At 49.9% G+C, this 133201-nt stretch overlaps 1 protein-coding gene and 1 long non-coding RNA gene across 2 annotated transcripts; one reads left to right on the top strand and one right to left on the bottom strand.

The window, feature by feature from the left end:
* The first annotated feature begins 19098 nt into the window (after window positions 1-19098).
* VAV2 (vav guanine nucleotide exchange factor 2) lies at window positions 19099-129153 on the top strand. The gene is given in 31 exon segments (XM_087914299.1): window positions 19099-19643; window positions 34650-34766; window positions 90492-90550; window positions 93813-93881; window positions 95442-95544; window positions 96346-96360; window positions 97664-97762; window positions 98690-98758; window positions 98991-99091; window positions 99181-99280; window positions 108565-108660; window positions 111273-111341; window positions 111630-111716; window positions 112290-112375; window positions 113857-113989; window positions 114628-114642; window positions 115137-115246; window positions 115449-115550; window positions 116833-116921; window positions 118170-118186; window positions 118571-118586; window positions 120008-120135; window positions 121392-121466; window positions 121738-121790; window positions 123110-123226; window positions 123745-123832; window positions 123930-124053; window positions 125551-125614; window positions 125616-125635; window positions 126042-126196; window positions 126435-129153. Coding segments are annotated over 31 exon segments (2688 nt in total). The 5' UTR covers window positions 19099-19379; the 3' UTR covers window positions 126483-129153.
* Window positions 126926-132924, bottom strand: LOC148124498 (uncharacterized). Its single transcript, XR_015739727.1, has 2 exons — window positions 132481-132924; window positions 126926-129570 (listed from the first exon to the last, which is right to left on the bottom strand). It is a non-coding gene; the product is annotated as an uncharacterized LOC148124498 (long non-coding RNA).
* Between the last annotated feature and the right edge of the window lie 277 nt (window positions 132925-133201).

Raw genomic sequence — 133201 nt, 5'->3', positions numbered from 1 at the left:
CACCACTAGGATGGGGGATTACAGGAGTAGTCTGTGTTGATCGGATGCAGGTCCCAACCCAGGCCTTCGCACCATCCATCCCTACAGCCTTCCAACACCCTTTGCCACCGTCGGAAACAAGAATACTGGTCCACCCTAAAAGGCCACCGGCGGCTAGCAGACTTTCAATAAGAAACCCTAACTGGCTGCCAGAAACCACCAGGCTTTCACTAAGACGCTCTACATGGGCAGATGTCTTCACAACATCCATTTCAACTGCTTGTCGACACCCCTTAGAACTGTTAGAAGCAAGAGTACCTGTCCACCCTAAATGGCCAACAGAAGCAACCAACAGACTTTCACCAAGTCGCTCTACACCAGACCGGTCACCGACCTAGTGTTGCTGCAGAGAAAGTCTGAACTTGAAGACTGAACCTCAAGCTTTGCATGCTTTGCTTTGTTTGATGCTTTATTAATGTTTACTGTTTTATCTTAGTTATACAGTTACTTGCTCTTTAGTTATTTATAATTTATAATAATTTATAATTCCAGGTGGGGAGTGTGCTTTCCAGCCAGTTATAGTTAATGGGAATTGGATAGTTCGTTAGGAATTGGGAGCTGTCCCCTTAAGGGAATGCATCATGGTAAATGTAGTTAAGGTATCCTGGGAAATGTAGTTCATGTCATGTGGCCACATCTGTAATCCTGATTGGTCACTGAATCGACCCTTGGTGGGTTGGGGGAGGTTTCTTCACTCTTGCCTGAACCCAGCCGCCTGCTAGCATCTCTACCTCTGCTTCTACAATATGGGATGAAAGGGATAACAGATAACCATCTTTTTACCCAGAAAGACAGATATGCAAAGAATTGGACATTGAGAAGAATCTCGTCATAACTGTGAGATATTGAGAATGCCTGATGCACCAATAAAAAGACTTTGTATGGATGCTTTGTGGAGTTATCTATCTGCCTTTGTACAGGACAGAATAGTGTGGATAGGATAGAACAGAACTTTATTGTCCCTTTAAATGTACACTAATCAGCATACATTAAAATGAAATTTTGTTGCATTCAGCTCTCAAAAGATAACCATTATGCATATACCCACATACACGCACATATGACACAAACATCACAGTCTAGTATGAATGTATACATATACGTGTGTAGAGTTGTAATTGCAGGAATGTTCTTATCTTGGATGGCAAACCTCAGATAAGGAATGTTTACAAGCAATTACAACTCAGGCAAACAAAGTCACTAATGTAAAGGAGGATTAGAGAGAGGAAGTAAATATATGTTAGACTTTAACTAGAGATAATTAATTGTGTTAATTACTATTATGCTAAACAGTAACAAAAGTTAAGCAATAACCAAAGTTAACCAGTGTTAGAGGATTACTAAAAATGTGTATAAATGCAAGACTAGACTCCAATAAAGTTGATCATGAATCAGTTGATCATGATCAAACACCTCTACTGCCTCGTCATTACAACAAGTGGTGCCTGAACAGGGAGCCTCTTACTTTGTCCGGCAAGGATTTGGTGCACCTTCAACCCTTTGTGGTTTCTTCAACCTTTTGGTTTCTGTAAGTATGGGGTCTTCGCTTTCTGAGGAACAAAGGAAGCATGTAGATGAATTAGGCTATTTGTTGAAGAAAAATAATACTGAGGTACCACAGAGAAATCTCTTAAGGCTGGTGCAGGAGATTGCAGCTCAGTGCTTATGGTATCCAGAAGAGGGGTCCTTAAAATTAACTGATTGGGAATGTATAGGGAAAACATTGCATTCTGAACCTAGAGCAAAAATAGAAGTTTTGCAGGTGTGGCATTTATGTGGGCATGCAATTGAAAAATTTGGTCACAATGAACTTTCTCTTTTAACACCTCTATCTTCACGTTATACTAGTGCTGTCATTTATCCTCCTTCTTCACCTGAATATATGTCTTCAATTCCCTCAGCTCCTGCAGATACAGGGCAAAAGCCTCCTGACTCTATTGTTCAGTCTTCTTTTCAGAAAATGGTTGAGGCTTGTAAAAAGGATGCCTCTGTCTCAGGAACAGAACTTGCAGAATTACTGTCTGTTTGTCCAGTACAATATCATCCTGGTCAGGGGCCACAGCTTGGACTGCAAGTAGCAGAATGGGAGGGTCTGCCTTATCAGATCTTAAGAGAGTTTTAAAAAGGTAGTTACAGGCTATGGGATTAGTGATAATTTTACAAGAGGACTCGTAGAAGGAATAAACAATGGTTATACAATTATCCCTGAAGATTGGAAGCAAATATCACTTGACTCCTCCAGCAGTCTCTCTCACTCCTCCCCAGCCACAGCCAGTAGCGCTGGGATCAATCTAATCACTCAAGAAGAAATTGAGTTTAAATTTCCCTTGGAAGTTAAAATAGTTTAATCTCAATTTAAAGGACCTCTTCCTTCAGGATTAGTTGGCTTAATTTTGCCTTGTTCTTCTGCACACAAAAAGGGCTATTTTGTGGTGCCTGGGGTAATAGATTCAGATTACACTGGTATCCTCATGATTCAGATTTGGGTGAATCTTCCTTAAATTCTTCCTTGTAATTCTTTCATTGTTCAGTTGTTTTTTCTTCTATATGAAAATCCATCTCCTGGTATAGGTAATCATGTGGATGCAGGGTTTGGATCAACTTCTTTATCTGTAGGCTTACTTCATCAGCTGAACTCCTCTCGTCCTTTGTTAATGCTCTTCCTTAATAAACAACCATTTCAAGTGTTATTGGATACTGGAGCCTATGTTACTGTCATCTCCTCTTTACAGTGGCCAGTACAGTGGCCAAAAATGACAGTTTCTTCATTGTGGGGAATAGGAGGTTCTACAGCTGCTTGGCAGAGTGTTCAAGAAATTAATATTACAAAATCTGCTGGTAAGTCTTTTTTCCTACAACCATACATTCTAGATATTCATACTAATATTTGGAGCCGTGGTATCCTTTCTCTTCTTAATGCTCATTTGATTCTTGATGATGGCTCTTCCTCTTAAATGGCTCTGTTCTACGCTGGTTTGGGTGGAACAATGGCCATTATCAAGGGAAAAACTTGCTGCTTTACAACAATTGGTTCAAGAACAATTGGCTGCTGGTCATACAGAACCTTCTACTAGTCCTTGGAATACTCCTGTTTTTGTCATAAAAAAGGAAAATGGGAAATGGCATTTCCTTCATGATTTAAGAGAAGTTTTTAATAATAGCATGCCCACAAAACGATATCATTGGCGAGTGTTGCCTCAGGGAAAGCTTAATTCCCCTACACTTTGTCAATATTTCGTGGATAATGCTCTTCAACCCTTTAGGAATAAATTTCCTTCCTATTTAGTCTATCATTATATGGATGATATATTGATAGCAGCCCCAGATGTTGATGAATCTAAGTTGTTAAAAGAGTTAACGGATATTGTAGCACAACAGGGATTGTATGTAGCCTCAGACAAAATTCAAAAGGTAGAACCTTATACCTACTTAGGACATAGAATGTTGCACAATTTCTCCATTCCAATTCTTCCTGAATTACAAGTACAGAAATCATATACATTAGTACAATGGCAAAAATTACTTGGCATTATTAATTGGGCACGCCCATTCTTCTACATTACAACTGGTGACATGTTGCCCATATTTCAGTCTTTGAAGAGAGCACAATCACCAGGAGATCTAGTTGTATTAACTGATCTTCAAAGAACATGCCTTCAAGAAATATTGAATAAGTTTAAGCATCGATATGTGGACAGGATAACATCCTTAACAATAGGACTTTGTTTAGCTATTCTTCCCACTGCACCCTTACCCACGGGATGTCTTTATTCTGATGCCTCTCCGCAAGCGGTCAACATTCATGAATGGATTAATTTGTCAGCTATTCCGCCTAGAAACATTTATCCTTATCAATCAGCATTAAAGGATTGATTATTAAAGGTCGTAAATGAGCCTTACATCTTATAGGACAGGATCTCATTAGCATAGCTTTCACTCGTACAAAAGTTGAATGTGAGCATTTGATGATGATTCTAGAATCATATCAGATAGCCTTTTCTCAATATGTGGGAAACTTATTGTATTCTTTACCCAAGGATCCTAGAATAGTGGTTACTACTACTTTAAATCCGGCCTTTTCTTCCATTTTTGTGCAAAATCCTATTTCTAAAGCTCTTACAATTTTTACTGATGGTTCACCTACAAGGGGTGTGGTTGTCTGGCAGATTCAACAACAATGGTATTCTAAGTTTACTGCCACGCAGACTTCAGCTCAACGTGCTGAGCTGGCTGCTGTGATTTTGGCTTTACAATTGTTCAATGACTAACCTATTAACTTAATTGTTGATACTCAATATGTGTATTTAGCTATGCAATATCTTCCTTTTTCTTATTGTGTTCTCTCTTTGGATAAGAATTTGTTATCCTTGTTTTTATCTTTAAAGAATAGTTTGGAAACTCACTTGTATTCTTTGTATGTAGAACACATTTGGAGTCATACTCCCTTTACTAATGCCTTGACTGAAGGAAATCGGAAGGCAGATGAATCCTTAAAGGATGTTGCGTCTTTGTTGATCCTGTTGATAGCCATTCTTATTTTCATCAAAATGCCAAATCGCTTGCAAAGCAATTTAAAATTTCATTATCTCAAGCCCGTGATATTGTCCATGCTTGTCCAGCTTGTCAGCAACTGGCAGTTCCCTTTCCAGTGGGTGTCAACCCACGAGGAGCCCAAGCTAATCAAATTTGGCAAATGGATGTAACTCAGTTTTCAACCTTTAAGCCATACTATTATCTTCACACGTCTATTGACACTCATTCACATTTCCTTTGGGTTACTGCTTCAAAACATTAACGTACTTCAGATGTTATTTCTCATTGCCTATCCTCTTTTGCTGTAATGGGTCGGCCTTCTCAGTTGAAAACTGACAATGGCCCCGCTTATATTAGTAAGGAATTTCAAATCTTTTGTCAGAAATGGAATATTACTTTAGTACACGGAATTCCTTACAACTCTCAGGGTCAAGCTATAGCTGAGCGAGCTCATCATACTTTTAAGGCATTGCTTCAGAAACAATTACAAACTGAGTCTGGCCCTTACCATCTGCGAAAGATTCAAAATCTCATTGCTATAGAATTATATACTTGGAATTATTTAACCTTTTTAGATTCTCTTGCAGAGTCACCTGTTAATTTGCATTTTCGAATGACTGAATCTTTAGCAAGGCCTTTGGTAATGTATCGCCAAGCTCCAGATCCAACCTGGAAAGGCCCTACACTGCTGATCACCTGGGGTTGTGGTTATGCTGTCATGGAAGATCCTTCTACTGGACAAGCAGTGTGGGTTCCAGCACACTGTGTTCGTCCATATCATGGCATGGCATCAGGGCTTTCACAACCCGATTCCGGATTTCAATCTTCATCTGAACACAGAAGTCCATCTTCCAAGGTCAAAGCACCCACAACCCATCACTTGGGGCCAGGTTAAATCTACTACATATCAAGCTCAACAACAACTGCAACAGGCCTCATTACCTCAGACTCCTGAAAATCTTGTTGCTGCTATTTTAGCTATTATTACTGCTAACTCTGTTACCATTTTACTTTGTATTTTCTTCTTTATGGTTAATGGTGTTTCTGCTCAAAATGACATTTTTGTGGTTTGTCTTAACCCTAATTTGTGGGTTCGTCATGCCCAATACATGTTTATGACCCATAGCACAAATATTACTTTATACTATGAGCCCCCAATGGCATTTGGTCAAATTTCTTTTACCCCTAACTTGATCATGTCTTCTACATTTATTGTCTCACAACTACAGTCTATTTCACACTCCTGGCTATTTTCTAAACCCCCTATGCAATTGAATTCTGTCCGTCGGCGTTATTTGAAAGTTAATCAATTTACAAGGGGTCTATGTTTCTGTTGTCACACTAAACACACTTGGCTTCATAATTGGCCTGATTATGATGCTGCTCAGCACATATTAAAAAAGCTAGGGAATTATAGTTATTGTTCTGACTACTATTGGTTGTCAGGTACCTTTAATTCTTCTTTGCATGGAATTAATATAGCACCTGATATGTATCCTGACAATTTTCTATTTTTAATGCCTCTGATCAATCTAATACAAGATCAATATGCGCTGGTTGGCAGCTTAAGAATCCTAATATGTGGTTCTTTTTTGATAAATATGCTACTAATGTTCATCCTCAAAAATGTTCATTCTTTGAATAAAACTATTGAGGATGAGCTTGCCAATTTACAATCATACATTCAAAATAATATCCATGCTCAGTACTCACCTTTTGAGTGGCTAACCAATTGGCTCCCTGATTGGTCTTGGCTCTGACAGTTTTTCTTTTATGCTATAATTATTATTATTGTACTAATTGCAACCTGTTGTTTTATTCAATGTATTCCAAATTTATTTGCATTGTTTAGTCCTACTTTCCCCTCTCTTAATTCTCTACAATTGAGATACATTCAAAAATCTTTGAGTCCTCCATTTAAAATAAAAAACGAGGATATGTAGAGTTGTACTTGCAGGAATGTTCTTATCTTGGATGGCAAACCTCAGATAAGGAATGTTTACAAGCAATTACAACTCAGGCAAACAAAGTCACTAATGTAAAGGAGGATTAGAGAGAGGAAGTAAATATATGTTAGACTTTAACTAGAGATAATTAATTGTGTTAATTACTATTATGCTAAACAGTAACAAAAGTTAAGCAATAACCAAAGTTAACCAATGTTAGAGGATTATTAAAAGTGTGTATAAATGCAAGATCAGTTGATCATGATCAAACACCTCGATTGCCTCGTCATTACAACATATGTGGTTAAAAAAAAGAATCCTGGGAATTTACAAGATGAATGGCATAAGGAAGAAAGCTGTTACAGAATCTAGTAGTCCTACTTTGAAACCTCACCCCAGAGGGGAGTAGCGGAAAGAGATGGTGAAGTGGGTGTGTGGGGTCCCTAACAATGCTTCAAGCTCTAAGCACATAAGCGCTTATAAGCAGCATCCTGAATAACGGGAAACAAACTTCCCATAATCTTCTCCACTTTCCTCACCACTCTCTGTAGGGACTTTCTATCTGAGGCATTGCTGCCACCAAACCAAACAGGGATGCAATTTGTTAAAACGCTCTCAATCATGCCTCCGTAAAAAGTAGCCAGGATGGAAGGAGAAAGAGGTGCTCTCCTCATCCGAGGGAGGAAATGCAGATGCTGGTTTGCACGCTTCAGTAAGGATGACTTGTGGAGAGACCAATTCAGGTTGTTAGTTATCTGCACCCCCAGGGCTTAATTGTGACTACCTGTGCTTTAGAAGATAGGTTTCAGGTCCAGAAGGATCCTGAGAGTTGAGCATTGGACCCTATCTGACAAGATGCAGTTCAATGGTTATTGTACAAGATGGCGATTGAGGCAAATGTCTAACCGCATCGCTGGAGACGGGGTGTGGGTCTAGGGCCAACAGAGACGCGATCTACTCAACCAAGATTGTCAGAAAGTTTTGGAAAGTTCCAAGAACTGAGAACTTGCTGGCAATCCCGAGAGTGAGCAGAGAGAGTGAGTGAAGAAGCCAGGACACCATCCCAAGCGGAGAGCCCAAGACTCCATTCCGTCGGACACGATTCCGAACGGGTGAGACCAGAAAGAACTGGGACTGGCGGATAGCGAATAGGGCAATTCTGTGCAGAGAGCAAAGAGCAGAAAGTGGATAGAGATAAGAGATGGGATGAGCTGAGATTAGATGAGGGTGTGATTCGGACACTTACAGAGAGACTGATTCTGAGAGAGAGCCATTCTGAGTGGCATAGATTAACTAGTGAAGAGTGTGATTCTGAACTGCAGAGAAAGAGACGGAACTGACGGAGGGTGATCCTAAACATCCAAAAAAGAGTTGGGACTAGAGGAGAGGAAGAGAACAGCCGTGAATTGCAGAGAACTGAGGAGACTCACAGAGAATCAATAGTCTCCATTTAAATTACCCAGCTCCATTTAAATCACCCAGCTGATTAGTCAGCCTGCATTTAAATTCCTACTCAGCTGATTGGACAACCTCCACTTAACTCCCACCCAAATCTCATCCATTCCAAACTCCCAAGGAGATGATTGGTGAGCTCATTCAAATCTTCTCCATTCAAATCTATCAAGCAGCAACGCTTTCTCTTTAAAAACAAAAACAAAACAAAACAAAAACCAAACAACATGGCTTTAAGGAAAAACAAAGGAACTTTCCACGGCAAACCTCCAATACTTCACTGCCTCCACTATTTCAGTACCTCAAGACCAAATATTGATAGATAATGCTTTCTCTAAAATAATCAATTTATCATCTAATAGTATAATAATTAATTGTTAAATAAGCACTAATTTACTGATTAATTGAATTAATGAAATTAATTAATGAAACTAAAAATGATTTAATACTGTATCATTGATTATCTAGTCAATTGATTAATTAATTTTTAGTAATAAGTAAATGTATCATTGATTATCTAGTCGGTTGATTGATTAATTGATTTTTAGTAATAAGTAACCTTACTTTTGATTTGTTCTCCAACATATGAATTAACATTCATTAAGTAACTATCTACCTATCACATTAATTAGCTATTGTAATTGTTTAGTGTACTATTGTCATTGATCATGCCAGCCAAAAACTCCAAATCCTCCACTACCAAACAACAACAGAAGAATAATGTCTCTACCAATGACCTCCCAGACTCCTGCACATGCTTCAGATATCTTGAAACCATCAATGAAAGTGAAAATAACATCAAATGCCACCTATGTGACAATCAAGCCCACCTTGCCTGCTTAAACTTAAACAAAAGCCTAGCTGATCTCCTAAAAGCATCAGATACATTCCCTTGTCTATGTCCATCATGTTTTCCTAAGCTAAACAAACTAAGTGCCCTGCCTGACAGAGTTGATAGCATAGAATCACTCATTCACTCAATAGAAGAACGCTTAGCAACACATTTTGAAACAACTATACCAGCAAGCCTAATCTCTCTTGAAAAAACAATACAGCACAGATAAGTGAATGCCTATCAGCTCAAAATCAAATCCCATCTCACCAACCACTACCACAACTACAATCACAACTACAACCAAAAATAACCACCAAACCACAGCCACAAATAATTACTATCCCATCAGATAATTCCACAAATGATATCCCCTTACTCATCAGAGACATCATGGAACGTGATCAGAAACATCCAAATGCCATCTTATTTGGTCTTGAAGACACCAATGAATCAGACAACATCACCAAAGTTCACAAGATCATAAGCAACTCAAATACAACAAACATCTCTCCTGAAGATATCATTGAAATAACCAGAGATGGCCCTAGGTGCAAATACAATGACGGCTCTGTGGCCCCAAGATTTTGTAGAGTTGCATGCAAACATGAGTCCAGCAAATACATATTCATTCATACAATAAACACCATTGCCAAAACCAATCCCAACCACAAAAGACTTCACTCAAGACCAGACTCATCCATACTGCAAAGAATCCGCTCTCGTTAACTCCACACAGAACTCAAAAGACATCTAGACAACGGAGAGAAGGACCTGTACATTGACTACCATGCTGATTGTATCAAAAGTAAATCACACAACCCACAACTCTGCATCCAACTCTACCTCATCCAACCCACCATCACTCAAAACTAGGCACACATGCCCCTAACTACCTCAATTCCAACTACAAATGCAAACTACTCAACGCAAGAAGCCTTGTGAATAAAATACCTGAATTTCTCCTCTTACTAAATATGGCTAAATTCGACATCATGTTTGTCTGTGAAACATGGCTCAACGTATCTCTCCCTGACTCCATTACCACAGTAAGAGACTGTCATGTTTACCGATCAGATCACGAAATCCATAGAGGAGGTGGTGTTGCTATCTTCTATAAAAAAGTCCCTTCATCTAAAAAACATCCAAGTTACCCAAGAGCTTGCTCTTCCTGAGACCATCGTCTGTGAACTGTCCTTAAATATCACATTTCGATTCTTATTATGTTACAGAGCACCTGATTATGACACTGAACATGTAAACAAGTTAAATTCATTACTAACATGGGCAACATCCTGCCCACACGCTTTTATCTTTCTTGGTGACTTCAATCTACCTCATATTAACTGGACCCTAAATGAATGTAAAACTGAACCCATGCATGCAACCATCTACAATGCTGTTACAAATCTGGGACTAGAACAACTAGTAACCAACAATACTAGACTTAACAACTGCCTCAATTTCATCTTCTGCAATAGTTTGAACTCAATTTACGGAATACAAATTAAAAAAACCCTTTTCCAACAGTGACCACAACATGATTGACTTTTGTCTCAACATACATCCACACAAAAATCATCATAATGACGGGATCCCCAATTATAACTTCAAAAAAGGCAACTATGATCTCTCATCCCTTGATTGGCAATTTCTATTCACTGGATGCAATACTGTTGAAGACCATTACAACATATTTTCACTTGAAGTCAAAAGAGTCATCAAACTATATGTATCAATAACAACTACCAAAACCAGAAAAAACAAATTACCCATAACAATAAGGAAGCTTCAATCCAAAAAGAAATCACTTTGGTGGAAAAACAAATCTGGTCATGTTGCCAACTTCAAAAGCCAATACAAAAATTTATTCTAACAGATAAATAAATAAATAGATAGATAAATAAATAAATGACTGAGGAAAACCTTCTACTCACCAATTCCACCCGCACTTTCTACAATTTTGTAAACAACAAATTAAAAGACTCAAGGTCCATCCCACCCCTGATAGGACCTAATGGTAAAGACTGCAACAATGACACCATTAAAGTCAACATATTTAACACATTCTTTGGCTCAGTATTTGTAAACAGCAATGGATCATGCCCAGTATTTCCTAGCCGAACCACAGACAACTACAATGATCTAATACATATCAATTTTACAGAAGACAATGTTGAAAAAGCACTACGCAATCTAAAACCATCTCTATCTATTGGACCAGACGGAATATGTGCCTACCTCTTAAAAAAGCTACCTACTGCCATAGCCGAACCTCTAAGCATAATCTTTGAAAAATCTGTTATTTTTTAATTGTAAATTCAATAAAATTTATATATATATAAAAAAAATCTTTCAGGACCAGCTCCTTGCCTAACCTATTGTCACAAGCCACGATCATCCCCATCTTCAAAAAGGGAGACCCCAGCCTAGTTGAAAATTACAGACCAATCTCCTTATGCTGTGTCACCTGTAAAGTCATGGAATCCATTATTAACCAATCCATTATCCTCCACTTAGAGACAAACAACCTACTCTCCAATAAACAATTTGGTTTCAGAAAAAAACTATTCTGCAATCTGCAACTCTTACACTGCAAAAACATATGGACTATACAACTCGATCAGGGCAAAGCAATAGACACAATCTACACAGACTTCTGTAAAGCCTTTGTTTCAGTGGTACACGACAAACTACTCCTAAAACTAAAATCTTATGGTATCTCTGGACACCTGCATAACTGGATAGAAGCATTCCTGTCAAATAGACAACAAATGGTCAAAATTGGGAGCGTCCTATCAAATTCTGTACCTGTCAACAGTGGTGTCCTCCAAGGCAGCATTTTAGGACCAACTCTCTTCATACTCTACATAAATGACCTCTGTGATCATATTAAGAGCAGCTACGTTCTTTTCGCTGATGATGTAAAGCTACTCAACACCACCGACAATATTGCTACCCTTCAAAAAGACCTCGACTATGTATCAGAATGGTCAAACAAATGGCAACTTCAAATCTCAACAAATAAATGCTCTGTTTTACATATTGGCAAAAAAAATATCAGAAAATAAAATACAAGCTGAATAGTCAAGACCTTGTTGATGATCCAAACTATGTCAAGGACCTTGGAGTACTCATCTCTAATGATCTAAGTGCTAGAGCCCACTGTAACCACATAGCCAAAAAGGCGTTAAGAGTTGTTAACCTAATCCTATGTAGCTTTTTCTCTGGTAATATCACACTACTAACTAGAGCATACAAAACATTTGCTAGACCAATATTTCACAACACAGCTCATCAGTCTGGAACCCGCTTTATGTATCTGATAATACAGTTGAGAAAGTCCAGAAATATTTCACAAGAAGAGTTCTCCAGTCCTCTACTCGTTGCAGAATACCTTATGCCACCAGACTTGAAATTCTAGACCTAGAAAACCTAGAACTAAGCTGCCTTTGGTCAGATCTAAGTGTAGCATATAAAATTATATATTGCAATGTCCTACCTGTCAATGAATACTTCAGTATCAACCATAACAACACAAGAGCACACAATAGATACAAACTCAAGGTAAAGCGCACCAAACTTGATTGCAGGAAATATGACTTTAGCAACAGAGTGGTCGATGTCTGGAATCCTCTACCTGACTCTGTGGTTTCTTCCCCAAACCCCAAAAACTTTAACGTTAGACTTTCTACTATTGACCTAAGAGGTCTGTAGGGGGAGTGCATAAGCGCACCAACGTGCCTACCGTCCGTCCTATTGTTTCTTTTATTTTTCTTATATGTATCCATTTCATGTATTCATAACTATGTTATACTTATGCCTGTTATCTTAAAATCGCTTGACAAAATAAAATAAATAAAATGGTGTCAAGATAAGACTGATGACCTGGGGACAAGGCACGGAGGCAACACAATTAGCTGATAGTTTGAATGCACCTTATTGCTCCAACTTTCCCTTAAACGCTCCCATGTTTATGGCAAGTCCCGGAGCAAAATGCACACACACACACACACACACACACACACACACACACACACACCTCCAGCAGCCTCTGGCTGCAAGTAGTCCAGAAAAACGCTGTTAGCACAATGGCTTCAAGGCAAGAAGTCCAGTGGGGCAAGGGAAGTAGGCAATTATAAGGCAAGAAGTCCAGTGAACTCCAGCTGTCGGCAACAGCACACAAAACTCCACAAATGCAGCGTTTGTTCCCAACAAATGCCCCTCCCCACAGTGTCTCCTTAAATCTCAGTTCTCGGGTGTGCCTTGTGAAGAGGGGCGAGGCGCTCTCCTCTCGGGTTGGTGGGTCAGCCTGCACTGTTCCCGCCTCCTCTCCACTTTCCATGCTTAGGGATCAGGAGGGGGTGGTCCTTGCTCATCACCCGAGGGCTCCTCATCTCCACTGCCTGCCCTCTCTCCCCCCACCACCTCTTAGTCGTCCTGCCAGTTCTTCCCTGCTGGCAAGCTGTCCCAAACCCAAGGGACCCAGGGTTGCCTCATCCTGCTCCTCCCCACCATTCTCTGAAGCCAAGGAGGCCATCCACTCAACCTCCATCGGCCCCAGTTCCTCCTCCTCCTCTGCGGACTCATGCTGGCTAGACACGAGTGCCTGTCAGGGGGATCTAAGTGTCCTGATGGACCACTGTTTAAGTATGGAGCTGCCCAAAATGCCAGTGGAGGCCTGGGATGCCTCCACAGAGAGAGACCATCAGGATCACAAGAAGTGATAATATGGCTCTACACCACCCTAGTCAGGTCCAGTTCTCATTGCCAGGATACAAGAAACGATGTTGAGGCCTTAGAAAGAGTGCAGAGAAGAGCCACAAAGGTGATTAGGCTAAAACATGTGAGGAACAGTTGAAGGAACTAGGTATGTCTTTCCTATAAAAGAAAAAGATGAGGGGGGCATGATAGTTGTCTGCCAATACTCGAGGGCCTGTCACAGAGAAGAGAGACTGGCTTGTTCTCCAAAGCACCAGAGGGCAGGATAAGAAACAATGGGTGGAAGCTTGTTAGAGAGAGATCCAACCTAGAAGTAAGGAGAAATTTCCTCTAATTCACATCTATTTGATTGTTTAATTTTTTAATTTTTTTAAAAATTAAATTTATATGCTGCCCATCTTCCTATTCAGAGAAATTCTGGGCAATTTAATCCATTTAAAAGTTTATAAAACCAGCATTTTATCCGTTGCTATATATTAAAAAATTATTGCAAAATCTTAAGTTTGTAATTTAATTAAAAAAAAATAGACCTCACCCAACAAATATGACCTGATTTAAAGTTCTGAATGTTCTTAATCTTTAAAAAGCAATAGGAAAAAAAGTAAGCTTCAAAGTGGTTTAATACCAGGGTACAGTCAAACCGTAAGCCCATAAAAAGACAACATTAGTAGCACTGAACATGGTGGAATCTTGCAACTCTCAGCTGCAACCACAAAAGCTCCAGTTTCTGTTGTCTACTCATACAAAAATAGCTGTCCATGTCTAGGTGAATTCAAGATCTCTCCTTTCTCCAGAGATTTTGGTAGTCTAGATCAAGCATCCAGTTGTTGTTTTCAGCTGTAACGTCTCCTGCTGTCTGCCCCCCAAGTTTTTTTTCCAGGAGCCAACTGGACTTTCTGGTTTTTCTTTGAAGATGTTTCACTTCTCCTCCAAGAAGCTTCTTCAGCTCTGACTAGATGGTGGGGAATGGAAGAATTTACATTCCTTGCAGACGGCTGGTCATTTGCATCTTTTTAGAGGATCATTGAAGCACTGCCAGAGCTGAAGAAGCTTCTTGGATAAGAAGTGAAACACCTTCAAAGAAAAAACAAGAAAGTCCAGTTGCTTCCTGAAAAAGCTCTTTTGGGGTAACCTGGATGACTGAGAATCTCTCCAGACTGCCACTGCCTGCCATTGTTCACTGGAAGTTTTGCCATGTTTTATACGAATTCAACCAGGCCCTTAATATGTCATGTGAACCAGATCATCCGGTTAAAGTTGTTAATAAGGTTTTCTCTGGGAGTAGTATGTCAAACCAGCAATTTCATTTTGTGAATCAGGGTTGAAGGTTTCACTCGGTGTTGAATGACCTGCCATTGTTGATCCAAGTGGCACAGCGAATGCACGTGGCCTAGAGAGATGGCTGGGCAGATGGCAGCCCCCTCAAACTGAAGCCCCAGCTTTTCCCCTCCCAGGAGCTTGGCTGCAAAGGAGGCAGCTCTCATGCACCAGAAGGCTGAAAGTTGCAAAAAACAAAACAACAAAACACATTAATAGGCACCAAGAGATGAGGTGCAATGACTAGGTGCCACCAGCAGGGGGAAGCAGATTTGACACAGTACAATAGTTGAAAATCTGCACAGATGAACCTCGAAAAACGAAGCTGAGTGTGTTAGACCCAGGGTGGATGAAAATCTATGTTTTTTAAAAAGAATAATCTGATTTTTTTTTATTTAAATTTGATTTTTTTATTTTTATCAAATTTATTTTAATAAAATGCCTTTGGAGTAAAAATCTATCTAAAGATAGTTTTTTATTTAAGATACATTAATAATTTAATTTATTCAGCATGAAGTGGAGATTAGTTATGTAGCAGGAGGCTGTATATTCTGCAATATTTACATTTTTGGTAAACTCCTTCAATGAATACAAACTCCGCAAGTTAAATAGGAAAACTTCATTTTGTTTGCAAAGAATATTCACTGCTCAAAAAAATAAAGGGAATACAAAAATAAGACATCCTAGATCTGACTGAATGAAATATTCTTGTTAACTACTTTGTTCATTACATAGTTGAATGTGCTGACAACAAAATCACACAAAAAGTATCAATGGAAATCAAATTTAGCAACCCATGGAGGTCTGGATTTGGTGTTACACTCAAAATTAAAGTGGAAAAAAACGCTACAGGCTGATCCAACTTTGATGTAATGTCCTTAAAACAAGTCAGTATGAGGCTCAGTAGTGTGTGTGGCCTCCACGTGCCTGTATGACTTCCCTACAACGCCTGGGCATGCTCCTGATGAGGTGGCGGATGGTCTCCTGAGGGATCTCCTCCCACACCTGGACTAAAGCATCCCCCAACTCCTGGACAGTCTGTGGTGCAACGTGGCCTTGGTGGATGGAGCAAGATATGTCCCAGATGTGCTCAATTGGATTCAGGTCTGGGGAACGGGCGGGCCAGTCCATAGCATCAATGCCTTCGTCTTGCAGGAATTGCTGACACACTCCAGCCACATGAGGTCTAGCATTGTCGTGCATTAGGAGGAACCCAGGGCCAACCACACCAGCATATGGTCTCACAAGGGGTTTGAGGATCTCATCTCGGTACCTAATGGCAGTCAGGCTACCTCTGGCGAGCACATGGAGGGCTGTGCGGCCCCCTAAAGAAATGCCACCCCACACCATGACTGCAAAACTGGTCATGCTGGAGGATGTTGCAGGCAGCAGAACGTTCTCCACAGTGTCTCCAGACCCTGTCACGTCTGTCGCATGTGCTCAGTGTGAACCTGCTTTCATCTGTGAAGATCACAGGGCGCCAGTGGCGAATGTGCCAATCTTGGTGTTCTCTGGCAAATGCCAAACATCCTGCATGGTGTTGGGCTGTAAGCACAACCTCCACCCGTGGACATCGGGCCCTCATACCACCCTTATGGAGTCTGTTTCTGACCGTTTGAGCAGCCACATGCACATTTGTGGCCCGCTGGAGGTCATTTTGCTGGGCTCTGGCAGGGCTCCTCCTGTCCCTCCTTGCACAAAGGCAGAGGTAGCGGTCCTGATGCTGGGTTGTTGCCCTCCTAAGGCCTCCTCCACGTTTCCTGGTGTACTGGCCTGTCTCCTGGTAGCGCCTCCATGCTCTGGACACTACGCTGACAGACATAGCAAACCTTCTTGCCACAGCTCGCATTGATGTGCCATCCTGGATGAGCTGCACTACGTGAGCAACTTGTGTGGGTTGTAGACTCCGTCTCATGCTACCACTAGAATGAAAGCACCGCCAGCATTCAAAAGTGACCAAACCATCAGCCAGAAAGCATAGGAACTGAGATGTGGTCTGTGGTCACCACCTGCAGAACCACTCCTTTCTTGGGGATGTCTTGCTAACTGCCTCTGCTTTCCACTTGTTGTCTATTCCATTTGCACAGCAGCATGTGAAATTGATTGTCAGTCAGTGTTGCTACCTAAGTGGACAGTTTGATTTCACAGAAGTGTGATTGACTTGGAGTTACACTGTGTTGTTTAAGTGTTCCCTTTATTTTTTTGAGCAGTGTATTAAATAATCTACCTACCAGCAAGGATGAGTCCTTACATTTAAAGATCGCCTGTTAGCAGGCACCCACTCCCCTGTTGCCCGCTACATCCCTCACCATGTTGTGTGACTGCCACATCACCAGCTGTCCCATTAAAGGGAATGGGACGGTCAGTGAGTCAACAGCGGGTCAGAGGAGGAACTGCTGTGGGACAGAGATAACAGTTGCTCTTTCAAAATTATGATTTAAATCGAGTTGATTTAAATTAAGCCTTTTTACTAGTGATTTTAAATAATGATTTAAACTGTGATTTAAAACATGATTTAAATCAATTTAAATCAAATCCACCCTGGTTAGACCCTTAGAAAAAATTGGATAACGAACTTTCGCAAACCAGTTGTGTCTTTTATTAGGACCAATCTGTGCCCCAAGCCAAGAATCCAGAACTCTTTAGGACAGGGGTCTCCAACCTTGGCCACTTTAAGCCTGGAGGACTTCAAGTCCCAGAATTCCCCAGCCAGCTTTGCTATGTTGAAGCCTGCTTTTGGAGGCAGGCTGGAGTTGCAGACAAAGATCGCATCGTATCAAGTCATGGCATCTTGCCGTTGAAGCCAGAACCCCAATTCTTCAGAAGTGGTGCCTCTGCCTGGAGCTGCCCTTGCCCTGCTGCAGGGCGGGTGCTGAGAGCGCCTGGAGCTGCCCTTGCCCTGCTGCAGGGCGGGTGCTGAGAGCGCCTGGAGCTGCCCTTGCCCTGCTGCAGGGCGGGTGCTGAGAGCACCCCTTGGCCCTGGGCATGTCGCCCCTGCTGGGAGGGATTGCCAGGCCCAACACTTGCTTGGAGCACAACAGATGCCAAGGCCCCAGGACACCCCTGGCCTTGGTGCTTGTGGACAGTGAACTTCTGGACAGGGATGATGACCGTGGCGTGCTGGGCGCCTCTTGGGAGCACTCCTTTCCCCCGATTTCTGGCATCCACATGGAAAGGGGGATTCTCGACCCAGACTTTTTTTCATGATTAGATTGTTTTAATGGCTGACAGCGGAGATTAAAGGCTCAGCTCCTCTCCCTTAGCCAAGAAAGCCAGCTGGGAGATTTTGGGCCAGTCCCCCTCCTCTCTCTTTGCCCCCGCCCCCCCAGATGTATTGTGGGGAAAATGTGAGAAGAAAAGTGTGTTGGATAGCTTTCCCCCTATTTGTAAGAATAAAAAAGTGGGATACAAATACAAAATGTACTTCGGAATTCTGAATGGGCGTCTGAGGAAAAGTGCAACAGCTGCCTTATTTTACTTGCAGCTACTGAAGAGGTTGATGGGGGGGGTGTCAGTATTTATGGGCAGTGGGCGTGGCATCATCACCCAAGCCCCGCCCATCTCACACCTGAAGGAGACCGACGGACCATCTTTTCCCCAAACTTTTGCAAACTTTTCTAGGCGCGTCTGAGGAGACATAAACTGCGCGTCGCTTCCTTTTCCCTCCCGCCATTTCGTCTCTTCCTGCGCTGGTCAAAACGCCTAACTGCCCCCCCAAAAAAACACCCGGCCACTCTCGAAGTCCCCGGGGACTCGGGGCTGCTTCGCCCAGAAAGCGGCTGAGGCGTCGGATGAGCGGACGGCGGGCAGAGCAGACCCCCCGCCCCCCGGCGGCCTCTCCTTCCAGGCGGAGCCCGAGGCTTCGTCTTCGGGCTCCAGAGGCCCGCCGGGCAAACGGGGGACCGGGCGGTCTCCTCGGCCGCGAAGGGGCTGGGGCGAAACCCAGCTGCTGCTGCGGCCCCCTCGGGGCTCCTTCGGCCCCCGGAAGGCCCCCTAGGCCTCCCCTGCAGGCTTCCCCGGCCAGCTCCCCCTCGCCAGGCCGGCGTCCGCCAGCAGCGCTCGGCACGCAGTCGGCGGCGGCGGCGGCGTCGCGGGCACCTCGGTGGCGGGGCGGAGCCGCCGCCGCCGCCGCCGCCCTCGCCCGCCCCGCCGCTCTTCTCCAGCCGGCCAGCCAGGAGCCGCCGCGGCCGCGCCCTCCACGCCGACGGCCGGCTCGCAGGGGCGGGGAGAAGGGGGCGGAGAGGCAGGCAGGGAGGAAGGGAAGGAGGGGACCCTCCGCCGCGCCGCCTCTCCACAAAAGAGCCCAGGCCCGGCCCGTCGGCTCGCAGCGGTGGCGGCCCGGCGGGGCTCTTTGTTCGCCGGTCGGGCGGCGCAGGCGGACGGAGAGTCGGGCCGGCGGGCGGCGCAGAGCAGGAGAGAGCCGCGGGCGGCGGGCATGAAGGGGCGGCGGGGCGCCCTGTCCCGCCCCGCCGTCCTCCCGCAGCGCCCTCCTCCGCAGTGAGCCTCGGCGGGGGCTCCCGGTCGTCCTCCCGCGGCCCATGGCGGCGGCCCCGGGCCAGGATGGCGGGGCCGGTGGGCGTAGGCAGCCCCCGGGCGCCATGGCGGAGTGGCGGCAGTGCGGGCGCTGGCTGATCGACTGCAAGGTGCTGCCCGCCAACCACCGCGTGGTCTGGCCCTCGGCCGTGGTCTTCGAGCTGGCGCAGGCGCTGCGGGACGGCGTGCTGCTCTGCCAGCTGCTGCACAACCTCTCGCCCGGCTCCGTCGACCTCAAGGACATCAACTTCCGTCCGCAGATGTCGCAGGTAGGTCGCGCGCCCGGAGCGGAGCTGGCCGGCCGCCTCTCCGCAGAGCCGCCGGGCCGAGCGAGGGGAGCGGCGGGGACCCTCCGCCCGGGCTCCGGCTAGGGCGTCCCGAGGGTCCCCGGGGTGGGCGGCACCTGCCGGGGCTTCGTCCGGCGGGGAAGCGCGGATCGGGGATGCGCCGCGGGGAGGGCGGGGGGCTCCGCTCCGGCGGCTCCTTCCTCGGCGGCCGCTTGGAAGTCGGACCCCGAGTGAGCCGGCTTCGTCGCCAGCCGTCCGCTGCCCTCCCCGCGGGGCCCGGGTCTGCCGGCCAAAGGCGGCTCGGTGCCTCTGCTGCTTGGCCAGGCCGGCCCTCGGGCTTTGCGGCGGGGAGTCCCCGGGGAAGGAGGGCCCGACGCTGGAGCCTCCCTCCGCTCCAGGCTTCTGGCTCAGGGTTGGGGGTCGCAGGGGCAGAATCCGGGGGCTTTTACGGGGAGGGGGCCGCTGCTGCCTTCCGGCCCCTGAGCCCCGAGAGGAGTTGCAGCATTCGGGACTTTCCACCCGGGACCGTTTCACAGAGCGGGACTGCCCGGAGGGCCGGAGCCGATTGATGGTCTGTGCAGTCCTGGCTTGAGTGGGGGGTGGGCTGTTGAGGGGAGGCTGCTCCCCAGAGCCCAAATCTGAACCTACCCAGGTTTCGGTGAAGCAGGTGTTGTGATGGTTTCTTGCAAGACAGGATGTGAGGGGAAGTGGGGGACCCTGAGGGCCTGGGTGGGGTGAGGGGTCCCTGCTGTGGGCCCAGGAGCAGCTGCGTTTGTGGTCTGGACTGTGGACAGGCAAGGGGGAAGTCAAGGTCACCCTTTCAAAATGTGTGTGTGTGCGTGCGTGCTTGTGCAGATAAATCCTGCCATTCATTCACTTGGGAATGAATCTAATCGCTGGAAAACACCTTCAGCCTGGCAGAAAGGAAGGCTGAGAAGGGTCTCTCTGGCCTCTGAATCGGTCCTGAGGGGGAGTCCTGCTTTTTGGCAAGAGCTGGCCCTTCCCGGAAGGGTGGAGGCCTCTTCCCTAGGAACACGCAGGGTGTCAAAGTGGGGTGCTGCCAACCCAGCCATCGGTCCACTTATCCATACTTTGGCCCCGTTGCTCTCTGCGTATTTGCTCCAGAAACGTTTGCTGGGTTAAAGTCCCCCCGTCCCCGTTTGAACCTCTTGTGCCCAGAAAACAAGGAAAGCACAGGAGAGGTAATTCAAGGAAGTAACACACACACACACACACACACACACACACACACACACGAAAGCCAGGAATCTGGGTTAGTGTTCAGCATTAAGGTGGTCAGTTTTTCTCCTCTGGGCTTCCTAGAGACAGGCAAGCCTTGATGGAGAGGCAGTCTGAAAGCGGCCCAAGCAGAGGAGGCACTAAACAAAACACAGAAGGCTGAAAGAAAGGGGGGGGGAGCAGGTAGAGGAGGGGAGTCATTACTTCCCCCCGTGAATGAGCCCCAGAGTCTCCTTGGCAGCAGCTGATGGACTCTGCCTAGTTTGTGTGGTGGTGCAATATTTGAGCAGGCCTTGCTGATTGACAACTGCCTTAGAGCCGAGTTGGGGGTGTGTGTGTGCAGAATGGCCTGAGGGGGATGTCAGCCCCGGCAGGGTGGAATTGTTGTTTGGAAGGCAGAGCAGCCTCCTGTCTGTGTTTGCTGCGCTTCTCCTGCATGCATCGGTTGGCTTAAAGCTCCTCTTCTCAATCCTGGCCCTTGGTCAGCTCCCTGCTCTGCCAAGCAAAGGTGTCCCTCCTCCCTCCCACCCCTCCCTCCATCAGAGAGGGATTCCTGCTTTAAAGAAAAGGGGGGGCAGAGGACGCTCCCAAGGCTGTCAGCTGTAAGATAGAACTCCTTTTGCACTTGGAGTGAATCCAGGATGAAACTTTTAAGCGTGAAACTTTTTATCAGGCCGACAAAGGTTTATAGGCATTTTAAATTTGCTAGAATTTCCCTAGAAATTAAAAATGCAGAAGTCAAAGAATGTGCGATTGCTACTTTAGCCCGTCCCTCTGCCCTTCTGCAGGGATGGTGCCCTGCAGCTCAGGTCCCTCAAACCCAGGCTTTCCACTCAAAAAAACTTGCCACTCAGTTCACTGGCAAGAAGACGCCGGTTCTTGGCCGTCCAGTCTGGTAAAGCGGCTGTGTTCTCAGCCACCAAAAATGGGGGAACCCGGCTGACCTCTGCTCCTCTTTTCTCCCTGCGGGAGGCCTCAGTCTTGACAAAGGGCCCTCCATGGAGCCCCCCAATTGGCCCTGGAGCTTCCCAGAAGGGGCACCGGGCTCACAGTGGTGCGTCCTTTCCTTTCCAAAGGGCTGCAGGGCGCAGGGTGTCTCTGCTGCCCAGGAGGTTTCCTGAAACCCTAAAATTGTCCCGGTGGGAGTGGGGTTGGGGGCCGCAGGAGTTCCACAAAAAGGGCGTGAATCTGCGGGAGGACAGCTGCCCCCTCTCTGACTGGCTGCGGGGGTCCCCGGGGGTCCTGGAAGCATTTGGGGCCCCTCCCTTCTCCCCAAGGCTGGCTGCTCCTTGCCTGCGGAGCTTCTGCCTCATTTCCCAGGACGGCTGCGGCCCACCTCCCTCTTGAGCTATGGCACCCGGCGTGTGTCCGTGTGTGTCCGTGTGTGTCCGTGTGTCCGTGTGTCCGTGTGTGACAGAGAGAGAGAGAGCAGCCCCCGCCCTGTCTGTGCCATCTGTCAAAAATGGTGTAGGGTCTGCTTGGGTGGGTTAAATCATAATGAAAATTAGAATATCTCGTATAAAATGATGGAAAAATAGTCAAATGAATATTTAACAATTGATATTATATAAGTGCAAGCTAGATCGATGTGAGAATTTATATAACTTGTGAGTAATGGTAAAAAAAGAATAGCACAAAAGATTGTAACCAACTGACGCACTGTATGTATATAATTGAAAGATGGTTTTATGTTTTTATGTTTCGTTCGTATGTTTGTTTAAAAAAATAAAAACTTTGTTTTAAATAAAAAAACGGTGTAGGGTCTGCTTTGGGTGGGTGGGGGGTAGATTAGATGACCTACAAGGTCCCTCCAACTCTTTTAATCTGTATCTCTGTCCGTGCAACTCTTTGGCCTCATCCCTTGCCTGATGCCTGCAGTTGTGGCAGCCATGTTGCTGCTAGCACACATGGAAGCCTTTGCACGAATGCCCATCCTTTCCTGTGGGGTGTGTGTGTGTGTGTGTGTGTGTGTGTGTGTAAGCACATTCCTTTGAGAACCCCTGGTCGGTCGGGAGTGGGGTGAGTCGCCGATGTTGTAGGTCACCATATTGAAATTTGGAGCAAAATGCTAAATGTTAATAGAGCTGCCTCTTCACCTTTTCTCCTGTTCCGCTGAGCTTGAACCTTTAATACACACTCAAGTGTGCGTGGAGCCCTTTCCTCCCCCTGCAGACTCGGGTTCTGCAGTCCTTGCCCTTCTCTGACTGGAAGGCGCAATAAGGACGGCCACCACAACGGTGTTTGCATAAGGGCAGCAGCCACACAGCTGAAAAAGGTGGCCTGCGCTCGGAGCTGAGCCCTCCCAGGAGCGAAGGAGCTTGTCTCTTCCTGCCGGGGATTAAGCCAGGAGGGGGGCGGTTTTCGTCCCCCGCTGGCTGTGCCTGGAAACCGGCTGCTGCCCTGATTAAAAGGTCATAAATAAATAATGGCTGGGCCGTAAGAACCTTTGATCTGTCTGCTGCTGGGGGAGGCGGGGTGGGTGGGGGGGCTCCTAGATCCGAGAGCCCTCCTGACTGGCTGAGACCTCTCCTAATCCCAGCAGAGCTGGGGCTGGGCTGGGAGGTCCCTGCTTGGAGGAGGCTGCCCCCCGTGGGGCTTCTTCAGCGCTGATGGGCTTCCAGGAAGGCAGGGAACGTCTCTGGCCCGGAAGCGGCTCTTAGACTCCAAGTTGTCCTTGGCTTTTGGCCGCTGGCTTGGGCTCCACGCCCTGCTGCGGACTCCCAGATGGGCCTTTCTTCTCTCTTAGCCAGGACTCGGAGAGGAGGTGGCCCAAAGGAAGAGCCGAGTGAGCCTGCTCTCAAAAATGTGTGATTCCATCCCTGCATTAACCAATGGACAAAAGATCTGCGTGTTCGATGCCTGCCAGGTCCTGACACCGAAAGAGAAGCGAGTCCTAGAAGATCTACAGATGCCTTGAAAAAAGAACGTGGAATGATTCAGCCTTTGGAGTCCAAAACCCTTGGAGACCCGCTTCAGTTCTCCTAGAAGTCTTCTTTAAATCTTCCTTTGCTTGGCTCTGCCCTCCCTCCCTGTTATGTGCGTAGGCGTTCTTCCCTCTCCTAGCTCCTCCCTCCCCTTCCTCCACCCCCTCCATCTTCCCTTTGTTGAGTTTTAGATTTGACAGTCCTATTCCGGCTGTGCCGGGGCACTGCGCATAGGCCCCCCCTCTGTGGGATTTTGACAACTGTTGGTTGACTGCAAAGGTAGTTTCCAGACAGCAACACACCAGGCTGTCCCTGTTCCAAAATGGGCTGGTCTTGCATTCACACCATTTGCACCGAACGCGGCATGTGGCAGGGATGCCACTAAGGGTCATAGCCTTGTCTGCACCTTCTGCACATGACTAAAAAGTGTTCTGGGGGAAGCATTGGAGGCCACCATCTGGTGGTGCCCTTGGCAGAGGGAGGATTGTAGCTTGGTATGTAGGCAAACTGCAGGCGCTACAAGGAGGGGCTGGAATGGGATTTTAATAACAACAACAACAACAACAACAACAATAATAGCATGAGTAGCAACCCAGAGCAGCTTTTCTGTGAAGACCAGACAACTGCAGGTTACAGAAAAACGTGTGAATGGGAGAAAGTCAGCTTAGCACACCTTTGTTCAGTAAACGTATGATGGTGATCAGGCTGGCATATTGGTGGGTGGTGTGTCTGGCTGTGGAGCTGAAGGTGGATGGCTGAACCTGGCAGGGTGGGATGCTTAAGAGATGCTCCCAGACTAAGGTGGGAGTGCCTCTGGCACTCATCTCATGCCTGTCCTGCTAAAAGCTTTGGTGTCAGAGATCTCTGTGCAGGAGGCACCAAGTGTGCCTTCCTTTGGGTGCCAGAGATGCCATCCTGTTGGCAGAGACCCCCAACCAGGTCCCCAAATATCAGGGGGCTGAATCTGGATATGATTGGATGGAAGACTGAGATGCAAAAAAGTACATTTGCTTATTTTGGTAAAATATTTACTAATGATGAGGAAATGATAAATTCTGTTAGAAAAGTAGCATCTGGTAGCATATGTCTGCTGTGAGGAACGACTGTCTCTCGAAGGAAGCGAAAATGGCTGTGTGCGTCAGGGTTGCCTGGTTGCCATATTGAAATGTGAGTTGTGTAGGTCTGGGGAACAAGTCAGGATGAGGGCAGTGGTTGTGACCGGGTTTCTCTGCGTAGGCCAAGAAAAACTGCTGCTCCTCAGGGAAAGATTTGGAATTGAGTTGCTATAAATTGATCAGTAAAATAAGTAATAAATATCTGAGAAGATGATGCCCCTTTGCACATCAGCCCCATCCATTCTACATCATTATCCGCATCCAGTTTTGGTTACCACAGTGTAAAAAAAAATGTGGAGACTCCAGAAAGAGTGTAGAGAGAGCAAGAGACTAGGGGCCTGGAGGCTAAAATATATAAAGAACGGTCGCTGGAATTGGGTATGTGTAGTTTGAGGAGAAGGAGGACTAGGGGGACAGGATAGCAGTCTCCCAATACTTGAGGGGCTGCCAGAAAGAAGGGGGATTCCCCAAATCTCCTGAGGGCAGGACAAGAAGCGATGAGTGGAAACTAATCAAGGAGAGAAGCAACCTGGAACTAAGGAGAAACTTCCTGACAGAACAATTAGCCGATGGAACAACCTGCCTCCAGAAGTTTTGAATTCCCCATTACTGGAAGTTTTTAAGAAGGGATTGGACAACCATTTGTCTGAAGTGGTGTGGGGTTTCCTGCCTGTGCAGGGGGTTGGACTAGAAGATCTCCAAGGTCCCTTCCACCTCTGTTGTTCCCTACCCCACGCTACTTTATTGTACTCCCAGCTATGCTATTCCTATTCCCATTCTATTCCTATTCTATTGGATCCACCGTGCCCAACCTCTGGTCAAAGGCAGCCCACACCCACCAAAAGTTGCCCCCCCCTTTTTTTTTTGCCAGGGCTGACTCATGAGGACCAGGGTAAGGACAAAGCGACAAGCCGAGCTACCAAAGGCCGGGTTGCTCTCTGCTCACTCAGCCTGCATGTCTTGCCAGAAGAATTTTATGGACTGAGTTGCCCCCTCCCCTTTAGAGTTACATTCCCTGACAACTTTGGCCGAAAAGGGAAGGCTTGTTCGAAAGGCCCTAAGCAGATTGGCAATGATTCCTGCAGATTTGTGGCTGCTTCTGTTGGGCAGATCCAGCATTTACCCTCCCTTGGCAGAGAAGAGGCCTTGGAGGTTCCTGCAGCCAGGGCTGGAAACAGTCCAGAGCAGGGGTCTCCAACCTTGGCAACTTTAAGCCTTGTGGACTTCAACTCCCAGAATTCCCCACCCGGCCATGAATGATAGAGTTGGAAGAGACCAGAAGGGTCAACTAAGTCAGGGTCTCCAACCTTGGCAACTTTAAGCCTTGTGGACTTCAACTCCCAGAATTCCCCACCCGGCCATGAATGATAGAGTTGGAAGAGACCAGAAGGGTCATCTAAGTCAGGGTCTCCAACCTTGGCAACTTTAAGCCTTGTGGACTTCAACTCCCAGAATTCCCCACCCGGCCATGAATGATAGAGTTGGAAGAGACCAGAAGGGTCATCTAAGTCAGGGGTCTCCAACCTTGGCAACTTTAAGCCTTGTGGACTTCAACTCCCAGAATTCCCCACCCGGCCATGAATGATAGAGTTGGAAGAGACCAGAAGGGTCATCTAAGTCAGGGGTCTCCAACCTTGGCAACTTTAAGCCTTGTGGACTTCAACTCCCAGAATTCCCCACCCGGCCATGAATGATAGAGTTGGAAGAGACCAGAAGGGTCATCTAAGTCAGGGTCTCCAACCTTGGCAACTTTAAGCCTTGTGGACTTCAACTCCCAGAATTCCTCAGCCAGCAAAGCTGGGAGTTGAAGTCCACAAGGCTTAACCTTACCAAGTTTGGAAGCCCCTAGTCTAGAGCACGATGGTCTGCTTGCTTGACCGGTGATGGGATGGTCCACTTCAAAGACTCGGTGGGTGATAAGCAGCAAGCATCTGTGACGGGCTAAGTGGTCAGGAGCAGAACGCAGGCCGGTCTTTGCAACGGTCTGGTCCAACGCCTTCGCATAGCGCCATGTTGGTTGAAGCAGCAGATTCCTTCTGGTGGTCATTCTTGGCCATCCTGATATTTTCCAGTTAGCGAACCTGAGGATGATGCCGTGTAATGTGTCAAATGCAGCCGATATGGCAGGACAACAGCTGGAAAGCGAGGGCTGAAGGAGCCCCCCCCCCCCTTGTCCAAAGATGCCTGCCTCAGGGCACTGGGCTACTGCCCTCTCTGTCCCAGGCAAGAAAGGTGGGTCTGGGGTCCGGCCAGGCCCCTCCGAAAGCCAATTCCACAGGGAATTCTGCTGCTGAAGAGGGAGCCTTTGAGGGTCCCCCTCGGGGATGCGCCTGTTTTTAAACGGGCTGCAGGTAGGCATTGGGGTTTTTCCCCTTCCTAAAGAGCTCCTGAGGAAGAATGGGCTTGGGCAGCCCCTTCCCCTCTTCCACTGCTGTCCCAAGATTGGGGAAAGGATGGGGGGGCGCTTCTGCTGTGCAGGCTCTGCCCCAACTGCCTGACCCGGGATCTGGGGGCTGGGGGTGCAATTGCCTGCAAGGAAGCCCAGCGGCTTCAGTGACTTTGGCCCAGTGAGGAGGGACTATCCGTGGAAGGAAACGTCCAAGGAGGAGGATTTGGTTGCGTGCCAGTGGCGTGGGAAGCCATCTGAGGAGGGACCGGGACAGGCCGGTCCCTCCTGGCCTTCATGCAGGGAGGTGAGAGCAGCCTTCGCAGGGGCCACGTTGCTGGGTCTTGGCCATTCCCTCCAGCTTCGCCTTGTGGGGCAGGCCTGGGGTCCAGTTTTGGCTGTCCCCGTGACCTCTCAGGCTTTCCTCCTCTGCGGCCTCAGCAAGAGCCTCCACCCATCCGATAGTGGAGTAGAGCCCCTCGCCCTTTTCTTGGGAGGGGGGAAGGGCTTCAGACTCCCCGCCTGCAGTTGGGGCTGCTCCCGTCCAGGGCCTGTTTCTCCCTTTCCCTCCTGGTGGATGGGGAGACGGCCGGGGGGGCGGTTCCCTCAGATTCCTGGGCAGCATCGCTCAACATCTCCTGCCTGCTGGCATTGTGGACCCCCGTCCCAGGAACTTTGCTCCAGTGGAACAGACAATGGGTGGCAGTGGTGGTGCCTGGGGGGCTAGAGCTCTGGAAAAGCCCAGAAGCTCTCATGCCCCCCCCGACCCCCCCGGGCTTGGTCCTTCCTCTGCCCAGCTGAGCAAAGGGCTCCGAAGTTCCTGGCAGCGCATTTTCCAGGAATGAGAGGGGAGGTTTGCCTTTGGTACCTTCGGCCAATCACTTTCTCTCAGCCCAGCCTACCTCACAGGGTGGTTGTGGGGAAAGCAGGAGGGAGGGGAGGTGTGTCATTTGTGAAAATAATAAAGGGTGAGCTGGCATGTCGGACCACCCACCGCTAATCAGCTAATCTAAGAAATGTCGGATGAGAGGGGGACTGGCCTGTGGGGTGAGCCCTCCGCTTCTCCCCCCTCGGGATGGAGGGTTTACGCCGCCCAGCCAAGTCTGGGGATTTGTGGTCAAGCATCTGCAACTGCCCCTGGGTGCAAGGCCGGGTAGTTGGGATCTTCTGCAGGGCATCAGGGCTCAGGAACGGAGCGAAGGCATTCGGCGACATTCATTAAAATCCATGAGGCTCCTCTCTGGTTTTGCCCCCTCGATACAGTGGGAAGCACTTTCCCCCCCAGCCGGATGATCTAGGGCAGAAAAGCCTCGGTGTTAACATTGCTCCCCCTTGTTATAAGCGGCTGTGATGTCACCCCTTCCCTGGGGACCTCAGCTTTGCCTTGGACGGAGTCGGTACCTACCGTGTTTCTGTTGGTCTCAGAATCCTGGGGCAGCCCTGAGTCAAGTTAAGGCCTTAAGTTTTAGCTTCATTCAGCCCAGCCAAGTTCCTCCAGGAGGGTCCCCTAGTTAGGACTTGGATTAGGCTGGGAGCCCCCCCCCCCACCTTTCCTTAGGGGCTACTTCAACTGCCCCATGGGTGGGGGGAGAAGGACCAGGCTCCTTTTCAGGAGATAATGTTCAGCTATTTTTTTAAGGGGGGGGGGGAACCCACCTCATTCTTGTCTGGGGTGAGAAGAAAGAAAGGAAAGGAAAGAAGAAGGAAAGTAGGAAAGGAAAGAAAGAGGAAAGAAAGAAAGAAAGAAAGAAAGAAAGAAAGAAAGAAAGAAAGAAAGAAAGAAAGAAAGAAAGAAAGAAGAAAGAATAAAAAGAAAGAAAGGAAAGGAAAGAAGAAGGAAAGAAAGGAAAGGAAAGAAAGAAGAAAGAAAGAAAGAAAGAAAGAAGGAAAGGAAAGAAAGAAAGAAGAAAGAAAGAAGGAAAGGAAATAAAGAGGAAAGAAAGAAAATAAGAAAGAAAGAAACAAAGAAAGAAAAAGAAAAAGGAAATAAAGAAAAGAAGAAAGAAAGAAAAAAGAAAGAAAGGAAAGAAAAAAAAAGAAAGAAGGAAAGAAAGAAGGAAAGAAAAAGAAAAGAAACAAAGAAGAAAGAAAAGAAAGAAGAAGAAGGAAGGAAGGAAAGGAAGAAGAGAAATGAAGAAAGGAAAGAAAAGAGGAAAGAAAAAGAAAGGAAAGAAATAAAAAGAAAGGAAAGAAAGAAGAAAGAAAGAAAGAAAGAAAGAAAAAGAAAAAGAAGAAAGAGGGGGAGGGGGGTATCAATCTTTCTGCAAAAGACCTGAAGGTGAGAAGCGGAGGATGGAAGCTTCTCAAGGAGAGATCCAACCTAGAAGTAAGGAGGAATTTCCGAACAGGCAGAACAATGAACCGGTGGAACAACTGGCCTCCAGAGGTTGTGGGAGCTCCAACACTGGAAGACTTTGACAAAAGAGACTGGACCGCCATTCGTCTGAAATGGTAGAGGGTCTCCTGCTTGAGTGGGGCTGGACTAGGTGACCTCCAAGGGCCCTTCCAATTCTATTCTTCTGCGTTCTGGGCCTTCTCTCCACCTGCCTTTCAGGGATTCTTGCTTGGTGTCCCTGTGTCCACGGGGTCACCCACAGGAGGGGCTTCCTTCCACGGGGGGCTCTGCACAAGCACAGCGTTCTTAGTTGGCTCATTGGAGTTGAGGGTGGGCGTTTCCTTCACCCTCTTTTCTTACACAGAAACTTCGCCTTTGGCGTTTTCTCCTTTGCCGGAACAAACTCGGCCCGAGCTTGGGGTCCCCAGAATGAGGGAGGGGCAGCTGGGCCCCTCTGGGGTCTCCGGGCGGTTTGCTCTTCAGGGCCCCTGAGAAGAATGCCTCGGGGCCTCTGGGAGGGGCTGATCCGAGGGGGTGAGTGGGGGTTGGCCAGCTGCCCCGGCTCGAGGCCTTGTAGCCCCTTCCCCACGTTGGCTGGCACAAGGTCTCCAGGCAGACTTTTGGGGGGGGCGTGGGGGTGTGTGCTGTGCTCTGGTACCCCTACGGGGCTGCAGGGGGAAGCGTTACCAGGGACGAGCCCCTTGGCTGAGAAGGCCTCCTCCTCTTGCCCTGCCTGGACAAGGGGGCGGTGGGTGCCCCTTGCTCCTGGCTTGGGAGGCGCCCCGGTGAAGGCTCTGCAGGTGTGCCCAAGAGGTGTGCCAGGCCCCTTTCATTCCTGCTGGGGAGGAGGGAGGCTGGGCAGGTGGGGTCTGGTGTCAGGCAGCCTACAGAGCTGCACAGAGGGGGGAGGGGGCTTTTGCTCCTAAAGAGGGGAGAAGACCCCCCTGCCCCCCCCACCTTGCTGGAAACCGCATCCAGGGGCCAGACAAAGCTCAGCATCCTTGCTCTGCTGACACCTTTTCCTTCCTACTTGGGCAAAAGAGCTGCCCTGGTCGAAGGAGGCTCATTGTGGAGGAGGGAGAGGCCGATGCTGGCTATCCCCCCATCTCCACCCTCCTGCCGGCTCAGCGGCTCAGATTATTTCCATGCCTTGTGATAGCTTGCTTCACAGGGGAACTTTTGTGCCTCGGGGCTGCCTTCGCCGTGCAGGGTGGAGGAGCCTACGCATTACGCCCTGATCTAGATGGCGGCCTGCGAGGGCCCCAGGCGCCCGCCCGGGGCTGGCACTCCGTTGCTCTTCGTGCCCAGCCTCTCTGCTGGGCTCGATCCCATTTTCAGGAGAAATTTGCTTCCCTGCTTGAATCCGGTGGGGGGGGCTCTTGCATGAAAGCCCCCCCAAATGCTGCTTTTGGAGGCAACGTTTTGTGGCATTTTCCATGTGGGCCCTCAAAGCCTGAGTCAGAAGAGCCACTTTGGCATGAGCTGATTCCCCCCTTCCCCAAAAGAAACACCCCGATCAGTTATCAGGAGCAGCCCTGCTTTGGGGGCCAGGCCGTCCGTGGGGGCCTCTCTGCCTTTGGGAGCCGCTCTCTGCCTCGGTGCGATGTCCGCTTCCCTTGTGCGGATGGGACCTGAGAGCAGGATTCCAGGACTTGAGGGGCTGCCCCAAAGAAGAGCTGGGGGTCAAATTATTCTCCAAATTGTCCTCCAGGGCAGGACAAGAAACAACGGGTGGAAACTGATCAAAGAGAGAAGCCACCTGGAACTGAGGAGAAACTTCCTCGCAGGGAGGACAATGAACCAGGGGAACTGCTTGCCACCAGAAATCGTGGCTGCTCCATCCCTGGAGGTTTTTAAGAAGAGACCGGACAGCCACTTGTCTGAGGATCTCTTACTTGAGCAGGGGGCTGGACTGGAAGACCTCCAAGGCCCCTTCCAGCTCTATTCTAAGATTCTGAGCTTTGCATTGAATTTACCTCAGCGTCTTTCCCTTGAGAAAAGAGGAGTGGGAGCAGCTTCTGGCTGGCATGAACCGGGCGAGGGGCCGGGCGGGGGGCTTCCAGTCAGTGTCAGCGCCCGGCGACTGCCTGGATAAAATCCTGGCGATTTTCAGGCAAGCCATTGTGTCTTTCCTGGGGCTCTGAAGGAGGGACTGGCGCAAGGTCAGCCTGCTGGTTTCCTGTCTGGGGGCAGGACTGGAACTCGGGTCGTCCCAGATTCTAGCCTGGTAAATTTGCAAATGTCTCTTTGTCCTGCTTCGGACCTCAGGGAGAGAAAGGAGGCGAGGCAGCAGTCCGGGGGGGTTGTGCACCTGTGTGTTTGTGTGAAGAAGGGGCCACGGGAGCAGAGACATCAGCTGAGCTTCTGGAATTGTGTAGCTGGTCTCACCACTTTGTTGCCAGGAGCCTCCCCTTCCCCCACGCCCTGCCGTAATCCTGCTATGGTTCTTGTGGTGGTGAGTTCCATAAGTCAGGGGTCTCCAACCTTGGCCGCTTTAAGCCTGGAGGACTCCAACTCCCAGAATTCCCCAGCCAGCAAAGCTTGCTCTCTTGTAATCCCTTCCTCTGCAATGCCTTCAGTTTAGCTGGTAAGAGAGAAAGAAACAGACACGGCTGGCTGGGGAATTCTGGGAGTTGAAGTCCTCCAGGCTTAAAGCGGCCAGGGTTGGAGACCCCCTGCCATAAGTGAGGCAGCGAGGGGTCTGTACTCCCCACTAGTGAAAACTTAGGAGATCTGTGTTTTGATTTTCGGTTGTCCCTGCAAAGAAAACTCACGCTTGGCACCCCCCTTAGCTCTGGCCTCCTGTTAGCAGAGGCTTTGGGGGTGGGTGGGCAGGGGGAGGCAGCCCTCCTTCGCCAGGGAGGGGGCAGGCGTAGGAGGAGCCCCCGGTGGGGCTGCCTTGCGAGAGGAGGCCTGAGGGTCTCCCTGCCCAGCTCTCTTCACAGCCCCCCTGCGTCATACAGAGCAGCGGCAGCAGCCGATCTCCTCGTCAGTGGGGACCGAAGCGAAATCTAATTTCCTCTCACGGGGATTTCATTTTTTTTCTGCCCGGCCTGATAAGCGGAGGATCTGCCTGCCCCAGCCGCCTCTCCTCCAGGCCAGCCATTCTCCCGGAAGGCCCCTCCAGGGCTTTCCACCCTCTTCCTCCTCTTGTTCTCCTGCTGCGCTTAGGCCGGTCGTGAAGGGCGGAGGGAGAGAGGGGTCAGAAGGAGCAGCCTCTTAAGGGGGGCTGGATCGGGGACCCGAATGACCTGGCCAGGAGGTGGGTCACTGGCCAGGCTGCCCCCAAACCCCCAAACTGCCTCCAGGGCTGCTTTGTGTGAGTCCAGCCGTGCAATGAAGGGAAAGTCCCTAGGAAAGAGGGAGGGCTGCCCTCTGTTTTGGGGAAGGCCCAGTGGAGGGAGGGGGACGGGCCGTGTGGAGGGGGTCGGCTCGGACAGGCTCTCGCAGGCTTTGGAATCGGAATTCCAGCTTTTCAAAGATGCTCCTTTTGTGTGTGTGTGTGTGCGTGTGAAATGCTCAGAGCCTTTTGCTCACCCGCTGCAGAGAACAGCTTGGCTCTGTCTTTTGCGGTGGGGGGGAGGCTCTCTTCTGTGTGGGGCAGCCTCCAATGGGCAGAGGCCCCTCCAAGAGCAGCCTCCTCTGTCCTCCCCTGCAAGGAAAAGGGAGCCATTCAGAGGAGAAACACGCTGGATTTTGCTGAGCAAGACCGATAGGCAATGGGGGAGGGGGGGGGGAGGGAAGGTCTCTCTCTGGGGTCTTGGAGCGAGGGGGGGGGAAGTATCAGTGGGGCTCCACCCCTTAGCCTGTCCCCCTGCCTCCCAGCTGCAGCAGCCACTCCTGGAAAGCCCCCTCTCAACACACCCAAGTGCCTCCCCCTCCCAAGAGGGGCATTTTCTTTAGCTCAGTGACTTCTTGGCTCCGCTTACAGCGAGATAAGCAGCGGCCCAGCCCTGCCTCGCAGCCAGAAAGGGCCCAAGGGAGGCTCTTTCAGCATCCATCGCTGCCTCTCTCGCCCAGAAAAGCTGGCAGCTTCCCAGGAACACCCCCCACCAAAAAAAGGCTTGGGCAGTGAGCCACCTGGCAACACACCTCTGGCCAGGCGGCCAGGGACTGTGCTGGTGTGCCCAGAGGGTCTTCCCACCTCTTCGGTCCGTTGGCTTGTTCTGTATTTGGAGGGAGGAGCCGAAGCCCCCCCTCGCGGGGTCCAGAGGGCAGTCAAGGCCTGGGAAGGAAGCCCCCTCCCACCCCGCCCTGCGGCTTTAGGCTCAAGGGTGGGGAGTGAAGGAGGCTCACCGGACTCTATGCAGAGCTGCCCACCGCCAGGCCCAGCCTTGTCCAGGGGCACCAGAGCTTCCTTGGCATCAGTTCAATATCGCAGCTAAAAGAAAACGGTGCACAAACTATAATCATAAGCCAGGTCTTGATTTTTTTAAAAAATAACCTTGTTTAATAACCCCTTTGCAGGGTTGCCTCTCCTGCCTCCAGCAAAGGCTGAGAAGCGACTAGTCCTCAGGACACACACAGGGGGATTTGAGCAGAATGGGAGTGTGTGTGTGTGTGTGTGTGTGTGTGTGTGTGTGCAAAATGCAAAAGTGGGGAAGTCAGCGGGGAGGTTGGAGACGCTCTGGTGCGTCTGTCGAGACCCTCCCAAAAGCCCTCGATTCCCTTGGCCACCAAATCTGAGCGAGGAGGGGCCGGGGCAGGGGTCTCTCTAGCTTCCTTGGGGCCAATCTTTGGCTTGCTTTTTGGGCACTGGACCTGGGTGAGTCCCCTAGGCTGTGTGAACCCAGGATTATGGGTGTTGTGTGTCTTCCGTGTCTGAGAGACTGCTGCCCCTCTTCCCCACCCCCACCGCTTGGATTTGGCGATTTGGGATTAGGCCACAGCCGGAGGGAGTGGGGGGAGGGTTTTCTCCTTCCAGACCCCTCCCCATTGTGGGGGTCTCTGTGGGAAAAGGCTCACCAAGGGCTCCCCTTCTTCTTGCAGTTCCTTTGCCTGAAGAACATCCGGACTTTCCTGAAAGTGTGCCATGACAAGTTTGGCCTCCGGAACAGCGAGCTCTTCGACCCCTTCGACCTCTTCGACGTGCGGGACTTCGGAAAAGTAAGTGGGGGCTTTGGGTGGGGGGAGGGGTCAAGTGGGAAGTGGCTTTTTTTCCGGTTTCTGAAGGGCCCCCTCCCCCGAGGAAAATGCCTCTGAAGTGGGGCTCGAGATATGAGGAGAAGCACCTTGGCAACTGCCCAGGACAGGGGTCTCCAACCTTGGCCCTTTAAGCCTGGCGGACTTCCACTCCCAGAACTCCCCAGCCAGCAAAGCCTGGTTGCCTGGCCAGAGGTTGTGTTGCCAGGTGGCCCAAGCCTTGGGGGAGGGGGTTTCCTGGGTTTCCTGAGGCTTAAAGTGGCCAAGGGTGGAGACCCCTGGCCCAGAAGCCCCCTGAGGTGTTGGCGGGCCCTTCTGGGTACGGCCGCTGCCGATTATGCAGCCACTGGCAACCGAGCAGGCCTTAAGGAGAGGCGCCTCCACATTAGGTGCAGCATTGGAGGGGGGGGGGCAGAAGCCTCCCCCCACCCTGCAGCTGTGTCCTGCAAGAGGCTGCTGAGCAGGTGCCTCTGGAGGTGCTTGGAGAGACCCTGTTAACATGGAGGGTCGACACTCTTGCGTTGCCTTCACCCTTCCAACCCAAATCACAGAAAGTTGCGTTGTTGAGGGAAGGGAATTCTTTTTGAAATTTGTAGAACAGCTGCAGTCGTTCTACCCGTTTGGGCGTGTTTTAGGGCCCAAACCTGCTGCTGCCTAAATCGTTGCAAAAATACCTTTTTCATTAAGGACCTTCCAAAAACCACAACTCTTATTATGTAGGGAAGAAATCTTTTAGGGTGGAGGGGAAAGTCAGAACGAAATGCGGTTGCACGGAAAGATTGCGTGTTCCCTCCCTGCCCGTTGAGCTCCCCATTTCAGCGTGCAGCATTCTGGCACCAGCTTTTTCCCCCAACAACAGTGGTGACATTATAGCTGGTGCATTGCAGGGTTTTTAATTTCTCAGGGGGGCCATAGATGTAAATATATATATATGCTGCGCTGGGCTCTTTATGGATGGGAAGAGGCTTGGCCTCAGTCTGTGATTTCACGTTGGGAAACCTGAATTGGGAGGGGTCTTTGCGGAGCTCCCCCTCGCCTCTCTTCTGCCTGACTCCATGTCTGAACTTGCCTGGAGTCGTTTCAGGGGAAAGCAGAAGTTTGATCTGGCAATTGCAAGCGAGGCATGTGGGGAGAAGAATTAAGAGGAGAAGAGTTAAGGGCTTCCCTGGCTGGCTGCAAGAGCCCTCAGGCTGTACCCTGCTGTGTGGTCATGCTTGAAATCAGGGGTCTCCTCCCTTGGAGCAAAGCCAGCTGGGGAATTCTGGGAGTTGAAGTCCGCCAGGCTTAAAGTTGCCAACGTGGGAGACCCCTCCATTAGATGCTTTCTCTTTATATTTTATCTCTTGATTTCTACATGCCGGCGACGCATAGATTGAGTTCCCTGAACCACAAACCCACCATTTCACATGAGCCCGGCTGAGCATGTTGCATAATACAAGGCCACTCTGTCCCCAAAATGCTGGGAGCTCCCTGTTTTTTAAAAAAAGAGGATTATATTTATTTTCATTAGCTTCATGCCTGGACCAGAGAGTATATATTTTCACGGAAATGTGGGTGTGAGCCATGGTACCGCTTTCATAATTCCCCACAAATTGGGCAAGATTTTCCCCACGGATTAAGCAAGGAAGCGTACTTCAGTTTCTAGGCCTTTAATTGATGGGTCTTAAGTCATTGTGCAGCTGACTGCTGTTTTCCAGGGCTGTGCACATTTGGAGTGTCTTGCTTGTGCCTGGCAAGGCTCCCAACATCTCCGCTGAATGGGGTCTCTGTCTGCCCGCGTGGAGAAGAGCACAGCGTTCGTGGCCTCCTCTCGGGCCGGTTGGGTTGCAAACACTGCTGCGCCATTACCTGGAACTCGGTGTCAAGTGCTCCATGGTTGCACATTTAGCAGCTGATCCGGGATTTGAGGCCAGAGATTGGGAGGTTGGGTAAAATGCCACATCCGAATTTCCAGCGAGTGAACACCCGGGAGTCCCCCTTGTAGCCAGGAGTAAAAGTGCCTTTCTCTGCCAGCTGGTGGGCATCCAGAAAAGAGCAAGTCGATGAGGGAGAGCAGAACTTGGGCCAGCCACAGGGGCCCTGATCCCCTTGCAGAGATGAGAAGATGTTCTCCTTAGAATGGGAGGTTGGTGCCCTGTGTAGTTGCACCAGGCCGGGGGTGGGGCAGGAGCGCTGTCCTGCTTCTGTCGGAGACTGAATCAGAGGAGGAAGAGGAACAGCTGACAGGGAGCGGGGGAGTGTGGCTCTGTGGGCTGTGGAAGAAACTGGGGAAGGGCAAAGTCCGGCTGGGCAGAGCAGGGGAGCAATAGAGCAAGGGGAAGGGGGTTCAGAGGAAGACCCAGGCCCACCCCCTCTTCATCCTAGGGTACACAGGGAGGAACAGAGAAGGGAGCAATGTGAGTTGCATGGCTTACGGGGGAGGAAAGGGCCCTGATTCTCTTCATTAGCTGCAGCTGGGAAGAAAGTTTAAAAGAGATGCATGCTGAGTGCAACAGCTGCTGGGAGCAAACATGACTTTATTTTGTGTTGACTTTGGTTATCTGCGTTCCTGGCATCCTCCCAACCATGTTGAGTTATTGCCGTGCCTTCACATCTGGAATTCTTGCTCCTGTCCTGCCGGACTAATTAGCTCGTTAGCTCAACAGTTTTTGTTGACCACATTTTGGACTTGAGTCTCCGCAGCCCAAGGCTGTTCCTGGGAGAGTTTTTCTCCAGCCCAGAAGGTAACCAGGACCTTGGGGGCAAAGCTGGAACTAATAAAGGGACTCTTACCGATTATCTGACTGTGTTGCCTTTGTGCCACGCCCCTTTGGGTCAGCACAAGTCCCTTGCCTGATTCTGAAGACTCCTGTCTGGCCACATCTAACGCTCTTTCATTCAACAGCCCCCATTTTGGCTTTAATGAGCGGGGTAGACTTGTTTTGAATCAGAACGGGGGCCCTACTTCACTCCTACACCCAGTTGCAAGTGAGAGTCCCTGGAAATGAAATGAGGCCACATTCCCAAGTTGGTGAAATACGATGGACTAGATTTGAAAATAGGAAAATGAACGATATATTATTCTCCACAGCAAAGGGAAGCAGAGACGGTTAAACTGATTCTTTTATCCAAATAAGAGATTGTATTTAATTTTGTCTCTATTTTGAAATTGCTTCCGGATTTTGTGTTTGCAATGAGGGGGGAAAAAACGAAACTTTGATTCTGTTTTTGGAAACTAGACTTGCGTATTGTTGTAGAAATGGCTTGTACGTACTGCTGTGTGTAAAAGCAAAAAGTTGTGCTTGCATTGTCGTTACCTTCTACTGCGCTAAGAGAGTCAGCAGTTGGTGCTTTTTTTCTTTTCTCCTGCTAACTATGCCCCCCCCCTCTTTCCCCCTCCCTCTCTTCTTACTTTTCCATGTTTTTTTTTTCTTTGTATTTTATACTTTGATAAACTAATAAAAAAGTTAAGAGGGGAAAAATGAAATGAGGTCAGGCGCAGAATAATTCTACTGGGTTTGTCTGACACCCTAAACTGCTCGGGGCGGGGGGGCCCCCAACAACCACGATTACATCCCAAGACAGGAAGGTCCTGCTCAGAGGGCCCTCTGGCTGGGGCTGGGGGATTCTTCCTGGCCCACCTTGGCCTCTTGATATCCTTGGCCCTGCTGTCCATGGAGACTCTTCATCATCCATGATTGTTCCTGTTGTTTCCTTCAAAGAAGGAACAAAGAAGGTCTGGTTGCTCCTTGAAAAGCACCTCTGGGACCTTGACCCTGATGTCCTCCTGGCCCTCTCGGGGGGAGGGGGGGCGCGGGGGGTGCTTTGGTCAGCTGGTCCTCCTTTATGGGCAGTGCTGTGCGGGAAGAGGTCAGTTTGGAGGCTCGGCTATGGGGGCCACCCCAGGACTTCCCTTTTCCTGCTCCCGTCTGTCATGCCCCTGTTGGAATCTGATTCCGAGGAGGAGGTCGAGCAGCTGACAAGGAGTGGGAGTGTGACTCTGGTGGCTGTGGAGGAAACTGGGGAAGGGCACAGGCCGGCTGGGCATTCAGAGGAAGACCCAGGCCCAGTCCCTCTTCATCCTGGGGCACACAGGGAGGAACGGAGAAGGGAGCGACGTGAGTTACCTGGGTTATGGGGGAGGAAAGGGCCCTGATTCCCTTCATTAGCTGCAGCTGGGAAAACAGGATTTGAAAAGGGTGTTTGCGCACAGCACCTTGCTGGAAACAAAGCGTGCATTATCTTTGTTTGTCAAGTCTTATCTGGGTTCTGGTGTCCTCCCAACTGTTTTGTTATCTTTTGAAGTCTGCAATTCCTTATCCTGCCCTGTCTTGTTAATTGCTGCAGCTTGTGGTTTGTGTTGGTTTTTATTTACAATTTAGATCTACTTTGGGTTCGGACTGAATTTCTTCCCTTTAAAAACTGTTCTTGGGAGAGTTTTTTTCTCCAGCCGATGATAACTGGACATTGGGGGCCAAGTTAGAAGAATTAAAGGGACTTTACACACTTTTGTGACTTTGTTGTTTCGTGCCACGCCCCTTTGGGTCATCACACCATCATAGTGGAGCTTCTGGGGAAACCTGTCCACTGACATGGGATGAGAGGTGATCAGGCGCCGAGTGGGGCCATCATTGGGCCTCTGTCCTGGCTCCACCATCCAGGCTCTTTCCCAGCATCTGCCCTGGTGGGCCTCAGTCCTAGGAAGACCCAGGTGGTGGTGGGATCCTCCAGGACTTTCCATCTTTACCCCTCAGAGAGAATGGGGAGGGGGCTGCATCGTGCCCCTTGCGCTTTCTGCTCCTTCCTGCTTGAAGAGCCGGGCACGGATCCAGTTGCTACCATTCACCATTGGAGGAAATCGTGCAATGGGGAAGGAGGAGGGGGCCTTAGGGCTAGGGAGGCCTTCCCCTGGGGTGGGGCTGAAACTGAGAGCCCCTCACTGAGGGGTTGGTCTGGGACTCCCCCTGTGCAAGGCCTCCTGTTGGCAGCCTCGAGGAATCCCCCGGGCTGCAAATACCGCACCCTCCTCCCCACTCCCTCCCCCTGGCACTGAGGAAGCCTGGCCTGGCCTGGCCTGGCCTGGGGCGAAAGGCCTGCAGGGCCAGGGCCAGGGCCAGACCCCACGGAGGCCCTCCGAGGCAGACCTCCGCTCTTGCACAGTTGAGCAAGCAGGGAACTCTGAATTGAGTCATGCTTCTCTAAGGGGGGATTTTGAGCCTCCGAAAATGGAAACATCTGTTCGCAGATTGATGCACCTGCTGGCGGTCGGCTTGGCTGAACTTGGCTGCTCAAAATGGAGGCAGAAAGACAAGCCAGCCTCCCTCCCTGTCTTTTTTTCTCTTAATACCACTCTACAAAGCCTCAGTAAAGCCACACCTAGAATCCTGCATGCAGTTTTGGTCACCAAACTATAAAAAAAGATGTTGAGATTCCAGAAAAAGTACAGAGAAGATCAACCAAGATGATTAGGGGGATGGAGGCTCAAACATATAATGAAGGATTGCAGGAACCGGGCCTGGCTAGTCTAGGGAAGAGAAGGACCAGGGGAGGCAGGAGAGCAGCCTTCCTTTGAGGGGCTGCCCCAGAGAGGAGGAGGAGGAGGAGGAGGGTCAAGCTGTTTTCCAAAGCACCTGAATAATGCCTGACAAGGAATAATGGATGGAAACTGATCCAGGAGAGATTCAACCTGGAAATAAGGAGGAATTTTCTGACTGTGAGGACAATCAACCCGTGGAACAGAAGTTGATGGAGCTTCATCCCTGGAAGCTTTCAAGAGGAGACTTGGGCTGCCATCTGTCAGAATTGGTATAGGGTCTCCTGCGTGGGCGGGGGGTTGGACTAGATGACCTACAAGTTCCCTTCCAACACTGGGAATCTGATAATCTTTCAAGGCTATGAGATAATCATTTAGCTGTTGGATACTCCATGACTGTAACGTTTGCCAGACAATGTCAGTTGCTGCCCTGTGGCTGGCCAAGGTGGGTTGAGGAAAGGAGGAAGGAAAGGCAGAAAGCACGGGCCTTTTCAGCCTTGAAAGGCGGGGAGATCCTCGGGCCGCCTGGCACAACGGCCGGTCCTCCATCTCCAGCCCAAAGCCTGGGCCTTCGGGCTCTGCTAGAAGGCAAGGGGCTTGCCGGGAGGAAGACAGGCGGATTGGGGGCAGGGGGGGAACTGGCTGACTCTTTGAGGGCCAGAGGGGGGAGGGCTGGGGGAGTCCAGAGCAGAGGCAGAGGTGGGGGTGGCCGCAGCCGTGGCACCTGCAGGGCTTGGGGTCTGCGGCCCCACCAGCCCTGCGCAGCTGACCGAATGGCTCTGCGAAGCTGGGGCACCTGTGTCCTCCCCTGCAGGTGGGCGAGGAGGAGGAGGACGGCTGGCGGCTGAAGTCCTGGGCCAGGGCAGGGTCTCTGGGTGTGCGAGAGGCAGGGCCCTCCCCTTGGGTGGCACGTCTTCCTCCTCTGCAGCGAAGCAACTCCTCAGGCAGCTTCCGTGCATCTTCTGCCAAGGTCCGGTTCTCACAGCCAGGATTGAGTTTCCAGAAGAAAAAAGAAGAAAGGGGGGGTTGTGTGTACACCTGGTCCTGCCCCAAAGGTGGGCCAAAGGCAGAGCTGCCCTCGTACAAGAGACCAGGAAGGATGAGGAGACTCCGGGGCAGAAAAAGCCCAAGATCCACCGCTGGCTGCTGGCAGAACTATTTACCTCTTTATTGGTCGGGGAGGGGGTTGCATGGCTTCGGCTGCCCCCATGTATTTATCAGCACCGCCTTGATTTTGCCCCCAGCAAAGGCTCAGCCAGGCCCAGGGCCAGGAGGGCCTGTGAAGAGGCGAGGTTGTGTGGCTGTTCCCTTCCCCTAGTATCTTGGGGGGTGGGAGGTGGGGGGGTGGGGGCCTTGGAGGAAGGGTGGCCCTTCCAGAGAGGTCGCCCAAAGCAGAGGTGGAGAATTGGGGAGGGGGCAACTGTCCCAGAATGCCTCCCTCCCCGCCCCAGTTCGTGGAAGAGCCCTCTGATGCCTTGAACCCTCTGAGCAGTTGGGGGTCTGCTTCTGTCAGTGGGGCAGTCAGGGGAGGAGGGCAGCTGGCCAGAGACTGTGCTGTCCTAGGCACTCTTAAATGGCGGCTTCACAACCTCCTTGACAGGTAGGCCAGGCGGGGGATGACCCTTTCCCTGCGTGGCCCCGGAATGCCTCAGCGTGGCTGGCCCAGCAGCCATGGAGACGCCCCGAGTTAAACTGCTATTTCCTCGCCCTGAAAGGGGATATTTGGAAACTGGTTTCCCTTGGGCTCTTTTCTTTTCTTTTCTTTTCTTTTCTTTTCTCTTCTTTTCTTTTCTTTTCCTCTCTCTCTCTCTCTCCCTCCCTCTCTCTCTCTCTCTCCCCGTTTAAATGCACTTCCACTCCAGCATCTGAGGGCTCGATTAATTTTATGGCTTTGCTGTCTAATCTTTTTCTGCAGGAGGGTCTCTGGGGGGATTAAGACCACGAGAGCCTAGCCATTTCCTTTCTTTAACGCTGCTTCTGTGGAGGGGTCTGCAGATGACTCCATGCCACACCAAAGAGGAGGAGGGGGCTGCAAGAAAACTTCAGGAGCCACAGATCAAACCATGGAGGCTTGGAGGCTCCTGGTCGGTGGCGGTTGGCATCCATGTTCCCAGGTGGAGGGGGGGCTCCAGGGTGCTGTGGGAGGGGCTGGGATGCCGCCAATGGCATGCGGAGCCCCAGGTGCCGCAGCAACAGAGCCTGGGGCCTGGAGTGTGCCAGGGCAGGATTGGGGCAGGGGCAGCCTGCTTTCCTCTGATCCGTTCTTTAGCAGGGAAGCATCCAGAAGGAGCTCACTCTGCCTGGTGCCCGCTGTGGTTGTTGTGGGAGCCGCAGCCCGCAGAGAACAGCTGCTCTGGCATTCAGGAAGCCACCAGGGCTGGGGGGAAATGGGGGAGGAGGCCGGAGCTCCAGGTAAACTGAAACCATGGTATGCTGGCTTCATCTTTCGTGTATCCTGGTTTTTAAAAAAACACGGTCCTCATTTTTTTTTTTTAAAAAAAAGGATTTTTGCAAACTGATTTTCCGATTCCATTTCCCCATCTGCATTTTGCAACGTTTTGATGAGAGACCTTTGACTCCTTTGCTATTTGGGCTGCAGAATCTGTGATGGATCCAGCAGAGCTTCCTACAGAAGACACAAAAATTTATGTTTTTATTTATGATTTAAATTTATGATACAAAAATTTATGCCACCAGATAAAGATTGAATGCACCAATTATCACATTAAACAAGAGGAAAATCTTCTACACACCAATTCCACCCGCGCTTTTTACAATTTTGTAAACAACAAACTAAAAGACTCAAGCTCCATCCCACCCCTGAAAGGACCTAATGGTAAAGACTGCAACAACGACACCATTAAAGCCAACATATTTAACACATTCTTTGGCTCAATATTTGTAAACAGCAATGGATCATGCCCAGTATTTCCTAGCCGAACCACAGGCAACTACAATGATCTAATAAATGCCGATTTTACAGAATACAATGTTGAAAAAGCACTACACAATCTAAAACCATCTCTATCTATTGGACCGGACGGAATATGTGCCTACCTCTTAAAAATGCTATCCACTGCCATAGCCGAACCTCTAAGCATAATCTTTGAAAAATCTTTCAGGACCAGCTCCTTGCCTAACCTATGGTCACAAGCCATGGTCATCCCCATCTTCAAAAAGGGAGACCCCAACCTAGTTGAAAATTACAGACCAATCTCTTTATGCTGCGTCACCTGTAAAGTCATGGAATCCATTATTAACCAATCCATCATCCTCCACTTAGAGACAAACAACCTACTCTAATAAACAATTTGGTTTCAGAAAAAAACTATTTTGCAGTCTTCAACTCTTACACTGCAAAAACATGGACTACACAACTCAATCAGTGCAAAACAATAGACACAATCTACATAGACTTCTGTAAAGCCTTTGATTCAGTGGTACATGACAAATTACTCCTAAAAATAAAATCTTATGGTATCTCTGGACACCTGCATAACTGGATAGAAGCATTCCTGTCAAACAGACAACTAATGGTCAAAATTGGGAGTGTCCTATCAAATTCTGTACCTGTCAATAGTGGTGTCCCCCAAGGCAGCGTTCTAGGACCAAGTCTCTTCATACTCTGCATAAATGACCTCTGTGATCATACTAAGAGCAACTGCGTTCTTTTCACTGATGATGTAAAGCTGCTATTCAACACCACCGACAATATTGCTACCCTTCAAAAAGACCTCGACTATGTATCAGAATGGTCAAATAAATGGCAACTTCAAATCTCAACAAATAAGTGCTCTGTCTTACATATTGGCAAAAAAAATCAGAAAATAAAATACAAGCTGAATAGTCAAGACCTTGATGATGATCCAAACTATATCAAGGACCTTGGAGTATTCATCTCTAATGATCTAAGTGCTAGAGCCCACTGTAACCACATAGCCAAAAAGGCATTAAGAGTTGTTAACCTAATCCTACGTAGCTTTTTCTCTGGTAATATCACACTACTAACTAGAGCATGCAAAACGTTTGCTAGACCAATACTCGAATACAGCTCATCAGTCTGGAACCCGCTTTACGTATCTGATAATACAGTTGAGAAAGTCCAGAAATATTTCACAAGAAGAGTTCTCCACTCTTCTACTCGTTGCAGAAGACCTTATGCCACCAGACTTGAAATTCCAGACCTAGAAACCCTTGAATTACGCGGTCTTCGGTCTGATCTAAGTATGGTATATAAAATCATACATTGCAATGACTTACCTGTCAATGAATACTTCAGCTCCATCCATAACAACACAAGAGCACACAATAGATACAAAGTCAAAGTTAACCGCAACAAACTTGATTGCAGGAAATACGACTTCAGCAACAGAGAGGTCAATGTCTGGAATACTCTACCTGACTCTGTGGTTTCTTCCCCAAACCCAAAAACTTTAACCTTAGACTGTCTACTATTGACCTCTCTCCTTTCCTAAGAGATCTGTAGGGGGCGTGCATAAGCCCACCAACGTGTCTACCGTCCCTGTCCTATTGTTTCTTTTATTTTTCTTATACATACTCTTTTCATATATTCATAACTATGTATATACTTACACCTATTATCTTGTAAGCGATTGACAAATCAAATAAATCAAAGACAAAGGGGGCAGGCGGAGGACATTGTTCTGGGAAGCTCTGAGGCTCTTGGCACAGCTGGACCGGAGCAGTTCTCAGCCCCCCCAGAAGGCTAGGCCCAGCTGTGAGTTGAAGAAGGAAGTTGGTGGCCCATTTCATTTCTTCTTGGGGATTTTGAGGGTGGGGGGAGCATTAGGTGTGTTTCTCGTGTCTCCTGCAGTCTTGAAAATTTCCCTGGGTCAAAGAATCTCCTCTTAAAAAGGGGCAAAGTGAGGAGGGGAAAGAGAGAGTAGGATCCCTGCATCGCTCAGCCTGGCAAGATTAAAGATGCTCTGGAGGTGGGAGAGATCTCGGAGGGGGCTGGTCACTGTCGGGAGTGGGAATCCTAGGGTTTCTCTCTGGGTAGGCAAAGCTCCAGAGCAGGGGTCTCCGAACTTGGCAACTGTAAGACTTGTGGACTTCAACTCCCAGAATTCTGACTGGAGTTGAAGTCCACAAGTCTTACAGTTGCCAAGTTTGGAGACCCCTGCTCCAGAGGGACCACCAAGGAAGACTTTGGGGCTTTTCTGAGCTCCTTCAGGGACCACCCTGGGCCGTGCTTCCTGGACGTGGACTGTCCGAAGCAGATCTAGCCTAGTAGCTCCTTTGCCATCTGTGCTCGATCCTCCCTGCACCCCCCACCTCCCCAATTCCACAGCTCTGTTCCAGAAGGCACCACCCCCAGGACAGCTCCAGAGAAGCAAAGGATGAGCTCGAAGGAACGGTGGGCATTTCCCTTGCAAGAGCCTGAGCAATCTTGGGGGGCTTGAGGAATGGGCTGCAAGTGGGAGGTGGGCTTCTCCTGCGTCTCTGAACTCTTCCCCTTCCCCAGCCAAGGGCTCTCAGCTGCCTAACTTGCCCAAGGGTCACTCGTCCTGGCCAGTCTCTCACTGGTAGGCGTCTCCTGAACTCAAGACCTTCACCCCACACTGTGCAGGGCTCAGCTCTGCTCTTGGCTCTCCTGAATGCCTCCCCAAAGCCCAGAGAAGTGACCTACCAGTGTGGGAATGAGGGGCCGGCCACCTGCTAGAGACGCTGCGCAGACGTTGGGCTGAAGGCGGGGCATCGGCCAAGATGCCTGGCCGAGGCTTTCTCGGGCCTGTCTGACTGAGCCAGGCCTTCACCTGTGCAGCATCTGCAGCATGCGGGCAGTTCCCTGTGTCCCCCACCTGTGGATCATCTCTTTGGGTCATTCAGCAGGACCGAGGGCAGAGCTGAGCCCTGTGCACAGCATGGGTGTGTGTGGGTGCGAAGGTCTGGAATGCTCTTCCCTGACACAGCAACTGGAACACCCACTCAGGGAGGAGCTGAACCACTTGAAATAGTAACAGATTTAGAGTTGGAAGAGACCTTGTAGGTCATCTAGTCCAACCCCCCACCCAAGCAGGAGACCATACACCCATTTCTGACCGAGGGCAGTCCAGTCTGTTCTTGAAAGCCTCCAGGGATGAAGCTCCCACAACTTCTGAAGGCAACTTCTGTTCCATTAGTTGATGGTTCTCCTTGTCAGAAAAATTCTCCTTATTTCCAGGTTGAATCTCTCCTTGTTCAGTTTCCATCCATTGTTCCTTCTCTGGCCTTTGGGTGCCTTGGAAAACAGCTTGACCCCTTCCTCCTCCTCTCTGTGGCAGCCCCTCGAATATTGGAAGGCTCCCCTGGTCCTTCTCTTCCCTAGACTAGCCAGGCCTGGTTCCTGCAACTGTTCATTGTCTGTTTTAACCCGCAGTCCCCTAAAATGGTGCCTGCCAACATCACAGATTGTCCAGGATACCTGCCTGATGGCACTAAACACCTCCTCCCCCCCCCAAAAAAAGTCCCCCCCTTCCAGGAACCACCCGCCTCCTCCGTCCACCTGCACAAGCAGTGCTGCTTCCATGGAAGGCCAGCTCTGATTCCTGGTAAGTCCTGTGACACCTGAGGTCCTTGGTAGCCGAAGCCCTCCTCCCCATCTCCACAGTCTTTGTTGAGAAAGGAAGTTGGGCGATTGAGTGGTGTGCACAAATGACGGTTAGGTTGTTCCCTTGCGTTGAACAGAACAGGCCTTTCTCTCCAGCCAGAAATACCCATCTTGTTTTTTCTTGGCTTGGGAGCATCTCTGGGAGCTGAGCCAGGCCGACAGGGTTGGATGGAGAAGAGGCAGGGAGGCCTAATGACCTTGGCTAGGAGGAAACCCAACCTCGGCTGACTTCATGCCTTCCTCCAGTAAGGCAGCGGTCTCCAAACTTGGCCACTTTAAGACTTGTGGACTTCAACTCCCAGAATTCTGGGAGTTGAAGTCCACAAGCCTTAAAGTGGCCAAGTTTTGGGACCTCTGCATTAAGGAGAGAGAAAGGGGAGTTGAACTGAAGGTGGTTTCTCCTCAGGGGCTCCAACCACTTGGGGACCCTCTTCCAGGATATGTGGACGCTCTGCTGACCCTAGAGATGGGGCAAAGAGCAGCGGCCCCCAACCTTTTGGGCACCAGGGACCAGTTCCATGGAGAGAGGTTTTCCCACAGGCCAGAGGGGGGCTTGGTTTCCACGCTGCCTGAATCCCACAGGTGGGGCCTCGTTTGTTTGCATGGCCTGGTTTCTGGCATGCCGCGGCCCAGTGCCGGTCCATGGACTGAGGGCTGGCTGGGGTGGAGGACCAAAGCACCCTCCAATCTTAGCATTCCCTGTGTGAGAGCCCCACCCTGCCCAGTTGGGGAGGTGTCTGCCGGACCTCTCCCGGAGGGGGTTGTTGCCAAAATACACCCAGTGCCTCCCCCGCACCTGCGGAGGCAGCCACGCCATTGTTCTCTCTGAGCAGCCCCTCTGTTTATACAACAGGAGGGTCACAGCACTGGTGGCAGGCAGAGCTTGTGCCCATCAAATTTGGGAGCAGCCAGCTGGCCCGGTTCCCCAGCAGACTCGCCCCCACCCCCACTTCAGCCTCCCCTGCTTTTTCTGGCTGGATCTTTGAGAGGGAGGCTGGAGCGGTAGAACCAATATTGGGGCCTGAGGAAGAAGAGATGCCAGCAAAATGCCCACGGTTGGGAGAGTGGGTAGACAAAGTGTCTGCAAAAGGAGGCCCACCCTCTGATTCCTCAAGCAGGCCCCCTTTCTCTTTCTCTGTGGAGGCGAGCGATAGCCACTGGCAGGAATGCAGGGCACGCGGTGCTCCTGCGGGAAGGGAGTCCCCCCACGGTTAAGAGACGCTGGGTTTCTTACAGTCCCCCTCCTCCTCCTCGTGTCCCCATGAGCCCCTTGGGCAGGGTCTTGCCCTGGAGGCCCTTGCCCAAGGGAGCCTCCTCTCCCTCTCTGATGCACGCGGCTTTGCACACTCCCCCGTTGTTCTTGTGCCCCTAAGGAAGCATGCGACTGCTCAGCTCTCTTGAGTGAGAATCCCTCTTGCTCGATTGTGATCTTTGTAAATACGGAGACATCATGGGATTTGAGCCGCTTTTCCCAAGACCTTCGAGGCTGCTCTGCCAGGGGCTGGCCTCCACGCAGCTCATGATCCCTTGTGCCTGATCCTAAAAGGCAGCGGCTATCCACCGCTTCGATATCCATTCTTTTATTAGCAGTCGTTTTATTAAATCTAGCAGTTCAAATATAAATAGTATAAGTCTTAAAAAGGAAAAAATAGAAAAGGAAGAGAAGGACAAAAAGAATATAGCAAATGGAAAGAGATATATAAATGTCTTAGAGCCAATTTAGTGATTAAGGCATTGGGCTAGAAAGCTGTCATACCCCTGGATGAGACTGACTCTGAGGGAGAGGAGGAACAGCCAGTGGGGCTCCGGAGGTTGTGGAGGAGGCTGGGGAAGGACAGAGGCCGGCTGGGCAGTCAGAGGAGGACCCAGGCCCATCCCCTCTCCGTCCTAGGGCACGCAGGGTGGAGAGGATAAGGGAGAGGCATGGTCTACTCAGGAGGAGAGGGCCTTGGATCCTCTTCATGGGCTGCTGCTGTGACAACTGAATAAGAGGACGGACCTGCGTACGGGCCAGTGCTGGAAACAAAGTGTGGAAATATCTCTATTGTTCCTCTCTAAGTTTGGCGTCCTTCCCAGTGTATGTTCTGATAGCTGTGGACATCTTCAAGCCCTTGTAACTGCTTGTGTGGGAGTTTTTTGTCTCTATTCAAGGATATTTGGAGCTTGGAAGCAAGGTGAAGGAATAAAAGGGGCTTCACCTGTTTTTTGTGACTGTGTTTATTTTGTATCCCACCCGGGGTCATCACAAAAGCAGAGAGCATGAATTCAAGTCCTGCCAACCCAGACATGAAGGATATCTGGGTGACTTTGGGCCAGTTGCACTCTCTCTCTCTCTCTCTCTCTCAGCTTGACCCACCTCACAGGGTTGTTGTGGGGAAAACAGAAGGAAGGAGTTATGTGGGATATATATGCCACCTTGAGTTATTTGTAAAGATAGTAAAGGCGGGATGCAAATAAAAAGTGAAATAAATAAAATTAAGCAACTTTCTCAGTCACAATAAATATTGTATGTCTCGTACTTTTCTAAAAACCAGCTTGAACATTGACATCTCTCATAAAGACTATTGAACCATAGTTTGCATGTTAAGTCTCCTTTATTTATTTTTTAATTGGAATATTGATGGACCTTTCCAACCTTGTGAATTTCTTGGCATGGCTTGGTTAAATCCTTCTAATTCTTCCTGCTTCTGTTGCTTGCTGTTTTCCATGAGTCCGTGCAGCCTTTTAACTTGGCAGCGTCCAGAGTGCTGATTTAACTTATTCTAGGACTGGAGTTTCTCATCAGTAGGGAACATCTTCTAAGGCATGGTGGTGGCACAATGGTTAGAGTGCAGGACTGCAGGCTCCTTCTGCTGACTGCCGGCTGCCTGCAATTTAGCAGTTCGATTCTCACTAGCTCAAGGTTGATTCAGCCTCCCGTCCTTCCCAGGTGGGTAAAATGAGGACCCAGATTGTTGGGGAAAATAGATTGACTCTGTAAACCGCTTAGAGAGGACTGTGAAGTGATATATAAGTGCTATGTCTGTCTGTCTGTCTGTCTGTCTGTCTGTCTATCTATCTATCTATCTATCTTTTTTTATCAGCTGTGGTGGCACAGTGGTCAGAATGCTGTATTGCAGGCTAAACTCTGCTGTCTGCCATCAGTTCGATTTTCATGAGCTCAAGGTTGACTCAGCCTCCCGTCCTTCCGAGGTGGGTAAAATGAGGACCCAGATTGTTGGGGGCAAAAGGCTGACTCTGTAAAGAGAGGGCTGCAAAGCACTGTGATGGGGCATATATGTACTATTGCTATCTTCCATGTTGGTGATATTTGTACAGTAGTAGTCTACCCGGTCCTGTTCGTTTGATCTCTTCCTCCTGCAGCTGCCAAAAAGCCAATGCAGTCCTTGTTAGTGTTTGGGGACAAACCCCCAAACAGAATGTGCAGCAGCAGTCAAGCCAGGCAGCCAAATGAGAGAGGAAGGGCCCAAGAGTTTACACACACTGATGACAAACACTGTTTGTAGTTTAAATAGTTGTTTAATCCAATTAGAGTTTAAACATTGTCAATCAGTCCATATATCATTCACAAATATATCCATTCAGTGACTTAGTCCATTTACTAGTCAGTTCTATATCCTTATCTGCTTGTAAAGATATCTTCTCCTCTGATACCTTTCCTTTTGAAGACAACGCTGAGTATTCACAGGATATCAGCACATCAATGAAATAGTCCTTTCGTTCAGGTATTCAAACAGTTTTAGCAAACAGTAGCAAACAAGCAGTAGCGAGCAGAAATCAAGCAGAGAGAGGTTACGTTTCTCTTACTGCCTTTTATTGCCGTTTGTAACCGCACCCTTAATTAGTTAATTACAAGCAGTTTGGTGCTTAAAGCTACAAGTTACAAACACCCAAACCTTGGTTTATATATTTATTCACCCAAACTTAGTTGGTGTATCAATGTTATACCCAACAGTCCTGCATCAACAGGGGGATAGTATCAAAAGTCACATGAAACTTCAGTACCACTTTATGCTGCTTTGGTAGGACCAACTTGGACTGCTGGATCAATTTTGATCTCCGTGATACAAAAACACGCTGAGAATACAGAGAAGAGTAAGAAAGATGATTAGGGGATTGGAGGCTAAAACCTATGAAGAACAGTTGCAGGAACTGGGTATGTCTAGGTCTAACCAAGAAGGGGACTAAGTGTGACATCCGTGTATCTGTCATTTCTTCAATGGAAGAAGAAGAAAAAAAAAGGGGTGGGGGAGAACTGATAAAGAAATCCTTCTTTATCAGTAACCTGATGTAACCTGAATATATGTAATCTTATATGGAATTTGTGTAACCTACACATGATACAATGGAGGGATGAAACCCAGATGGCCGGAACCTATCACCTCTGAGAGAGACAGCCAGGAGATGAACAGATCATAAAAATTCCACAGTGAGACGTGTCCTGGGAAACTCTGGAAAAGATCGTTCTAAAAAAGGGGTGGGGGGAATTAACATGTTGGCTCTTCGTTTTACTAAATACACATCAAGAGAAGGGGAGGGGTTTTAAACTCCCTTATCTGTCTCTGCATGCCTGAGAGACCTTAGACGCTGCTTTTAACCCCTACATGAATTGTCTCATCTCAATAAAGGATTCCTTTTGATACGTTTTCAGAAGTTCATTCTAGTTGAGTGAATGGGAAAAGTTCTGTAGCCTGACACTAAGGATGACTGGATAGCAGTCTTCCAATAGTAGAGGGCCACTCATGGAGACCTCTTCTCCAAAGCACCTGAAGGCAGGACAAGAAGTAACTGATGGAAGATCATTAAATAGAGAGATCCAACCTAAAACTAAGGAGAAACTTCCTGACAGTGAGAACAATTCATCAGTGGAATGGCTTGCTTTCGGAGGTTGTGGATGCTCCAGCTCGGGGGGTATTTAAGAAGAGATTGGGCTGCCATTTGTCCAGAGTGGTATAGGGTGTCCTGCTTTGAGCAGCAGGTTGGTCTAGAAGACCTCCAAGGTCCCTTCCAACACTGTTATTCTGTATTCTATTAAGAATAAGATCTAGGAATTCGGTTTCATCCAGGAATGCTGCATTTTTCTGCTACTGTATTTGCTGGAAGTGAAAAACAGAACACCTATAGTTGGAAATGAGAGGTTGTAGTTTGGAGAAGGCAGGCACATTGCTGTCCCTTCAAGGCATCTTTCCCGTTGTGGAGGGAAGCACTAATTATTGTCATCGTCTCTCTTGATGGATCCCTCCTGGCCAGGGTTAGCCCAGGGGGAGCTGGTTCTGGATCACTGGGAGCCCCTGTTTGCAGCCCCCAGGATACGAGGCGCTGGCCTCTTCTGGCCTGGCGTGCTGGCCATTAGCCTGGAAATGGATTTGAGGGACGCATCTGAAAAACCACCAAGTCTTCACAATCATCACAAGGAAGCCGCCTGCATCCCTGCTGGTCTGAGGCAGCTCTTGCATCAGCCGGAACATCTCCCTCAAGCAAGTCCCAGCAAGTCCAAGGGAGGTGGGAACCCTCCCCCCTTCTTTCCTTCCACTGCCATAAGGAAAGATTTCCAATAAACCTAAGCTGTGCTTGTTCATGTTTGCTACTTAGTTTCTGTTCCCATCACTCCATCTGATGAGATCCTGCATTGCCTGTAGTTCCTTGGTAACCCAGAAAAGGTGTAGGTGGCTGAGCAGCCGGAGCTATCCAGGTGAGAATTACGGGAAAGGCCATAATTCTAGTTTGCCCCCAGTGCTGTCTCTGGGGTAATTTGGCTCCTTGGCTAAAATGAGCTATGCAGGTGCCGTACATGAACCACGGTGGGGCAGTGGTGTCAGAGTATATTCATGAACTGGAATAGAGCATGGTAAGAATGTCAGCTAATGAATAGGCATAGCAACTAAGTCAGCTAATGAGGACTGTTTGGAAACTGAAACTAGAAGTAACCTAGGCGTAGCTCTATATTAAGCTCTGCAGCTATGTTAAGCTCTGAGTCCGTCTATTAAAAATGAAACTGCTTGTTTCCAACACTGTGCAAAGGTTATTCTGGCTGCAGTAAGAATATGCAGTATTATATATTTGACATTTTTAGGAATTTGTCTATTAAATACCCCCAATAGGAAGAATTCTGGTTTTTTAATTCAATTTGCTCCGCCGTTATTTCCTCTAACCATTTTGTTATTCTCTGCCAGTATCTTTGGGCTTCAGTGCAGGACCACCACATATGAAAGAATGTTCCCTGTTTCTTTTTACATTTCCAGCAATTCAGATTCATATCTGAATTAGGAGACATTTTCGCTATTCTCGAGGGTGAGAGCTGCCATCTATAATAAACATTTTATAGGCATTTTCTTTATATGCTGCTGATCTTGTAATTTTATTATTCCTTGTCCAAACCTTTTCCCATTCTAATAATGTAATGCTACGTCTTACGTTTCTGCTCCAAGCTATCATGTTGCCTTTGACTACTTCCTCTTCTAATTCCATCTCTAGTAAATAATTATAAAATTTAGTTATATTTTTTTATTCTGGACCTAATAAAATTTTATCTATTTGTTGTGCCTTAGTATAAATTCCAAAAATTTTCTTGTCCTGGCTATATCTATTTTGAATTTGCAAGTAAGCCCACCGGTCTACTTGTAGCCCCTGTTCTTGGAGATCTTGCCATGATTTTAAAGTTCCTTGTGCATCAAGAAGGTCTTTGTATTTTATCATTTTATTAAGATCTAGATTGTTTGGCTATATCATCGCCACCATCGTTGAGATCCAAATTGGGATTTTTGAATAATGTTTTTTTTAAATTTTGTTCCAATTAGCCAATAAGGAATCTCTAATTATATGTCTGTGGAAATACTTCTGCTTAATTTTCCCAGTGTCCCATAAAAATGTGTGCCATCCCCTCTGTAAATCATGGCCTTCTAAAAATAAGATTCTTTTATTCGACAGATTTACCCACTCTTTCAACCAGAGTAAGGAGGTTGCACTATAGTATAATTCCCAATTTGGGAGTGCCACACCTCCCCTGCTCTTCGTATCTTGCACTGCCCTTAGCTTTATCCTCGGTTTTTTCCCTTGCCAGATAAATTTGGTGATTATCTTGTTAAGTTCCACGAAATAATTTTTATGTATTTTTATTGGTATTGTTTGGAATAAGTAAATAAATTTGAGCAGAATATTCATTTTTATAGTGGCAATCCTCCCTAATAAGGAGATTTACAATTTAACCCATATCTCTAAATCTTTTTTAACTTGCTGTAATAATTTATTATAATTATTTTCCATTAGAGTTTTGCATTGAGCCGTCAACCAAATTCCTAGGTATTTAACTTTTTTTACTATTTGTAATCCCATTCCAATTATAGTTTTTGTTTTTCTGTTAAATTTTTAATTTTTAATTTCATTTTTCCCTATTAATTTTAAGTCCTGCAACTTCCCCAAATTGATCTAACTCTTTCAGTAATTCTTGACCTGTTTCACTTGGTTCCTCTATGAAAAATACCATATCATCCGCAAATGACTGGAGTTTATATTCTTCTTTTTTAATTTTTAGTCCTTTTATCCCTGTCTAATTCGTGTAAGCAATGTTTCCAAAGATAATATGAAGAGCAGGGGGGATAATGGACATCCCTGCCTGACTCCTTTCTCTATTTTTATTGAGCGCATTTACTCTCCATTAATTATAATATTCGCCTTTTGTGAATCATAAATTGTAGTCACGATGTTTTCAAACTTAGTGCCTAGATTCATGTTGTAAATTTGTTGAATTAGAAATTGCCAATTTAAATTGTCAAAGGCCTTCTGTGCATCCAAGAATACAAGGGCTACCGTATTTCCCCATGTATAAGCACCCCTTTGTATAAGCCACCCCCAATTTTTGGACTGTGAAGTTTTGAAAAAAATATTTTATTAGAGAAACAAGTTATGAAGAAAGAAAATTTACAAAGAAACAAAATTCGACGTCTAGATCTACAACTTCGGTCATGGCGCCGAAAGCGGTGCGAGCGACGCTAGCAATCTACGCATCGAACGAGAGTAGGACAGCATTCAGGCCAATGCCTAGCGTATGCATTTCTATCGCGTGACTCACTCGTAATCGTATCATCACGTACAATTTTACAAAAAGTATAGCATACTGCTGGAAAACCAGTTTATTCCTACTTTATTATTTTATGCATTTTTCACGTATAAAAAGTGTACCTGCTTTGTATATGCCACCCCTACTTTTGGGCTTGAAAATTTTGGAAAAAAGGGGTGGCTTATACATGGGGAAATACAGTATTTGTTTTTCCAGGTGGGCTTCGTAGCATTCCAAAACATTTAATACTATCCTTAAATTATTCCTGATTTGTCTATTAGGAAGAAATCCGTTTTGATCTTTCTGTATATACTCATTCAATATTTTTTTAGTTCTATTTGCTATAATTGTAGTAAATATTTTATAATCAGTATTTAACAGGGAAATTGGTCTATAATTTTGTATATGTCGTGAATCTGAATCTTCTTTCGGAATCAACGATATCAATGTCTCCTTCCATGAATCCGGCATTCTTACTGCTAATAGGACCTCATTATATACTTCCACCATGAGAGGCCTTATTTGTTCTCCTATTTTTTTATAAAGTTCCCCTGGTATCCCATCGGGTCCTGGGGTTTTATTGTTCTTTTGGTTTTCTATTGCTGCTTTTAACTCGGGCCACGTAATATCTCTAATTAACATTTCCTTCATCTCCTCCTTGATTATTTTATTTTTAGTAATACCCAAATAGTTTCTTATCATATCCTCATCTACCTCCTTCTTTTTATAAAGATCTTCGAAAAATTTACATGCAATTTCTTTTTTCTGTTCTATCCCTTGTTGGGCATCCCCGTTCTCATCTATTAACTGGTAGATCAATCTTTTTTCTTTTTCTTTTTTAAGTTTATAGGCCAACCACCTTCCTGGTTTATTGGCCTGTTCAAAAAATATCTGTCTGGCTGTATTTAACTTTGAGACCATTCCTTCTTGTTCGATTAAATTTAATTTATGTTTAGTTATTATCATCTGTTTTTTCAATTTGCAATCTTTTGGGGTGTTTTGCATCTTTCTAATTTCTAATTCTTTGATTCTTTGTTCTATTTTATTTTGTTGGGCATATTTTTCTTTATTTCTTTTAGCAGTGTATGATATCGTTGTGCCTCTTATTACTGCCTTCATTGTGTCCCAAATATTCTGTTTCGTAGTTGCCTCATTATTATTTTCTTTTAAAAAATAGTCCAATTTCTCATCAAGTTTATTCATAAATTATTTCTCTTTAATTAACTGTGTATTTAAGGTCCACCTTTTCCTTGGTTTCTTCCTGCCTTTCCACACTATTGGAATCGGGTTGTGATCTGCCCATTCGTTTGGTAAAATTTCAATCTCTTTTAATTCATTTACTAATTCACCATTCATCCACACCATCCACACAGAGAAGGAGATGGTTATACAGAAGATAACAGCCTGTGCAGAGATGGACAAGTTAACCTTAGCACTTAAGGAAAAAGAAACATCAGAATATTATAGAAGCTGGGAATGCTGGTATGATTGGATAGAACAAAAATAGAAAATATATTAGTAAATAACGTAAAATGTAAATCATAATTATATATTCACAATAAGATGTATTTGTAAATGTATCACCAATATTGATAACAAACAAGGAACCATAGACTGTCGATAGTAGAATTGTTACTTTTTAATCGTTTTCTTTTTTTTTATTTCTTTTCTTTCTTCTTCTGTGTGTTGTGTTTGTTTAATATTTTGGCTTTGTAATCAATAAAGTTTGTTTGTTTGTTTGTCTTTAATGAAACTGTTCTCTCCTCTGCTGTGTGCTTGCTTGCTTGCTGACCTAAATTGAAATTGAGGTCTGTTTCTGAGCTCCTGAGTTGCTGCTGTTCTGCTCTGAACCTGTAACTTGTCTGCTTCTGTTTGAGTTTGCTCCATATTGGAGAAATCTACAGCTGGTATTGTGAAAGTTACTTTATGTGTTTATAAAGAAGTTAAATGAATCCTCAGTCATCTGTGTTTACTTTTTTGGCGCTGAATTTACACTGCAATACTCTGAACAAGTAGTTAAGAGTGCAGGACTGCAGGCTACTTCTGCTTCCTACCGGCTGCCTGCAATTTCGCAAATCGAATCTCACCAGGCTCCAGGTTGACTCAGCCTCCCATCCTTCCGAGGTGGGTAAAATGAGGATCCATATTGTTAGGGGCAAGAGGCTGACTCTGTAAACTGCTTAGAGCGGGCCGTAAAGCACCGTGAAACGGTATGTAAGTCTAAGGCTGGGCTGTCAAACTCTGGAAATTGCTGCTGCTGTCCTGTTTGCAGGGTTGAATTTCTGGGGCAGCAAAATATTACAGCTGATCCCAGCTTGAGGTCTGAGGTCAACGTCCTTTTCTTCCCAGAAGTCACCCTGGGATGGAGACCTTCCTTGCTCTGCTCTGGGGGGCCATTGCTCTGGGTGCGCTGGTGGCAGCCTCCCCCTGACCTCTTCCACTCCTGCAATTGTGCCAGGTGGCCAGATGGGCTCAGCTCTGCCCCTTTCTCCTGCCCAGCACCCTGAATGGCCACTATGTTTGGCACTCGGTCAGTTTATAAGAGGTCGACCCTCCTTGTTGTAAATTGACTCCATGTATTATGGAGGCCATGAGGAAGCCCACCGTCTGCAAATTCATACAACCCACCTACTTATTCTGCTTGATTTAAGCAGTCTCATTCTTTTGCGAAGTTGATGTTATCTACCTGTTAGGTTTTTATCCCACCTTTATTGCTTTATATTACTCAAGGCAGCAAGCACACCTAATACTCCAATTCCTCTCTTATTTTCCACACAACAACAATTCTGTGAGATGGGTTGGGCTGAAAGTCCAAAGTCACCCAGCCGGCCTTCATGCCTAAGGCAGGACTAGAACTCCCCGTCTCCCGATTTCTTCACCACCACGCCAAACTGGCTCTCCCTGAGACCCTCCTATCATTTCCTCCTCCTCCTCCCCCTCTCCTCACAGTCAGATGTTTTGCAAGGAATTGAGGTGTGGTCTGGGCCGACACCCAACCCATCGTTTGGCACTTAGGCCATCCCAGCTGTCACCCAGAATGAAATGGGAGGACAGAGGGGTGGGAATGACCTCATAGAGAAGGATCCGTGGCTGGCAGCCTCAGACGAGGCTGCTGTCTGTGGTGGGTGGCTGGTGGACATTCATTCTCCTGAAGGGTTTACTGAAAGCCAGGAAAAAAAGAGGGGAAGTCAGACTGACTCAGCCGTCGCCCTCTGTTACCTCTCCGTCTTTGCTTAAGGACTCCAACCTCACATCTGGGACGTGGCCAGTTCCAGGAACCAGGCCTGGCTATCCTCAGGCTGGGCACTGCCTCTTCCTGCCAGCTGTTGGCATCCTAGTGAGGAATGGGCCAGGCTGCTGCTCCTGTTGTAGGAGGGAGACGGGACGGGGACATGTTTTCCGTGCCCACGTTCCTCTCTGCTCCAGAGCCACCTTAAAACTTCTGCCGCTTGGATTTGCCTCCGAAAGCTCTTGATTTCTCTGCTGTTGTCGTTTTTGTGACTTCCAGGAGAGTTGGTTCAAAACTCATTACGTGTTGGCATTTATTTAGGAACGCTGAAAGCAGCTGGAGCTGACTGTGGATAAATGAAAATTGATCTTTGGGGAGCGGGGTGTGTGTGTGTGTGTGTGTGAGTTTCTCCTCCCAGAGCCTGTTCACTCGTTGTGATTCCAAACAAACTCGCATGCTGGTATTTTAAATAAAACGAGGCAAAGAGACCTGCCAAAGATTTAAACGGTAGGGAGCCCAGGGAAGTTAGCCTCCCTCTGCATGGCCTGGAATTGCAAAATGGGAGGGGGGCAGGGAGGGCTGGCCCCCCAACTGGAAGGATGTGTGTCTCGCTTGGATGTCCAATCCTGTGGGGAGAAGGTGGGCTCCACTGCAGAGCTGGTTCTTGCTGGGGAGGAGCTCCCCGGTGGGCACAGGGGAGTGACTGACTGGCAGGATGCCTTGGAAAGCCCTGGCTCTGGAAGGGGCACCCCCTTGGAAGGAAGGGTCCCCAGACGGGGCAGGCAAGGTGCCTGGAGATTCCCCGGGAGGGGTGGGGGCCAGGCCCAGAGGGGAGCCCCGCCCACAGGCCTTGTCGCAACCTCTTGGGTCCAGCATCAGAGACCCTGGGGGGCTCCGGGCAGCTTGTGGGGAGAGCCGTCTGGGGAGGAAGACGGATCCCTGTCAGAGCCCCTCCTGACTTGGGGGCATCAGCCTCCATCGGTTTTTGTCCTTGTGTTTCAGACGTTGCTTTCAATGAAAAATTTCTCTGAACAGCAGGAAAATAACTAATAAAACTCGGGGAAAACAGTGGTCCCTGTTGGTGTCCCCTCCAATTCCCTTAAAAGGGAGCTGCAGCCTCTTTGCTCTGCTCCAAGTCCCGGCTGGCTTGGCCTCCAGCCTTTCCGATACAACCTGTGGGCTTTATGGCAGCTGATTTTGTCTCGTCCTTTGGTTGGATGCTGTTCCTTCTCCATAGGCACCCCCTCCTTTTCCTCCCCCTCCCCCCTTCCTCCCCCCCTCTTCCTCCCCCTCCTCCTCCTTTCCCTTTTCCCCTTCCCCCTCCTCCCTCTTCTCCTTCTGCTCCCCTTCTCTTCCTCTTCTTCTTCCCTTTCCTCCTCTCCTTCTCGTCCTCTCCCTCCTCCTCCCTCCCCTCCTCCTCCCCTCCTCCCTCTCCTCCTTCTCCCGCTCCTCTTCCCCTTCTCCTCCCTCTCCTCCTCCTCCCCTTCTCCTCCCACGTCCCAACAAATAACATTGCCAGCAAGATGGGAGAGGAAAAGGTTTGGGCCGTGCAGCAGATGTCAGGGTAGCTGGACTCTCTTGCATGCGTGACTTGTGAAAACACGACAAGGTTGTCAAGGTTGTCATAAAGATCAGCCGCAACATACTAGGGAACAGTCGGTGGGAAGTGATGCGTGTCCCGCTTGGACCCGCTTTCTTGCCACCCGCCTGTCTGAATGCATCTGCGTCTTGTGTGGGGAAGGCCTGGGCCCAAGGAAGGGGGCTTTGCCTGGAATCAAGGCACACACGTTGAGAGTCTCAAAGGGCTGCCGGTGTTTTGGGGTGCCCTTTATTGGGGAGGGCAGGCCTCCCAGCCCGACGGGCGTGGCGGGCCGTTGCTTTCGGGGGGCCTCAGAGGGTTTCCTTTCTTTCCTGTAGCTGTGGCACAACTGCTGCAGGCAGAGGAGGCTCTGTGTGTGACGGGCTCTGCCTGTTGTGCTTACCCAGCTACTTGGGCCCTGTCACATTCGCCTAATTCATCCTCTCGGGACTGCGTGGCTCCATGGCCAGGCGGGGGCTGCTGCTTTCCTTCCAGGCTAGTGCAGGACCAGTTTAGGAAAGTGGCTGGGAGATTCAGTGGCTTCATCCTGCCCCCCCCACCCCCCCCAAACCGTGGCTTGCCATCAGGAGAGGCAGCTGCCTGATCACGAGGAGGGCCGGGCTTAGCGAGACCCTGCTGGGTGGGCTATTCACCCTTTTGAAGGGTGCTAGAAGAGCCCAGCTGTGAGGTGAGAGGGGGCAGCCATATGGGGGGCGGGGGTGTCTGTCCTTGGCCGGAAATGATCACGCCGGGGGGGTGGCATCTGGAGAAGCTGCAAAATGGTGCCTTCCTTTTGGGTGTGGAAATGAAAGTACCGCGTTTTGTCTTTCCTCCACATTTCTTTCCTTGTAGAGCCCAAGATGTGGGGACAAACCCCTAGCTTTTCACGTGGCTTATTAGTGCACAATTCCCACGTGGGTTTGGACCTGTTAACAGTGCTCCATGGAACCCCAGTTGTGACAGGACTGACGTGCTCAGTCCACGTAGAACTTTATGGGGTTTGATCCATCGTTATCTTTCCGTGGTTTTATCCCTGATAAATGTGCTGTCGCTCCCCCCACCCCGTGCGCCCGTTTTAGCTATGGGGCGTTGCCAGGAAGTTCCCCGTCTGCCCTTCAGCTGGTAGAATGAATCCTGAGCTTGGCCCCCAGCCCCAGCCCAGCCTTTGTTGGGATCTGTCAGAGGGCAGGAAAAGCTTGGCCCCTGTCGGGCGGGTGGGGAAGGGCCACCCGTGGAGCTTCCGAGTGGGGGCAGCTGTGTCTAGCATTGTGCAGGAAAGGGGGGTGGGTGGGACACTTCTAACACTTGGACTGGAGCTCTGCAAAACCCTCGTGCTCTGCCCTTAAAAGGGACCGATGGCGGTGGCCACCGTCCCGATGCCCGGGTCTGAATGCTGAAGGGATGCCAGGGGTGCCTGCTGCTTAAGAGGCTCTCACCAGCGTGGGGCTTGCGGGGCTCAGGGCTCCCCAAAACACCCCCACAGACCACATGCCTGCCAGTCTCTTCTTGGCTGGCGCCTTCGCCCCGAGTGCCCCATCTTTTTGGCTCCTGGGGGCTTAGGAGGGAGGTGGGGATGCTTTCCGAGAAAGGAACCCCCTGGCCAGGCAATAACAAGGCTCCCAAGACACGGAAGGCGTTCAGAGACAAGGAGTCCAGGGGGGTGGGCATCACTTCCCAGGAGGGCATCTTGAGAGGCCATTGGAAGCACGTCTGATGTGGCAAGAGCCGCTTTGCAATCCCCCTTGCTCATCTTCCTGGCAGATTCTTGCACTTGTCCTGTTTCTCCCATAAAGGGACGTGGCCGGTTCCGTTCAGTTGGGCTCTGAGTCCAATGAGATAGCAGCTGGTCTCCTGCAAGGCCAGAAGTGGAGGGCAAGCCGAAATAAACCTCCTCTATGAAAGATTCCTGCCCCCCCGCCCCACCCCCCCCCAGGTCCTGTGTGGGAGCCCCAGGTGAGGTGCACAAGCCCCTCGGAGGCTGGGGAGGCCTGCCGGGCGTGTCCTCTCCTTATCCATGCAGCCACTGAAAGCCTCGGGTCTGATGGCCAGGAAACGAGGTCACCTGCCAGGCTGGTCTTTTCAACCCCTGGGACGCTTAGCCTGGGGAAGGGGTGGGGATTGTTGGCGTGCAAGCGTCCGTCCGTTGGGCAGTTGGGCTGTTTTAGCCAGCCTTGCTCAGCGATCCCCGGAATGGTTTGTGGCCAGATGGGGATGCCCCATAACTCCTATCTTGGGCCAGGGGGATTTCTTGGCCCCCTCCCCTTTTCATTGCCTTCTTAAATCCCCTATCAAGCATCCTCTCTGTTGGAAAAACAGACCTGCTCTGGGGAGCCTTCCTTCCTGGGCCACCCAGGGGCAATCTGGCCTGTCCCTGTGCTGGCAAAGAGGAAGGCCAAGTCACTGCGCCACGCGCCAGGGCTCCCAGACAAAGCTGCCACAACAGAAGCCCCTCCTCTGCCGGTGGGGGAGGGGACTTTGGTCTTTCTCCACAGTGGAAGTGTCACATTTTCTATCCCACCTTGAATGGACAGGAGGAAGGAGGTTCCTCCGGCCTCCCCTTTCTTGTTCGGGCTTCTTGCTGAAGGGGGCTACAGCACCAGAAGGGCGAAATCTGCCTGCCACCCTCCTCCTCCTCCTCCTCCTGCAGGGAAAATGCCCATCGATCACTGCCCCATGGCAGGCTGAGCAGGACGTGCTCCCTCCTTTGCCGCCCCCCCTGCCCCACGTGCATTCCTGGGACCCCTCCTGTTCCTCCGTGCTTTGCTGGGGGGGCAGGGGTGGGACCCCAACATTCTCTGTTGGGCTGCTTCAACGCCATTTCACCGTTCAGGCTGTTGCTGCTTCGGCCCAGTGCCAAACAGGAAGGGCCAGAGAGCTACGGCCAAGGAGCAGCGTTGCGCAGCCAGACTCCTGGCACGAGGCGCAGCACAACGGCAGCCAAGGAGGTGGGGGTGGCCAGGCTGGCACCCGCCCGAAGTGGCCCCCTTCCAGTCCCTCTCGCAGCTGGCTGCCCGGCTTGGCTCTGTGGGGATGGGTCGTAAGGGAAGACCCTCCTTTATGGTTGGTGCCAATGGCCTAAGGGGCAAGCAGAGCCCGGCTCTCTGGTCAGCTGGGCAGCCTTTGCAAGGTCGGGGGGGAGGCCAAAGGGCGCCGATGCGGATGGGTGGGGCTGTGTCCAGCCTTGTTCCAGCCTCTCCCCCTTTGGGAGAGGCTGTTGTGTTTTTAAAACCATGTCATGCCTAGCTTATTAGGAGTTGCGCTAAATGTTCGTTGGGCATTTCAAAAAGTTGGGAAAAGATATTGTTGATCTGTGAAACTGGCTGGAAGAACTTGGGCTGCTTTGTCAAAATAGGCTAAGGGGTTCCTCTGGAGCACCTGGGCCTTGTATCCCCCACTCTTGGTGGGGGTCAGGGTCAGTGCATGCCGGCTGAGGGTCCCTACCCAGGACCTGTGCTTGTGGCCGTGGGAGGAGCATCAATCGGGGGCCCGGGGCTTCTGCCCGGTCTTTAGGGTAGACGAGGAGGAGGAGCTTGTAACTTGGAGGTCCTCCTGGGCTTTTGGCTGCTGCTGGATCTGCAGGTGGAGGTTGCACCTTTGTCCAGCTTCAGCTGGTGCTCCAGCTGGGTGCTTTCCTTGAAGATAGACTGCTACAATGGGTTTTCATGGAGCTACCCTTGATGTGGTTAGTAGGTTCAGGTTCTGCAGTCAATTCCCGGCTTGGAACAAAGTTGAGGTCCCAGGGCTGGGCCTGGGATGGCTTGTCTTCCGTGGCTCTCTGCTGCCATTTCCTTCCAGAAGGGACCTGTCCATTCACTCATCCAGGACGGTTTTTCTGTGGTGGCTTCATGCTGTTGTTTAAGGAAGACTGCGGAGAGAAGGTTTTACCCTGCTTTTGCACGTTTTCTGCTTTTGAATGGAATTACAATCTGTGAGGGTTTTTTCTTCTTCTCTAAATTGTCACAAATGGCAGGAAGTTGCTTAGGAATGCCTGGTGGAAAACTCCAGACCGATCTCACTGTGTTGTTTCACGTGCAAAGTCATGGAATCAATCATTAACCAATTCATCACCCTCCACTTAGAGTCAAACAACTGACTCTCCCCAAAATAATTTGGTTTCAGGAAAAAAATGTCCTGCAACCTACAACTCCTACACTGCAAAAACATATGGACTACTCTACTCGACCAGGGTAAAGCAATAGAAGCAATTTACATAGACTTCTACAAAGCCTTTGATTCAGTGGTACACGACAAACTACTGTTAAAACTAAACTCTTAACGGCATTTCCGGATCCCTTCATAAGTGGATTACTGCATTCCTGTCAAACAGGCAACAAATAGTAAAAATAGGGAGTGCTATATCAAACCCTGCTCCAGTCAACAGTGGTGTCCCCCAAGACAGTGTTTTAGGGACCCACGGTCTTTATACTCTATATAAATGACCTTTGCGACCACCTTATTAGCAACTGCGTCCTCTTTGCGGATGATGTAAAACTATTCAACACCACCAACAATGCTACTTGTTCTTCAAAGTGACTTTGATTATGTGTCTGAATGGTCAAACATCTGGCAACTCCAAATCCCGACCAACAAATGCTCTGTCCTACACATTGGTAAAAAAAATCAGTTCACCAAATACAAGCTAGACAGATATGACCTCGTTGATGACCCTCACTCTGTCAAGGACCTCGGAGTACGCATATCTAATGACCTAGCAACAGAGCTCATTGTAACAGCATCGCCAAAAAGGCAATAAGAATTGTAAATCTAAATCTTATGAAACTTCTCTTCTGGAAATATTGAATTGCTAACTAGGGCATTCAAAACCTTTGCTAGACCAATACTCGAATACAGCTCATCTGTCTGGAATCCACACTGAATATCAGACTTTAATACAATTGCGTAACTCCAGAAATATTTCACGGGAAGAGTCCTCCACTCCTCTGCTCGCAACAGAATACCCTATCATCACCAGGCTTGAAATTTTGGGCTTGGACAACCTTGAACTACACCGCCTATGGTTGGACTTAAGCGTAGTACACAAAATTATCTGCTACAATGTCCTACCAGTCAATGACTACTTCAGCTTCAACCACAACAATACAAGAGCACACAACAGATACAAACTCAATGTAAACCGCTCCAAACTTGATTGCAGAAAGTATGACTTCAGCAACAGAGTGGTCAATTCCTGGAATGCACTTCCTGACTCTGTTGTTACAACCTCTAACCCCCAAAACTTTACCCTCAAACTATCCACTATTGACCTCACCTCATTCCTAAGAGGTCTGTAAGGGGCCTGCATAAGGGCATCATCGTGCCTACTGTCCCTATCCTATTGTCCCCATTTATTCCTATTTCCTGTATTCTTACTCATGTTTATACTTATACCTATTATCTTGTAAGCGATTGACAAATAAAATAAATAAATAAATGCAGCGGTGTAAACATGCAGATAAATAAATGGATGGGGAAATGGGCTGTGTCGTTTTGAGTAAGTGGGAGAGGTTTTGGACGAGGCAGGCTGGGTCTGCTTCCTTCAATCTTGGGTTGATTGGGATGCCAGCAGACAAGACGTGGTGGATCGAACGCAGGGCTGAGGGTTGCCAGCGTTTAAAAATGACTCCTTCGCTTCTGTTTGTGGTGCATTAAGTCAACGTGATCTTGTCTCCTTGAGCTTGTTTCTTGCTTGTTCAGTTACAGTAAATGCATAAATTGCAGAATATCCTTCATGGGCTTCACCAAGCTCTATTTGACAAAATAAAAGGTTTAAATACAATGAACACATAAAATATTTATGTTATGCAGCTTTACAAATAGTGATTTTTGATTTATTTATTCTCTTCTGTGTTGAGGCGGGCCTCTTTTAAGAATCCTGGTTAACATTTTCTGATATCTGGCCAAGATTCAGTCTACTTTGGTCTCAGAAAAACAGTGTTGGAAGGGACCTTGGAGGTCTTCTAGTCCAGCCCCCTGCACAAGCAGGAGACCCTATCCAATTTCAGACAAACGGCTCTCCAGTCTCTTCTTAAAAACCTCCAGTGATGGAGCACCCACAACTTCTTATTTTTAAGTTGGATTTCTCTCTGGTAATTCTTTCACCCGTTACTTCTTGTCCTGCTCTCAGATGCAGCCCATTAGATATTGGAAGTCTGCTATCATGCCAGCCCTAGTCCTTCTCTTCTTTTGGCTAGACATACCTAGTTCCCTCCATCATTCATCATATCGTTTAGACTCAGGGCATCATGGCGGCATCACATGACGTGTTGGGACTTTTCCCCCCTTCACTGAACCGGGCGTGGCCGTGGCCAGCGCATGACACATCTGGCTGGTGGGCTGGGAGTTTGACAGTCCTGGTTCGGACTGCAGAACCCTTATCGCCTTTGTTGCTCCTTCCTGCACTCTTTCCAGGGTCTCAACATATTTTTGTGTATTGGGCTGATCAGAATTGGATGCCGTATTCCAAATGTGGCCTCACCAGTGCTATCACTTCGTGTGATCTGGACATTATCCCTCTGTGAATGCAGCCTAGGATTGCATTGGCTTTTAGGGCAGCTGTAGCACACCTGGAGTTTCCTCACCTCACAGCAGAGGTTAAATCGGCCAGAACAGAACAGCAAAGCTGGCTGAGGAATTCTGGGAGTTGAAGTCCACAGGTCTTAAAGTTGCCAAGGTTGGAGACCCCAGAATCTTCAGAAGATGCTTCTTTCCTGAACCAGTCATGCGGTCACATTGAGAATCCAGCCTGGAGGGTTCTGCTGTAAGGGAAAATGCCCTGAGAAAGGAAGGTGGCACATCTTCTAAGTTGGGAGGGGGGGGCGGTTGGGCAAAGGTGGAGAACCACTGGGTGGGTGGGTAGGTTGGTTCTCCGTAGTTTAGGAGCTGGACTAAAAAAGATTGCAGCCAAGCCTAGAATTTTATAATTATGCAAAACCTCAAAGCTATGCCAAAGAATGAGAGAAATCTCAAAGCAGTTGAACAAATCGCAACAATGTTCTTGGCTTATCTGATTGTTTTCAAGGGCAGGACAAGGTGGCTGATTGTAGCTTGGCTCTGATTTCTGGATTCTGCCTTCCCGATTTTTGCATTCAACAATTTTCTGGCCACAGCCCTCCCGGCTCCACCCCCCCCACAGCAGGCCCTGATGGCCAGGCTCAGAGGGAGGGAGAAGGCCTGTCTTCCTGGCAGGGCTTCAGACATGGCTGAGCTTCTCTGGGAGGGGAGGGGAGAGAGGGGCTAGGTGGAGCCATGTCTCTGGAGGTCACGCAAGGTGGTGTTCTTGGAGCAAAAGCCTTAAAGCGGGAGGGAGATGATTCATCCCTTTGGAATCCAGAATTACTGTTCTCCCTCCCTCCCTCCCTCCCTCCGTGGAAAGGGGTCTTGCCTTGATGTGGTTGTGTGTCTCTGCAGAGAGCAAGAGAGAGAAGTAGAGCCTCTCTGTGAAGGAGCAGCCCAGCCTCCATTTCCACAAATCGGGCAATTCGTGGGCGGGTCTCTACTTTCTCCAAAACCCATCAGCATCTGCCGTCTGGTCGGGTAAACCAGAAAATACAACTTCAGCCACAGAGTGGTCAACACTTGGAATATTCTACCCAACTCCGTGGTTATAGCCTCAACCCCTCACAGCTCCAACCTCAAACTGTCCACCGTGGACCTCTTCACCCCATTCCTAAGAGGTCCTCAAAGGGGGCGTCCATAAGCGCACCAGCGTGCCTACCGTCCCTGTCCTACTGTCCCCATTTATCTGTATTTACTTCCTTTGTCCATATTTATGTTCATACTTATACTTGTTATCTTGTACATCAGGGGTCTTCAAACTTGACAGCTTTAAGGCTTGTGGACTTCAACGCCCAGAATTCCTCCTCCAGTCATGTGAGCTCAGGAATTCTTGCCAAGTTTGAAGACCCTTGTTGTATATGTTTGACAAACAAATGAAATAAATAAATAAACAAATCAAATAATAAATAAATCCAGAATTCTGGAAGAGAGAGTTTTTGCGATATTCTTTCGGGTGTTTGAAGAGGGACATCCCCTGCCCACCTCTGCCTCTCTTATTCTGGGGCTCGGCTGCCTTCAAAGGATGCAGCTTCCAGTCTGGCCCCCAGATCATCCCTTCTTGATCCTGCGCGCCTTCCAGCATGCGCCGTGCCCCCTGATGGGAGGAGTCCTGACTTTTTTAAATAGATCTTTTTTTACCCAGCCATTATTATTTTTATAAATAACTCAAAGCGGCTGGCATACCTAATGTTCCTCCTAGTTCCCCCAAAGCAGCAACCTTGTGGGGTGCACTGGGCAGAGAGAAAATGCAGACCCCAAATTCCAGCCACCTTTTATGCTTATTCAGGTGGGGCTAGAACTCCCCATCTCCTGGTTTCCGGCCTGGGAACAGGGGTCCCCAAACTTGGCAACTCTAAGACTTGTGAACTTCAGCGCCCAGAGCTGGCTGGAGAATTTTGGGAGTTGAAGTCTTAAAGTTGCCAAGTTTGGAGACCTCTGCACCAGACCAAAGTAGCAGGTGTATCTTTCAGACCAAGTGCCTCTCAAGTTCACACATTTATGAATCTGGCAGATTTAGTGGGCTGAATTTGAAGCATTTTTAAAGTTCTCACTAATATTTGAATTTTTAGGCACATTTCTCTGAAGATACATTTTTGTTGATAATCTTGCTTTATGTCCATAATTTTGCAAACAATGTTTTAAATATAATGGTTACCATTTTCATCAGTGTGTTTCTTTTTCATCGGCCTTTTTTCAGCTACTCGCACACTGGCAAACCAAGTTGCAAATGCGGACCGCTGAGAATTTTGGACAATGACATTTCTTCTGCGTAAGGTTTCGTTTGTTTATTGTTCCAAAAATGCAAAATTAGGTACTTTCTCATTCAGAAGTTTGCGCTGGGCCCCAGTGTCCGGTCTGATTCCAAGAGGAAGGAAGTATAATTGCTCTTTGGTTTGGTGACTTTAGCAAATCGAAAGTAACTTGGCTCTGAATGTTGAAAGGGGCAAAAGGATCCTTGGGAAGAATTTAAATGGGTTGGTCAGTTCTTGGGGGGAGATTCTCCCCACCTCCTCACCCATCCCCTTTCCCCTCTGCCTGCTGGGCACGGTGCCCATTTTTCTGCCAGGCTTGGAGTAGCTTTGTCTAAAATTCTCCTCCTCCTATTGCTTCTGATTGAGGTGTTTATTTCGTAGGCTCGTTGAGGTTATATTTAGGAAACAAACCAAAACCAGAATTCTAAAAAAAGCGCAATGGTGACTCTACTTACAGGCATTTTTAATGCGGAAAATGGTTTCTGATAGCTAAAAGCTCTGGAATAGTGGAATGGGGCAAAAAAGATGTGGAACTTCTCGTGTGATTTCAGCGTCATTTTCAGTAAAATGCCAAGTTGTATATGAAAGGTAATTTGATCGAAACGTTTTATTGAAACATAAATGAAGATTTAAGGATGGAAAGCGAATGCAATGCTATTAGGCTTAAGGGGACAGACTGGAGCAGAGCAGGAATGGACGGGTGGATGTGGGGGAAAAACCCAGTGTAGGGTCTTCTCTAGCCTAAAGGGCCCTAATTGGAATGGGGCGGCAGGATGACCAAGAGAGGCTAAGCTGTGAATTTGAGAGACAGAGCTCAAGCGATGAGCAAGGACCACCCCCTCCTGATCCGTGAGCATGGAGAGTGGAGAGAAGGTGAGAACAACGCAGAGTGACCCAGCTACTCAGGAGGAGAGCGCCCCGCCCCTCTTCACAAGGCACACCTGGGGACTAAGACTTAAGGAGACGCTGTGGGGAGGGGCGTTTGTCAGGAACAAAGGCTGAATTCATGAGTGCTGATGTTTGAACTTTCCTGAATTCCTTGCATTCTTTCTGGGTTTCTGGATTATTTGCCTTGCTCCTTTGAGTCCTGGACTCCTTGACCTGCCCTGCTGGATTCCTTGCTTTGCAGCCGTGGTGCTCACAGGGCTGGGCTGGACTATTTGCAGCCAGAGGATGCTTGAGGGGCGAGTGTGGCTGTGTCATCACTTTGCTCTGGGACTGGCCAGAAACAGGGGAGCGTTTGGGGAAATTTGGAGCAATAAAGGGGCTGTTTGAACTGCCAGCTGCCTTGGTTACCTATGTGCTACGCCCGGGTCATCCAAACACCCCTTGCTCACCAGGGCCTTCCAGTCTTCTCTTTGGTTCATTGGGGGTGGGGGTGGGGGCTAGCACAACGCTTCCCAAAAAGCCTCCCTCGCACCCACCACTTCCTTGGACTTTATATTGGGATATGTATTATTCATTGGAAATAATTAATATTCTGCTGGGCAAATTGTATGGAGAAGCGGGGTGCCGAGAATAATTGCAGCTCGCTGGTGACAATAACATCAGCAGCAACAAATGTTCATTAGAATTCCTTTGTCCAGAAAGTTTATTGTCTTTGTACTTCATAACGTAAAATCATTTGTAATTTTTATCACCATGTTTGGGCGTTCTGGCCGTAATGAGAAGGGGAAACAAGCGTCCGGCAGCATCTTCCAAACGTTTGTGGAAGAAGAATTTGGCGCTTGGTTTCCAAACAGGCAGCAATGAATGGTGGAGCGAGGCTTTTCTTTCTCCGTGGAAATGCGTTGCAAAAGGCTCAGGATATCCCCGAGGCTCCTTCGGAAAGGGAGTGCACCCAATCCGCCATCCCCTCGGGGCCCCTCCTGGAGGGGAAGGCCGTTTTCAAGGCTGGACGTCCCAGGAGGGTCATTGCCCCAAAGTGCCAGATCTGCGACCATCATTCAGGGCCCCTCACCCCCAGCCCACTTTGGGCTTCTTCTGGGGTCTGCCCCCAACCTTTAGCAGGGGAGAGGGAGGGAGGGGTCGGGTGGGTCCATCTTCTGCTTCACATGATTATGGCCACCCAACTTATATACCGTAACTCTGAGCAGATCAAGGATAATAGAGATAAGCATTTAAATGCAATCTTAAGTCAGGGGTCTCCAACTTCGGCAACTTTAAGACTTGTGGACTGCAACTCCCAGAATTCCTCAGCCAGCAAAATTGTAGTCCACAAGTCTTAAAGTTGCCAAAGTGGGATCGAAGTAATCCAACTCCTACCCCTCCCCAGCTAGCCTTCCCAGTGCATAGATACTCCCGGTCCCTGTGCAGCCCCCCAACCCAAGACCTGGAGAAGAGCCAGCCTAGACGGCCTTCCCAGAAGCAGAAGGCGTCTAAGGAGTGGGGCTGCCCCACCCAGGTCCCACTAGCGGCAGGGCCTGAGGGGCTGGGGGAGCAGCCGGTGCCCTTGGGGAGGGGCTGTGTCTGCATCCTCGCAACTGCCTACCCCTCCTGCCCCACCCCAGCTCCAGGAAAGGGAGGAAGAGGATGCAGAGACCCTCCACTCGGGGCTGCTCTTTCCTTGGCCAGTGAGCCAGGCACTTGCTGGGCAGAGGTCACACGTTGTGAGCCGTACTTGGCAAAGGGGGGAGAGGGGAGCAGCTCTTTGGTCTTCTGAAGAGCAAAAAGAGCTTCCGTAAGCAAAATAACCGCCAGTGAGAGAGAGTCAGGATGGGGCACAGGTTGGAAGCCCCCCTCATTTGAGGCTGGGGAGACACTGGGGGGGGGGGTTGAAAGGTGGGGAGGCCTCTTTCCTGCAGAACCGCTGGGGCGATGTGATTTTAAGTGCAGTTTGTTCCAACACTGAGGATTAATAATTAACCTGCCCGCTGGCCGTCTCCTGGTGCCGGGCTTCGGGCTTCGGCAGCTCCGTCTTCCTAATGGCTGCCCCCCCTTTGATCTCCCCATTACGGGTCAAGCCAGGAGAGCCTGCGAGGCTCCTGGCCTGTGGAAGCCACTCAGGGATGGAGAGAAGCCAGGTTAATTCCGTCGGTGTGCTCCTATGGAAATACGGTTTTCCTCTCTGCTTTGCCGTTACTATTTTGTGACCCCAAATACCGTCCTCTGCTCTTTGCGACGTGGCGATTCATCTTCTAAAATAGGGCAGGAAACGAGGAACAAGCATTTCCTTTCCTGAAGGCTAGTTGGGGTTTTGCTCCCTCTGGCTGTCCCTGGAGAGGCCGCTTGGACTGCCTGAAAGAGGATTTCTGTGATCGCAGCAGGATTGGGGTCGTGGGGGCCTTTGGGGGACCCCAGGTAGAGGGGGAAGGAGGTGGAGCATAAGAGGCCTGTCGGGACCCCCCCTCCCTTAAACAAAAGGACCAACTTTCAACTCTGGAGCTCCCCAGGAGATATACCTCCCCCAGACCTTCCGCCTCTTGTCCTTGTGGAATCTCTGACTGTCCCCCACTCCCCCTCCTCCAGGAGTCCATTTTGCCACTTGGGCCTCCTGCTGGCCTTCATCAGAACCCCTGCCCCCCCCTTCTTTTCTCAGGAGAAAGGAGGGGGCAGCACTGTCCATGAAGGAGAACAGCTGGAGCCTGGCTGTTCCTGAAGTGGCCGCCCCTCCCTCTCTGGCTGTACCCCCACCAACCCAAAGAGGTTGCTGCTTGTGGCTGTGGGTTAATCCGTGGAACAAATACCCGGTGGGATGGCTGGACTCCAGAGGTTGGGGATGCTCCATCACTGGAGGTTTCTAAGAAGAGACTGGACGGCCACTTGTCTGGAATGGTATAGCAATCGTCCTTAGACTTATATATCACTTTACAGTGCTTTTACACCACCCCCACTTTAAGCAGTTTACAGAGCCAGCCTCTTTCCCCCAACAATCTGGGTCCTCCTTTTACCCACCTCGGAAGGATGGAAGGCTGAGTCAACCTTAAGCCTGGTGGGATTCGAACTGCCAAATTGCAGGCAACTGGCAGTCAGCAGAAGGAGCCTGCAGTCCTGCACTCTTAACCACTGCGCTACCACAACTCTTGCTTGAGTAATGGGGCTGGACTAGAAGATCTCCAAGCTCCCTTCTGACTCTGGTATTCTGTTACTGTTAATGCTTTGCCAGGCAGGATTGGGAAGTGAGGGGAAGGACGAAACGCTCTCGGCCACCTGCACCCCCTCTTTTCTGGGTTGGGGGGGCAACTCAGCAGGAGAGAGGGACCCCCACAACAGTGAAACTGTCCCCAAAGCAGTGTGGAAAACGGGGGTGCCTTTCTGACCAACACATGGAGCTGAATTCCTGCTGGACCTGGAGGCTTGGCTGGGAGAGGGGCCTGTCCAGAAAAATTGGCCCCAAGATGCCCCCCCCGAGGGCCTTGAAGCTTTTCCCTCTCATTACAGCAGCAGCTGCTGCTGCTTCTGAAAGCGGAAGGGCCTCCCCCTCACAAGCAGACCTGGAGCCCCTCCCCATCCCCATGGGCTGCCTGCCAATCACCCTGCAAGGCAGGAGGGAATCTCCCTCTAGGGGGCGCTGGGTGGTGGAGGAAGGGGGGCTTGCTCGGGCCCAACAGGGCTTCTGGGCTTCGTAATTCTGCACAGGGAAGACTGAAAACTTATAGATAGAGAGATATAGATGGAGGGAGGGAGGGAGCGGGGGAGAGAGAGAGAGAGAGAGAGACAGAGAGTTATTTGCCAAGCATGTACAAGACAACAAGTATAGGTATGAACAGGAACAGGAGCGAAGGAAGTAAATACAGATAAATGGGGACAGTAGGACAGGGACGGTAGGTGCGCTGGTGCGCTTATGGACGCCCCGTTTCAGGACCTGGTAGGAATGGGCTGAGGAGGTCCGTGGTAGACAGTTTGAGGTTGGAGCTGCGAGCGGTTGAGGCTGTAACCACGGAGTCGGGTAGGGCATTCCTGTGGCTGAAGTTGTATTTTCTGCCATCTGAGTTTGGGGCAGTTTACCTTCAATTTGTATCGGTTGTTTGCTCGTGTATTATTGTGGTTGAAGCTGAAGAAGTCCTTGACAGGCAAGAAGTTGTAGCAGGCAATTTTGTGTGCTATGCTTAGATCAGACCTCAGGCGGCGCTGTTCCAGATTGTCCAGGCCCAATATATACATCTATACATATAGGCGTGTAGCCCTCTTCCTGCTGCCCTGCTGGGCCTCCCCTCCAGCTCACCTGTGGCCTCGGCTGCCCCTGCACGGCCTCCTCGGAGGCTCCCTTTGGTCTGAAGTCCAGCTGCCAGCCTGCCCTTCCCCTCCCTTGTCCTGGAAAGGGTTCGCTCACAGCTGACCTTTGTCAAAACCAAGGGCTTATTACAGAAACACGTCTATTTGGGCAGATTCCTTTCCTTGCCAAAAGAAACTTCTCCCTCTCCGGGTTTTGTAACCGCCTCGTGAATGAGGGCAGCGGGCTTGTTCAGCCTGCGTTTGTGTGACCGGCTCATGCTTCGGCCAAGCTCTGCCCACGCCAGGGCGGACTTCGCTTGCTGCCTCTCGCCGTTATTTCTGTGCCATCCGTTCGGGCTTTAAGTCCTTCCCCCATACGTTGACCCTGGAGTTGCTTGCAGGATGGAGGGAGCTGATTAATTGAACAAATACAAAATGAGGGGCTCAAATCAAACAGCATTTTAAACTTGTCCGAAGTTTGCTGAGCCAGAGAGCTTCTGAAGGCCTCTGGGGAATCTCCAGCTGTGGGCAGGCGGAGAAGCGTGGCTGGTCTTGGGCATCCGGGCATCCTGTGGAAGGCACCTCTGCCTGCGGCTCCTGCCCATGCCAGCCGCTGACTGAGCCGCAGACGCTCTTGCCGTTCCGTTCCCCGGATGGGCGAACCAGCAAATCCAGCTTGTCTGAAGAAATAAGTCACACTTGGGAAGCATGTCGAGCTGAACAAACCCCAGAACGGTTTAATTATCCTTTTCTTTTCTGGCCTAGGAGCTGATTGGGGGAGCATGTTTTTAATGATTCTTTTTGGGTATGTTTTATTTGCAGTTTTCCTTTTAACAACCCACATTTTTTGTGAACAGGGTAATGACTGGGTCAACATATTTTTCACTCAAGTGCTCACAGTAATCATACCATTACATATACATAATTTTTATCTTCCAACTTCTAACCTTAATGTGCTCATTATCATTATAATATATTCTTTTATGTATCAATTTATATTATACTATTTTTCAATTTCTACTTAATTCTTTATTTTTCCTGTTAGGGTTTTTCTATATTTACCTCTTTATATTTAAACAATACTATTCTCTCTTTATGATTTTTTTTAATCACTTTCTCCAAAAGTATATGCAAACATCAATAACATTTCTTTATATAATATACCTATTAACACTAATATTTTAATATTAATATATGGAATAGAATAGAATAGAATAGAATAGAATAGAATAGAATAGAATTCTTTATTGTCCAAGTGTGATTGGACACACAAGGTGCAAATGCTCTCAGAGTTCAATAAAAGAGAAAAAATACATTCGTTAAGAATCATAGGTATAACTAAGATATAACTTTGACTATAATCATAGTCAAAGGGTACAAATAAGCAATCAAATCATACTAGGGAACATAATAATAAGCAATCAGATCAAATCAAATTATACTAGTAAATAGTCAATAAAAAATCATAAGGATACAAGCAACAAAGTTACAGTCATACAGTCACAAGTGGGAGGAGATGGGCGATAAGGAGTGATGAGAAGATTAATAGTAGTGCAGATTTTGTAAATAGTTGGAGAGTGTTGAGGGAATTATTTGTTTAGCAGAGTGATGGCTTTTGGGGAAAAAACTCTCCTTGTGTCTAGTTCTGGTGTGCAGGGCTCTATAGCATCGCTTTGAGGGTAGGAGTTGAAACAGTTTATGTCCAGGATGTAAGGGGTTTGTAGATATTTTCACAGCCCTCTTTTTGACTTGGGCGGTATACAGGTCCTCCATAGAAAGCAGGCTGGTAGCCATTGTTTTTTTCTGCAGTCCTAATTATCCTCTAGAGTCTGGGTCTGTCTTGTTGGGTTGCAGAGCCAAACCAGACAGTTATAGAGGTGCAGATGACAGACACAATCATTCCTCTGTAGAACGGTATATCACTCAGTGTTCCACCACATTTTCAATATCTCAATTTTCTATAAACACCAGTAAAGCCAGTTGTCAATAAGATGCAATCGGTCCCCAAATCCCCAACCTTTTGGGCACTAGGGACTGTCCGTGGAGAGGAATTTTTCTGCAGGCTGCAGAGGACGTGGTTTTTGAATGCTGCCTGCATCCCGTGATGGATGGGGCTTCACTTGTTTGCATGGACCAGTTCCTGGCATGCTGTTGGGAACCCTGGTCCAGCCCAGCTGGGGGACCTGGTGGAGAAGCTGGGCCGTGACTTAGTCAGGGATTCAGACCGTCTTGCTTTCTGTGGGTCTGAAGAACCACTCAGGCAGATGTGAACAATTGGGCGATGTTACCTCCAAGCCATCCCCATCATTGGTTTTGTTCCTTGAATTTCCCTGCCTGAAGGGGGCCTTCACCCTCAGCTGCCCTTAATGTCCCTGTGAAGGCCAGGGAGCAGCGTTGGGATGAGTTCTGCTCCTGGGTCAACGTTTAACAGATTAACAGAGTTGGAAGAGACCTTGTAGGTCATCTAGTCCAATCCCTGCCCAAGCAGGAGACCCTATACCATTTCTGACAAATGACAGCCCAGCCTCTTCTTGGAAGCTTCCAATGATGAAGCTCCCACAACTTCTGAAAGGCAACTTCTCTTCCATCAGTTGATGGCTCTCACTGTCAGCAAGTTTCTCCTTATTTCTAGGTTGAGTCTCTCCTTGATCAGTTTCCATCCATTATTCCTTATCCTTCAGGTGCTTTGGGAAACAGCTTGACCCACTCCTCCTCTCTGTGGCAGCCCCTCAAGTATTGCAAGACAGCTCTCCTGTCTCCCCTGGTCCTTCTCTTCCCTAGACTAGCCAGGCCCAGTTCCCACAACCATTCATTGTCTGTTTGAGCCTCCAGTCCCCTCATCATCCTGGTTGCTCTTCTCTGCACTCTTTCTAGAGTCTCAACATCTTTTTTATAGTGTGATTATCTTTTATAGTGTGTTTCTGGCCTTTTAAAAGGGTTGTAGGCCAACTTTACTTGAGGCCTCTCCTACCAACTGAGCATCCAAATTTGTTTGGTCTGCTGACATTCTGTCCTATGCCTTGTCATTTTGAAATTGTGTCATCTGATAAATAGCTTGGTTTTTTTCCGGAAAGCATTCTAGCATTAAACCCACTTGGGATTTTCTAGCATTTCCACTCGATGAAGGTACCTGATTTCTCTCTTAAGAGTTGTATTTGTTCAATGGGTGATCGAGGGATTGCATTTCCTGCTCAGTCACCATGTGGTGGTAGAAAGACAATTTATTTAGTCCCCAGGCAAGGCCTGCTTAGCAGCCCCTGAAGGCAGAGGCAGGGCCTGTGCTCTCTCTGCAGAATTCTTGGGCTGCTCCGTTGCACCATTCCGACAATGCAGATAATGTCGCTTTTTCTCCACATCCATCCAAGCCTGCTGTCAAAGTGAAGGAGGATTGTCCTCCTGAACAAGAAGCGTCTGTTCACAAATGGCCCGAACTCTCCAGCTGACTCTTTCCTACCACAGAGGCATGTCAGGCCACACAAAGCAGGCTGTGTGTCCTGGAAGGCTTCCTTCTGAGAGAGACCGAGAGAGGGCTGGGTCGGTGGGCTCCCCGGGGCATCTGAGCGGATGGGGTGTGCCCCAGTATCTCATCGCGGCTGTAATAATTCCTTCCCATTTCAGGAATCTTTTCCAGACTGCTGGAAAGTGACTCTCGGGGTCCTTTCTGCCCAGCAGCTAATTTGAGCAGCTAAGTTGAGTCCATCCTTTGTCTGTAGCTTCAGTTTTTCCTTGTATTTTATTTTTAATGGAGTTGTGTCTCGTGTTAATGCAGCTAGGACACGCTCCAGGTCTTCTGCTTGGAGAAACGGATGCTCAGGTTCCTGGCTGGAAGTTTGATGGCCGAGCTCTACCCAGGACAACAGGAATGGCCAAGCCTCCACGTGCATCGTGGGTTCCTCCTCGGACTATTTTAGGGGAAATGGGCAGACGGACAGGATGGTTTTGCTTGGGAGGATGGTCAACTCAAGTCCCCTCCAGGCTGGATGTGAGTTGGACTGACTCCAGCATTTTGAGCAAGTTTGGGATTAGATCTGCTCTCCGGGGCTCTTTTGAGATTATGACTTCTGAAGAAGGAAGAGGGTCATGAGGTTTGAGTGGCTGGATTAGGAAAATGTCCTCGAAGCTGCTGCTGCCTGCTTTAAAGTTGTGCACTGTGAGTCCTTGATTGAAGAGGGATCCAGCTGTCTTCTGCCCTCTTGGTGTCAGGAAAGTGGGGGTGACTCAGCTTCAGAGAATCCTAGAAGACAGGGCATCCTTAGATTCCTACTAGCTGTGATTCAGACCCTCGTGGGGTTGGCCATCCTGCCAGAGAGCCTTTGTGGCCCGGATTGGGGAGGCTGCTCTGCCTGGCCGTTCCTGGCTCTCGTCGTGGGGGGTGGCAGCACTTGAGTTACTCCAGCATGGTGCCCTCCCCCTGTTGCTTGGCATGCACACGGAGCCTTTAGCGAGTCAGCTGCTGCTCTCTTGCCCCTTGCCGGCTTTCAGCTGCTCTTCCCCCCCGCCCCCCGAGTTTGGGCCGGGAGCACTGCTGGAGGCTGCTGGAGTTTCAGTGGGGCTGTAGACTCAAGAGGAGACGCCTCCGACGCTGAGCTGCTTCCAAACCTCCTGGCTTATACAGCACAGGATCAACACTAGAGATCTTCAGGTTTCCAGGTTCTATCATATCACAAGACCTAAAAATGGACACCTAACATCCAAAACATCATCAAAAAACACAACCAAGAATGTTCTTTCTGCGCCAACTCAGGAAGCTCAAACTGCCCAAGGAGCTGCTGATCCAGTTCTACAGAGGAATGATTGAGTCTGTCATCTGCACCTCTAGAACTGCCTGGTTTGGCTCTGCAACCCAACAGGACAGACACAGACTCCGGAGAGTAATTAGGACTGCAGAAAAAGTAATGGCTACCAACCTGCCTTCCATGGAAGACCTGTATACTGTATACCATTTCCCCTGCTGTAGCCTTATAATCATTGCAGGTTAAATGGCTACTTTGGGGGGGGGGGGTCTGGAGACCACTCAGTGAGAGCTACATCCAGTCCTGGCCTAAGACTGTATATCCTGCTTAAAGTCCTTGCCCCCCCACTTCTTCTTTGTAGTGCAGGGGTCTCCAACCTTGGCCACTTTAAAACTTGTGGACTTTAACTCCCAGAGTTGAATTCTGGGAGTTGAAGTCCACAAGTCTTAAAGTGGCCAAGGTTGGAGAGCCCTGTTGTAGTGGGAAGAGAAATACTGGCCTCAGATGCACAACCTGTTATTCAGATTTGGGACCTGGTAAGCTTGTGCCGCTGTCCATGTGGGATCTGACCAGGCAGAACCAAGTTGCAGTTGGAACCATCTTCTCCAACCATCCAACCAAGCGGCAGGAATGCCAGAGGGACCATCCAGGAGAGGTGGTTGTCCAGCCTCTGAAAGGCCCCCAGAGACTGAGAAGGCACAGCCGCTATGGACACCCTCTTCCATCCATCGCTCAGATGGATCGGCTTGTCAAGAAAAGAGATGAGATTTCTGTCACGTGATCTGTTGTCTTCCTGATGCTTACAAATGCTTATCATAATTCATTTCTGAGATTTGGACATTGTACTTCCAGTCGTGCAGCCTAAAATTTGCCTGTTTTACACCCGCATTTTAATATTGAATCACCTTGATTAATCTTCGGGTTCCTGTCAGTCTTGTAGCTCCAAATTCTGTTTTACCCATATTGTTACCTGTCCCCCCCCCCCCGCCCCCCAATCACCCAGTATCACTGCATTTTATTTTCCTTTCCTTTCTTACGAAGGTTGCACTTGCCATTCTTGGGATTCCTTCTGTTACTTTCAGGCATTTCTGTTCTCCAAGGTCATTTGAATTTTCTTTCCGTAGTTGAGGCTGTCTCATCTAATTTTACATCATCTGTAAATTTGACACAAATTCCTTCCACTTGCTCATCTAAAAGATTATCAAAAATGTTGGAAGAGTAGAAATCCCACGTGGGGGATCCTTGTACCTCTCCTGGCGCCCCTTCCGATTTGACGTGAAAGCCCTTGGCACCCAATTTTTGAGGCAACTGGATCTCCTTTAATTCGCATCCGGCCCTCAGCTGACTGACCATATGACAAATGCTTATTGAAGTCAAGCTTATTTATTTATTTAGATCTGGGATTCCCAATCTGTGGGTCACGGTGTTTGCAACTGGGCCGCAGAAACAGCGGACGAACACGTGCATGCACGCACACGGCCATTTGCTCAAGCAGTGGGTGAACGCATGCACATCTGCTCCATTTGCGTGAGTGGCAGGGTCACGTGCACAGCGTTTGTGCAGATGGAACTGCGCGCACACACACACACACTTGCTGGCCGTTCACGTGGGCTTATCCCCACCCCCACCCCTGCTGGTCCACAAAGCTAGAAAGGTTGGGGGACTCTGAGTTAGATGCTTTTATGCCACATCTGTTAAAAAAAGCATCTGGCTTACAAGAATGTATAAAGTTAACCTATTTTTTTTCTTAAATAAATTTATCTATTCAAAGTTTTAAAAATTTAAAAAAGAGAAACAAGTTCTCACATTTTACAGCGATATCATAGCAGTGTACATGTCCTTTAATGACAGTTGAGTTCATTTACCATAGGTATATCTGTAGCTATTTTACTAATTCCTTACTTATTATATTATTATTAAGGTACAGTATTTATTTATCTACATTACTTTACATATATACACATAAGTCATATATCCTGTTCTTTGAAAATTCTTTGGTCATTTTCACAAAACATCTTTACTCCTTTTTTTTTAACCATTTATACCATATATTCCATATCATAAAATCTTCTTCCCTGTTTTTAGTAACCTAGTCTGATCATTTCTGTGCATTGATGCGTCTTATTAATTACTGCTAGATCTGTGGGTATTGTGGTCAATTTCCAGTTTTGAGAAAGAGAAATTCTTGCAGCTGTTATAATATGTAATATTAGGTGTTGGTGTTTCTTATCCCATGTTGGTTCTAACATACCTAGCAAAAAGATCCCTGGTTTAAACTTGATCTTTTGTTTTGTTCACTCTTCTAGCCGTGCTTGAATTTTGAGCCAGTACTTTCACGCTTGAGGACACGTCCACCACATGTGAAAATACTTTCCCTGGCTGTGGGTTGCATTTCCAACATTTGGCTGACAAGTTGGGGAACCTGGTAGCTAATCTCGCAGGTGGAAGTGCCACCAATAGAACATTTTATAAATGTTTTTCTTATAGGGGACCAACAACATTAGTTTGTAATTAAATTGCCATATTCGTTCCTATTGGTCTAGATCAGGGGTAGGGAAACTTGGCTCTTTTATCACTTATGGACTTCAACTCCCAGAATTCCTGAGTGAGCCATAAAAGGTTCCCCATCCCTGGCCTACTGGTTTTTCAGTTGTGAGGGAAATCAAATTTTGACTTGAATGGGACTGTATAACATAATATATAATATTATATAACAATAAATAACCTTTTATGGCTCACTCAGGAATTCTGGGAGTGGAAGTCCATAAGTGATAAAAGAGCCAAGTTTCCCTACCCCTGGTCTAGATCAATACTGTGGCTAACGTTTTTGGCCCATGTTGTCATATTTTCTTTGACCATCTCCTCTTCCATTTTAAATTCCAATAAGTAATTACAGATAACCTATTTTAATAAACCAACAAATAATAAAACCTCACAATAACCACGATGTTAGGAGTACCTCTGTCTTCCATATTGGTTCCATTATATCCCATATGCAGCGTTCCCAAACAGTTTCTCACAGGTCTATATTTGAAGTAAGGTGAAATCCGTGGAACTTCAATTGAAGATAGGACCCTGTTTCCTTCCAGCCCTTAAGGGGGAACTTAGGGCTATTCAATTTGAAATGAGGCTTTGGATACTAAGGAGAGGAGGTTTTTAAAAACAGATGCTGTGATAGAAACATGCAAGAAATGTGTGTAGGTATATCTTTGTCTTGATGTGTAGGAGTTGCCATCTGTTACATCTTGAGAAAAATATACCTTATTCACACAATTATGTAGATTTAAAAAACCCCACAGGGTTCAGGGGACTTTGCTAGAGAAGCAGTTTTGGGAACAATAGCTGTCTCCCAGAGAGCATTCTAGAATGGCAGTTCGTGAGACTTGCAGATTCACTTACCCCGCAAATGAGAAAAAGAACTAATCCAAGACGGGTTTACCATAAACCTGTCTTTTCATTAGAAAGCTATTTTTAAAACCCTCTAAAATGCCCCTCTACTTGTGATCTGTCATGGCCCCATCGTAGCCTGAGTCAGCAGAGGAGGATGAGCTGGAGCTGAGACCGATGGAGGTCAAGGGGGCGGCCTGGTTGGCTTTGGAGAAACATGGGGAGGAGCAGGATGAGGCAGCCCCGGGTCCTTCAGGCTTGGGACGGCTTGCAGGGAAGAACGGGGCAAGATAACCAAGAGAGGGGGGAAGAGAGGGCAGATAGTGGAGATGAGGAGTGACAGAGCTCAGGCAACAAGCAAGGACCGCCCCCTCCTGATCCCAGAGCACAGAGAGTGGAGAGGAGACGGGAGCAGCACAGGCCAACCCAACGACTTGGGAGGAGAGCCCCCTGCCCCTCTACACAAGGCACGCCTGGGGACAGACTCAAGGCAATATTGTGGAGAGGGGCATTTGTCAGGAACAAATGTTGAATTTGTGGAGTTTTGTGTGCCATAGCCAATGTCTGGAGTTCGTTGGACTTCTTGCCCTGTACCTTTGCTTTGTGGACTCATTGTCTTATTCCCTTGACCCCGCTGGACTTCTTGCCTTGAAGCCATTGTGCTAACAGCATTTTGCTGGACTACTCTCAGCCAGAGGCTGCTGCAGGGTGTATGTGTGTGTGTGTGTGAGCACTTTGCTCCGGGACTTGCCATAAACATGGGAGCGTTTGGGGGAAAGTTGGAGCAATCAAGGGGAGTTTGGACTATCAGCTGACTGTGTTGCCTCTCCTGCTCTCATTCCTTCTGAGACGGAGAAGTCCATGCTGGGTGGTGCTTACACATTAGACAGGGAATATCTCCAGAAAGGGATGCGGAGTGATACAAATGTATAAATGGGTGCAGTAAAATACCAGTTGTCTTCCTGGAGGAAAAGTGAGAGATAAATCTAAGGCTTAGAAAAAAGAAAAGGCAACAGATGAGACAGAACGCCCACACAGAGAAAGAAACAGATGGAATGATTTAAAATCATAACACTTGTCACCGGAGAGACTTTGCTTTTTTAATTTGGAGGGAATTAAGTTGGATTTTGGTTATTGTTATGTGGAGATCAAGACTCTGCAGAACATGTAGCTAGTGGGAACCCCTGGGGTTGCCCCCTGAAGGAGAAGAAGGGGGGCAGCAAAGCTTGAAGGAGCCACAGCTGCATCTCTTAGAACAGAGGTGTCAAACTCGATTGTGTTGGGCCTCGGGGGTCCAGGGGACATGGCCAACTCGATGTCACTCACTGAGGTGCCCTTTTCACTGGCAGAGAGCTCCAGGAGGCCATCATGGCTGGAAACAGCCTGGGCAGGCCCCTGCGGCCCTCCCAAGCTCCATTTTCACAGACGGAGGCACCATGGGCAGGTCCTTCACTGTGTCCAGGGCAGGCCTGCAGCCCACATCTAAGCACCCCATGGGCCTGATCCAACCTTGAGTTTGACACCCCTGTCTTAGAACAAGGGCTACATTAGTGCATCATTTTTGGAAGAATTGGGTGGTTCCCTAAGGCTGCTCAGAGGGCAACCTTGGGGTTGTGTGTGGTTTCCTTGCAGTTGTTTCACGTTTTGACTCTGTTGTTGGAGGAGACTTAGGGATTGGTGGAGACGAACCAGTAGTTTACAACCTGACAAGACAGTGGGATGCTTTTCTGGTGGCCGAGACATTGATAGGCAAGGTTAGAGGATGTGTCTTCATGAATTATGCCATGGCCCAACGAGCCTGTCTTTTCTGTCTTTCGAACACGCCTCCACCTGTAGGAAACTCCTCTGGAAGGTTGCTTAGCCTTAGACTGTGCAAAGGATGTCCTGTTATTCATTTATTAAATGCTAATAATTTAATGATATGATGTCCTGGGAGAGTCTTGCAGTGTTTCTTGTTGTAAGTGCCGGTATTTGGCCCGGAGCACCAAAGCACCAGGTGGGTGAGGGCACCTTCAGCTCATCTTCCCTGGCTTCTTCAATTCAGATCGCCTTCCTAGCTGCCCCCCCGCCCCAGCCCCAGCCTTCAAAGGGCTCTCCTTCCTGACTCACACAAGGTCCCTGGTGATAAGCAGGGCCAGGCCAGGTGCCCGGTGCCGTCCATGACCAACAGAACCGCTTTCCTGCTGACGCCACAGCCTGGCGAGGGAGGGCAACCCGATTGTCCCTCAGTCTTGCCTTGGCGTAGGGCTGCCAAGCACTCTTGACTTGACAAGGTTGGGGGGGTTAACCCAAGATAATCTCTGACTAGGTGGGAAATACAAACCAGAAACAATGGATGCGTTGTGTGAGGGGTGTGTGTGTGTGTTCTGGGTATCCTCCTCCTCCTCCTGTCCACATAACCCATTCTTCCCTTTTAGCATTGATGATATTCTCTACTAGGATAGTGAAATGCCTGCAAGAATACAGCCAAGATCAGAGGGCAGCAGGGACTACATCCTCCTCCTCCTCCTTTCCAATTTCGTTTTCTTGAAGTATTACCCCTGTCATATCCTTTGCCTGTCCCTTGAAGGGCACCGTCACTTTCTGCGCAATCAGCCCAGGGTATTTTATGTCAGCTGCCTGTGAATCTGTGTTTCAAAGCCTTCCGGTCTCCTGAGTGTCACTGGGGCCTTTGTCCCTCCTTCTTCGGCTCCTTGCAAAGATCTGGCAAGACAGGAGAGCAAAGGATCCACCAGCAAAATCCCAATGAAACATGACAGCAAAGAAGTTTCCTTATATTTTGAAAAAAAATTGTCATGGTTTCAGAATATATGCTATTGTGAATACGTTTCCTTGTTGCATTTGTCATAATATTAGAATGATTCTGTCATTTTCCCTCCTTGCTGTTTGCTTCAGTATAAATTCATAAACGCGATACGTCTCTTATCCTCCAACTCAACAGTTTTCAATAGAGAGCAGCCTTGCGAAGCTTCCTGGATCAAGTGCTTTTCTAAAACTTGTATAAATGCCCACCTCCCTCAATTCAATCCCCTCAGATTTGGGGTCTAATATCTGAATCCAAATTAGATTCAAAACACCTTCACATTTCTGACCTGTCTTTCTGGGTTCTATTTTAAGATTTATTGGAAGTTATTCAAGTCACTTTTTGCTTTAGCTTTAGAGAATAGAATAGGAATAGAGTAGAATAAAATAGAATAGAACATATTGGACAATGTTTTTTCAATGCCAGTTTTGTCCATTAGTTACAATAATTCTGCAGAGATGCCATGAATTCCCAGCATTCTTTGATGGTTCTGTATGTTAAAATTTTGCTTATTAGTGTGTGTTTCATGTGACTGTGTTTTTGTACTAGCTCTAAAACTTTGTCTTGCATCGATTTCAGTTTGAGTTTTTTTCTGCTGGTAACTCGTATTAGTAATCCATTAACTATTTTCTGGCTTTCGTTCATACCATTCTGGTTAAAATTTTACTCCACTGGTTTGGTTTTCCTTCTATGGTCACTTTTGGATCCTGTAGTTCTTATTGGTTCTGGGGTTTCTGTTTGGTGTCTGAATCGAATCTTAGGTTGGCTATCTCAGGATCATGGCTAGAACCTAGGTCCGACCTAGAAGAACCTGGAAACCAAGCTCACAAGTTTGTCATTATCCCCAATATACTATTTCTAAGATTTATATCAGTAAAATATATATTTGATTTCTGACAATGCATCGTAACATATAATACCCAGACATCATCTTCTAGACAGGGCATTATGACATCCTGATGTGATCATATTCATGGATGGTTTTTCTTATTGATTACTGTCAGATCCGTGTAGCTGCCATTCTTCAATGGAAGAAGAAATGGGGTGGAGGGGAGTTGGTACAACTAATCCTTTTTGATGTAACCTGAATATATTAAATCTTATATTGAATCTGTATAACTTGCACATGATATACAACTGGAGGACTGGAGCCAGATGGCTAGAAACTTGTCACCTCTTGGAGACATAGCGAGAGGAGAAGGGACCATAAAAATTCCAGCTCTGGAAGATAATCCCTGGGAAACTCTTCTAAGATATGTTCCCAGAAAAGGGGGGGTGGGGGAATTAACATGTTGGTTCTTTGTTTGACAAAATCCACATCTAAATAAAGGGAGGGGTTCTAACTTCCTTTATCTGTTACTGTATGCCTGGAAACATCTTTAATTCTGCTTTGACTTGTACTGGAATCATTTCCTTTCAATGAAGAATTCCTTTTGAAGTGTGTAGCTTTCAGAAGTTCATTCTTTTTCGGTTGAAAGGGAAAAAGTTAGTTGCTTACAATTACTTTCTTACAGTTTGCTCCCTTATAATTGTTTTTCTTCCTACTAACCTGTTTTTCCACAAGTTCAAGTCTCAGCCTTTTCCCCCCAGATCAACCAAATGTTGATTTATTGGTTACGTCAGAAATTGACTGACCTCCTTGTCACCTGAGTCTGACATTCTAAGAGAGAGCAACTGGCCCAAAGTCACCCAGCTTTTGTGCCAGGGCGGGACTAGAATTCACAGACTCCTGGTTTCTAGCTTGGTGCTTTAGCCATTAGACTACATCGGCTCTCATTGTTCTGACCAAGGCTTCCTGCGACAGTAACAATCACACGCTGTTCCCCAAACCCCCCCTTTTTAAAATTTCAATGGATGTGAATTATATGCATTCACAGCCCGTAATGAGTCCCAAACAGTCCAACAGAAGTCTGCCACAGTCTTTCGGGATAAGGCTGATAGGCATCCACCTTCATCTCCCTTGAAATGTTGCCAATGACTAAATTGCCAATTAGCTGTACAAGGCCAAACGGAGCTTCAGAGTTTAAACTGTCCAGAAGGAACAAAGTTGCTTCCTGCAAAGGCTCATGTCCCTTGGCTCCTCCTTTATGTCTTATGGGAGGGGCCAATCACCTCCAAGCCTTACTCCCGGGTTGCCTTTTTTGTCTTAACAGTTCTTGCCTTCTGGCAGCTCTGCGCAAAGCGCTCACTGGGAACAGGCTCCCCCTGTTCCTCTGCCTTGTTGCTGTCAGATTCTGGAGGCTCTGGAGTCAGCACATAACTCTCAGATGGCCCCTCTGTTTTGGATGCAGATCCCTCATCCGAGCCCTCCCCAGACTGGCCCATGTTCCTCCTCACTGTCTGACTCTGCTGCCAGTTCCGCAGGCCACCGGCGGAGCACAACACTCATCAAATATGTCACTATTAATTCTGTATTCTTTCATTTATTGTATGAGATCACTGGGTGCTATCCAGTATATATTGGAAGGCTGCTCTCCTGTCTCCCCTGGTCCTTCTCTTCCCTAGACTGGCCAGGCCCGGTTCCTGCAATGTATCAATTCTAATAAATTTAAATAAACAAAATATCATCCCTCCCATGTATCTGCTGCTACAAGCTTTGTAGGATAGGAAAACAAAATTCAGTTTATGTAATCAGTGTTAAATATTTGGAGTGGACAATGTGGGGCCTGCAGTCCTATCAATTTTATTTTGATTTCATGTTTAAAATGATCTAGAGACCAGCATACTGGAATCACAGCAACAGCCTCTAGAACCCTACTTTTCCCTGGGGTGGGGCTGCAGAATTGCTCCCTGAGGACAGCAGTTTGTCTCCTAGAAGACGGGTGTTTTGTTAAAGGCCGTGCCTGCTTCATGGCAGCCGTTTTATTAATGCATCCGGAATATTCCGGAGATGCCTATCCGATCCAAAAGTCTGCGTTTAAGAATGATTCCCATGGAAGACATCCGCCCCCCACACCCTTGAAACATCTCTCTGGAGATGAAATTGAAATAGGGAGGGCCTGTGAGGGGGAGGTCCCTGCAGAGCCCCTCCCCCAGCTGCCCCACAGTTAGATTCCCAAGGAACCAAAGGGGGGGGGGCAGCAGCTCCCCAGCCACTTCCCTCCCCAGAGGGGGATGCTCAAGGCGGCCAAAGGAGGCTGTCCGGAAGGGGGGCTGGGTGGAGGATCCTCGTGACGCCGCTTGCACCCATTTCTGGGGGCCACTGGGGTATCCTTGGCTCTCAAGGGGGCCTTTCCAATGTTGGAGGCTGTATGGAAACCCTTCCTTCCTTCCTTCCTTCCTTCCTTCCTTCCTTCCTTCCTTCCTTCCTTCCTTCCTTCCTTCGCATTCCCATCTTTCTTTCTCCCTCTCTTTCTCCCTCCCTTCCATCCTTTCCTTCCTCCCGCCCTCCTTCCTTCCTTCTCATCCCCATCTTCCTCCCATCCTTCTTCCCTCCCTCCCTCCTTCCTTCCTTCTCATCCCCATCTTCCTCCCATCCTTTCCTCCCTCCCGCCCTCCTTCCTTCCTTCTCATCCCCATCTTCCTCCCATCCTTCTTCCCTCCCTCCCTCCTTCCTTCCTTCTCATCCCCATCTTCCTCCCATCCTTCTTCCCTCCCTCCTCCTTCCTTCCTTCTCATCCCCATCTTCCTCCCATCCTTCTTCTCTCCCTCCTCCTTCCTTCCTTCTCATCCCCATCTTCCTCCCATCCTTTCCTCCCTCCCTCCCTCCTTCCTTCCTTCTCATCCCCATCTTCCTCCCATCCTTCTTCCCTCCCTCCCTCCTTCCTTCCTTCTCATCCCCATCTTCCTCCCATCCTTTCCTCCCTCCCTCCCTCCTTCCTTCCTTCTCATCCCCATCTTCCTCCCATCCTTCTTCCCTCCCTCCCTCCTTCCCCTCCTTCTCATCCCCATCTTCCTCCCATCCTTCTTCCCTCCCTCCCTCCTTCCCCTCCTTCTCATCCCCATCTTCCTCCCATCCTTTCCTCCCTCCCGCCCTCCTTCCTTCCTTCTCATCCCCATCTTCCTCCCATCCTTCTTCCCTCCCTCCCTCCTTCCCCTCCTTCTCATCCCCATCTTCCTCCCATCCTTCTTCCCTCCCTCCCTCCTTCCCCTCCTTCTCATCCCCATCTTCCTCCCATCCTTCCCTCCCTCCCTCCCTCCTTCCTTCCTTCTCATCCCCATCTTCCTCCCTCCCTTCTTCCCTCCCTTCCATCCTTCCTCCCTTTCTTGCTCCCCCTCCTTTCCCCCTTCTCATCCCCATCTTCCTCCCCCCCTCCTCCCCCTTCTCATCCCCATCTTCCTCCCTCTCTCCTCCTCCCCGCTCCTTTCCCCTCTCTCCCTCCCTCCCTCCCTCCCTCCTTTCCTTCCTCCTTCCCCCTCTCCCTCCCTCCTGTCCCGGATCTCCTCTGACTTGCTGCTCCCAAACCTCCCTGGGGGGATTCTGGTTGCAAGGCTCCTCCTGGGAAGCCACTAGAGGAAGAACTGGGGTGGGGGGGGGGGGGAGTCAGAGGGACCAGGATGGGCAACTGAAGGGCTCAGCCAGCAAATGCTGGTCAGACAGGAGGCCCAGGGGAGACCAGGAGAAGCCGGGCGCCCTTGGGCAGGTGGCCCTGTTCACCGGCCACTTCAATGTCTCATGGCCCAAGACAGAGCACACACACACACACACACACCCCGTTTTCTTCCTGGAACTGGTGGGGTACTTTGAAGAGGGTGGGGGCAAAAATGCCGCCGTCTTCAGTGTCTGGGTGCGAAGCGCTTCCCTTGATACAGCTGGCTAGATGGCCCAGGGATGGTGACCCCAAGGGGAGCGGCTCTTTGGCTCCGAATGGGGCTCCCCCGGGGTCCCCCTCTGGCCAAGCCACCGCAGCCTCGGACTATTCCATGCGTACTTCTATGTTCTCCCACGCGTTTCTGGGTCTGTCAACTCAGAGGAGCCTTGCTGGCAGCTACTGTGCGCTGAGCTTGGCCAGCCATGCATGGCCAGGCCTCCAGCTGCCCTGAGAAGCTGCCAGGCAGGAAATGGCTTCTTCGATGGCCGGGTTCCAAATGCGGATTAGCCTCTGAATATTAATTCTCTCCCTGCGTGTCGGGAGGGGGGAGGGTCCCCAGTGTTTCCTTATGGATCCCATGGTGAAATCCCTTCCCTCCTTCCCTCTCTCCTTCCTCCCCTCCTTCCCCTCTTCTCCCTTCCCTCTCTCCTTCCCTCCGGTTGAATTACACCGCAGCCTGTAGCTAGGGAGAGTTTGGGGGCATTACCAACCTGTGCAGTGGCCTAGAGGTGGTGCTCTCACCTCACAATCAGGAGACTGTGGGTTTGATCCTAGGTAGAGGCAGATATTTCTCTCTCTCCACACGTTTGAGATTATGCCTGCCGAAAAATAACTCCGCACTGGCGACAGGAAGGGCATCCGGCCAGTAAATACTCAGCTCCATTCAGTTGCCCTGACTCCACCCTGATGCAAGGGTATACGGGGGTCATTAAAAGACCAACCAACTTCTGTGGTGAGGCAAGCCATGGTTGGCTGGGCGATGCTAATGATGGGGATTGTAGTCCAAGTTCAATGTCCCTTTGTAGCCAGGCGTCTGCTGCATGTTTAACTGGGGCTGGAGGAGGCGCCACGGTCTCGGCCGTGTAGGCTGAGGTCCTGCTCTGTGGCACGAAGGCCGTGGCAGCCTCAGGGCAGAGGGTCCTCCAGGCAAGAGACGGTGGCTGCGTCCTTTGCAGGTGAAATGAAGTGCTTCAGGCCTCCCCTCAGGTGCCTTTGGATAAAGAGCAGGTTGTAAGTGCTGACCTTGAATTTTCTCTCTTTTTTTCCTCTCTCTCTTTTTTCAACCAGGTCATCTCAGCGGTTTCCAGGCTTTCCCACCACAGCATTGCCCAGAACAAGGGAATCAGGTAGAACAACCGCCTCTTACTCCACTTTGAGATTCCTTTTTAATGGAAAACTGGTTTTTTTGCAACAAATAAATTAATGTTTTGCTTTAAAGGGAGGCTTATTTGAGGGTTGCAAACATCTCCTTCAAAATGTGTTACAGTTGAATTATCCAACCGTGAATGATGAAGCTGCTGGGTTTAGGAGCAGGGCGACCAAGGCTCCTGTCCTTCCTGAGGCTGGGGGTGATTTTGGTCCACCACCCCCCGCCCCTCATCTCGGCCCTACACTGGAGATCAAAAACATTTATGGCCCAACCCAAGCTGGACCACCATAGAAAATTGCAGCCCATTCCTTCCGGGAAGAGACCCTTGTCCTGCCTGGATCAGGATTTGGGATAACAAAATCATTAACATGTCATTATTTAATATAAGAGACCTGGTGGCGCAGTGGCTAGAATGCAGTACTGCAGGCTGCTTCTGCGGCCTGCCAGCTGCCAGCAATTTGGCAGTTCGAATCCCACCAGTTCAAGGTTGACTCAGCCTTCCGTCTTTCCGAGGTGGGTAAAATGAGGACCCAGATTGTTGGGGGAAAGAGGCTGACTCTGGAAACCACTTAGAGAGGGTGTGAAGCGGCATATAAGTCTAAGGGCTAATGCTATTATTGATAATTCAGTTAATGCAAGGAGATGACATTTCATTTAAACAGATGTTATAAAACTGATTTTCCATTTCATGCCTCAATTTCCTGGTGATCTATGACTTCCTTAACCTTCAACTCCCATCTCTTGAGCTGGTTTCTCTCTCTCATGGCTATCTGTTCAGGCTATCTGGTCTGCCAGTGCCCAGATGTGCTCAGGTGTCCCTGAGTTTCCTGCTCACCTTTGCTCCTTTCTAAGGGCTTGTCTGCTTTTGGGGGGACAGCCGATAGCCCTGAAGGTGCAACTTTGCAAGCCTCGGCAGAGATTCACTTCTAGCCGTGAATTGTGGGTGTAGGCAGGTCCAACCTCTGAAGGAGGCCGCCCGAGAAATAGGCTGGCTTTCAGAGAGGTCTCAGGGGCTGCAAAGATGCAAACATCTTAATGGGGAAAAGGCGAGAAAGAAAAAGAAAATGCCTCCCATTGGCCAGGCCTTTGCAGCACGGAGGCTTCTTGGAAAGGGACTCGGTTGGCTGCCTCTGAGGAGGCGTTTATTGTAAGAGAGCATGAAACGAACTGAAAAAGCAGCGGTGTGTGTGTGTGTGTGTGTGTGTGTGTGTGTGTGTGGAGCCTAAAGGCGGAAAGCTTGAAGGCAGGTGTGGTTGTGTCTTCTGGTCCTTCTAGTTTATGCCACTAAAAAAGTTAACTGGATTTTTATTAAAACGGAGGCGTTTCGTTACTTATCCAAGTAACTTCTTCAGTCAAAATTTGGGTAGGCAGAGAGTCACTGGAGTGAACAACTTGCCATGCAGACTGCAGGGAGTTTCTCCCCCAAATCAAAAGCAACACGTAAACCAAGGCTCCCATCATCCAGGCCAAATGAAAGCAATTTTAATAAATGTTGGTCCCGTTGCCATCATTTCATCTTTTGAGATACTTTTGGCCTGGATCATTGAGTCTGCATTTACATAAAGTTATGTTCCCTACAGACAATACATTAAGTTTCATAGATCAGCCCAAAATGCAGTTCTAACCTCAGTCCCTTAGCAGGTCAGTTGTTGGTCAAAATTACTGGTTTGTTGCTCAGCCTATGCAAAGGAATCTTCTTAAACTAGCATGTCAAATGAGGTAAGGTTTAAAGCATTTGAGGGAGTGGTGGGCTTTGTTCTCTTGGGACTGACTGCATAGAGACTAAGCTGATTGCTCTCTTGACTCCTCCTCCACTCTCTGCCAATCTCTCTCCTGAACTGCCCTGCCTGGTTTCTGTCCAAGAAGCCGCTCTGTGGCTGCTTCTGGTCAGGAGTCTTCTCAAGGAAGGAAAAGTTGCTAGGATACAGTCGTCATCTCTACCAGACGTGGTCTTCAGGACCAAGCATTGGGAGAGGGACCAAACCCCACTATTTGTCATCCACACCCACAAGAAAGATTTAAATAGGGCTGAACAGTGTCTCCTGCCCTGTTGGCCAAAAGCTGGAGGAGGGTGAAACATCTGCAGAGCTCAGGATACTGGCCTCTTGGGATTTTACGGAGACCAAGGCTCTGAAGCCCCCTTGAAGCCCAGGAGTCCGGCTCTGCTCCGTCCAGGACCCAGGCAAAGCAGCAGCTGCCCAGCCTCCACGCTCTCCCCGGGAAGGTTTGGGTGTCCAGCAGGAAGCAGGGAAGAGATGCTTGTTGTTGGAACCTGTGCGCTTCTGCATTCTTGTTTGTCCTCCTTGGCATGGAAGGAAAGTGGGTCTTTACGTGGACCGAAGAAAAGCAGAATCCACATCCGGAGGCTTCTTGAGCACTTGTGCCCTCATTTCTGGAGGGGAGGGAGGGTTGGTGCCTTTCTCCATCAGAGGAGTCTCTTTGCAGGGACCTTGGTTGGTTGGTTGGTTGTGGTCTGACCAAGGCTCCCCGAGACACCAATAAACACACATAAAACCCAAAACTCTTACTTTAGTTCAGTGGCTGTGTATTATCGTCATTCACAACCTGGAATGAGTTTTAACCGGGTATAATTAGTCCCAGGGACGTCTGCCAATGTTCTTCGATAAGAGCACACCTTGCCTGACTTGAAGTGCTGCCAACGACTAAAGTCCCAATTAGTCTTTCCAAAACCAAACAGAGAACAAATTCACCATGGAGCTTTCAGCGTCCAAACCAATCAGAGCGAATGACCTTGCTTCCTGCAAAGGATTTCCTACCTTTGCACTTCCTTTATACCTTATGGGAGGGGCCAATCACTTCCAAGCCTTACTCCCGAGTCACCCCTTTTGTCTCAGCTGCTCTTGCCTTCTAGCAGCTCTGCGCACATGCGCACTGGGAACAGGCTCCCCTGGGTCCTCTGCCTCGCTGCTGCCAGACTCTGGAGGCTTCGAAGGTAGCACTCCACTCCCAGATGGCCCTGGCCCCATCTCTGTATCAGGTGCAGGACCCTCGTCCGAGTCCTCCCCAGACTCCCAGACTGGTCCCCGTTCTTCCCCACTGTCCAATTCCGCTGCCGGCTGCTGGCGGACCACAACCGGTTGAACCTATAACTGCCCATCTCACCGCAGAAAAGGGGGCAGTGCGCTGAGGGTGAAACCTGAAAAGGCAAGGGACGTAATCTGCCAATTAAAGCACCACCTGTATTGGTGTGACTGACTCACCTGTCCTCTTTCCTCCAGGCCCTTTCCTTCAGAGGAGACCACCGAAAATGAGGACGATGTCTACCGCAGCTTGGAAGAACTGGCGGAGTAAGTGTCCTCGTGAGGGTGACCGGGAGGGGACAGGTGCCCTTCTGTAAAGTGGTGGCGTGGCCTCTCTTGGGAGGTCTTCTCTCTCTGGTCCCTTGGCGTGGGTCCCCAGGGCCAGCTGGCACTGCGCAGGGCCGAGACTTTGCCGTGGCTCCTTCCCTGCGCAGGTCAGCTTGGCTCTCAGCAGATGACGGGAAAAGCTCCTTGGTGAGTGGGGCTGAGTAAGGGGGCCTGGCCTGCCTGCGAGGGGAAGCCAGCAGCCTCAGCAGCTGGGTTGCCCCTCTTCTCAAGAGGGCGGGAATGTCCCCAGCCCCCCCCCCCCTTCCTGGCTGCTGCACGGGCAACTCTGGACCTCGGAGGGCTCCTCTGTTTCTAGCAGTTGTGTTGTGTTGTCCGTCTGGAAGAGAGCTTAACAGGCAATATTATAAAAGGTATATTATATAACATAAAAGGATTTTATCACAGAGATTTTATTTAACATTTAGGCTTGCGTGGTGTGGTGGCCTAGAGGTGGAGCTCCGGCCTCACAATCAGGAGGCTGTGAATTCAATCCTAGGTAGAGGCAGATATTTCTCTCTTTGGGCACACTGAGAATATATCTGCTGAATATAATTCTGCATTGTCAACAGGAAGGGCATCCGGTCAGTAAACACTCAGCTCCCTTAAGTTGCCCAGGATCCACCCCGCAAGGGATCATCAAAAGACAATGATGATTCTATTTAATATTTAGACTCCTCTACTACTGTACTTCAAGGAGATTTATTTCACGCCAGTATTAAGTAGGGGATCAACCGCTCTGCCCTTTAAAAGATTAGTGCTGTTTACTTTGGGGTGGCCAATCTCTTCGTCGGCCAGCCACTGGACTTTGCCACACCCATTTTCTGGCCCAAATGGATGTTTGAGACTTGCGTTCTGGTTCATCTTTTGTTGTCACGGATACGCATTCAAAGGCAGCTCGCTCTCTTTCTCTTCGTTGCTGCTCTGGTGAGAGAATGGCCCCTAAATCAGGACAGCACCAAGAAAGGAAAATCGCTTTAGCATCTATTAAATATTAATGGCAAATTAATAACAAATCATAGAAAAACAGCAGATGAATATAATACCAGATGGCCATAGATTTAGACCATAATTACAAAGCAGCGTTGAGTAAAAGATAGATCAGAAACTAGTCGAGGCACAATTGGTGGTCAAAGCAGGCGGATTCATTCCTGAGTTAGGTCTTTCCCGCCGTCGGAAACTCCAGCGTTCTGAGCAGGAACCTCACCGGAGAATAAGATGCCGCCGCCTGCCCCCCTGACCCCCCAGGTGGGCATTCAAGTCTCGGGGTGGCGGAAAAAGGAAAGCAAGAAGCCTCTTTCTGTCAACCAGGGAGGCTGCCCAGCCGAGGGGCCAGAGGCAGAAAGAGTCCATTCTCTAGCCTTGGGGCCTGGCTGGAGCGGCTCCTTTCTGAGACACACACACACACGCACACACACACACGCCCAGCTCCCACCAGGGCCGCCTCCCCTCCCCGGCCCTGACGAGGAAGCCTCTGCCTTTTATTCTTATATTTTATTCTAGCGAGCACGATTTGGGGGAGGACATTTACGATTGCGTCCCGTGTGAAGATGAAGGTGACGACATCTACGAAGACATCATCAAAGTGGAGGTGCAGCAGCCCATGGTGAGGAACCTGGGACTGGCTGGGGGGGGGGGGGAAAGAGTCAGGCTCCTTTGGCCTCCCTCCCTTTTGGAGACCCCCCACCCCCTTTTGGAAGTTGGGGGCAGGCTAGGGAAGGGGGGGGGATCCTTGGGCCTCCTTCAGTCTTGATTCCCCATCCGAGAGTCAAGTGGGCTCTCCAACTTCCTGGCCAGGGCCCTCTCCCCATCTTCGGAACAGTCCTTATGGCTGACGGTGCCTCCAAGGAGGTGGAATTAACTGTGGCGGAGGGAAAATAATGTTTCAAGAAGCCGAATCTGTTCAACTTGGACATAGATGGCCTCTTGGACCCCTCTTTCAAACCAGAGGTCCTCTCCTCTCATCCAGTCAGAGCTGAAGAAGCTTCTGGAACGAGGAGCAAAACATCTTCCAAGAAAAACCAGAAAGTCCAGTTGCCCCTTGAAAAAGTGCCCCCTTAGGGGACATTGCCCACTTAGCTTCCAAGGAGGCTCGCAGGGGCTTCTTGGAGAGGCAGAATCCTCCAAGACGTTTCTAGCCGGCAGTGGTGGAGAAGCGCCTTCTAAAGGTTTGCCCAAGAGCTCCTTCGCTTAAGGGGGAGTCTGAGGTGCCCCCCAGTTCCTGGGAGGTGTGCGGCGAACGAGGCTTACTTGGCAAGAGCAGGGAGATTTCCTTGCATTTCACAAAGGCCTCTTACACTTCCTTCAGTACTGGGGGCGGGTGGGGAATAAGGGGGAAGTTATGCGGGCATTGATGATGTCAAACGTAACCATGCTTCACTGTGCTTGTTATCTATGCATGCTTCAGATCAGATATATGCAGGTGAGTTTCTCGCTGTAAGCAAAGAGGGGTCCCTCTCCCCTTCCGGGGTCTTGGGATGCTAGAAATAGTGCCACTTAGGGGCTCTGGGCCCAACATGAATGCAGCCCCACATGCCCGGGGAGCTTCTGCCCCAGGAATTAAGGGTGCTGGGAGGTGCCAGGGTGTCTCCTGATCAAGTTCACCCTCTTGGAAGGGTTGTTTGACATTTTTCTCTAGTTGCCTCCCAGATGTTATTGGTAGTTGCCGTGAGAACCCTTTCTGAGGTGCTGAGTTGGAATCGGCCTTTTGGGTGGGCCTCCTTCTGTCCGTCCTCCCCAATTCTTCACACCATATCATAGCTATATGCCACAGAGAGACAGGGCCGGCAGCTGAAGTGTTGGCCTCTACTGAACATTTTGGAGCACTGCTTTGGTCACTGATGAGTCCACCTGTTCTCCAAGGTCCCTCCTCCTCTTTGGACAGCCGGCCTGGAAGAATTTGACTGGGGTTGCGGGGGGGATGGTGGAAATCACCCTTCTGGTAGTAGGTGCTGAAGGCAGAGCTTGCTCTGTGGTGGATCAATGGTTTCTCCTCCCTTCCTCCTGACAGTGGAGGATGGGTTTGGATCTCGGCTGACCCTTCTCGCCTTCCTCGGCGTCTCATTATGGCCACCCTCAACTCAGGTGGCTTCAGCCCCAGGCAGATGGTCCCGCGTTGGTCTGAGAGGCCACAGCTGATTCTTTTCCAAGGAGGGACAATATGGCTTGGCCTTCTCCTAGGCGCCTCCCCCGTCATGAAGGCCACAAGCAGGCAGGAAGGGTCTGTCTCTTAGGCCTCAGACTCAGGCCCGGCCCGAGTTGGGATGGAGCCCTTCTCCAGCCTGGCCTCGTCCATCCCTCCCTCTTTCCCTCTTGGGGGTATCTAATCCCTCGTCTTTCAGTAGAAAGTAATTTGACAGCAGCTCCTCTCTTCCCCCTGCTCTTCTAATGGAGATCCACCCGTCCGGATCTCCCCTGCCTCGCTGTGTCTTGCCGCTTTGGAAGAAAGATGCAGTCCAAGGTTCAGGGAGACCCTTCAACTCGATATCCGGCCCAGCACCACGACCTGACCCCCCTCCGCAAGGGTCTCAGGGGTGCAGATGGGGACCAGTGGAAGCCCATCGGGCGGTCCTTCCTCTCCATCCCAGGGCCGCATCTGCAGGCGGGTGGGAACCGTCCCTGCCCACCATCCCCAGAGCCAGCTCAGAGCTGGGCATCCGTGACCTGAATGCCGGCCCATTCCACCCTGGGCTTTGGGTGCCAATTTTTTGTGCTGCTTCCTATAGAAAATGGGCATGACCGAAGATGACAAGAGGAACTGCTGCTTGTTAGAAATCCAAGAAACAGAAGCCAAGTACTACAAGACACTGGAGGAGATCGAGAAGGTGAGTGAGGGGCTCTTTGGAAAGGTCAGGCAGCATTGACTCCTCTTTCTCTGGAGAGGCGTCTCAGCGTGCGCCCAGGTTTTTCTTGCCTAAGTATAAAGTCTTACACTTAGGTAAGAAAAGCCAAAAGTACACATAAAAGCAGGCTTACTAACAGAAACTGTGAGAAGAGGGATCTTGGAGTCTTGGTGGACAAATAGCTAAATAGGAGCTAGCCGTGTGCAGCGGCAGCCAAAAAAGCCAATGCAATCCTAAGCTGCTTTAACAGAGGGATCCAATCAAGATCAAGGGAAGTACTAATACCACTTTATAAAGCCTGAGTAAGGCCACACCTAGAGTACTGCATCCACTTTTGGTCACCACACTATAAAAAAAATGCTGAGACTCTAGAAAGAGGGCAGAGAAGAGCAACCAGGATGATGAGGGGACTGGAGGCTAAAACATACGAAGAACGGTTGCAGGAACCGAGCCTGGCTAGTCTAGGGAAGAGAAGGACCAGGGGAGACATGATAGCAGTCTTCTAGTATTTGAAGGGCTGCTCCAGAAAGGATCAGCCTGTTTTCCAAGGCCAGACAAGGAATAATGGATGGAAACAGATCCAGGAGAGATTCAACCTGGAAATAAGGAGGAATTTTCTGACAGTGAGGACAATCAACCCGTGGAACAGGAGTTGCCTTTGGAAGTTGTGGGAGCTTCATCACTGGAAGCTTTCAAGAGGAGACTGGAGTGCCATCTGTCAGAAATGGTGTAGGGTCTCCTGCTTGGGAGGGGGTTGGACTATATGACCTACAAGGTCCCTTCCAACTCTGTTAAACTGTGACCCCTGGAGTGGAATCGCCTTACAAAGGTCAGACTTTTGCACGTAGAAAGGACTTTCGTAAGCAGAAGGCTACGACTGCCTTATCATTTTCTACTTTGCTTTTGTAGAACTACATGAATCCATTAAGGCTGATCTTGACTCCACAAGACATGGGAGCCATATTCATCAACTTGGAGGTAACGTTCCTGTGGTTCTACTTGGCTTTATTATCAGGCTCTGAGCCCTGCAGGCCTGCAGCTTCTGGTGTACAGCAAGCTCTGAGAACCAGCCATATGCTGGGTGCTGCCCCCAGCAACTCGTTTTTTTGAATCATGGTCAGTAATGACAAGCTGTACTTTCTTTTTAAATGGGCAAGGATTCAAATTTAAAATATGTCCCCAATTTCCCAATATGTTTTCTTTGTTTCAGGACCTTATTAAAGTGCACTTCAACTTTCTCAGATCCATCGATGTCTCCATGATGGCTGGTGGAAGCACCTTGGCCAAAGTTTTTCTTGAATTCAAAGAAAGGTAAGAAGGAAATTGAGGGGAGCTGGGCTGGGAGTTCCCTTCTCGTGGGGAAGAGGAGGCACATCCGTTCTTGCTCGGCTGCTTTGCAGGCTTTTGATCTATGGCGAGTACTGCAGCCGGATGGAGCACGCACAGACTACCCTGAATCATCTCATGGCCAACCGAGAGGACGTACGGCAAAAAGTTGAGGTAATCAAGAGCACTTTTCTTCATTTCTTGTATTTCATTCTTTCTGTAAAACTGCCGAGAGTCTCTAAATAATATTAACAATAACAACAAACAAACAAACAAATAAATAAATAAATTTGCAGAGTGGTTCTGAAAGCATCAAATCCTCTCTGCCTAACCAGTGAAAAAACCCCATCAAAATAATTAGTTTATGAAAAAATAATTTATTAAATTAATTTAAAATATAAGAAGAGACAAAAAAATGAAAAGAAATCATGTTCTGAGGCATTATATAAATTTGATAATTTTAAGGGACTGAAGATATTGCTAGAAGTAAAAGGAATGAATATAAAGCTGATTTATTCGATGAAGATTTACACACACACACGCACATGCACACGCACACACACACACACACACACACATACCCTGCTCAAGGAGGGGAGGAGAGGATTATTGATGGGTCTCAGATCTTCCTTAATAAGGGAAGCACTCCTCGGCCTGCTAATAACAATAAATGGTGAAGAACCACAATCCAGAATAAAGAGATGGCAGTTAGCCATCTAACTTAATGAGATCAGATCTTGAGAAAGGCACATCTAAGGCTCTTACATACCCTGCTCAAAAAAATAAAGGGAACACTTAAACAACACAATGTAACTCCAAGTCAATCACACTTCTGTGAAATCAAACTGTCCACTTAGGTAGCAACACTGATTGACAATCAATTTCACATGCTGCTGTGCAAATGGAATAGACAACAAGTGGAAAGCAGAGGCAGTTAGCAAGACATCCCCAAGAAAGGAGCGGTTCTGCAGGCGGTGACCACAGACCACTTCTCAGGTCCTATGCTTTCTGGCTGATGGTTTGGTCACTTTTGAATGCTGGCAGTACTTTCACTCTACTGGTAGCATGAGACGGAGTCTACAACCCACACAAGTGGCTCAGGTAGTGCAGCTCATCCAGGATGGCACATCAATGCGAGCTGTGGCAAGAAGGTTTGCTGTGTCTGTGAGCGTAGTGTCCAGAGCATGGAGGCGCTACCAGGAGACAGGCCAGTACATCAGGAGACGTGGAGGAGGCCGTAGGAGGGCAACAACCCAGCATCAGGACCGCTACCTCCGCCTTTGTGCAAGGAGGGACAGGAGGAGCCCTGCCAGAGCCCAGCAAAATGACCACCAGCGGGCCACAAATGTGCATGTGGCTGCTCAAACGGTCAGAAACAGACTTCATGAGGGTGGTATGAGGGCCTGACGTCCACAGGTGGGGGTTGCGCTTATAGCCCAACACCATGCAGGACGTTTGGCATTTGCCAGAGAACACCAAGATTGGCAAAGTCGCCACTGGTGCCTTGTGATCTTCACAGATGAAAGCAGGTTCACACTAAGCACATGTGACAGACGTGACAGGGTCTGGAGATGCTGTGGAGAACGTTCTGCTGCCTGCAACATCCTCCAGCATGACCAGTTTTGCAGTGGGTCAGTCATGGTGTGGGGTGGCATTTCTTTAGGGGGCCGCACAGTCCTCCATGTGCTCGCCAGAGGTAGCCTGACTGCCATTAGGTACTGAGATGAGATCCTCAGACCCCTTGTGAGACCATATGCTGGTGCGGTTGGCCCTGGGTTCCTCCTAATGCACGGCAATGCTAGACCTCATGTGGCTGGAGTGTGTCAGCAGTTCCTGCAAGATGAAGGCATTGATGCTGTGGACTGGCCCGCCCGTTCCCCAGACCTGAATCCAATTGAGCACATTTGGGACATCATGTCTCGCTCCATCCACCAACACCACATTGCACCACAGACTGTCCAGGAGTTGGGGGATGCTTTAGTCCAGGTGTGGGAGGAGATCCCTCAGGAGACCATCTGCCACCTCATCAGGAGCATGCCCAGGCGTTGTAGGGAAGTCATACAGGCACGTGGTGGCCACACACACTACTGAGCCTCATTTTGACTTGTTTTAAAGGACATTACATCAAAGTTGGATCAGCCTGTAGTGTTTTTTTCCACTTTAATTTTGAGTGTAACTCCAAATCCAGACCTCCATGGGTTGCTAAATTTGATTTCCATTGATACCTTTTGTGTGATTTTGTTGTCAGCACATTCAACTATATAATGAACAAAGTATTTCATAAGAATATTTCATTCATTCAGATCTAGGATGTCTTATTTTTGTGTTCCCTTTATTTTTTTGAGCAGTGTATATATTTATTAGGCTATTGGATTTTTGCTGACATTATGATTGAAATATATTTATTTATTTGTAAAATTTATTGACTCCCCCATCTTTCCCAGGGTAACAATCATAAAAGATAAAAACAGTACATGGTGATGTTTTATGGAATTGTTTATAGATAAAGACATGGGAGGTGGTAAGAAGAGATCATTGGTTGTATTTTAAGGGAAGGTGATAATTTACTATTGTTGCGATGAAAGTGGGAAACCTTTTATTTACATATTTCCTTTTTTCCCCTTTACATTATTTTGCTTTCTTTTCTATTTGTCTTTCTCTTTTTTCCTTTTTTTTTCTTTTCTGCACCTTTCACTCTTTTAACTTTTTTAAACTTTGTATTAGTTTCAATTGGGCTTTTTTTATCGTTTAATGACCCCATAATCCCTTGCATCGGGGTGGAGTCTGGGCAACTGAATGGAGCTGAGTGTTTACTGGCCAGATGCCCTTCCTGTCACCAATACTGAGTTATATTTAGCAGATATATTCTCAGTGTGCCCAAAGAGAGAAATACCAGTCTGTACCTAGGATTGAACTCACAGCCTCCTGATTATGAGGCAAGAGCTTCACCACCAAGCTACTGCACCACTCATTAGTTTTAATCATATTTAATCATACTTTTTCATAAAGTTACTATTAAAAAGGAGCACTGAACTTTCAGCAGAGCTGCTAATGCCTCTCACCTGCTTGGTATCTGTATTTGCAGTGCTGAGGAGCAGCTCCCTGGCTCTTTCCAAAGGACGGAAGTCCCTCCCTTCGTAGAAAGACAGAGAGAAACTGGGGCAGAAGTGGGTCAGCTGAAATCTTTCCCTTGTAGCGCTATTTAGGCTCATGTGCCGAACGTGCTGTTCTATTTCTGGCTAAGCTACTGTCAGAGATGCCCCAGTCCGATTCCTTAGGAAAGAAAAACCTTCGACTCCATTGGGTTAAAGCAAAGGGTTCTTTTATACTAAGAATGTTGGTTGCAGTAAAACCAAGCCAGCTCTGAAATCTACCGTGCAAAAATAAGTTGTAGGTGTCAACTCATAAAACATTCCTATGCCTGTTTTGAGTTGCCATAAACAGGGTGGGGATGGGGAATCTGAAGGAGCGTTACTGCCGTTTAAAACCAGAAGCACATTCCACCCTTATCTACAAAGAGTGTAGCTTGGCTACCAGATCTTCTGCCCATGAAAATCCTTCATTGGGGAATCCGATTGATGATACACCCAAGGGGGAGGGGAGAAGCCAGGGTCACAGGTGACTGTGAATTAGCATGCCAGAGTTGGCTTGGTTTAGGCTACTGCCGGGCATGTTGCTCCTAAATCTTCTGAATTTTTTGGAAGCTTGGTTCGAGGCTCATGGTTTAATTATGGCAACCGTGGGAACCCTGACAGCAGGTTTGCCCCCATCCCATCCCTCCCCCCGTGACCAGTCCATTTCCAGCCAGTCGGAGCTCGCCAAGATATTTGGAGAACTCCGAGGCGTTTGTGGGTAAGCTGCACATTTCTCCGGGTGCCTGGCCATGGGATACTGGTACAAATAGCATCCGGCTACTCTGGTCCTTCTCGCCTGTCATTCCCCGCCTCCCAATTTCCTATCATGTACACACAAAGATTTATTGTCCTTTCATCCTTCGCCTGCTTCTTCATTTGATGGCGGGATGCCTGTGAAGGGCCAAGCTGAAGCAGTCAGAGCTGACAGCAACTTTATGCAAAGCACAGAAGGAAGAGTGGGAAGCCCAGGGCTGAAGAAATGAAAGGCAAAAAAGGAAAGGAAAGGAAATAGAGCTCAAACTATTTTATACCAGCACCGTTCACCATATTCAACCACCTTTCTTCTACCACGTGGAGACTCCCCTTCATGTGTTGTCTTCTCCTCAGGATTTCAACTCACCAGGCCCACCATGACTTTGCCATTCTTCTCCTTCCTCTTGGCCCATTCGCCCTCCCTTCTATGAGCCTCGGTGGTGCAGTGGTTAGAGTGCAGTAGTGTAGGCTACTTCTGCTGACTGCCAGCTGCCTGCAGTTCAAATCCCACCAGGTTCAAGGTTGACTCAGCCTTCCAGCCTTCCGAGGTGGGTAAAATGAGGACCCAGATTGTTGGCTGACTCTGTAAACCGCTGAGAGAGGGCTGGAAAGCACTAGATAAATCTAAGGGCCATTGCTAGGTCTTCGGATGTGGCATGGCATGATTAGCCTCTTTATGGCAGTAGGAAGCCATATAGATATGGAGGTTTTCTCATTGCAGTGCCCAGAAACGAAAGCCATATGGCAGCCAGTGCTCCCAAATGTAGATTCTGGGATTTTTCTTCTGTCCGTTCTGAGTCAAAGGAAACTCAGCCCTTCCCTTCACGGCCTTGAGAAGCACTTGATGGGTGTAGACCTATTGAAACCCTCTTGCTTGTAATTGGTTCCTACCCATCACCTCCACTCTTTCTGCCACCCACACTTGCTGAGTAGTCCTTTGTGCTCCCTTGGTGGTTTTCCTGCAGACATTTCATCACCCAAGCTAGGTAACATCATCAGTGCAACCGGGCACAGAGAGCACAAAGGAGCTGTCAATTCAACCCTGGGCTACAAATATTCTCCTCTGCCGGTACTTTCTGAGTAGTCCATTCGGCTTCTCTGTTCTTCCTGACAGGTGCCCCTCTTCCCTATAGCAGAGTCCCTGGATGGTGAGATGGCAGCTGTTTAAATAGGACACATAAACAAACAGGCAGACATGCGCTCTTGCCCCATTGGTACAGCCGGTGATGCTTCTTTCAGCAGAGTCTTGCACCTCCACCTGGGCCATTCCACTAACGTTTATTTCATCATCATCCTCTTTTAACAACCCCATAATCCCTTGCATTGGGGTGGAGTCTGGGCAACTGAATGGAGCCGAGTGTTTACTGGCCAGATGCCCTTCCTGTCGCCAGCGCAGAGTTTTATTCAGCAGATATATTCTTAGTGTGCCCAGAGAGAGCAATATCTGCCTCTACCTAGGACCAAACTTACTTTGCCTGCTTTAAAATTGCTTTCCCCAGAGAAACTGAGAAGCCCAAATCCCACAAGGCCTGGTGCTTCATAATGTGCTTCCATGCTATTTCAATTCTGGGGCTGGTTAATGCCATTTTTGGTCCTGGATTCCTAGGCCAGCAGCCCCCCAGTAGCCTTCAGTCTCCTCAACTTGCAGAATGAAGAGGGGTCTCCAGTCTCCCCCCCACTGAACTTCTGAATCAGCCAAGCCCAAAGGGCATCAGGGCAAAGCCTGTGTCTCTTCCAGGGCCGGAGGGTTTTCTCCAGTTCTCTAGCAGAACGGAAGACGCCGGCCCAGACACTCTGCCGGTTTGTGGTCCTGGAGCTCTGTGGCTCCACATAAGTCAACATCTCTGCAGCTCGGGCTCTTTCGAAATTTTATTAAGATTTGCCGGGTTAATCTTCAAGCAAGTAAAGCTTGTGACGCAGCTTGCCTTAATTCCACTCAGTGCCTTTTATGTGATCCATTTTCTTACTAAAAAAAACTATAATTTTTTAAATGTCATAATTGATGCTCAGCTGCTCCTTGGAAACGGTCGAGTGATTGCTGCAATCCCCTCTGCAAACCCATTTGCACGCGAGGAATTAGAAGTGGCTAATTAGAGCATAATTATAATGTAGCATGTCAGTTCCCTTCATCCGTCAGTGGAAAGCACGTGCGCTTTTCATACAGTTATGATGCTGCTCAGAGGTAGAAAATAGAAGAACCATCCGTGCTGCTCGACAGCCGACCCATCTCTGGGGCAGACCAGGCTGGGGCAACCATCCTCACTCGCTCGTTGGTCTTCCGGCTTGAAAATCGTCTCTGTCTCTGACAAATTTCCACTGCAACCTGCCATTTAATTTATCTCATGTTCAGATCAAACCTTAAATTGTGAAAACAAGCCCACCCTTTTGGCTTTATCGTTGGCCAGAAAGAAATCACTTTTGCCGCATTCTACTGGTAGTAATCAACAGACCAACACATTGGCCAGGCTCTGCATCCTTCACATCCGCATGGTGTTCCGTTATCCACAGCAACCTCCCTTGAGCATATTATAGTCACACTTAGGCCCACCCACCCTCAGCCTCTTCTTGGTCTTCCAAGTGTCACAGGTCAGATCCCTCATCCAGGTTCTCTTGGGGGATTACGGGGACCTGCTGCTGCTTTGCCTTCTCTGCCGCTCTCCTTTTGGGAAGGTGTCAGGGTCACGATGTAAGAGCTGACCAGCAGCTGCGATAATGCAATGCTGGGAATGAGTCAGCAAGGTTTGGGGGCTGATACCACTTTAAGAGCTTGTAATAAGAAGAGGCCCAGTTGTGGTGTGTATCTCTCTCCGTGCGTGCTTCATTGCTGCAATTGCTCATTGCTGTTTGTTTGAGGTTTGACTAAAGTACGTATATGTATATATTCTTTGCAGATAAAACCACTATTTAAATACAAACCCCTGTTTGCTTCTATTTGCTGCTGGGTTGTCCCACATAGACACACCCTGCGCACTCCGACAGGGGGTTTAAAAGAACTTGGATTTGTTTCTTTGGAATTCCAAATACCCACGAGGGGGCGCTGTCAGGCAAATACAATTTAATGCGAACCAGTTGATTAAGTCTGCCTCTTTTCTGGAGGTAATTTTGGGCATCTTGCTTGGTGCCGCGTCAAGAAAGGTATCAAGTCTTATCAAAAACATTTGTGGTAGAATCCTGCGACTACTGTCTACCGAAGATGTTTCGTTCCCAGTGTCAGAAGAGGGGTTCTGTCTAAATGACACAAGTGTCTCTCTTAAGTTCCCAAGCGCTGCGTTTCCCGACCCACAGCAGAAATGGCAAAGGGACAGAGAAGCATTTCTGGGGTGTATTTCAGGGGCGGTCAGGATACCGAGGATCTCGCGGGGAGAGCTGTGGGGACGAGAGCCGTTTGGCTGGCAGGAGGCGGGACTGATCCCAGCTGCTCCTGGTTCATCCCATTTCCACCTTTCCTTGACCGCCTAGTGCAGAGGGCTGGGTCAGCATTGTAGTTCTTCTCCGCAGGCCGGTTGGGGGCGGGGGAGACAGGACGGACGCCTCTTGCAGCAGCACCCTGCTAGCCAAAACGGGGCAGGGGGGACCCCTCGTGGACTGGTCCTTTGTTATTTCCAGGCTGGCCCGTGGGCCACAGGTGGGATCCGGCCCACAGGCCTTGAGTTTGACACCCCTGATCTCGTGTCAAAGATCTGCTCTGACCAGCGCTGAATAAATCCTGCTCATCATACGTTGCTCCTTCCACAGGACTCTCCTTCCTGGCTTAGACTGGGGGATGAGGGGAAGCATCTGCTTGATATGAGCCAACTCCTTTTGCCACGGCTCCCAAGCTTCTCTCATGCTTGTTGCTTCCCACAGTGGATGCGCTCTGATGATTTGCAGGCCACAGCCTGCTCGCCGAGCACCACGGACGTCATGCTGCAAGAAGGGGCTCCTTGTTCTTCGGTAGCCCAAACCAGGAGTGGACACCAGCCGGACGTGGTCCCAGATAAATCTGGCCCAGAATTGAATTGCATTTCAAAGCCTGCAATTCGGATACAATCTGGATTTGTCCCAAATTTGGGCTTCTTTCTACCGAAAGCCTTCGTGGTTTAGTTCATTAGGACTTTAAATTAGAACAGACTTCTGATTGCATGGAGAGAATTTATCACAGTTTTAATTTCATTTAGCAATTCAAGTTGTACAATCTGCTGCTCCTCACATTTGTATTCTGCCTAGAATCAAAGAGGCATTTTAGGGTTTTTTTAAATAGGCAGTATAAAAATATATGCATATAAAAGAATATCTGCAATTACTTAATGAAATATCGAAAATCCAAGGATACTTCAAATCTTTTAAAACCCCTCCTTTATTCAGCCGATTCTATTTTTTTCTACTGCTTTATCCTCCTTGGGTTTTTTTCCCCGCCTTTTCTGTTTATATCTTTTCTCATATGGTGTTCAGCAAAATGTAGTTTTGAAACTCAGCCAAAGGCAAAGAAAGGGGAAAAGCCAGTCCATTTCTTAGGAGCTGTGGCCTGCCAGGGGCTGGGTGGGACCCGGGGGTCAGGGGTTGTGGCATCCAAGCAGGCAGACAGCGCAGGTCTGGGGGGAGCACAGGTGAGATCTTTCTGCCCAGGGTGACCCTCACTGCTGCAGTCAGGTGGGTCCTGGGGCAGGAGAGCCACATGGGCCGCTTGGCCTTGGACAGTCTGTCCTCAACCGCTAGAGAGGGTTGCTGTTCCAGGGGTGTCAAACTCGATTTCATTGAGGGCCACATCAGGGTTGTGCTTGATCTCAGGGGGCCGGGGTGGTGTGGGGGTGGTCGGGGGCTTGGCAAGAGTGGGCATGGCTAGCTCGAAGTCACTCGTTGAGGCTCCATGCCAACTCATAAAATATTTCTATGGTCTTTTTAGAGTTGCCAACAGAAAGGGAGGGGAGAGCAGTGCGGCAGCTTGCAAACCAAAAGTGCATTCCATAAATGCTTTCAAAGATAGTTTCTAGGTGACTGAAGTTTCTGCCGCACAAATATCTAACTGGAGAGCCTGATTGATGACTCCGGGCTGTGGAGGTGTCTCTGGAGAATATGAACGATGATACACCCAGGGGATGGAGGGGAAAACCAGGGTCAAGGGTGACAATGAATGATGTGTCTCAGAGTCGGCTACACCCAGGCAGTGCCGGACATGTTAACTCCCAATAAATCCTTCTGAAGTTTTGGGAGTTTGGCTTGAGACTCATGATTTAAATGGGGGTAACTGCCGGAATCCTGACCGCTAGCCGAGACATCTTGACACTCCGTTTTCCTGCCTCCGGCAGCCCTGTGCCAGCGAAAACGGAGTGCGCAGCTGTCGTGGCCAAAAACGGAGCCCTGGAGGGCCTTGCATGCCCCCCACGAGCTCCGTTTCCATTGTCAGAGGCCCCACAGGCTGACCCTTCGCTGCTTCCAGGGTGGCTACATGGGCCGGATCTAAGCACCCTGCGGACCGGATCCAGCCCCAGGCCTTGAGTTGGACACCCCTGGTCCAGGCGGACATTGGAGATGGGGGTGGGGTCAGAGACAAGGGTGGGCTTCAGGTCTCTCCTTTGTTGCTCTCCTTTCAAGGAATGTACCCTGAAGGTCCAGGAGGGGAAGTTCAAGCTCCAAGATCTGCTGGTGGTGCCGATGCAGAGAGTCCTGAAGTATCACCTCCTGCTCAAAGTGAGTCCTTTCCCACCTTCCAGAGGGATGGAAAACACAGACACATTTCTGGAGTGGGCAGGTGGGCTTCAGTCAGTCAGAGCATCCCAGGTCAGGATTACAGAACTGGAAGGGGTCTTGGAGGTCTTCTAGTCCACCCCCACCCCCACCACCCCCGCTCGAGCAGGAGACCTTATACCATTCCAGACAAATAGCTCTTCAATCATCATCATCCTTTAATGACCCCATAATCCCTTGCATTGGGGTGGAGTCTGGGCAACTGAATGGAGCTAGCAGAGCGTTTAATGGCCTGATGCCCTTCCTGTCACCAATACGGAGTTTTGTTCAGCAGATATATTCTCATTGTGCCCAGATCTACAGGAATCTGGATCTCTACCTAGGATCGAACTCACAGCCTTCTGATTGAGAGGCGAGCAGAGGTGGGATTCTACCAGTTCCGTACACTTCTGTAGAACCGGTTGCTCTGAAAAGCAGCAAACAGAAAGCATACATAGAACCGGTTTTAAGCCTGCTGCTGTTTTGGCCCACCCACCAGTCTGGGCTCTTACCTGACCTCTGTTTCCTTTGCGCGACACAGCTGTGGTTGAAAAAGCAGGAAAAAATGCTTTTTCAACCACTGTGCACCCGCGCGCAATGCTGCTCAGCCGTCCAGGCAGCTAGCTGATGACGATACACACGTGCACGCAGCGCATTACCGAACCGGTAGTTACCCCGGTTGGATCCCAGCCCTGGAGGCGAGAGCTCCACTTCTAGGCCACCGCACCACTCACAAATGGCACTCCAGTCTTTGCTTAAAAACCTCCAGCGATTGAGCAGCCACAACTTCGGGAAGCGATTCCACTGGTTGATTGTTCTTAATGTCAGGAAGTTCTCGATTGGATCTCTATTTGATGAGTTGCCACCTGTTGCTCCTTGTCCTGCCTTCAGATGCTTTGGAAAATGGGAGCTGCAGCAGCTGCTGGCTCATGCCGAACTAGGTATCCACCAGGACACCTAGATTGCCCTCAGAGCTACTATTGTTGAGCTGGGTTCTGTACCTGTGTTAAAACCTTAACATTCCTCACCACTGAAACATATTTTGTTGGGTAGGGCCCAGTGTTCAAATCTGTCAAGATCCCTCTGTATTTTGAGCCTTTATCTTCTGGAGTGTTGGCGATTCCTGCCAGCTTGGTGTCATCTGCAGATTTGATGGCTTCCCTTTCATTTATGAAGATCAATATCAAGAGTATTGGGCCTAAGGCAGAACCTTGGGAACCCCACTGCTTCCTTCTCTCCATGTAGATAGATGTAGCTCCATTAAGGAGTACATGCCGAGTGCCGTTGGTCTACCAGTTAAGAATCCATCTGGTGTTGATGCTGTCTATCCCACAGTTTTAGACCTTGCCAAGAAGTAGGCTGCGGTCTGCTTTGTCAAACGCCTCACTGAAGTCCAAGTAAATTATGTAGACATCGTTCTGCTGGTCACTTCGTCATTTTGTCAAAGAATGCACTCATGTTTGTCTGGCATGATCTGGTTTTGGCTCCTACAACATAACAGATTGGGACTTCTCCTCAATGCCGACTCCAGTTGGGTTGGTAGAACCAAGAGCCAGGCCCAGGCTGCCCATGTGCCTCCTGGAGCCCAGATGAGATCCGGAGGCTCTGCATCGGGTGCGGGGAGAGCTGCACCTCAGGCCAAGGGGCAGGTGTGCCCAGCTGACCAGGGAGTCTTTCAGACAACTTCAGCGTGGGCCGCCTCTGCCTCTGCTTGTGCCCCCTTGCCCAGGATTCTCCCCTGTGCAAAGGCTTTTGGTTCCACCCAGAAATTAATAATGCAGTTATTCTCACAAACCTTGATTAATTCTGGCATGTTTGTTCAAGCTTAGACCAAATCATCTGATTCTGCATGGGTTGTGTCCCCCCCCCCCCGCCGCCCCCGCCTGCCAGCCATTATTCTTGGGACAAGCAACTCCAACCCTTGCCCCAAAGGTGCTTTTTTCAAGAGGCAACTTGACTTCCTGTTTTTTCTGTGAAGACGTTTCACTTCTCATCCAAGAAGCTTCCTCAGCTCTGACTGGATGGTGGGGAATGGAAGGATTTATACTCCTTGCAGACAGCTGGTCATTTGAATCCTTTGAGAGGGTCGTTGAGGCAGCTTGGAGGTTTATCTGTGTCCTGAGGGTCACCTGAGTGGAGCAAATGGGTGTGGAGCCTTCTTGGAACTGTTGTAGACTGGAGATAGATGATGGCATATCCCTCCCCCTCTGTTGCACCACTCAGGTGACCCTGACAACACAGATAAACCTCCAGGTGACCTCAGTGACTCTCTAAAAAGGATGCAAATGACCAGCTGTCCGCAAGGAATATAAATCCTTCCATTCCCCACTTTTTCTTGGACGAGAAGCGAAACGTCTTGAAAGAAAAACAAGGAAGCCCAGTTGCCAGTTAGAAAAAGCCCCTTTTGGGACAACCCTGACCTGGGTGGCTGAGGACTCCATAGACGGCTCCATCCCTTGTTTCTTGGCAGAGCCTCTCCTGCCACCTCCTCCAGTGGCCTTGAACCCCTCGTATGGCGAGGTGGAGCAGGAAGCAGCCAGGCATACAGTAACCCAGGATGATGGTTTGTCTTCTAGGAGCTGCTCAGCCACTCGTCCGACCGGCCAGAGAAGCAGCAGCTGAAGGAAGCATTGGAGGCCATGCAGGTGGGGTCCCGTGGAAGGTCTTTGGGGGGTGGGGGCACATGGCCTGGTCTCAGAGAAAGGACTGCTCCCCAAGCCCCGCCCTTCACCCCAGCTTTGCTCAGCCTGGCTTGGCTGTGCTCTGCTTCTGACCCCTCGGGGGGGCGGGGGGGATGGCACAGGCGCCCTGATGCTGTCCGGCCAAGTAGGCTGAGCCCAGAAGCAGACCTGTCTTTCTGCTCTCGGAGCGGATCCTTGCCTGGCGCTTTCGGCTTGCGATGCCACTGACTGGCCCGCTTCTTCGCCTTTCAGGACTTGGCCATGTTCATCAATGAAGTCAAACGGGACAAAGAAACCTTGAAGAAAATAAGCGAATTCCAGAGCTCCATCGAAAACCTGGTAAGGGCAAAGGAGCCGCGTGGGCTCTGAGTGACAAGAGAGCCCCCCGTCCCCTGTCCACTCCGGAAGCCCCGGTGGTTCTGGCCGTCCCGGTGGCTCCTCGGTCAAGAGATTGGGCCTCCCGTAATGGCTGCTGTGGCGATTGCAAACCACCTTAGCCAGCCGAAGGGCACCGACGGTGCCAACCGGAGCAGGCTCCGCTCTGGGCTGTGCAACAAGGGGCCTAGCGCTGCCCCATTGAGGGAGGGTCACAGCTTTTGAGCGAGGGCTTTGATGCCTGAGACCCTGGCAGGCCAAAAGGGATCGCTGGGCTCAAGACAGGTGGGCATGGGAGGATGCCTCGGGGGAACACCCAAGAGGAAAGGGGACACCAACCCTCCCTCTGGTCTCGCCCAGATGTTAGTTTGCCTGCTCACAGGTCCCCAGACCTGGATCCCACCCAGGAAGGGGCTTCACTGCCATCTAACCCCCAAAGTGCCCAGTTTCCCCCCTCTGGCAGCTGAGGGGCCACTTTGGAGCCTTCGGGGTTAGTGGGGATGTGGCCCTTTTAACCTGTGTCCCCTTTTCCCACAGCCGGTGAAGCTGGAAGAGTACGGGCGGCCAAAGATCGACGGGGAGCTGAAGGTCCGGTCCATCATCAACCACACGAAGCAGGATCGGTGAGTCAGCCAAGCAGGAAAAGCCGCCTCTGGGGCCCCTGGCTGAGCAGAGACCCCTGAGGGCCACACTGGTGCGGGTGGCTGAGTTCCCAGGACACGCTGGGTTGAGCGGGTTGCCTTCCAGAGGCAGGACCCCCGCCCATGGCAGCCCATTCAGCAAACCAGGGAGGGTTAGCATCATGTATGAAGGCATCCTTCCTTTCCTTCCTCCTTCCTTCCTTCTCCTTCCTTCCTCCCTTCCTTCCTCTCTCCCTCCCTCCTTCCTTCCCTCCCTTCCTTCCTTCCTTCCTTCCTTCCTTCCTTCCTTCCTTCTCTCCTTCCCTCCTCCTTCCTTCCTCCCTTCCTTCCTTCCTCCTTTCCTTCCTTCCTTCCTTCCTTCCTTCCTTCCTTCCTTCCTTCTCCCTTCCTTCCTTCTTCCTTCTTCTTCCTTCCTTCCTTCCCTCTCCTTCCTTCCCTTCCTTCTTCCTTCCTTCCTTCCTTCCTTCCTTCCTTCTCCTTCCCCTCCCTCCCTCCTCCCTCCCTCCTTTTCTTCCTTCCTTCTTTTCTCTCCTTCTTCCTTCCTTCCCCTTCCTTCCTTCTTCCTTCCTTCCTTCCTCCTCCTCCCTCCCTCCCTTTCTCCCTTCCCTCCTTCCTCCTCTCTCCTTCCCTCTCTCCTTCCCCTCTTTCTCATCTTTTTTCCTTCTCTTTCTCCTCCCTCCCTCCCTTCCTCCCTTCCCCTCCCCAGTCCTGGCAGATGCAGATTCCACTTTTGTGTGCACTTGCCCCCTGGGTTCCAGCACCCAGAGTGGGGAGGGTCCAGCTCCCCTTGTGCCAGGCCCTCCTGTCCTCTCCTTCCCCAGGACCCCCTTTCCCTGCTAGGGAGCAAGGCAAGGGAGCCTCCGCAGGGCTGTCCTTATCTGCCAGAGGAGGAGCCCACCTGTCGGCCCCTTCAGCGACTGCCCTCCTCCTGGAAGTGGGTTCAAGTTGGGGGCTTGAGGAGACGGACCCTCTGCCTCCCCTCCCTGCATTAACAGGGAAGAGCCTGGCCTTGGCTCATCTCTCTGCCCCCCCCCCAAAAGCTGGACTAAGGCAAAAGGCTGGCACTTCCTGGACTCCCCGTGACGGCTGCCCTTGGCACCAGCCATGTGCCAAGGCCCGCGGGCATTCCCGGCCCTGCCCTGAGCCCCATGGCAGGTGGTGGAAGTGGCTTTTAAAGGGGCCCCAGGAAGAGATGGGGAGGAGGGCTTTGGGGGGGGGGTCTGGACTCCCAGGGAGCCAATTGCAACTTCTTGGGGCCAGAACCTGGCCACACTGGCCAGAGAGGATCAATCCCCTGGACCAAGGCCTCCAGTTGGGACATCTAGGCCCCAGCTGCCCCTCTTTGGCTGGCCTGGTTCTCCGAGGAAGAGAGGGGAGAGGGTGGGAGCCCCTCCCCCAAGGCCTGAGGGAGAGGAAATGTGCAGGCGTGGTTGCTGAGGTTTCCTCTTCTGATTCTGGGACAGGTATTTGTTTTTGTTTGATAAAGTGGTGATTGTCTGCAAAAGGAAAGGCTACAGCTACGAGCAGAAAGACATCCTGGAGCTGCTCTGCTACAAGATGACCGATGACCCCACCAACAACAAGGACCTCAAGAAGGTGGGCGCCGCCCTCCCCTCCCCCTCTTCTTCTCCCTTCCCTTCGTGGCCAGGAGGGGGAGCTCTAGCCACCAGAAGCACATTTGGCGCCCCAAAAGGACTGGGGTGCTCAGGCTGCCCAGGGGCTGGAGGCCGTTGACTTCCCCAGGGGGCAGGGGGTGTCCTGCTGCGTGGGCCCTTTAGAGAAATCACAGTTCCATCACTGGGGGGGGGGAGGAGGGGGGTTGCCGGGGTGCCTGTGTCCTTTGGCAAAGGCCCGCCTCGTGCCCATTCGCCACAAGGAGAAACCTCTTTTCCGGTCAGCTGCCAACAAGGGTTCCCACGTGGAGAGTAGCTGCTTGGAGCGACGTGTGGATGGACGACGGGGGGCTCAGGAAACGCAGCCCCCCCTTTTTGCCTCTGCATGAAGGAACCCCTGTTTTTCTAGGGGGGCTTAGTGGGTGGAACCCCCGCCCCGCACGCTCTGGAGGTGCAGACCCAGAAAGAGGGCCCTCCCACTCACTCCCTGAACCTCTGGCCCACACGGGGGCTGTGGGGATGGGGAGGAAGGGTGCCCCTTGTTTTAGAGTCTGAACAGGTGGGATTTGGAGCTTGTGGTAACCAACTGTGTCTCCCCTTCGCTTCCTTTTTGCTTCTCAGTCGCATGGGAAAATGGTGAGCTGTCTCTACCGATTCCGACTCTCTTTGCCTTTTGCTGCTGCTGCTGCTGCTGCTGTAATAATCCTGGATGAGGCTGAATGGGCATCGTCCAGGGGGCTGCATGGGGGGGGGGGGGCTGCAGTTAGTGCAGGAAGGCTTACAAGCAGCCCTGTGAGGTGGGCCTGCCTGACAAGGGCGAGTGGAGCAGAGAGGGCGAGGCAGCCTCCTCCTGGGCTCCTGGCGGCCTCTTTCATGCTGCTGGCAAAGAGAAGGGAGACGCACCCTGCCAGCCTCTGCGTCTGCCCTCCCAGAGCCAGCCCCGAATTCCCAGTCCTTGTGGCCCGGAACGGAGGGCAGCCGGCCAAGCTGGATGCCTCGGGTGCTGTGCCTCGGCCACCCAAGGGTGGGGCAATGGCTTCCACACCCCGGCCCTCCCTGGCCTGCACCGGCCTTGGGTTTCTCCTGCCTCTGCGCCGGGCTCCACCCTCTCCCTCTCCCTTTCCCCACAGTGGTCTTACGGCTTCTACCTCACTCACCTTCAAGGCAAGCAAGGGTTCCAGTTCTTTTGCAAGACGGAAGAGATGAAACGGAAGTGGATGGAGCAGTTCGAAATGGCCATGTGAGTGTCCGGGCCCGGGCCGAAAGGCTGAATGGTCAAGAAGCCGGCAGGCATGGCCGGCTCCGGCTGGCAGTCTGACCCAGGCGTTGGCACCGGGGATGCGTGGGCAGGACTAAGTTGGGCCGTGTGGCCTGGCCCTGAGCCTGAAAGGGGCCCCTCTTCACACGACCTGAACTGAGCGGGGCTCTTTTTCTCTGCCCAGATCCAACATCAAGCCCGAGAAAGCCACGGCGAACAACCACCAGTTCCAGATGTTCACCTTTGACAAGACCACCAACTGCAAAGCCTGCAAGATGTTTCTAAGGTGAGTGTTCTTCCTTCTCCAGGCACCCACAGACTCCTCCGATGGTGCTGCTCATTTTGCTGGAAAGCGGCAGGATTACGAAAAGGCCACAGGCCGCCGCAGTGCCACAGGCAGCCATGCAGCCATGCAGCTCTGGGGCTTCTAGGCACACCGAAGCAGGGCTGCCCTATGGCAAACGGCACCTGCTTTGGAGCCCACCTCTTCCGGGGCCCCACCAGCAGCTCCCCGAATGCAAAGCACCCTGGATTGCTGGTCAGGGTCCATGATGGCCACAGCTCTGCCACCTTCCAAGAGCCACGCCTGTGGGGGCTGCCACGGAAGTGGTTTTCAGTGCCAAGCGGAGAGTTTCTGCCTGGATTCTCCCCTTCACCCCAGACATCGGGTGGGCCTCCCACGCGCTCGGGTTCGAGGGGGGCTCTCCGCACTCTGATGTCACCAGCCTGTTCCCAGGGTGTCTCCCCATGCATGGCCAGCATGCTAAGCCCAGGGCAGGGGATGCAGGCAAGGACCAGCTGGGGGGCAGCAGGAGGGTTGGGGGGGAAATGTGGCCGTTGAAAGTTTGAGGACCAGTCCTGTCCGGCTTTTTTCACTGCCGTTGTAACTTTGATTAACCGGCATTCATCAAGGTCTGCCTGCCTATTTAAATGACCCAGAGCTGGAAGGGATTTGGGGGAACCACCTGCTCCAGCCCAGTGCGTTCCCTCGGCCCCTCTCCCTCTAAATGCCCAGTGGGGGTATTTCTGCCCAGGACCCTTCATGGGCTGGTGAGAGTGCGATAGCCAAGCCCGGTGTGGGGACTGGCAAGGCCCCTCATGCAGAGCCAAAGTGCCCCAGGATACAGACCCCCCAGGTGACTTCTCACCTGGCACCCAGTGGGGTTGAAGGCCACCCTCCAGCCATTTGAACTTAGGCAGACGGGGGGGGAGGGGCAGAGCAACCCAGAAAACGGCTTTGTTTGGTAGCCGCTTGGGGCGAGGTCAGCCGTGACCCAGCAGGGCGGTTCCAAGAGGTGGCAGCAGCGGCTCAGGGCTTTCTTCCCTGGCTGGCCTGAATGGAGTGTCTCCTTCTTGGTTCTGGGCCCCCAGTGTCACGGCTGCCTTCGATGGGGGGGGGCTGGGGGGGCTTCCCTGCATCTGAGGAAGGGTGCCTTCCGGTATCAGGGAGCCTCCCTTGGGCCTGCTCCATGGGGCTCCCCGGGGGTGCAACCTGCTGGACGGAGGGTGCCCCCCCCAGGGTTCAGCTCTAGGCAGGCATGCTGGGCTAGCAGCCTCTCTTTCCACAGGGGAACCTTCTACCAAGGCTACCAGTGCCTGAAGTGCAAGGCGGGCGCCCACAAGGAGTGCCTGGAGGTCATCCCACCCTGTAAATTCAGTAAGTGATCCACGCATACGGCGGCCTCCTCCCCATCATATCTTGCTGAACTGCCCTCTAGCCCAGGAAACAGGGCAGGGCTGTTGTCCTGGTGTCCCCAGGTGAAGCAGAGAGCCTGGGCTGACCACTCCACTGCCCCAGGAAAGTCGGGTGGGCCTTCCATGGGGACAGGCTGGGAGTGGTGCTCTCCAGCACACGCTTCCCTGCGATAAAAGGGGTGGTTCATGAGCCGCGGTGGCGCAGTGGTCAGAGTGCAGTACTGCAGGCTACTTCTGCTGACTGCCGACTGCCAGCAATTTGGCAGTTCAGATCTCCCCAGGCTCAAGGTTGACTCAGCCTTCCGTCCTTCCCAGGTGGGTAAAATGAGGAGCCAGATTGTTGGGGGCAAAAGGCTGACTCTGTAAACCGCTTAGGGGGGGCTGGAAAGCACTGTGAAGTGGTATATAAGTGTTATTGCTAAGTGAGAAGGGAGGGGAGGCGGGTGGGAGGCAGATGAAGGAAGGATGGATGGATGGATGGATGGATGGAAGGAAGGAAGGAAGGAAGGGTGGGTGGGTGGGCAGTGGTGTCACAGTGTTGGAATGCAATATTGCAGCCTAATTCTGTTCACTGTCAGGAGTTTGATCCTGACTGGCTCAAGGTTGACTCAGCCTTCCATGGGTAAAATGAGGACCCAGATTGTTGGGGGCAAGAGACTGATTCTGTAAACCGCTTAGAGAGGGGCTGTAAAGCGATATATAAATCTATTGCTATTGCTATTTGCTCCAATGGTTGCCTGTTGAGCCTGGTGCCCTGCATCTCGCGCGGGGCTGCTGCATCCCGAGAACTTGTCTCCGTGGGCTTCTTTCTCGGGGGCAGATAGAAGAGCTGAGCCCCCACCCCCAGACACCTTCCTTATTGGGGGTCCTCGTCAGCCTCTCACCTGTCCCAGAAGGGCAGAGCAGCTGTGGAGACACGTCCCTTCTGCAGCTGGTTGGAGAATGTTGCATGTCATAAATTGTTTTGAAAAATACGTTTTGCCCTCCTGTAACACCTCCATCATTTAACAAACATCTTTGTAACTGGAAGGACGGTCTAATCATTGAAGGTGGGACAAGAGGCGAGGAAGGGGAAAGAATTTGGAATAGCAAGAAATGAGCAGGGGGGATCCAGGTGCTCTTGAGATCTGCACGCACAAACTCACCAGCGGAGCTGCTCCTCTTAGGTGGCTTCTCCATTAACCTGCCACTTTTTATCGTTGCCTTCTAGGTTCTCCTGCTGAGCAGGTAAGAAATGTGGATTTTCTTCCTTCTTCTCTGGGGAGGGACACGGGGAGCAAAGTGCCAGGCGAAGACACCGGGGTCACCTTTCACCCAGGCCCCTCCCCCGCTTTCCTTAGAGGGAGGCTGAGGTCTTGGTTGGTCCTGAGACCAACCCTTTTCTTCCCCGATTTGAATGCCGGTGTGTGTGTGTGTGTGTGTGTGTGTGTGTGTGTGTGTGTGTGTGTGTGTTGCAGCTCAGAATCCAAACTGTTGCATCTCTGCAAGGCCTTTGCTGGCGGGGGGGGGGCCTTGGGCGGGTGGGGGTCCGTTCTAAGAGCAAGAATATATTGTAGTGTGGACAAAAAGGCTCCAGGAGACTGAAACATCTGTCTTTTTATTTCTGAACAGGAATCGCTGAATCTAGGTAAGCCTCCTCCTCTTCCTCCTCTTCTTCCTCCTCCTCTTCCTACTCCAAGACTGTAGCCAGGCAGCTTCCTGGTTGGCGCTTAAGAACAAAATCTGGGTTTAATAGTAGAAAAGTTTCGGTCAGAACCAGGGTGATTGCGAAATATGGTAGGCAGAGATGCCCGCGTGGTTGCAGCTGCCCCGGGGGCCACCTGGGGGCCTGGATATCTCCTCACAGGCATGTCGACCGGCTGCTCCCCGCCAAGCAGTAAACAGGGAGAAGCAGAGCAGGTGCCTGGGCATCACAGTGCAGAAGGCAGGATGGGGAAAGGGGCGGGTAAGCAAGCCGCTACTTTCTGTGGCAGGCAAAGGTAGGCCTGCCAGGGCCGTGCAGATGCCTCTCCCTTGGCATGCTGGCACTGCTACCCAGCCGGATGCACCCCAGGGAAAGACTTCAGAAGGACAGCAGCTCTTACTTGCCTGTTGGAAAATCCTCCTCCTCCTCTTTTCATGATCCCTTGTGGGGTGGAGTCTGGGCAACTGAATGGAGATGAGTGTTGACTGGCCGGATGCCCTTCCTGTTGCCAGTACAGAGTTTTGTTCAGCAGATACATTCTCATCGTGCCCAGAGAGAGAAATATCTGCCTCTGCCTAGGATCGAACTCACAGCCTCCTGATTATGAGGAGAGAGCTCCACCTCATCCCCCCCACTTGCCTGTAGAAAATGTGCCCCTTAAATCAAAAAGCAGTTTGTCCCTTTGAAGGTTTGTGCTGGTGGCGTGAGACGTCCCTGTAAGGGCGGTAGGGACTAGTGCGGCAGATGAAGCCAACCGCCCACCCACCCGCCCCCCTTCCAAATCCTGTGGTTGGCTGACCTCTTCCACCTTACATTATTTCATTATTTTAATAAGCTGCCTAGAAAAACGGTAAGGGAGAGCAGACGTTAAATTAAAAAAATCAAGTTCATTGTGCACCTTCTGCAGCCAGCAATTTGCCAGTTGGCCCACCTGAGCTTTCCCCCCCCCAAAAAAAAAGTCTTTAGTTAAGTCTACTCCAAGCGCAGGGGGGCGGCAGCTGCTCCCAGGTGGAAGCTCTCCTTTAAGCAACCTTTTTGTTCAAAGAGCCAAAAAGTGACAGTGGACGCTCTTGAGCACTTGTTCAGGAAGAGCTGGATCCCCAGGCGGATTCTTGGGGAGCTGAAGGCCTGCACTCTGCCCCTTCCCCGTGGCCCCTGCCCAGAAATCGGCAGCTCAGGGCAAGGTGGGCCCGCCTTTTGCCCTGGGCACCTCCTGCAGGGGGGCGTCGAGGGGCCCGGAAGTCGGAAGCCCCTCTGAGCAGAACAACAGAGTTGGAAGGGATCTTAAGGCTCCCCCAGGTTGCCACCGCCTTGGCCGAGAGATCCACCCAGGCCCCTGCAAAGGTTTCTGCCTTCCTTTCTAGGCCCTAAAATGGTGGCCCTCCAGAATTACCATGGCAACCCGGCTCCACCAGGGAAACCTGTGTTAACTTTTCAAATGGGCGAAGTGATTGAGCTGCTCCGAGGGGAACCGGATTCCCAGTGGTGGGAGGTGAGTGGATCCTCCAGGAATGGGCAGGAAGGACGAAACCTTCCCTGACGAAACCTTCCACGGAATTCAGCTTTGGGCCTGCCGGGCTTTTATCTTGAAATTCTGTACGGGGGCGGGGGGATGAGGAGACACTGGCTGGCTGGGATGGGCGCTGGGTTTATTCAATGGCCCCAGGATCTGGGACTCAGAACCCTTGGCCAGTCTGGGATCCTGCTCTGCCATCCGCCCATGGTGAACTCGGGAAGCCTGGCATCCTGGCTTGCGAGTCCAGCTAATCCTGTTTGCCGCACCAAATAGAAGGAAGCCTGGGCTGAGCCCCTTCCCCACGGCATCCAGGGTCGCTTCTGGGAGGAGGCCAGCAAGACCCGTTGGCTGAAGGAGTTCCACGCCCCAGGCTGTAGCTTAACCAGGTTGCAAACCCAAATCACGGTTGTGGGAACTCAGCCCTTAGCACACTTGCTGAGTCAGCCCATTGCATTAACACGTTCAACATTATAGAGACGGCATCATTGCGTCTTGTTGACTTGTGTTATGGCTGTCGTGTGAATCCTTGAGAGAGTGAAAGCCTCCTCATGTGGGAGAGAAGAAACAAACCTACACTCGCGGAGGACAAAGGGAGTCCATGATGTTGCTGCTTCTTTTATGCCCCTGCTGGGGTTTCCGCCCCACATGGCAGGATGGGCCAGTTCTGACCTGGCTCCCAAAACATGACAAACCCTCTGTAGTTACCTAATTGTTCCCTTTATTAAGAGGGCCAGAAGCCCTCGCAAAAAGTCTCTCTCTCACACACACAACAAGCTAACAAGTCTGTCTGGCTGGGAGATGAATAGTTGTCTGGCACGCCTATTCATCTCCGCCCCCCCGCCTTTGATCCCCAGAGCTAGTGGGAGCGCTTTGCTGGTAGTGGTGGCTCTTCCGGCCCAAGGACCGGCCCATAGATTTCCACTGCTCTCCTCTCCTCTGCCTTCTGTGCATCTGCACTTCAGGCACTGGACCCAGCGGTTCCTCCTCATCCTCATCCGCCACCCTCCAGACCTGGCGGCTGTTTATTCTCTAGTTGAGGGCTGATAGACAGCCCAGGCTCCACCTCTCTCTCTCTGATAGCTCCATTCCCTCTTCCCCCTCGGAGCTCTCTGGGTTACCTTGATGCTGACCCCTCCTCCCCCTCCTCCTCCTCCGATTCAGCTGCTGGAGGGGATGGGGGCTGACAGGCCACAACAGGGCCCTTGTGTGAGGGACTCTTCTCTTTCTTCCAGGGGAGGCTCATCGTGTCCAAGAAATCTGGCTATTTCCCCAGCTCGTTGGTCAAGCCTTGCCCAGTGGACGCGCGGGTAAGAGTCCTGGAGGCAGGAGCCACGATCAAGGCCATGCGCCCCTGCCCCACCCCCCATGGCTGAGTCCCCAGACTGATGGCTGCTGCATTCAGTGGCTGACCCCTTTTTTGTTTGAGGGCGGATGATTCCCTGCTCCTGGCCCTGGGGGTCTTCTGCTCCACTGCTCACAGCTGAGACCGCCCCTCCCCCCCCCCGCATGGGATGCCCTTGGGAAGAATGCATTAGAACCCCCCCCCACTCCAGATCGCCACTTTGTTCCCTGCTGCAGCCTCCCAGCAGCCGCCCTCCTTCCCGAGAGATGGACTACTCCACGTACCCCTGGTGAGTTGGGTGGGTGGGATTGGCTGGGCCCCTCCCCTTAATCTGGAATCTTCTCATCGGTGAGGAGACTGGGGTGGGTGGGGGGAATACAAAGTGGCTGGGATGCAGGGGACAGTTTCTTGCCTGCTGGATGCAAGCGGGCTCCCTCTTCAGCATCGCCCTTCGAAAGAACCAGCACTCAGGATGTGAGGGAGGGTAAATTGGGAGGCCCTCCAAGGGAACCGCTGACAGGTGTGCCTTGGAAGAGCTGCCCAAGCTTCGGAGAGCTGTATTTCTGGAGGCCTTTCTTGGTTTTCTAAGACTTTCCCAGTGGCACCTGTGAAAAGGAGGAAAAAGCACCTGGGAAATAGAACAGCCCCCTGTGTCCTGTAGGACAGAGTTCCCCGGGGTGTCCAGCTTTGCGGACTGGGGTTGCGGGAGATGGTTTCACAGGAGCAGCCAGCAAGCATGCATGCACAGCTCCATTTGCACAAGCGGTGTGCATGTCCACCTGCCCCTCACTCGCTGGACATTTCGGCTGCCCAGTTGCAGACCCCACCCACGGCCCAAGAGTTGGGGACCCTTTGCTGTAAGACTTTCCCCCCCCCCAAGTCTTGCTCAGAATGGACAAAGAGCTTCGTCCCTCAGAAAGGATGCTGGGAAGGCTTCCTTTGGGTCAGACCCTCTTGTGGCTTTTGGGGTGCTGTTCTCTCTTCAGCCAAACGGGGGAGGGAGGAAGAATTATTGCAGTGGGGTAGGTGAGAAGTGGCCTCCACTTCAGTTTTGGGTTGAACCACTTTTGGGAGGTGTTGCTTGAAGCCACAACCTGGAGCCACAGGAGGGGGCCTCATTGACCCCCAAGGTCCAGGATTTGAGGGGCTGTCCCAGAGAGGAGGAAGGCCCCCAAAGGCCAGACAAGGAATAATGCATGGAAACTGATCCAGGAGAGATTCAGAATATGGAGGAATTTCCTGACAGTGAGGACTACCAGTGGAACAGAACGTTTGGGAGCTTCATCCCTGGAAACTTTCAAGAACCGGACTGCCATTGGTCAGAAATGGTGTGGGGTCTCCTGCTTGAGCAGGGGGCTGGACTAGATGACCTACAAGGTCCCTTCCAACTCTGTTCATCTGTAGATTTGTAGAGGTGCACGATTGCAGGTTGAGGGCAGCCAGAGAAGGACGGGGGGCTGAGGAGACTATTGGAGCTGCAGGAGCCGCGAAGGGGAAGGCGGCCGAGGGTTCCCGGGGGATTCTGGCATGAGACCAGCCTCCCAATATCAGAGGGCCGCCTGGGGGATCTGGGGGGGAATCTCTCCTAACCCAGAGGGTGGGTCTTAGGTTTGCAGGCAACATGGAGCGGCAGCAGACGGACAACCTCCTGAAGCAGCACGCCAGCGGGACCTACCTGATCCGGGAGAGGCCAGCAGAAGCCGAGCGTTTTGCCATCAGCATCAAGTCAGTGGCTCGCGAAGGGCAGCCTCTCGTACCCCCGAGGGGCACGCAGGGTCTTTTCCAAAGGAGATGGGTTCACACAGACCCCAACTAGCTTCCAGACCCCTCCCCATCTTCCTATTCCAGGGAGTCAGCCAGGCCCTTTTCAACTGGCCTTGCAAACCTCTTTCCTTTCTGCTTGATGAAGGAGAGTTCTTGTTTTTAGGGTTCGCCAAAGAGAACTTTTCTGCTTCCAGTAATCGGTCCCCAATTAGTCTGCACCGGGGTCCTCCCTGGGAGGCCACGTTCACATCTCAAGCCCCCAATGGGGAGTCTGCTTGTCCCCCCCCTGTCCCCCCCCCAGTGGAGCAAGTTTTCAATTCCAGCATTTCAGCACATAGGGGGCACCCACCCCAGATGGGATCTTTGGCTTAAGCTCAGCTCTGCCAGCCTCTTCCATGGGGCATATATGGAGGGGGGGTCTTTTGGGTGGGAAACCCCCCTGCCATGGTCTTCTGGAACCTCTGCCCTCTCCCGTGCAGGTTCAATGACGAGGTCAAGCACATTAAAGTGGTTGAAAAAGATAACTGGATCCACATCACAGAAGCCAAGAAGTTTGAAAGCCTCTTGGTAGGTTGGTATTTGGGGAGGCAACGACAGGCTGGTCTTGGGCCTGGACTTCCCGGGGGCTCCAAGGGGCTCACGGGCCTTGACCCGTCTTCTGCAGGAATTGGTGGAGTACTATCAAGCCCATTCACTGAAGGAGAGCTTCAAACAGCTGGACACAACGTTAAAGTATCCCTACAAATCCCGGGAACGCTCAGCCTCAAGAACCTTGGCTCGATCCCCAGGTAAGGACTGTCTCCGTGGAGAGCTGCAAAAGGAGCCCCCCCCCCGCTGCTGCATGGCTGGCATCCCCAGGCCGCCCCTTGAAGGCCCAGCCCCCACCAGCGGGCTGCTTTCCCCTTGGCCTGCAGGTCTGGCCGGCGGCAGAGAAGCCCAGCAGGGGAAAGACTCCCGCTAGGGGGGTGGGGCACACACCCCAGCCTTTCAAGACCCAGCGCCCCATGGCTTTCCACCCGGAGCAGCCACCCGAGTGGCTCAGCCCAGCAGAGCCAGGGGCCCAATTTAACCGGGGGGGTGGTCCGTGGCTGCTTTTCCATCAGTGGGTTGGAGGGAGGCGTTTGCAACAGACCTCCAGCTTTCCACACGTACACTTCAACAGGAAGGGCTGGGAAAGAGGATCCTCCCCCCAAAAAAATCTCTTCTCTTATGTGCAAGCCCCTCCGCGTTCCTCCCTGCAGCATCTTGAGCTGCTTACAATCACAGAAATGCCCCAAGAAATTCTAAAACTCTCCTGAGGCTGAAACGAAACAATTTTAATGCCTGAACTTGAGTTTATGTAAAGGACGCTGGGGTCCCTTCGGAAGGGGGCGGGTTTTTGCCACCCCCCTCAGCCTTAATGGGGAGAAAGTCAAACCGCCCCCACCCCAGGAAAAAGCAGGACTTCCCTGCCCTCCGCCGGGCTCTCTCATGAAAGAACCGAATTGGTGCAAGCTCCCCAGCTGATCACAAAGGCGCCCCCCCCCCCTCCAATGGCTGAGGGGTGAGTGAGGAAGGGGCTGGTCTGAGTGTCTGGACAAGCAGGGGACCAACGGCCTCTGCTTGGCCCAATGAACCAGGAAGCTCCATCCTGATTATTTTATGGCTCCGGACGAGATTGCCCCGGAGGTCCTTCCTGTGTGATTCTGGCTTTATCCCCAAAACTCATTTGGAGGAGGAGGAGGAGGAGGAAGCCTGTGGCTGAGGCTGGTCCTGCATCTGGGCTCCCTGGGCAAGCGGGGTGGGCTTCCACACGCCCTCAGTGGTCCTTTTGGAGGCTGCCCACTTGCTCCCAGCCGCGCTCCACAGTCCAGTTGCTGGGCAGCCGCATCTGAGAGCACCTGCCCTTTGGTGCTTTAAGCGAAATCCTCCCCAGGAGCCGAGTCTGCTGGGCCTGCTCCTTTGGAGAGAGCCCCCCCCTGGCCCCACGGAGGAGGACCGGTGTGTCCTTCCCAGGCCGCTGTCGTGCTCAACCCCCTCCAGGCAGGAGAGCCCCTGGCTTCCTCTGTGAACATCGGCCTGCAGCAGGGTCTCCCTCCGGGGAGGCAGGCGGGGTGGAGAGGCCGGTCAGCCACCGCCACCTCCCTGCCAGGCCAAAGTGTGCAGAGCCGGGTGGGCTGGGTGGGCTTTCCCCCCTGCCTTGCTGATTTCTCCCCTGTTTCGTAAACGTCCCCCTTTAATACTGTCTCCCCCCCTTCCCCCCTTTCTCCTGCTGCCTCCATTTCCCTCTGACTTCTCTTCTGCAGCTGCCTGCGCTTCCTACAATTTTTCCTTTCTCAGTCCTCAGGGCCACCACTTCACTTCAGAATCCCTCCACTCCTTTTTGGTCAGGTAGATATAGCTCTCTCTCTCTCTCTCTCTCTCCCCCCCCCCCCCTCTCTCGATATAATAAAATACATTTATATAATAAATATATCTATATATATGCATGCAGAGGCGCTGAAGGACAGTGGCACCTGCTGGTCACCTAAGAAAGGACGGGTTGATCCTCTGCCCACAGCTGGCAGGTCAGCCCCAGCTTCTAGTCCAGCCTTGGCAGGGCAGCTTAACAACAGCTGAGAAAGGCTACAGAGGGGCCCAGGGAGAACTCGGACCACCACCACATTTTAGCCAGAAAGAAAAAGAAACAACCAGAAACCTGCTGACGTGGCTCTCGCCTGTCGTCTCGGGAGCTGGACGGGCCAGAGGCCGCGGGAAGCCCCTTCACTCTTCTTCCTTCGTGTCTCCCTCCCGCCAGTCTTCACCCCTCGGGCCATCGGGACTGCAGTGGCCAGGTACAACTTTGCTGCCCGGGACATGCGGGAGCTCTCCCTGCAGGAAGGGGACGTGGTGAAGATCTACAGCCGGATCGGCGGGGACCAAGGCTGGTGGAAGGGGGAGGCCAACGGCCGAGTAAGTAGCCTCCGGGGGGGGAGGGGCCCCCTCTTGCCACTTCCCTTTCCGAATCGGGGAGGGGGCGTCCAGCCAGGGAGCAGCGATACAGGCAGATGAGCACAAGGCCAGTGCCGGCCCCTGCTCTCTCAAGCCCACTCGGTCACAAAAGCCCCCCCACCCACCCCCAGGCCTGGCCCGGTCCCTGCCCCGCCTGGGCTTCCCCTCCGTCCTTAGGCTCCCTCCTGCTTTCTTGCAGATTGGCTGGTTCCCTTCGACCTACGTGGAGGAGGAGGGGGTGCAGTGATGCCCAGACTGGCAGGAGCTACTGTCTCCAAGGGCAGCCCCGGCCGTCTCTGGGCCTCCGAGGGAAACTGGACTGTTCTTCCAGCACCGAGGAGAGAGCCCCTAAGGCCCACTCCCCAGCCCGTGGGCGTGAGTGCATGAGGGGCATGTGCAGCAGTGGGGCTGGGGGCACGTGAGCGCATGGGCAAGGCACGGCTGCTCCTCTCCTTCTGATTTCCTGGCACGGAAGAGCCAAACGGCCTTTGCAGAAAACCACGGAGCCTCTGGGGAAGGCAGGCTGGACCGATGGCCTGGCCAGAAGCAGCGGCACTACAAAAGCCTTCTGAGGTGTGGAGGATGGGCTTGGTGGTGTCTGATAATTGGGTGGGATACTAGAAGAGATGCTTCTCTAGGATTTGGGAGGATGCTGCAAGGAGTGCCCTTGGCTTAGGGTTTTTTGGGGGTGGGGGGAGTTTCTGCAAGTCCTGGTGTCCACTGCGGCCGTGGGCCAACTGAAGCGGCCCTCAATGTGAGTGGGCCCCTTGGTGGTTGAGGAGAGAATCCATCCGGTTACCAAGTGAGCATCCCCAGAATTGCTGGGATTCTTCCTGAGCCTGCCTTGAATTTGGGACTGCAATGCAAACATCTGGCTGGAGAGAAGGAAGCACGAGAGAGACGTGGGCTGCACCCCACGGCTGCCTCTCCCTCTGGCTTGTGGGTCTTTCCTCCATCAGTGCTGGGAACCTGTCTGAGCCGGCTGCCAGAACGGACCCTGAGGCCTCCAGGAGCTTCGGCCAGTCGCACAACCAGCTTGGCCGGGCATCGCTTGGCCTCCTCAGGGCCTGCTGGCTCCTGCTGCTGCCCTCTGCGCTCCTCAGGAAGCCTTTGCCTTATTGCTCATCCTGCTGGCAAAACAGTTCCCATCCAAGAGGCGGCCAAAGAGGATTAGGGTCCGGTAGAACAGGCGCCGTCCCCACGGCTGCCACAGATGCACACAGATCCCCTGCAGGGATCTCTCCAGCATTCGGCTCCCCACCCCCAAAACACCTGGGGAGCTGCTGCAAAGGCGGAATCTCTCTGCCTTTGGGACTTTGGGGAGATGAAGGCCATGCTCAAGGCTCTCTTGAGCGGGCCACTTAACCTTCCTCGGCTTGGGGGGGGGGGCCAGGGGGGGGGGGGGGGGGGGGGGGGGGGGGGGGAGAGGGGAGGGGGGGTGAGGCCCCTCGGGGCCCCGGAACATGCCTCCAGATTTGCCTCCATTTGAGGTTTGCCTGAAATCCGCCTCAGACTTTAAAATCCTCTCGGCTGCTTCTGTCCTTTCACCCATGGCAGGCAGCCTAGCAAAGCAAACATTCCCTGACATGGCTGCCCCTCCGGAAATGGGGCTGGCCCTGGGTCAGGGAGCAGAGGGATCTTTCAGGCGTTTCCCTTTTCATGTGGTAGAGAGGCAGAAAGACACACAGACAGAGAGAGAGAGAGAGACAGAGAGAGAGCTCAACGAAGTTGATCAGTAGCAGCTGGGTGGGATCCCTAGCTAGAACCCGTTGGGTCACCAAGCAAATCGCCCCGAGGGAGGAGGGAGCTCAGCTGCCCTTCCCGCTTAGATGGGGTGTGGGGTACGTAGGTAGGAGAAAGGAACGAGGAGTCAGTCGGTCTGGCTTGCGAAAACCCCAGTGGCCACTAGATGGCCGAAGAGGGACTGTTTGTGTTCTCTTTGCTGCTCTCTAGGCCTTGCCCGGAGTTCTGCAGCTCTGAGCTGGGACCCAGAGATGCTTTGCAGAACCAGAGCAGAGGAATATGCTGCTTGCATCTCCTGGACCGCCCCCCAGTTCCTCCCGAAGCCAAGAGAGGGCTAGAAAGAGGCATGAAGGCACCAGAGAGGACCCACTGCAGCACACCCGGTGCTAGAAGGGAGGCACATGCAGCCTCTTCCTAACTGGCCCCTTTCCCCTCTTGGAGGCAGGCTCTCTCCTGGGCTGCAGATGGGGCAGAGGCCACCAGGAGAAGGCCAGGCTTGAAGCATCTGGAGTGGATGCAGTGGGGGGAAGTGGGGGAGGATCAGTAGGAGGCGGTGGCCCCCTCCGTGGAAAAGGGCAAGCGAAAGAAAGCCAGCCACCCAGTCTCCACCAGGCAGGTTTGCGTCTTCTGTGAACTAGGCGAGGGAAGGGCTGGGCCAGGACCGGGAGGCCGGAGCTGGAGCCCACTCCTGGCTGAGCGCGCCCCGGGAGACGAGGCCACCTGCGCAGGGTTGTTGTTGGGGAGAAGTGCTGTGGGGCTGCCTCTGTTGCAGACGCCACTTGTCTGAGCACGTGCAGAAGTTCAGCCCTTACAGAAGTCCATCTGTACGTTTGGAAAACGAGGTGGGGCAAGAGGAAGACTGAAAAGAGGCGTTTCTTCTCAAAATACACCTTGCCATACACCTTGACACAAGATGGTCCTTCTGAAGATAAATCAAAATACTTCTTGATTGAAAAAAAAAAGGAAGGCTGTTTTTTGTTTGCGGATGTAACATTTCTTTCCACCCCGCAGGAGGTGCTTGGTTTGTAATGAATTACTCTCCCCAGCCACTCTCCTATTTGTGAATAAGAAAAAAGATTTTTTTATTAAAAGGGCAAAATATTGTACATATATTTTGATTTTGCAAAAATGTTTTTAAAAAGAAATATAATAATGGAAAATTAATATGGACAACATTCTCTGATGTATTGGTCTCTCTTTTTACTTTCTTTTTTGCACTCTCCTAAATTGAGGCCAGGAAGGAATGCATGAAAAACGGCTAATATATTTAGATTCTTAATTCTCAACACTTAGAGAAATCTCTTATTTCCTCTAGCAAACAATTTTGCTTCATTGAGAATTTCCCCTCCTTTTACATGGTTTCCTGGGCCATCTGACATCCGAGCACAACAGACATCTTACCTATTTTTGATTTTGTGCCATTAAGTCATTTTGACTCCTAGAGACCAGAGAGATAGATTTTGACCATGGTCCACAATCTTTCTTTCAAGTTTCCCCAGGTGACCTGCTGCCAGTGAAGTCTCTCCATCTATTGGTCCACCTCCAAATACTTGTGTTCTGCTGCAGTTGGAGGCAGCTTTGCAATGAACCAGCTGCAAAGATAAAACATTAAATGTTGATTAAAAATGGTATGTTTTAAATGAATACGTGTATGTCTATGGAGATTCTCAGCCATCCAGGTCCTGGTTGTCCCAAAGATGCTTTTTCAAGAGGCAACTGGATTTTATGTTTTTGTCTTTGAAGAGGTTTCTCTTCTCATCTAAGAAGCTTCTTCAATTATGGCAGGAGTCCTAGTCAGAGCTGAAGAAGCTTCTTGGATGAGAAGTGAAACGTCTTCAAAGACAAAACAGAAAGTCCATTTGCCTCTTGAAAAAGCCCCTTTGAATACTTGGATGTTTCTCTGGACAAATCCGGCTTTCATTTCCATGTAACCAAGTGAGCAGAAGTACACACTCACACCTTCTCCCCTATCTTTTGCAAGACCACATACTTTTTGGAAGTATCTTTTTTTTTCTTACATTATCTTCACCAATTTCCCATCTTTATAAGCCTTAAAGTGCAAAGATTCATTGACTTTTCGCTGCAGTTCGGAGCTAAGCTAATAATGGCTTTCTTCGTTTTGCTATTCTAGCGTAACCAACTTGGTCTGCAGTACTTTAATTTCCGACCTGCAACGCAACTCTCTTTAAGATTGGCTGCAGCAATGCAGACACGCTGGCCTGACCAATTCCTCTCATTTCTTCAGCAATACACTGAAGACAACCTTATTACCAACTCAGCTTTTATTTTACTCTACGCCTTGCTTCCATTGCTCTTTATATTCCTTTTGGCAGCAGCCTTTTTAGCCCATATCCATGCAAACGTCTGATGACTTGGCTTTTTTTCTTCCTCCAAATCAGCACAGAGACTGTCTTGCAGCAGACATTCCTCACTCAGCTGCCGAAGAGCCAGATCTGATCTCTGCGCCTGGCCAGCATTTACCCTGCAGCGTCACCGTTTCTCTGTCTTCTGCAATCCAATCCCTGGGCCGGCCACAACCATCCCCAGGCAAAGTTCTCTTACTTCACTTTCATCCCAAATCGATAATTCTGTTCCCTCCACTGGAGTTCTATTTATCCTTTTCCACTCGCTTAGAAAATCATTTTTGGAAAATTTTCCATCTAATTTCTCAGTATTTTCTTCCCTTCTTTTAGTTTCAATTGTTCCTTCTGGCCTCCAGCATTCTGCAGAAGTATCTTTTTCTCTGTATGCCTTCTGTAGTCTTTCATCCCCAATTTTTACTGAATAGCTATTTACTTATTTGCCCCACTGTTACTATTCTGGGTGGCTTAACAAAATGCAACAATTAAAAAGCAGAATTAAAAGAATAATTATGACAGGATCAGAAGAAAAAAAATGCAACAAACTTATATAAGGTCAAATCACCCAAATAGGTGCCACTGCACTTTGGCTGGTGGATACAGCCAGGTTTTAAGGCTTATTTAAATAGGGCCAGCTTGGAGCACAGCTATCTTGGAGAACGTTGGTCCAGAGGGCAGGTGCTGTGACAGATGACACACTTTGATTGGTTGGGCCCAGAATACGCTGGTGATGCTGTCAAATTGGATGCAGCAGATGGAAGCTGTGAGCTGGATGGTCCTTCCGGCCCATGCAGTGAAAGGGCTGGACCATGTTGTGAATTGTGCCCACAAGCTAAAAGGGCTACCAGTCCAGCTCAATGCATGGCGACCTCTGGGCATCCCATAACTGTCCAGGCTGCTGCATTCTGGACTAGCTGCAATGCTCAGATTGCCTTCAAGGGAAGCCCCGTGAAGGGCATATTGTGACAGTCCAAATGCCAAGGTGACCAAAACGTGTGACCATCTAAAAGGCTTTCTAACCTAGCTGTAGGTGCAACTGGGTGCAGGCATTCCTGATCATTTGCCACCTGCTGCTTGTGCAGGAGCTGTCCCCCTCCCACCTGTCAAAATCTGAAGAGATTCCTTATAGTCCTAATCCGGATCAAAGATGGGACCACTCCAGATTCAGAAGTGTGCAAACATCCACATCTATTCAGTCTTGTCCCTGTTGAGTTCAAGCCTGCTCAGACCACTCAGTCATGGGGATGAAGCCAAAAACGGCGTTGGTTGCCTGGGCAAGAAGGGGGTGTATAATTTGGATTTGCTAAGACGGATCTGTTTGGGTCCCTTCTGGCCAGGAAACCACAAACGCCGCCAAAGCGCCAGCTTCTTCGTGTAATTCTACGGAGGAAGCGTAGAGCCCAAAGCCAGGGATGGAACCACGGTGGTGGGGAAGATGGAGCTGCTTCCCTTCCAGCTGCATCCTTTGGCAGGACACCTACGTTGAGGGCCATGCAGGATGCAGGTCATGCACCCAGAACATCCCATCGGGTGGATAACCTTGTTTCCTTTCTAACTCCATGACTTTCCTTTGGAATGATACGTAGTATACAGTTCTCCCTCTGTCTCTCTCTCTCTCTCTCTCTCACACACACACACACACACACACACACACACACACACAGAGGGAGGGGGGAGTAAGAGACTTATCCTGGCTCCTGCTCTCTCTCTCTCTCTCACACACACACACAAACACACACACATACGGGGGCGGGGGAGTGAGAGAGAGACTTATCCTGGCTCCTGATGAATCTCCCAATGAGAGCAGCTTAAAATAATTGAAGAGCATCCATTATTGCTTTGTCCCCACATCCTCCCTGAGAGGCTTGGAATAAGCAACCCTTTTGCCCACCCAAATGTCCTCAATGTAATAACACTAAAACAGTCCAGCCTAAACTTTTTCGTAACTTCTTAGCTAAAAAAAGCCCCAGTAAACCAGAATCCCAGAAGAATAACCCTAGCTGACAAGAGCTAAATAGCTTGAAATAGATCTCTACTAGTAGTCTCCCTTTATTTCTTTGTCAGTAAATATAAATGTAATGTCAAAAATAATGTTTAAAAGTTCAAAAGGGGTGGAGGGAATGAATCCAGGAAATTACAGACCAATCAGCCCAACATCAGTATCTGGAAGATCCTGGAAAAGGTAATCAAGCAACTGATCTGCAAATACCTAGAAGCGAACAAAGCAATAATCAGAAGCCAACAATGTATTTGTCATAGATCATGCCAAACAAATTTTATTTCATTCTTTGACACAATGACTAGTAGACCAGTGAAATGCTGTCAGCACATAATACAGGTGAAACTCAAAAAAGTAGAATATTGTGCAAAAATTCATTTATTTCAGTAATGCAACTTAAAAGGTGAGATATGAGATAGACTCATTACATGCAAAGCAAGATAGTTCAAGCCACGATTTGTCATAATTGAGATGATTATGGCTTACAGCTCATGAAAACCCCAAATCCACAATCTCAGAAAATTAGAATATTACATGCAATCAATAAATAAGGATTGTACATACAATATCGTACTTCTGAAAAGGATAAGCATCAGTACTTGGTTTGGGCCCCTTTTGCAGAAATTACTGCCTTAGTGCGGTGTGGCATGGAAGCCATCAGCCTGTGGCACTGCTGAGATGTTATGGAAGACCAGGATGCTTCAATAGCAGCCTTCAGCTCTTCTGCATTGTTCGGTCTCATGTCTCTCATCTTTCTCTTGGCAATGCCCCATAGATTCTTTATGGGGTTCAGGTCAGACGAGTTTGCTGGCCAATCAAGCACAGTAATCCCACGGTCATTGAACCAGGTTTTGGTGCTTTTGG

The sequence above is a fragment of the Pseudonaja textilis genome, chromosome 17 (assembly GCF_049901715.1).
Source record: "Pseudonaja textilis isolate UNSWEBS1 chromosome 17, rPseTex1.2, whole genome shotgun sequence".
NCBI lineage: Eukaryota > Metazoa > Chordata > Lepidosauria > Squamata > Elapidae > Pseudonaja > Pseudonaja textilis.
This window is presented reverse-complemented; position numbering and strand designations above follow the sequence as displayed.